The sequence below is a fragment of the Hakea prostrata genome, chromosome 3 (genome assembly GCF_041222555.1).
Source record: "Hakea prostrata isolate BN-2017 chromosome 3, UWA_Hpros_2, whole genome shotgun sequence".
In the NCBI taxonomy this organism is placed as follows: Eukaryota; Viridiplantae; Streptophyta; class Magnoliopsida; order Proteales; family Proteaceae; genus Hakea; species Hakea prostrata.
The window spans coordinates 25,383,805-25,499,332 of NC_142602.1; the positions used below are offsets into that span (position 1 = coordinate 25,383,805).

The window sequence follows — 115,528 nt, forward strand, 5'->3', positions numbered from 1 at the left end:
TCTCTTTTGGGTTTTTTTTTTGTTAATTTCTTAAATGTTCATTTGAGCAGGGCCGGACCCAGGATGCAATAGTGGGGGGGTCAAAGATGAAAGCCAGATAATCTTCCCGTTGAAGAAACACTAATGTTTTTTTGCCACAACATATTGTGTGGGCCCTTATAAGGCCCATTTGGAATCCCACCTCTAAACTATTTTATTAAATTAAAGAATAGACCCACATATATTTTGTGGGGCCCACACATATTTGTAAAAAAGGGTAAATTATTAATAATGATATTTTTTTCCTAACAAAATATAAGTAAAATTAAAGCAACAATATAAAAAAATATATACACATGACTCCAACCCTAAAAAGTTATAAGCAAGTCAAAAAAATATTTTGATAAGAGATGTAAACCAAAATTTTTTTTTAAGGTAAGAGATGCAAATCAATGATAGATAGTTATCTAGTAACTATAGACATTTTATTCACAATACAAAATCAAATAACAAAAATTTCAGAAGAAATAAAGAAACATAGAATATAAAATCAAATAAAAAGAATAACAAAAAAAAAAAAAAAAAAAAAAAAAAAAAAGAAAAAGAGAAACGATAAATAAATTGAAAAAGAGAAAGAGACTTAATTGTGCAATAATTTTTTTCCAAATTTTTTTAACCGACGCTTATAGAAAGGGAAGATAATAAATAGGAAGAAAATATGATAGAGGAGAGAGGAGATAGGAAAATAAATAAGGATTGAAGAGTTACTTTCTAATTAGAAATAACATTTTGATTTTTGAATATCTAATAAGATTTTTTTTTCAAAAATTTCTTTAACCTAATGTTAAATAAGAAGAAAAGATGAGAGAGAAGAGAGGGGAGAATAAATAGGGATTGATGAATTAGTTTTTAATTAGGAATGATATTTATACCCATCATTTTACCTTTAAAATTTATTTTCAATATTGGGGAGGGGGAAATAGTGACATTTCACATATGGAAAGAGAAAAAACTGAAAAAATTAAAGGAATTAAAGGAACATACATAAAATTTTTAAAAATCCGGGGGACCATGCCCCCGCCCCTATGAAGCATTTGAGTTAAACATCACCTATAATAACTAATTTCAAATCTATAAGGATTGCTGAATTGACAAAAAGCCATCGCCTCATATAATGACATAGTTTAAAAAGAAAAAAAGAAAAAGCCAATGTATTCCGTAAGTGTACCAAATCATTAACCGTACCGAACCACGTCGTCTAAAGTTGCACATTTCAAAATTCAGTATGATAGGTGCCGAAATCGAATTTCTTCGGTACGATTCTGATTTTAGCTAGTCATCCTATTGGTATGTACCGGAACCGCATCGAATTAGTATCCTACCAAATTAAAAAATATAAATGTAATTTTACAATTAAAACACTTTATCTTTATCCCATCTTTAATATCCTATTTCAGTTCTTAGATTTACTTGTTCTATTTCTATAATATCATATTCTATTAATTGTTTAATCGCAATTTCATTAGGATTTTAATGAACTAATAACAAAAGTGGCATGTGTTTATTCATACTAAAATTGTACCGCACTAGATACTATGTTTAAACCATTTTTATGCACCGATTTAATACCGAAAACATACCAACCGTTTTTGCAAATACTGAAATTGTACCTTGTAAATGCATTTTTGATTTTCGGTATTCAAAGTTTGTACCGTACCACCGAAATGATACCGATTGATACCATTAGAATTGGGTGCTCAAATGCATGTGGTGGCTTCTTTAGGATGTGCCGACGATATACACGCTGTCGCGAATGTTTCTGGCGGACACTCTAGTCTAGAGTTGACAATTCTACTAATTGTACGTAACAAAAACGCAGCTTAAGAACTCGGCACGTGTTTTGTTTTAGACTTAGCCCATTCAACAGGACGCCGAGGCCGATACCAAATAAGGGAAAGATATCTTACTCTCCACTTCTCCAGTAACGCACTTGCGAGTGACGGAGTGACTCGAGTGAGTATCCAGAAAGGAACTTTTCCCAAAAGTAGCAGTGGAAGTGGAGCACAGAAACTATCGTCAAAAAGCAGAGTAGATTCATTGTCAGGCTCAAAACCCAAAACAGATCGAATCTCCAAGAAGCAAATCATCTCTTAAAAGCACAGACTAGAAAAGCAAGAGAGCTCCCTGCTTTTTCTTTTTGGCAAGATTTCGTGCATACGTGCTGGGCAGATATGAGCATGCCTCTCTATTCATCTCTTTCTGCTCCCTCGTTCTACTCCTCCAACTTCCGACGCTACGGTTCTCATCTTTTACCTTCCACTTCTTTTCCTACGGCCTTCAATTACTCCATTACAAGGCCTTCGATTACTGCTCATAACGTAATTCCCAATAGCCGCAAAGTGGACATCATTTGCTGCCGCTCCATGCCTGTCGCGCAAGTTTCATCGCCCCAGGTTTCTTCTTGATGCGATTTTGGACGCATCACTTCTCTTGCTTCTTCTTCTTCTTCCACTTCTATTTTATGGACGCCCATGATTATGTCTTAAATCGAAAATTCCGTTTAGCATTTCGTCTTTTGTTAAAAAAGTTGAACTTTTGTTAAGCGGAACATACATCTTACTTCAGAAGCCTTGCAGTTGCAGGGTCTTTTATCATACTCCAGAGCGTACTGGGTTTCAAGATCTTTAATTGCGTGGGATGTGGACATTGGAAATGGTTCCTGCTATCTATACGCCAGTAGAACTGCCGACTTAGTTCTTACAGACGACGGTATTCAAGGTTCGGAACTCGGTGTCCTATTGATTGACTAGGAGATAGGTGCGATGATTTGTTAGGAAACTATGCTCATTCATTCTTTTGTTCACTTCTCCAGGTGAGGATTTGGTGATTAAACTCGAAGAGGACAATGGTGGACTCCCATCAAATGTGGGCAACTGATTTCCTTGCACTAGATTAGCAAAATTCGTGTACCATTATTAGTCTCTCTCTGTGTGTGTTGTTTTTTCTTTTGCGAGTGGAGGGAATAATTCGTGATCATGAATATAAGGTCATGAAATGGGAGAAAAACGAAGATAACAAAAATAAACAAATCAAGACTAAACCGCAGTGAGAAGACGGAGAAGCTTTCATAATGGAAGGAGACGAGCCCTAGGACACAATAACATCACTGTTCCTTAGGCACTATGATGGGAAGAGACATTATATTGGTGCTCCGAATGGAAAATAAAATTGTCTCAGATCTGTGCGAAGATCTAGAATTGGGGAAAAACCCCAAACCCATTCACACTGAAACATAATGATTCTTTTAATTCGAGGCCAACAATTTGCTTGGATCACTTTCCAGATATAGATGAGATAGGGGCCAAGCCAATTAGGGTGAGTTGTATTTTCCACAGCATTCCAGAAAAGGAAGTGGGTTTAGGGTATACAAAGATTGAGAATGAAGAAGGAATGACTGTGTTTGGAGCCAGATGAGAAGGCCTGCTAAACTGTAAAGCTATGACAAAAGACGTTTATGCCAGAGAGATAAGGAGCCGTGAGACTGGATGAAGTTTCAAGCTTCTCTGGAGCTGAAAAGGCCTAAGTGATTGGTGACCGTATGTTATTGTCTCCTCCACCTTCTGATCTTGGGGGAAACTGCATATTCCACATGGCTGGGAAGGATACGAGAGGAACAGGCTGGAGGTGCCCGATCACCCACTAATCATCAGCAACCATCACCTGCCCAGTGAGGCCCAAGCTATAAATGGTTTTAACACTTACAAAGTGAAGGAGAACACCCATGGGATGCCAATGGTTTAGGAAAAAAAGGTAGAGGCACAGTACAATCATAAATTTTGGCAGAGATGGTATTGAGAGGATAGACTGATGGTCTAGAATCTTATGCCACATCCAAGAAGCCACAGACTAATAAAGGAGTGGATTGAAAAATGGAAACAGAGTGAAGAAGGCACAGATAGACCCAATCAACCCGTATGCTTTTCTGCTTGGTCACGAGCTTCCAGATAAACTGGAATTTTGACTTCATTTATTCTTGACAATCTCAGGCCTCCCTCTTCATTAGGGAGTCAGACTATGGCCCAGCTGATAGGATGAAGAAATCTAGAGGTATCAGATCCTTTCTAAAGGAAGCTGGACATCAGAGATTCCAACACCTTAGACAATGCAGGATGGCTGAAGAATTGCTTTCGATGAGCTCTAATCTGTAGGCGTGTGAGAGAAGCTTGCCTATCGAAAACTATAATGTCTTCCAAATGGGATCTAGCATATGGTAGCAAGCAGATAATTTGGATGGAAACAGTGGTTCACCTAAATACATGAGTGGAAGATGACCAAGTTGTTTGCCTCAGACACCATACTGATGCAGCCTTGACCAGCATTTCAGACGATAGTGCAGAATCGTGGAAAGGGGAGGGGAATGTTAAATCTGAAACAAACCACTAGGCTAGATCTTGTTGAGCAAGTATAGGGCTTCCCATTAACCTAGGAGCCCATCTAGACATCTAGTTTGCTTCAGATACTTCAGAATATAACTAAATAGATTTCCATAGGTTGATGCAAAGGCCGGATAGACCTCAAAATGCAACAAACAAATCATAGTGGTCATTAGAGAAGCAATACTACTTGGAGAATATCATGAGATTATTTGTGAAGGCAGGGTGAGAGAGGTTGAGTCCTGATAGACTTGCATGTAGGAATGAAAGATATAAGCTTCTCATCCCCTAAACTGGATAATCAGTCAGGACTTCAAGAGCCAGGATGAGGAGAGGACATCCCTGATAAGTTCTTACTAAGGAAGCAAATAGGCTGCCATTGACCAAAATTGAGAAGCATGGAGTGGTGCAGAAGTGATCCAATCCACAAACAGGGGAGAAAAGCCCTTCTTAAACAGCCTTATAGGACCCATCTTAATGAGTTAATGCCTTTACAGGGCTGGGGTTACCTGTTATAACCTCTAATAATCTCATTGCACAGGAAGTTGTATTGGAGATGCTTCTACCCTCTATGAAGACTGGTTTTTTGTCACTGGCAGGCTGGTCAGTCACCAACTTAGTTCTGTTCACAAAGAGTGGGGCAATAAACTTCTTCAGAAGGTTTAACATGGAGATGGATCTGAAGTCAGTGTTAATGGAAGCACCTTCCTTTTTCAACAGAGGAATGAGTGATTTATATTGTTGATTGACTTGATTGTAGACAAGATGGCCTTGGTAAGATCTTCTTTAATAATGTCCAAGAAGAAGATAAAAATCCCATTTACTGAATTCATCTGGCTGAGGGACTGCATTGGCCATATGAGAGTGAATAACAATCATAATTTCATCCTTAAGAGGGTATTGCTTGAATGAATCTGATGAGATGGCAGGGATGAATATGTTGAGGAGATTATCAGGGATGGGACAGGCAGAAGTTCTTTGGTGTTTGCTTCAGTGGGACCTTCTGCTTGGAGTTTGATAAGATGGTAAGTCTGTTACGGGGTTCCATTAAATATTTTAATGGCCTTTCATATGTAATAAATAGCAGAAACTGTCTCTTCAAATGAAATAAAAAATATGGGAAGCAACTGCAAGTCCTAATTTAACATTTTGGATCCTCACCCTCCACCACCAAAAAAAAAAAAAAAAAAAAGGGCAAAAGGCAAAGCCCAAGAAAAACAGAAGAGACAGAGAGTAGTGGTATCTGGATGCAGTTCCCAAAATTGGCTCAAATCACCCCCCTCATCTGAAAATCAACCCTGCCAAGATGTACTTCATTGTCGTGTAGTTCAAAGAGCAAATGTCAGAGAAATGAGAAAATTACAAATTAAGAGCAATGCCAGAGAAATGAGTAAGACACAAACTAAGCTTGCTAATTAAAATTGATAATTCTGGGTTTAGTTTTCTGTTGAATGAAATGTAGCCTCAGCAGAGAATAAACAATAGCTGATTTTTAACTGTTTCTATGCCATATTTAACAGGTAATAGAGAAGTTTCCCCATATCTGTAATTATAAAGCTTTTAAAGTTCCATTAACTGTGGATGTGAAGAGCCTCCTCAAATGCCAGTTAGCAGTTGCCTTTTTTCATGGTAAGAAGTGATAGGATAGCAAAAGATAATACGTATACAAATATTTTGGCTTTTTTGGTTATATGATTTTCTTTGATTTTGAACTAAGGTCCATTTTTCTTGCAATTTTGATTCCCCCCCCCCCTCTTATGTAGCTGATGGGAAATGCATCAACGCTACTGGTTTACAGTTACCTGGTGTTTTAGATGATTTGTTCACATACAGTGGTCCACTTGGTGCTGTTTTCACCGAAGTTGCTGTGTCACTCTACCTTTGGGCTCCTACTGCTCAAGTATTACATAAGAAATCTATATACTTCGCTTGGCTCTCTGTTAGCTCTTCTCTGCTACCCTCATTCCCCAAAGGAGGAAAAGTCACATATCTTTTATCCTCTGTCTGTGAGAGCAGGTAGTATGTGCTTGCATCTATAGTGATCCCAAAGGTGGCGATCCCCTGGAGAGGGTCTTGCTAGAGGAGGACAATGGCGTTTGGAGTGTGAATGGACCATTAAGTTGGGAAGGCTGTTATTATGTCTATGAAGTCTCTGTCTATCATCCTAGCACCATGCAAATTGAAGTGTGCACAACAAATGATCCATATGCAAGAGGGTATGGTTGTAATCTCATTATACAACACTTATTCAGAAAATAATTTAGGTGTTGCTGATGTACAAGGCATTGCATTTATCTTCACATGTCGTTTTGTAATTGCAGGCACGCAAATTTATGTGTGCATATGGATTTGTATTGTCATTGTACGGTTCATTGTTGTTGCATTATGCATATGCATATGCATATTTGATATGATGTTGATCCTTTTATCCTTTTGGACTAGGTTGTCATCGGATGGCAGACGGACATTGTTGGTCAACCTTGCTTGTGATACTTTAAAACCAGAGGGTTGGGATAGTTTGGCGGATGAGAAACCTATTCTTTCTTCTTTTTCTGACATCAGTATTTATGAGTTACACATAAGAGATTTCAGGTTAATCTTTTGTCCCCTCTTGTTTGTTATTTATATTGTATTTTGTCTTTTCTATTTAGTACGTCTGGTACACTAATATGGTAACATACTGATATACTGCTGGAAATTACTTCTCGCTTGTGTTTCATTTTACTTACATTTTAGATGTTGAGGATGGTCTCAATAAAGGTCGAGATAAACCTACCATGGGTTTGCCTTTGGAAATAAGTTCTGGGCTTTGTTGGGATTGGGAATGGTGAACACTGCTTTTGCTTTCTCTTGGCTTTTCTGTCCTTATCCTCAGAAGTTGAATAACTGTAGTACATGGATCTTCAACACAAGGGTTAAGTGTCATTTTGAGAATGAGAAATCCTTGCTGTTACTCTATTCCAAAAACTGCTTAGAATACTTCTGTTGATTATATGTGCTCAAAGCCTGAAGTCTGGGTTTATATGGCAATGCTTTTGGTTGTATTCACTTGAAATTTACTTTCAGCTTTTTTATTCCTGTCACAACTGCAGTGCCAGCGATCAGACTGTGAGACCTGATTTCCGTGGTGGTTATCTTGCTTTCACCTCTCAGGTAGTGTTTGTTCTTATGAACCAAGGTTCCTGGTCTAATCATGAAGTTCCTCAAGTTACCTTTGAATATTATTCATAGACATCCTTAATGTAATATTATGTCTACTATAGGTAGGATAAAATGTTGTTGGACTGTCAAGGGATTCAGTTAATTGCTAAAAGATAAAGTAAGGAACAAGAGAGAATATTTTTCACTATAGGAAGAAGACAAAGTGTAATGTAAGCATGAAATCCTTCCTGGCTGAAACCCTAATTTGGGCCCCAAGGCCCAACCCAAGTGGCGTAAACTAGGGGCTGGCTGAAACCCCTTGGGGACAATTTGGTCATTTCCTCCTCCCATTTTAATTATTTTTATTCCAGAATTTTCATTTTTTGTGAGTCCAAATCTGTTTTTAATTCCTTGCTTGGCTCAAGTGAAGTCTAGTTAGAGTTGGAGTACCTCTAGGTATCTATTTAAATTAAGATTCCTTGTGGATAATTAGGTGTGCAATGAAGGGTATCAGATGATGTTCTAGTAATCATTATTTTCTTTTCAGTCCAAATGTGTCAAATACCAAGATTAAATGTAAGGTTTTAAAGTCTTAGTTGAGAGCTTTCATTTGGTTTTCAGTTAGGATAGGAGTTCCATTGACTATCGAGTGTATTAGTGATTTTTTTTATTTTATCTAATTTTATGGAATCTATCAATGGTATCGATATGTATTGAGCTGTAATAATATGTTCACTAAATGTAGTGATATGCACCCGTCGTATTGTATCATATGAGACATATTAATGCTCCCAGTGAACCCTTAATTGAATGCATCGATGGCATCTATATGTATTGTCTTTTTTTTTTTTTTGGGGGGGGGGGAATCAGCCCATATCAGCCAGTACAGTTCCATACCATCTAACACAAGCCATTTTTAAGAAAATAGGTGTATCAGTGTGTAGTGTATTGCTAATGATGATAACAAGCCAATATGATACGGCGAAGATTGATAATTAATTCCTCGGCTGGACCACTCCTAGGAAGGACAATACCATCAACATAGACTGAGAATATTTAACAGCAGATCATTTGGAGCAAGGCATGAGCTGTGTACTGAATAATTTTCTAAATGTGGACAATGAGATCTGACTTAAAGTTTTGTACCATCATTGTTATACTATCTGTTTATTGAATAATTTTGTCATCCATATACTGTATATATCATTTATTGACAAGTATTATGTTAAAGATGTAGTACTAAGATATCTTGAACACTTCTGCTTGTAGGATTCTGCAGGCATGCGTCACCTTGAGAAGTTATCAGCTGCTGGTCTAACTCATGTTCATCTGTTGCCAACATTCCAGTTTGGTGGTGTCGATGATGAGAAGGAGAAATGGGAGTGTGTAGGTAAGGAAAATTCGTACCTCTTTGTCATTTTGCTTTCAGTAGGCCTGCGATTTGCAGTAGATGCAAGTGCTTTAGGAATTCAATGCAGCCTTAATGGATTAAAGTTGATTTGCTGCATTTTCAAGATGAATACTTTATTTATATGCAGCTTAGTTTGATCCCTCCATACTGTTGTTCATAGCAACTACCTACTTCTGTGTTGGATTCTCCATTAAGCTTTTGAAGGTAATTCTATCCAAATGATGACTTAGAGAGAACTAGTCTCTGTAATATTGCACTGAACAAAGGTTTGATACTTGTTCCCCATAAAAAAGATGAAGCCTTTGATGGGTCCCTAGGATTGTTCCATGTGGCACAGAGAGAGAGAGAGAGAGAGAGAGAGAGAGAGTGTGTGTGTGTTAGTGGTAGCTGAAGGGTAATAGATAGGGGAAAATTGAGAGGGGAGGCATCAATTGTTATGTGAGTGATTTTGGGGCAGCCTATGGCTGATTGAATGCTGTGGGGTTAACTGGCACCATTAATTCCAAATATCAAATTGGTGTCAGAGCATTAACGATCCCAGGGAGGTGACATGGCGTTGTCTTCATTTTCTGGTGACAGAGAAGTGTAAGAATGGCTACTGGAGGTCCTATTGTTTTGCTGGGAACACCATATCAAGGGTGACCAACGGTTGGGAGTAGCTCTTCAATACTTGGAAGGAGATGCATTAGATTGGTTCTATAGAAGTTGCTGGCCAAAGTTGGATTGGGGGAGCTTCATGGAGGCCTTAAAAAATTGATTTCGGAGATGGGAGAGACAAGAAATCCATCTCAGCTTTGGACAACCATAGTGCTGTGGTTGAGACAAGTGTAAGCAAAGTCGATTCGAAGGTTCACGCTGAGAAATGGCACGGATAGAGGTGGAGAAACCTGATGGAAGCAGAATGACGATTGTTAGAGTCCCTTTTTGCTGGACTTGGAGAAGAAATCACAAGGTAGCTTTGAAAGGGGAGTCTGATAGCTGTGAATATATTGAAGATCCATGTTGTGAAACGGAGAGGAATGAGGTCTGTAGCAAGTGGCGGGAAACCTCTGACGGTGGCTAGGGTTGCAGCTTGTCAAACAAGGAGAAGAGAGGTGAAGGAGGGTCTTTTGTTCGAACCGTCTCTCAACCAATGCATTGGTTTGGTTCGAGCTCTAAATACCAAGGACCACTTAAGCCCAGGCGAACCAAATACAAAGACTGGGCCGCTAGACTCCTAAGAAACTTGTTTGGGCCCAACCCATTCGATTCCTCCAAATCGTATCCCATTCCACTAACCCGAGGTCCAATCCATCATTCTTCACCCATAACTTTAAGTACTTAGGCACAACCCATTCAAAAGAACTACCATGGGCCCAATCCATACCTTTAACTCAAAATCTTGCCCAACATTTTATTAACCAAAGCCCACATAGAGCAAATGGATCAAGAACTAATCCAAGGCCCATTTTGACTCAAAGACCACCCACACCATGGTCCGGCCAAAATCAAAATGGACCGGACCATTGTCATCTACCTCCCTCCTCTCAAGAGAGCCTTCGCGGAAGCCAGAGGCAGAGATCCAACACCGACACTGACGAGTGGAACCCCCCTTCTTCATTTAAACTCCGGCGCAACTCGAGCCACCCCAATCAGTTGGATCTCTCAAAACCAACAACATTTGCAGGGGTACAACTTGCACTGAAAAATTGGCTGGAGAAAAGCACCTTGGGGTGTTGCTCCATTGATTTAATGTTGGGAATGTTTCTCAGTTTGTGTGGTTGTGTTCTCCCTTCCCATAAATTTGGGCTAGAGGATGCGGATTATGATTCTGAGGCAATTACCACCAAAGCTCTGCTACTCATGGTGGCCATAAAATGCCACCGTGAGTATGTTCTTGACTTAGATGACCACCGTCCGATTACTGCTGTGCCATGAAAATATTTGAGGAAATTAATTCCCAGGAAGTCGACATTTTATTGCATATTCTGACGGAGATGCTTCCATTCGTTCACTAGAAGGCCATACTCATAGGTTGCCGATAAAAAACGTGATGGCCGAGAGGCTTGCAACGATTTGTGTCCTTCCACTTCTCTTGGCTGGTTATTTAGGGTGCTATTGGTGGGTATGAGCAATTAGCAGAGAACCTAAGGAAACTTTTCTTACAGGGAATACTGGAGAAGCAGCCTATCAATTCTAGTGCCGAGGTCATTAATGCACTTTGCTTCCTATGCACGTTTGAAGAAAATAAAGGCATCGTTTTGAATATTTTAGGGGAAATGGTTGCTAGTGAGAGTTTTTGATTCATATGTTGATGTAATACTCACTCGAACAAAGTTTTGTTTTCTATCTGGATTCTCAGGTTATTGGTTTTCAGCCGGACCAATTTCCTATGGCTATTGCCGGTGTGTTCTTTTGATCAGCTAAAGCTTACATGGTTTTTCCTTCCTATGGGTTGCTTGGAGTTCTGTGGGTTCAGATTCTGTGGTTTTCAGGTATGGTTGATGTTGAAGGCACCGAACTGACATGGTTATGCGGTGAGACTGTTCCCTTCACCTTGAGGACAAGGTGAATTTCAAGGGGCCGGTGATGATAGGTCCCTAGGATTGTGCCATGTGGCACAGAGAGAGAGAGAGAGAGTGTTAGTGGTAGTTGAAGGGTAATAAATAGGGGGAAATTGAGAGGGAGGCATCAATTGTTATGTGAGTGATTTTGGGGCAGCCTTTGACTGAGGTGCAGCATTGAATGCTATGGGGGTAACTGGCGCCATTGATGCCAAATATCTTGGTTTTGATATTGATTTTTTAATTGTTAGAATTTCAGCACTTGTAATCAGCCTAGGGATTGAAAGGAAATTAAAAAAGAAGGAGGAGAAGAGAAGAGGGAGAGAGCTTGTGCATATGTATTTGGCTCTCCCTTGATACTTTATTATAATGTAAAATCAAATCCTAGTTTAGGAAAGTGTCCTAAACTGAGTTACAGCAAAAAGGAAAATTACATATTGCATAAGATCTCCCAAATCTACAAAAGGAAACTATCCTAGGGAGACTACTTGTTAACCAAGTAATAAGAAAATTAGAAAGTAACCAAATAGAAAGTAACTAAAATAGAAACAAGAGGAAAATAGAAAGTATCCAAAAAGGAAACTCTAGGCTGCAGCTGCACTAAGGCAGCAACTCCTAGACTTGCGCTCTAAGGTAGCATCTCCATAACTTGCGCAAATCTCAACGCTCCCCCTCAAGTTGGAGTATACATAGAGAAAGATCCAGCTTGGACAAATAAGAATAAACTTGAAAGGCAGCACCAATCTTGATATAATGAGATATATATTAAAGCTCCATCATCTTGAACATGAGTGACAATAGCAGACGCCAATAAACACTAAGAGAACTTCACCCAGGACATAATCAACATCATCTTTAAAAAAAATCTTTAATTCTTCATGTCGAATGAACCATCCAATAATGATACCAATTGCCGATCCATAATTATAGCAGCATCATAGGCATTATCCAAACAATGCTAATTATAGGGAGGAATCTCCATACTAACAGATAAAAATTGTAGCTCCAATGGCCACACATAATCTCTTGCAAAAAGGCAAAGTGGTAGGCAAAGGTATGGGAAGGTAAAGGCAATTTTGGTTATTGTGGACCAAGTAGGTAGGTAAAAGGCAGTATTGGTTACTGTGGACCAAGTGTGTAGGTAAAAGGCAACATAGGTTATTGTGGACCAAGTAGGTAAGGTAGTATGGGTTACTACAGACCAAGTAGGTAGGTAAAGGTAGTATAAGTTATTACAAACCAAGTAGGTAGGTTGGTGTTGCCGTAGAATACCATCTTGGGATAAAAGTCTCCACAAAAAATACTCTCCAATAAAGACTTGAATAGATATAGACTAGGGTTCCAATCTCCCCCTCACATGTAGCATTACATGTGGATAAATAACGACATCAAATTACCAATATCTTAAAATGTGCACTAAGGAACTACGTACTTGAAGGAACCATGTTACTTGATGAATGTAGGTGTAAGAACTTCCAGTGATTACAGTAGAAAAGTCTGAACCACTAGCTTTAACTCAAATGAGATAGTAGCAAAAATAGTACTCATAACATGACAATATTAAACCACTTAGCAGTAAGGGAAGCACCAAACAATATCAGAGGAAGAGTTGATAACTAGTAGTATGTCCCAGAGATCCAAAAAGCAGCAAACTAACTCGAAGAAAATTATTGCAGAATTAATGATCATTAATATAATATTTCCATCATCTAGAAAAATAACACCATTAAAGTCGATTCTAGTAGACAGAGAAGTAGGGAAAGTGGGGCTGCAGTCGAAACAATGGCAGCAATAAGGAAGCAATTCCGTATCAACAGAATTTTTTTCCTAGAGCATAAAGACTCAATGAAACAGGGGCAACAGCAATATCGGTGGATCAAACGGGAGTCCCAATAATATCTTTTCTATTTACCAGAAAATAATACCTTACAGCCAATTCTGGTTGTTAGGTAACCACGGGCAGCAGCAAATAAGACCTAATTCAAACCTCTATTTACCAGAAAAATAAGGGGCTGAGGTCGATTCCGGTAAATAGGGTATTATCCATAATTGTCAAGGCATCACTTAAGCGTCTGGGCAGTCCCTGCCTAGTTAAAGTGTTCGTTGCTTTTTTGAAGTCAATAAAGTGGTCGCTTTGTAGCTTAAAGCGGGCGCTTTGGTCTCCGAGCCACCGGTTTATTGGTGCTTTTTTTCCTTTCTTTCCTGTTTTCTTCTTTTAGATTCTGAAATAATATTTCTATGGTAAACCGTAGACCCAATATCAGTATATTGTATCTTTGGTTACCAACAATAAACCTAATATCACATATCTATGATTTTAAAATAGCATTTCTTCTCTGAGGTCCTTAGATGGGATTTTTATGTCACTTTTCTTGGTTATCAAATGGTAGTCAATGCATAATGCCTAAGTTATTTATTTAGCAGGTGTCTCAGTTACTTTTGGTCTCCCAGTAGGGTTGTTTAGTAGTTTTGATAATTTAGTTGTTAAACTTTGAAGTTTGATTTGTGACTTTGATGTTGTTATATTTGAAGTTCATGACTATGTTACATTTTCCAATCTTATATACTAATTATATAAATGAACTTTTCGTTAAGTTTGCAAAATGTTTCATACTTAAATACTTGGAATTTTATGTAACTTTTGATATTTGGATCAAATATAAAAAAAATGAACACTAGAATGCTTAGTCATCGCTTTATTGGCACTTTGTCGCTTTAGTGCCTTGGAAGCCCTCCAGCGCTTTGGTTGCTTTGTCATTTTGACAACCTTGGTATTATCCATCTAGAGCAACAGAGGCAGTAATAGGACAACAATAATAATGAAAGTAAATGAGGCAACCAAACAGATCTTTAAGCAAGTAATCCAATGAATATCGTAACCCAAGGAGCCAAGAGAAAAGAAGACAGTTAGATTGCAGTAATTGTAAAACTAGAAATAAACCAATTTATCTGAAGAAACATCAGCATAGAATCCTTCACAGTTGCGAGAGAAAAAGAACAATTAACCATCTTCTTCCCCCCCCCCCCCCCTTCCTTCTTCAGATTAGTCATATGAATTAGATAGGTAGTGCAGTGGTAATAATAGGTAACTCGGTAGCTCCTCTGGGGTCTTCGATTGTAGCAGAAAGAAGATCACTTTGTGCTTTTATTTGAAAAGGATCTAAAATATCATTAATGCAAGCAAGGGGTGGCTGCGCACCAGGTAGGAAAAAAAAAGAAAAAAAGAAAAAGAAAAAAAAGAAGAGAATATTGCGAGAGAAGAAGCAGCCCCTAGGCTGATTTACCTGGTCTAATACCATGTTAGAATTTCAGCACCTATAATCAGCCTAAGGACTGAAAGGAAATTCAAGAAGAAGAAGAATAAGAATTGAAGAAGACTGCAGAAGAAGAGAAAAAGGAGAGAGCTTGTGCTTATGTATTTGGCTCTCCCCTAGTATTTTGTTTATAATGTAAAATTAAGTCTCAGTTTGGGAAACTTTCCTAAACTGAGTGAAAACAAGAAGGAAAATTACATATTGCATTGAATAACCCAAATCCACAAAAAGAAACTATCCTAGGGAGATTACTTGTCAACCAAGTAATAAGAAAATTAGAAAGTAACTAAAATAGAAACAAAAGGTAAATAGAAAATATTCAAAAAGGAAACTCTAGGCTGCAGCTCCAGCTCCAGCGCACCAAGGCAGCATCTCTATAACTTGCGCAAATCTCAACAATAATGAATTAGAGGGTTCTTATCAGCCTTTAATAGTTTGTCATGGGCGGGAGTAATATGTGTTATCCAAATTCAATTGAACTACTTGTCTATGTCTAAGTTTGATCGTAGATCCATGAATCTTTTATTTTCAGCGTCTGATGTGAATTATATCCATAGTAAATCGGTGAATACTTTGCGACAAAAAGAATATTTGGTTTGTGGTTGATTCAGTCTGAATCCGAACAGAACTGAAAGATTCGCCAGTCTCTTTTTTGGGTTTTGCAAATATGAGCAGTCCAAAAACTACAGAATGTTAATACGAAAAAAAATATGAAAGGACTGTTTGTCCCTAATTTTTCAAATACAAACTTGTATTACCTGAACAAAAGCAGGTATGAATGCCAAGTTGGAATTGTGGTTATCAAACTTGGAATTAAAAAGTATAGACATAAGTACGAAAAAAAGTGTGTGTGATGTGTAACTTTAGTAAGACACGATTGAAAGTGAGTGAAAGTGGATGATAGGGAGTATGTTAAGTGAATTTCTTATGTACCTGCTACCTAGCTTCAACCATGAGCAAGGAAGGAGAAATAGAGGATGGTGTTACGCAAAGAATTAAAATAGGATAGATGAAGTGAATGGGTGCATCCAGAGTATATTGTGATTGACGTATTGCTTAAAAAACTTAAAAAGGAAAATTTTATAAGACAGTTAATCACTAGAAGTAGAGATACAACATAGATATACTCGAAAAACATGGTGCAAATTTTGGTTAAAACCTAAGTTTCGACCTAGGTTTTGGGCATGTACTCGATCAAAATCTCTAGGTTTCAACCGAAATTTTGGTTGAAACATGGTGCTATGTTTTGAAAATTTGACCCAAGGTTTTAAGCCTTATATAATCTTCATTTCATCTGATTTCTTGCCTCCTACCTATTTAAAGCATAATAAACACAATAAAACTAGTATTTTGCCAAAAAAACCATTGAAAATTTATCATTCAAGTATACTAACAAATGACTATTTCTGACAAGAACGAACTGTATTGCATACAAGCATAGAATCATCAATATACATAAATTATTTGATAAAATGGTTACATATGCAACAAGTCAACAAAATACAATGATCAACTAGATCAAGTGATGGTGTCTCACATATATTAAGTTGAAGCTCATGTATCATGTATACATATGTTTTTTTTTTCAAAATACATAATTTTAAAAATAGTTTTAAAAGACAAAAATTAAAAGTAAATAATAGAAAAAAAAAAAAAAAGTTTAATAACACACAATCATAGATCATAGTCCTCAACTAAACATATATTAATTTTAAGGCAATACAAGATCATTTAAGGCATGGATAAAACACCTTTGCCTTCAAACACCTCTTTTGCTCATTTTTTGCTTCCAAACATATCTTAAGCCACAACAACTACAAAGAAAATTCCGGCAACAATAGAATGTGAAGCATGAGCCATGCCCAACAGTTCCAAACTCCCTCTTTTTTTTATTTTTTATTTTTATTTTGATCATGCCTTAAATGATCTTGTATTGCCTTGAAATTAATATTAGCCTAGGACTATGATCTATGATTGTGTTTTGTTAATATCTTTTTATTATTTGCTACAATTTTTTCATTTTCTGATTTTAATATTTATTTTCTAAAATTATGTTTTTTTATTTTATGTATATATGATATATAGGCTTCAACTTAATATATGTGAGACACTATCACTTGATCTAGCCGGTCATTTTATTTTGTTGACTAGTTGTATATGTAAACATTTGATCAAAAAATTCATGTATGCTAATGATTCTATGCCTGTATGCAATACAGTTTGCACTTGTCACACCCCACCCAGCCGGATCCGGTTATATCCAAAACTCGTGGGGGTGATACACCATAAAACCTAGATTCAGTGACAATTCCATACAACATATGATATATCATAATTAAAAGGACAAGAAATAACATAATTAAAAAGGACAAGAATAAATCAAGTTTAAGTATAAAGTTATCAAATATGAATAATAGTTACAATCATCCGAGGCTTCAAATAAAAAGTTATAACATCTAAGTTTTGAAAAGAAAAGAGGATAGTTTGTTCGTAGCAGAAAAATCTATGAATTTCCTACTAGGAGCCAAATCCATAAGAGCAATCTTGACACGGGCATAAAGCGTCATGCGCATCCACTTCTTCTCCGGTTGTTGCTTTATGGTACTCTACCGGAAATAGATCCTCCATTAGAGTGGGGTCTTCATAACTTGTAAGAAAATCTAAAGAAAAACATACACATATAAAGGAATGAGTTCCACAGAACTCAATGAGGTTAACTAACATTCATGTCATGCATTCAACCATAATTTCCACATCATGTCTACAAGATGACAATAAAATAAATGACAAAATATGATAATGCATGGTTATAATAATGGGGTCCTAACTCTACTATGAAGTCTCTAAGGTAGACAAAGCATTAAGAAATACACCAGTCTCCTTTGGGTGGTCTCATTCACTCTCCCTCAACAAGAGACGTCTATTGGGTTCTCTGCGGTTGTTGGGTAAAGTCCGTCAAGCCATGGTTGGGGTTATAAGTCACCACTCTCTTACATCACCGTTTGGTATGAGACTTGGCGCGTGTCAAGGTTATACCTAGGCCCAATGTAAGGTCCTATCGTCTCGCACTACATATGGTCCGGATATCTCCCCTCATGCCTAGTGCCTTTTTGGTTCGATACCTTCCCACTTACGAATGGAATCCTCAATGGGAGGCATCTGTTGGATCCCATTCCTTAACCCAATGGTCATCCACATATAATGGACATGATGCTCTCCATGTCCTCTCACGGGTTGGTTACTAGTCTTGAGCGCCCAGGAATCCTTATTTATTATATGCAATTCTACCAAACTATGATGACAGTGGGCCTGCTTGACACACAGGACCCAACCACTGGCATCACGGGTTAATTGGCTTCAATACCTCTACCGGAAGGGTAGTAGTACTTATAGGGATTCCTAGCTCAACACTTCTAGACACCTATCATTCATGTAGTTTGGTCTAGATGCAATCACATAAGGTCACTAGGGTAATGGGCGAACCCACAACCCTAGTTAGTAAAATAGGGCAATAGAAGCAATCTCATTCAACATCATTCATTTCATACATTCTCATATCGTTTTCATATCAATAATATAAGATTCAAAATAAAGAGTAAAATTCAATCATTCCAACCTTACCTTCCGTCCTTGCAAAGTCACGCACAAGCATATCATGATAGATATCAATTTAAAGCAATTTATATCACCAATAGAATTTAAAATAGCAACACTTAATAATACAAAACATGGTTAGTCATTTTTTAGCTTTCAATTCGATTCCGTTCTCCAAAGTCCTAAATTTCACACTCACGAGTCGGTGATTATATTAAAAAATAATCCTAATAATATAAGAAAATAGTAGATATTAATTAGAAGTCAATTGGGTTTGAAAAAGTATCCCAAAATCATCCCACAAAAACCCAATCTGTTATATGGCTTCAAACCTGCCAGTCTCAACCTAGTTTCGGCAAAATTCATTATTTCGCCACCGATCCAAAGTCGAATCTAAACGAAACTTTGGGAATGTCTAATTGGCAGCAATGGGTCCTAAAGGTACCTTCAATTTGACCCAATTTGTTCTAAATTTAAAAGGCCCAAATTTGGCTCTCGCAGGTGCCCGCGAGCGTCTGTGAGAGCCAAAACGAGAAATCGTCTATTCACACAAACTACTCACAAACTAGAGGGAAGCATAAGAAACAACTATTTATGAGCATTCAATATACCTAACATGCTTTAACTACCAAAATCTCACATTTATTGTGATGAAATCTCACAAACCTATGTTTAAAGAAGAGGGTTTGAAGGGTTCTTACCTTTTTCAACGTTCTCGCGACAATCCGGGTCATAAAGCACCTTTGAATGGATGGAATCTACTCTTCTCCTTGGTTTCTCCTCTTCCCCAAGCCTCAACCCCACTTTAGCATTAGAAAATGCGTTTAGAGATGAGTTAAAAACATAAAATAGGGTTATTAAACCCAAATTCCCAATTTTGCCCCATCATTGGGGAGGGGCGGTTGGGTCACCCGATCGGTCACTCAACCGGTCCATGTTTGGACCCCCATCCGGGGTCCGATTCCGATGATTCTCGGCTTGAATGAAAGGTCTTCCAATTATCCTTGTTTGGATATATTTTCCTTGTAGATTGGACTTTCCATCGCCGGTTTACGGACGTGCCAAAATCGTCTTTTAACGTCGTCATGATTAACCTTCTCTTTCCTCTTAAACCCTAGGAGAGAGGTTGAGTCATCACAAGGTTCATCTACTTGCATTGGGTTCACTTTAAAATCTTTGGGCTCGACTGGAATGGCCCACAGTTGTCGCCGACTTGAGGCCCGGGTTCGCGGTCGTAAAATCATGGGTTAACGGGTTAGAAATCCGGGGGATTTCACTACACTTGTCGGAGCCTGTCATTTGTTAGTATACTTAAATGATAAATGTTCAATGGTTTTTTTTTTTTTTGGTGGCAAAATACTAGTTCCATTGTGTTTATTATGCTTGAAATAGGTATAATATGCCAGATTCCAAATCATTTTGAGTCCATATGAGGCCCGAATTTGAAGTTCCAATTTCCAAAAATAAAAATCCAGTTTGACCGAAACATTGAAATTTCGACCCTTTGCAAGGTCAAAATTCTTGTTTCGTCGAATTTTCTTCCTTGGTGACGATAAGGCTGCCATTAGTATTGCCAATAATCTTGTGCAACATGATTGAACTAAGCACATTGAAATTGATAGGTTTTTTTTTTTTGGATGATTAAATAATTCATTACCAAAGAGAATAAAGGAAAATACAAGAGCACAATGGATAGAGCCCAGACAAAGTTGATAAAAAGGCCTTAACTAACAAGCAACCTAAGAGGCATTGAGCTTAGCAACTACCTAAGAGCAACAATTAAAGCAAACTAGCTACACAAGCATAAGTGGCCCAAAGCCAAACAAAGAAGCAAACTCGTACTTGTACTCTCTTTCTTTCCTTTTTTTTTTTTTGGAAGAATAAATAAATGTATAAAAGACAAGGGCACACATACAATAGAGCCTAACTAAAGCAAGCTACAGAACATAGATAAAGCAAAATGAGTTGGACCCAAAAAATGGGCCAAACACGGGCAAAAAAGGAGATTATTTTGCGAACATTTTCTTGATCTTCTTTTTCTTGGAGAACCTGAGATCAACCAAGAAGTCAACTCTAAATGGGTTGTGCCCTTTGGGAGGGCGATAACCCCATTTAGCTCGGCATGATCAAGATCATACATAGGGGAAGTGAGAGAGAGAGGAGTAGAGCAAGGTTTAAAAGGATTAGGCCCATGGGCCATGGGCCCCAAAATGGAGCAATTAGGAGAGGGCAAAATGGGCATATTAAGTTGATTGTGGGACGAAGGAGAGAGAAGGGTTAAAAAAGGTTTCAATCGAGACGCTAGCGTTATTCACCGAAATGGGAGGGGTGGAGAGGCGAAGACGAGGAGATAGTATAGGACTCAAGAGAAGGTTTCACGAAGAGGAAAGGCTTAGCGCGAGGTGCAGGGGAGAGATGCAATGGCTCCATATGAGAAAGGAAAGTAGAAGGAGAGCCTTCGGTGACAGTGGTAGGAGCAGGGTTCCAAGCTTCGACAGGGGAAGCAATGGCGTTGACTGCCGTGAAATGGCAGAGATCCACAGAGGGCATCTCAAGCAGGGGAGCAGAGCAAGGAGAGGTCGCAGTTTGAGTAGGCTCTAGCCTGGTTCTGCATCTCCGGTACGTACTAGCTACCTGTGGCGACCGAGAGCTTGATGGTGCAAAAGTTGAAGTAGAAGGAGCAAGGAGATCGGCGATGGCAGAAATTTCAGAGAGCTTGACGTGGGAGGATTCTCTAGTTGGAGCAGAGGAGGTATCCTTAAAACCAACAGATGGTAAATAGCCTTGAACAGCAGCAGCGGTAGTGTCTTCAGCTAGATCTACAGCAGCCGTGGCAACAAAGGAGTTTGCATGGCCTTGAGCAGCAACGGTGGTGATGGCCTCTGATAGGACAGTAGGATCAGTGTCTACTAGAGCCTAAGCAGCAGCAAGAGGCCAAGCTTGACTGAGCTAAACCTAGAAGTCACACTGTTCTTTTCTTCTAGACTCGGCAAGGATTGCAGGAGGTAGAGCAACAAAATTAGAAGGATATCTTGACCTAGATGCTTCCGTAGTGCCTGGGCAGCATCATAGGAATCAAAAAGTTGCAATAGCACGGCTGGGGAGGGCTGTTTCAGTTGTTACAGAGCTGGCAAAGGATAAAGAGGCCCTAACATTAGCAATCTCAGAACCAGAGGACGAAGAGGTTGCATCTATGCAGAATCTTCATCCCAAGCAGGGTCTTCAACAAGGAAAACAGCGGCAGCAGGGGTAGCAGGGAGACCAGGACAAAGCATACCAGAGGAGGCTGGGGCAAAGAAGGAGGACTTGGCATGGCTCTCATCATGGCAAGGATGAGAGCCATCCCCCTGGACCAATTGACAGGTTTTTTGAAACAGGAAAGCTGGAACAAGGGCTCATCTGCATGCCTTTTGTGAGGTTTGGAGACTAAGTGACAGATATTTTCACTAAGGGTTTGAAGGAAGAAGATTTATTTCCTATTGTAGGCAAGTTGGGCTTGACTATTATCTATGCCTCAACTTGAAGGGAAGTGTTGGTTGAGTTCTACTTGGAATTCAACTCTTTTATTGTTTTGGTTCATGTAATTTTCTATTTCTTGTTACCTAAATAAGGGTATTTATGTAATTGTGCTCTTTCCACTTTATTAAATATAGAGGGCTTGAGATCACACTAATCAATTAAAGCTATTCTACCACAATCGTCTTTCTCAACACTATTTTGTATTTGTTTGATGCCTTGTTTGCTTTGCTTTGAGCCTATTGGCATCATCCCCCACCCCACCCCACCCCAAAAAAGAAAAAAGAAAATAATTCTATTAGGATTGCAGTATCCTTGATATTTAAAACCCTTATTATTTCAATGTCTTTACAGATGCCAATAAGCTGGCGATGTTGCCACCAGATTCAGATGAGCAACAGGCTCAAGTCACTGCCATTCAGGACAAAGATGGGTACAACTGGGGGTAATATATCATGTGCTGGGACATCAGTCAGTGATACTATTAAATCATAGTTTTCTTATGTGCAATGACTATTGCATCTTTTTTCTAACAAGGTACAATCCTGTTCTTTGGGGGGTCCCAAAAGGAAGCTATGCAAGCAACCCAAATGGGTCATGCCGTACTCTTGAGTTCCGAAAGATGGTTAAGGTGCTTTCATCTTTATTTTTCCCCCTTCCTATGAATTGGCTGTGAATTACTGGTAATTCTTCTTTTTTTTTTTTTTGGGTGCGGAATGCATGATATTAATCTGAATAATGCTTTGTTCTTTCCCTTCTGTGATTATAATTTCAGGCTCTTAACCGCATTGGTCTTCGTGTTGTGTTGGATGTTGTCTATAACCATCTGCATGGAAGTGGGCCACTTGATGATAACCCTGTGCTCGACAAGGTCATGATTTGACATGTGAAATTATTATCCATATTCAATCAGACTTTTTCAAATAGTAGTTTACTATTGTGTCTGTCTTACATATGTATGCTTTCTATCTGACCTGTAAGATTTTTTCTTTTGTCAAGACTCAAGATTTAATTTGTTCTCTGTGTGAAACTGTAATTCCTTGTAGGTTGTTCCAGGCTACTACCTAAGGAGGAACAGAGATGGATTTGTTGAGCATAGTACCTGTGAAAATAATACTGCTAGTGAACATTCAATGGTAGAGCGCTTGATTCTTGATGATCTCCTATGCTGGGCTGTCAATTATAAGGTAACAACAGAACTGTGTATTGGCATTGCCACCAAATATGGGTTGCAACTTTGCATAATTGTTTTCCCTCTTTTAGATTATGTATTGCCATTTTGTTTGGATATCTAGCAAACTGGCCAAAATCTTGATAAGTTTTGCTAGTTAAATGGCTACATTTTTATGTGAAACTTCACAGACCCTAATTAAGCATTCCTAAACATAATAGAATCTTTATATATTGTTAAAAACACACTCAAAATGTAAGTTTGGTTTCATACCTTAGGTTGGCGGTGTATATTGTACCTTGCTTGCGTATCTTTCAATGCTGGCCTAAAAAAGAAAAAATTCCTCATATTCTATGAACCTGCAATATGGCCAGAATAACCTCACTGTGAACTCCTCAAGAAATCCTAAAATTTAACAGTTGTCCGCTCTGTAATAAATGCAAAATTTTACCATCAAGATCTTAAAGTGAGTTGGAAATGTGGAACAATCTTTATTTTTCCTTGCAATATTCTTTCTGTTTTCTTGTATGAGTTGTTTCCCTGTAATGTCGGCATGAGGATGGACATCTATGTCCACTCCATGGTCTCTTATGCACTCTTTCTGTGACGTATGAAATGGCTGGGGTTCCAACAGTTGCATTCCAATGGCTCTATTCTGACTTACATATTGCTCTTTTCACATTGCTTCACATTGCTAGTACAAAAAGAGGTAAGAAGAATTTTAGTCCAATGTAACCTCTTGTAGATGCAGTTACATCACTAAAAGAAATAAATAGGAATATGTTTAGGGTTGAGTTTATACATGTTAGGTCTTTAATCCCTAGGATGTTCATCGTAATAGCTCACTTTTAAGGGCCTAAAGATAGGTAATTAGGTTGACTATTGGATTAATGATTTTTATTTCCCATACTTTATTTATTTTTTTAGATTGAAAGGGTTTTGCTAGTTTTAACGAGTGGCTCAGTTTACGTTATTAGGGAGTTCCCATTTTTTGGCTTAGGATTATTTTCAAGTAATTTTCTTTTCAGTGTTTAGTGGGGCTGGGTTAGGACTTGGCTTTGAGTCTATTTCAGTCACCTATAAAGTTACATAATAGGTTAAGGATTGGGTTAGGCTTTTTACTGTGAGAATCTATTTTTCAATCTCTTATCTACAGTGAAGATTTTTATCTTGTATTTGATAAAGTCTGATGGGGTTGATGTTTGACCCAGTGGACACCTTGCTGTTGAAAGTTGAAACTAGATGGTTTTCTGGTGGGAAAGAAGGTGAAGACGTTGTAGTACGACTCTTAAACCTCAAGCTCTGATAATAGGTTGGAATTTATCGGTTGCAAGACAGCAAGGGGGGAGAAAAATAAAATAAAGTGCTAGAGGGGAGATCAAAGTAGAAGGTTGAAGGAGGGAGGAGAGGAGAAGAAAGGATGGTAGAGCTGTAGAGTGAAAGGTAGACTAATACTTACTACTCAGGACTTCCTTAATTTCTTTTTGTATCCTAACCCTTATCAGATAGTTCACTTTATCACAATTAATTTTACATTTCAAACTCCTATGAATTAGGAATAAGAATTCCTATCCCTTCCCCTCTCTTTCATGTTTCTTAACCTACAGACCTACCCCCATTTCCTTGACTTATTCAAATCATTACTTTGTTTACCCAATATTAAAACCATTAAAAAATATTAATCCTTTGATATTCGTTAGATTTCAGCCTTTGACCTCTTAATATGTTAGTTTAACTCCACCACTAAGCTAGATACTCATATTCATTAAGTTGACAAGTAATATTATAATACAAGGATTAAATCATTAAACTACACTAGTACACTAACTATTTATCAGAATAGCTCTGAAAACACCTAATAATATTTAAGAAAATCCTTTTTGTTTGAATTTACATATCTGCCCTTAATGTGTAAAATTATGAAAATGCCCCTAAGATGAAATTATTGGTTTAAAACATATGCTGATTTTAAAACCTTAGTGTATTACAGGAGTATTTGTCGTTTGTCTAGGATTGAGTTCGTCTAGTTTTGAGTTCTTTTTTTTTTTTTTTTTGGGGGGGGGGGGGGGGGGGGGGTGGGTAAGAGACTTTTAGATCATTGACATTACTTCTTATGGTCTCCATTTCTTCCCAGCTGTTTCCTCTTCAGTTTCACTGGTTCTACCATTCAGATACTGTTACATGAACAAAACTTCCAACATTTTCTAGGTTATTTTTGAGCTGCATTAGCCTGATTCTTGCCTGTCGGGTTCATGATATCAATCTACTTAGTTTGAATGTGAAGCTCTTCCATGACGTCATCTTTAACAGTTTTAACTGCTGTTGGATTGTGAATTAAGTAGATGGATATCGAATGAAGTGATTTTAGTTATTTACTGATATCTTCATAGTTAGAGCTTACAGCGCTGGCCTTGGTGCAATGGTAAGGTTGCTCCATCTTGACCTTGGGTTTGTGGTTTCAAGTTGGGAAAGAGCCTCTCTGTGAATTGGGGCTAAGGCTGCATGCATTTTGACCCTTCCCAGAGCCTGTAGTGGCAGTAGACTTGTGCGGTGGGTGTACCCTTTTTCTGATATCTGCTTAGTTGAGTAGTCACTTTTTAAATAAACTTTGGTTTGCTAATGCAGAAATTAATGTTAATCAGGTTTGGTAATTTTTTATCCAACTGGTTGTATTGACAATCCGAATTATATATTCATAGAAGAGGATTGCTGCATATACTGAATAGTTACACATTGTTCCTCTGTAATCTTGTTTCTCTTAATTCCTTGTTAGATGCTCACAATCTGTTTCTTTTTTCTGAGCGTAATGAAACATCAATTCTGAAGTTTGTTGTATGTATAAAATGTTAACAGGTTGACGGTTTCCGATTTGACCTCATGGGTCATATAATGAAAAGTACCATGGTATGTAGTTTCTTTGACTCTTCTATTTATACCTACAGAAGGTTTGTCTCAATAGGATCACAGTTTAAATAATGGACTTTGCTTCTAAGTTTTAGCCCTTGAAGTTCAGTAAGAACATGCTTATTCACCTTGTGGTTCTAGCTGCTGGAAGGTACAGGGCTGATAATTATTGTATTTTCACTGGTAATCCATTCTTATGCTTATTCTTTGAGTTAATCCATCCTTATACTGCCCGCCACCCCAACCAAAACAGAGTAAATGACAGTAATTTAGTTCTTTGTGGCATTAGGGCTTGAAAGTTCCACATTTTATTGCAGCGGTCTCCAGTTTTGTTTATTGGTATATTTTATCAATTTATTTATTAGAAAAAATAGTACAAATTGTGTATGAAAACTATTGTATTAATTTGAAATAGTAATGCACTTTTGGATTTCATTCTAACATATATGCAAATAAAACTTACCCTTAGTTGGTACTTGGTGCTAGTAGTGATAGATGGCTGTTAGTTACGGGCTTACAGCAACAGAAAATTAGTACACCTAAGGGTTGTAGCAGATTGTGATTTGGAGATAGGGTGTAGATGACATTCATAAGCTTTATGGATGGTTTAATAGTCAATTTTTTTTGACTTTCTTTTCTTTTACATTTTTTAGGTGAAGGCCAAAAGTTCTCTCCAAAGTCTATCAAAAGAAAAGAATGGAGTTGATGGTTCTAAGATCTATATGTAAGGATGGAATCAGTGGCCTTTCTACTACATTTTTTCTTAGTTCAATGGCTATTTTCATCATGTGATCCCATATGAGTGTGTTTTTCCTAGTCAGCTACCATCTCACTTCCCCCAACTTTTATATATATATATATATATATATATATATATATATATATATTTATTTATTTATTTTTTGAAATTATTTAAATTTCCTTTGGTTTTAGATATGGTGAAGGATGGGATTTTGGTGAGGTTGCAAAAAATGGACGTGGGATAAATGCATCACAATTCAATCTTCATGGGACTGGTATTGGGAGGTACTACATTTTCTGTATGTTCCTGGACATCATTTGCTTGTCTGCATACACTGGAAAGCTAGTCTTTGAAAGACATGACTCACATTATGAATATATTACTTGCCTCCACTCGACGGTATGCTTATTTGAATAAAATAAAATGGAATATATTAAAATCTTATTTCCTTACTCATGATTATGTCTCTTTTCAAAAGCAAGGGCAAGGCAGTATACAGCCTTAAATTGTGATGCTCCCCCTCAGTGGCAGGAGTCTTGTGCACTAGCTGCGCCCTTTATTGCTAGTCTGCACCTTTTTTGAAGTGAACCTAGTTTTCTTGGAGATGTCTAATCTTTATGGAACTTGAAAACAGCACATTGGCTGATAAACAGGCTAGAATACGGGTAAACTCAGGAATAGGATCACTGTATTTGGGCCCTTTGCCTTCCACTTAAATCTCCTTTAGCTTTGGCCTTTGTTATCCTTGTTGTATTTATAGTTAGTTGTCTCTTTTGTTGTATTCTAAAGCTTGTACTTTACTTTCTACAGGAAGTAAATACTCTTGGTTGTTTATCCAAAAAGAAAAAAAGGACTGTTCTCTTTGTTAAGATTTAGGAGAAAAGAGGGGGGGGGGGGATCTTATGAGGATGTACTTGGGAGGCATATTTGTAAATTCTTTAAGGCTTGTACATTAGATTTTTTGCTTGGGTGGGCAAAAAAATCATCAGCAAAAAGAGAAAAAAACTATATATGGAGCCCTATAAAAGAGGATAAGAAAAACTATATATTTTCTGATGGATGCAAACTTGCCTGGTCCGATTCACTTGGAGAATGTTAGACAGGATATTGGGGAGGTGGTTAATTGCTGTTGTCAGTGTTGCTTTTATTTTCTTCCCAGGGATAAGAACCATGTTGCTCATTCCTTGGCTAGGGTGGCCTTGTCCTCGCCCAATAGGGCTATTTGGTCGAATACCACTTAGTGTATATTAGATCTTGTTTCTTTGTATCCTTTGCCTTTTGGGCGTTATGAATGAAAGTGGATTACCAAAAAAAAAAAGGGAGGAGAAGAAAAAGCAGTACAAAAATAGCAAAATAAGTAAGAGCTAGCCCTAACCTTCAGAAGGAGGGTTGAAGGGATGAAACAAGAGTTGGAAATTGAAGGAACCGAAGGAAACAAAAAACAATGAAAGTAGGAAGTTCAAGAAGAAGAAGAGAAAAATAGGTAGTACTACAATTTTATGTGTTGTATCTGTGCCACACTTTCTGTTGTAATATAGAATTGGGTGTTAGGTTTGGGTTTTAATAGATTTACTTTCCTTTTTTGGGGTTTCCTTATTGAGAGCAAATTTGTTGGGATCTTTATTAGAATCTTTTATATTTTCTTGCAAGATTCCCACATTGGGAAGATTTGATTTGTTCTGTATTTGGTAAGTTACATAAGTATAATAAAACTCTAAAAGTTAGGATTCATTTAGTTCTTTCAACATGGTATCAGAGCCAACTCTGATTCATCATTGAGTACCTCCGCCGCCCCCCTCTCTCAACTTCCATTCCCATCGCAAGTGTCCACAACCTAGTGTCATTGCCACAACACCCGTTGTGGCAAAACAAAACCTAGGTGAAAAATGAAAAGTCTAAAAAATGGCCAAAATATCGGCAGTACAGGGTCCTCTGTGTCAATTTCTCGGCGATATATTGTGGAGATGTCGATTATAGAAGGGAACATAATGTTGACATTTTACCTCATTTAAGAGAAATTTTGACCTTGTTTACTCGAGCTTCTCTCTCTTCTAGTATTTGATTCTTGCTCTTTTGCCTTAATCTCTGACATATGGGGGTAGTTCTTGTGTGATTCTTACCAGCAATGCGTACATTGCATCAATCAAGCAGCGTTTTGCTCGAATCTTGGAGATTTTCATCTCAGATGTAACCACACTTCTTGAAACTACATTTTACGAAATGCATAATAGAATGTTGTTGGAGCAGAAGGACTTCAAGAGCGTTTACCGGTTCCATTACCAAAGACACAACTGCTTCCCAGAGATACATTGGGGATAGTCACTTCACACATACCACAGAGGATGCGGATCATGGTGGGGAGGAAAATCATGGTCATACTACGACCTATAGGCGGAATGCGAAGGGGAAGGGGAAGGGAAGCAGCACCAACATGGTCATAGGTCCTATGAGGATGAAACCTTATCGTATGGAATGTACGATTCTTTCTAGAATCCAATGGATCCTACAAATGTGGCTAGCTTGATAGGCTCGATGGGATGCATGAGCTTGGATGAATCCAGAGACACTTCTTATGGGGCTTACGATTATGGTCCTTATGTTGTCCCTCCTGATCATGGACATTATGGTACGACTATCCCTTCCGGCGACGGTTACAGTGATTATGGGTCGACCTCTGGGGCAAAGTCAGTTGTGGAGTTTTTCTTATGATGGGGTCGACCACCACCATATTCATCAGCACCACCACACCTAGATGAGCCTATTCCATTCCCTATTCTCATTTCCCTCAAATAGGTTTTCTCAAGATTATGGATGATGCGGCATACAGAGCTGCAATTTGTGATTATCTTGACAACCGTCAGCACAAGATGTCATGGGATTAGTATGTATTTATGTTAGGGAAGAACATGATGGCAACAACAATGACCCAAAAACAGGGGATGGATCCATCAGGGCACAATAGTTGGTATTGAGATGATGGAATCACAATGTACTTGCTTACATTTGTATAGTGGTACATGATATATATTTGACTACTTGTATAATGAATTTTAGTTTTTCTCTTTTTTTCTTGCAATTTAATGAAGATCTCTATGTTCTTTTGCATCATTTGCATATTTACATTGGTTTAAATAAATTAATGTTTTAGACTTCTAGTTTCGATACATAATGTGGGGCATGAGCTGATCAGGAACACCACTTTAGGTTAGGTTTTAGGCAAAAATAACACTCCTAGTTTGTTTATTGGCCTCAAATTAGGCCAGACACAAATAAACTAGCCCAAAATGACCCCAATTACCCCCCAAAACTGAGGGTCGAAATCTCACCAAGACATTCTAAAGTTTTGGCAAAATATCGCCGAAATTGTTGTTTCGGTAGTTTTGCTAGGTAGCGAAATGATATGTTTCGTTGAAATTTTCACTTTGTTTGCCTTGCGGTTGTTGCTTGTGGTTTGACTGGCCATCTTCTTAAAACCGATTGTAGAGAGTTACCTTCTCCTTCCTAATGCTATTATAATATGGAAGATTGCCAAAGAGACTTATTCTAAGGTTGGGAATGATGTATAGTGCTTTGAGATCAAACAAAAAAAATCATCAGTTGCAAAAGTAGGAGCTTACCTTGTGTCAATACTACAACACTTTTCAAGGCTATTATCAGAGCCTTGACTTCCATGGCTGTTTTACTCCAACCTGAGCTGCAGATGTTGCTGCCTATTAGAAAGTGGAAGACAAGTTTAAAGTGTATCATTTTTGGCAGGGTTGAATATTGAGTGTGATCAGATTCAAGCACAAATTCTTTTTTGGGAACCTTTTCCTTCTCTAGAACAAGCTTATGTTGTGGTTGATATTGAGGACAGCCGTAGGACAGCTATGGTAAATACTCAGACATCTGACAGGTTTGCTCTAGTAGCTGGTTTGGCAAAAATAAGTTTAGTTCTAGTGATTCCCACTCTCTAGTGAAGTGCGAGTATTGTGGAAAAGAGCATCATACAAAGGACAAGTGTTGGAAGTTGCATGGACTCTCAGCAAATTCCTGTAGAGAAGGAAGAAATGGAAATAGGGACAGCAATCATGCATCTGTATACCGAGCAAATACTGACACATTGAGTACTCCAACACCTCTTTCCTCTAACAAACTCCAACACCTTTTCCAGTTGATGTCTAGACTTGATGTGTCTTCTTCAGCACCGACTTTCAGCTTGAGTATAGCCTCTGCCATTGTTCCCTCTACTGATCCACAATCTTCCCCAAGTATTCGGTTGTCATATTGCCAATTCGAGTTATTGCTCTTGGATAATCGACTTTGGGGCAAGTGACCATATGATTGGTTCAACAAGTGTCCATATGACTGGTTCATCTTCCTTATTTCATACTTATTCCTTTGTTCCTTTGACTCAGGTTGTTCGAACGGCTGATGGATCTCTTTCTCTTGTCTTTGGGAAGGGATCTATTATCTTTTCACCTTCTTTTTACTCTATCTCCTATTTTGCATGTTCTTAAGTTTTTGGCTAACCTTTTGTCTATTAGTAGCTTTACTTGTGACATGAACTGCTAAATAATTCCCCCCCCCCCTTTTGATTGTGTGTTGCAGGACCTTGAAACAGGACATATAATTGGCAACAATAGATAGAAAGGGGGCTTTACATGTTGATGGGTCTCCATCAACTTTTTCTCCTCTAGTTCCCCTTTTGCTGCACTTTTTACCTTATTACAGTGGCACCATCGTCTTGACCACATTCCTTTATCTATTTTATATAAGTCTTTTCTAGATTTAGTTAAAAGATGTAATTTGAATGACTTTCATTATGAGACTTGCACTTAAGCCAAAGAGATTAGACATGTTTGTCCTATTTCAGATCATCACAATACTGTTCCTTTTTCATTTATTCACTCTGATGTGTGGGGCCCTTCTTGAACTGTGTCTTTATTTGGTCATAGGTGGTTTGTCAAATTCATTAATTGTTGCACTCGAACCACATGAGTTTACATACTTCACTAGAAAAGTCTTGTGCTTCCAAAATTTTTATAATATGGTTAAGACATAGTTTGGGGCCACAGTCAAAATTCTTCGTATGGGTAATGGGACTTAAGTACTTGGGTGGTGCATTCTCCTCTTACCCAGCTTACTATGGCATCATACATCAGACCTATTGTGTAAACCCTCCACCTCAAAATGGGGTTACCAAACGCAAGAATAGACATTTACTTGAGGTAGCATGTTCTCTAATGTTTACAATGCATATGCCTCCTCGGTTTTGGGGTGATGCGGTTCTTATTGCTGCATATCTAATTAACTAAATGCCTTCCAGAGTCTTGGACTAGCACTGCCTCTTGAGGTTCTTTTAGGGACAACAACCTTTACACTACCATCTAAGGTTTTTGGTTGTGTTGCCTTTGCCTAAAACCACCATGTTCCTGGTAAGTCAGATCCATGTGGGTTACGGTGCATTTTCTTGGGTCATCCTCCCACACAAAAGAGTTATAAGTGTTATTGTAATGGTTCTTGTTGTCTTTTTGTCTCTATAGATGTTGTGTTTTGGGAACAAATTCCTATCTTTTCCCCTACACCTCTTTAGGTGGAGAGTCTTAGTGAAGAGGTTCTGGTCTCGATTCCTCCTTTAGATATTTCTTATGAGATTCTTGCAGCTGATCTTCTTTTGGAAGATGGAGTGACTGCACATGAACATCTAGTGGATGATGTGTAGGGGGAGTGAAGACCTATGAGAACTTAGGATGTAAGCTAGTTGAGACTCCTATTGAGCCTAAGTCACACTTGAAGGCAAAAGAAGGATAACATGTGGATAGGACAGCCTATTAGAAGTTGGTTGGGAAGTTGATTTATATATCCCAAACTAGACTAGATATCACATTTGCAGTTAGCTTTGTCAATCAATATATGCATGATCCCTATACCTCACATCTGGATGCGGTGTATCGGATCTTGAGATGTTTGAAGGCTACTCCAAGAAAAGCATTTTGATTTCAGCTCATGGATACTTTAGAGTTGAGGCATATAGAGATGCGGATTGGGCAGGATGTGCAGATGACAGGAGGTTTACATCTGGCTATTGTACGTATGTAGGAGGTAACTTGGCATTGGAGGAGCAAGAAATAGGCAGTAGTTGCGAGATCCAATGTCGAGGCGGAGTTTAGAGCATTAGCTCAAGGTATTTGTGAAGTACCGTGGTTGAAGGAGCTACTTCAAGAGCTTGGGACGGATTTAGAGGCACGTATACAGTTGTATTTGGACAGAAGTTAGCAATCAATATAGCTCAAAATCCAGTACAGCATGATAAGACCAAGCATGTGGAGGTCGACACTCGACAGGCACTTCATCAAGGAAAAAACTGAGGCTGGGTTCATTCAGATTACCTTTGTTACCTCAAATAATCAGCAGACTGATGTGCTTACAAAGAGCATAAGTGTCAAGATGTTCAGTAATTTCATTGGCAAGTTGGGCATGATAAATATCAATGCTCCAACTTGAGGGGGGGAGTGTTGTAAGACAGAATCGGGTGTCAGTTTTTGGTGTTAGTAGACTTACTTTCCTTTTTGGGGTTTCCTTATTGAGGATAGGTTTGCTAGGATCTTTTAGGATCTTTTATATTTTCTTGGAAGACTCCCACATTGGGAAGATTTGATTTGTTTTATATTTGGTAAGTTATAGTATAAATGAAGCTCCAACTGTGTCCTTCAGACACAAGTCAAGATTCATTCATTCTTTCAACTCTTTCATATTGCTCACTTTAAAAGAAAAGGAAATTATGTACTTACTCGCATGCTAATAGAAGATGGCTAAAGAAGATTCGGCTCTGGTACTAAGTTGAGAAATCAGATAATAGATTGGCCTATGGTGACTGAGGCCATTATTAGTTGTAGATTGGATAGTTAATTATAAATATAGTATGTTTAGCAAATGTCATACAATGAATGTAGACAGATGTATAGCCCTATCCATAAACAACTTCGTGTTGAGCAATTGTCAAGCCCAGCTTGATAGCAAGCTGGGCGGATGATATCATAACTCTATGGTATTTACGTTGATGAATGAATGATGATACTACTCTGCTCTTTGATTGCATCATGCATCATATTTTACCTGGGTTGGATAACAATGACAGATTGAAAATCTGTTGAGTTTGCAGACTCTGTGCCTGGTTTCGTTGATTGTTGTTTGTGACTTTGTGTGGCTGCTTACTTGATTTTTGTCTTTGAACAACACCACCATCGATGTCCCAGGAATAGAAATTGGCCCAGTCTGTCTAACGTAAAAGCCAACCTCAAACCACCAGAGAAAACAGCGGAAGGTTGATTGTCAAGGACATAAAAGGATAAGAAGAAGAGGATGTAAAAGAAGGATATGGAAGAAAAAGGGGCAGTTGGATGGGCTTTCTCCACCCTAGGTCTCTTTCTCACAGGCTGACAGCTATCTCAACTGTTGAACATTGATTTTACTTCATAATTGAAGTGGAACACACATTTGATTTCTCCAAAGTTGCTTTGCAAGGAATAGATTCTTTATAAACTGAAAATAGGAACTATTAACCTAGTAACTTCCTAACTGGTGACAATAGAATCTTATAGAAAATAGAAACTAACGAGAATTAGAACTGCAAGGCTTTATAATTCAGCCACATGCATGAATAAGTTAGAAGGGAGACTAAATTATACTTCTAAAGCTTGGAAGCATAAAATCTCCATGTAATCTGGTCTTTGGGGTCCAAAAATTTTCTAAGAATGTTTCCAGCTAAAGGCAAATACAGACCTGTGACACTGTTCACATGAACAGTATTTTGGCCTCTTTTTGGCCCTTCTAGACGACCAATTAGGCTGATTGAACTGGCTTGAGCTAGCATGATCAGTGCTGGTCCATTTGGTTCTAGTTTCATGGTCATCTGCTGTCCAGCCTTTGATTCTACAGTGCCTTGTTAATGTCTAAGAGATTTTGTACAACTTCTCTCATGTTTTCTTTTTCTCGCAAGTGGATGATGGTATGATATATTTTGTAGTTTATGAATCATTAAAAATGTATGTTTTTTCAGCTTTAATGATCGAATACGAGATGCAGTTCTTGGTGGATCTCCATTTGGTCATCCTCTTCAGCAAGGTTTTATTACTGGCCTGTCTTTGCAGGTATTCTGTAATTATTTATGTACCTTTGTCTTTGCATGTATTCCATAATTATTTATGTACTTTTGCCATTTACTTAATATCAGTATTTCTTCTAGTGCTGTTTTGATTAGTAAAATTTCAGAAAAAAACTGGTAGGTGTTATGGTTCCTTTGTACTACTTTTTTGCCGAGTTTGTACCCTTCTGTATGTACTCAGCTTTTCTGTATCTTTTCTGGTTGGGTGTTTTATGTCATACACTTAAAATAATATTCCCTGGTAAAAATGAAAAGGAAGACATGTTCGAACAAACACTGAGAAATCACAAATTAAAATCGAAAGAAAACGAAAGAACATAGAGATCTAACGTGGTTCACACACTAATGCGGTGTGCTACATCCAGGGGCAAAGAAGTAGAACTTTCCACTATGTAGGAGAAGATAAGAATGGAGATCTCTTAACCAATCGCCAGAACAACATTACAAGAACTCTCACCCAAAACCCGAAGGCAAAAATCCCAAATCTCATAATGACCTCAAAGGCGAACATAAGGTACATATATAGACTTTAATCGAGTAAATGGGTCGATCCATCAGGTTGGGTCATCTGCTTCCATCATAGATCTCCCAAATACGGGTCATTCAGGTCACCTACAAAATATGTGGGTGCAGGTCCATCTTCGAAGTTGGGTCACAACATGACAAGACAGTTTGTCTTATAGTTGTATTTCGAAAAAAAGTTTAATGGCATAATCACTATATCAAACCCTCAATCCGAACATCCCACCAAGGCAAGGTTCAAAAACTCTTTCACTTGTCTGCCTCAGCCATAATCAAAATCTCAAGATCTCAGTAAGATAATGCAATTTTGTGTTGGTTTGATGTTTTAGTGGGCAAATGGTGATAGCTTGCTCTGAAATTTAGGGAAAGCTTTAATAAATATATTTAAATCTTCAAATTTGTTAAGAAAAAAGTTGTTTTGGATTTGTGCCCTTGGTTGGCAGTAAATGTCAAACCTATAAATTATATTGTGTATTATCTTATTGAGTGCTATGAGCAATAATTGGAAAGAAAATCAAACAACATTGCATGAAAACACTTAACATTGAATAATTATTTGAGAAATAAATGAAGACTTCGGGTAGAAACAAGAAAGTACAGTGAACAATGCCAATGTGAACATATTAATTAACCCCCATCTGGTTTATATTAGTCCAAAAGTTCATTTTTGTTGTTTGGAAATCAATTTTTTTGCACTTCATTTCTTTAGGGGACATGTCATCAGCTGTCTCTCCTTAGCCATAAAAAAATATGAGGCTTCTCTTCCTCTCTTATGGTAACTTTCTCTGGACACCCTCTTTACCTGAGGCCTGCCTCCATGGCTGACCTCCTTGGTTCTGTTCTTCTAGACATTCTAGATCACCTTCCCTGCTCACAATTCACCCATTATCTCCCCTCCCAACTCCCTACAGGCCAGTGGATGTTTACTGGATTTCCTTCTTCAATAGTGATTCTGACCCCTCTAGAGAAGGTCACACCCTTCACTTTATACCATTATCACCAAAGTTCATCAATTTTTCTAAGATCACCCAGTACCAATGCAGTCTCCTTGATGCAGAAGCTTCCAAGTATGATATTCCTTTGGTTGGCCAACTCATGGGAAGTTGCCCCCTTTTAATGTGGTTAAGAAATCATTGTTCAAGCAATGGAGACCTGTAGGACTTCTGGAAACTTATCTCTCGGACAAGGATTTTCCATTGTCAGATTTTCTAGTGTAAGAGACAATCCGCCAGCTTTAGAGGGTGGACGGTGGACCTTGGCTTGGAAAAAAACCTATCTTCCAGAGAAGCTGGAACCACTCCTGCAGCTTCAGAAGGGAGATACAATCTCAAATTGCCCTTTTGGTTGCTCTTCCAGGTCTTCCTGATGTTGATCACAAGCCCATATGCACCTTTACTGTAGAAACAAGCCATAAAACCAGCCAGCATGATAGTTTGATTCTTTAAAGAGCTGTTCTTCCCCATCTCCATTTCTCCTCCTCCCTTCCCTGAAGGGCTTATCAATAAGTTCATCCCAAGCTCCCTTATTAGCTCTCTTCAACCCATCCCAAATGGACTGAGATCCTTGTGGCTGTTCTCTCCTGCAAGACTGACAGTGACAGAGCTCCTGGTCCAGATGGGTTCAGTATGGGTTCTCTTGTTGCTGAGATATTATTAAAGTTTATCTTAGTATCTCATTAACACCATTCAAATCTTCAGCAATCCAGGGCAGATTAAAGGTATATCAAACTTTGCTTCCCTTATCGTGAATAAAGAAGGTGCTTCTTCAATGCTCTATACAAGGTTATAGCTAAGTTGTCTCAATTGCTTAGCAGTTGAAGGATCTCAACTAACATTTTGCGTTGCAATGATTTGGTCTGAGCATTGTTCAAGAACTTCAAAACATCAAAAGTTTTAGTATGGCTCACCAGAATGGCACTTCAAAGTTATTAAAAAAGAAGAAGAAGAAGAAGAAGAAGAAGAAGAAGAGAAAGAACGAAAAAGCAGTTTTCCGGAAATTCTGTCTAAAATGTATATTGCTTTGTTGAAATTTTGATTATTTTGGAATTCACACTCAAAATGGCCAGGCAAATGTCAGAGATAAAATGCAATGTCTTGAACTTCTTGAGAATTAAGTAATAATTTAATTTCCGCCACAAGTTTTGAAGGGTAGTATAGTATTTTGAGATGGACAACTCCTCTTAGGTAGTTGTATACCATTTCCTTATATGCCTGAGCATTCCACACTGTGTTGTAGGCAGCCCATATTTGAGAAGCAGTGTTCAACAATAAATAAAGTAGAGAGGTTTGGTTGCATCATAGTTGTCACCCAGGTCGACCAAAGTGCTGGAAGCCAAGGTGTTGGAGAGGACTGAAGTAAAAGGAGATGGCAACTAAGCCACCAAGGCTCCAGGTCAACCAAAGTGATTGGAAGCCAAGGTGCTGCCTTGGTAACTATGGGTTGCATCAAGTGCAGGAGATACAACAACACCATGGCAACGTTCGAAACTCATCAAGCTTGAGAAGAATCAGTGTCAACTGGTCTTGAAGAGGTAGCAAGAGGATGTCCTATGAAATCATGCCCCGCAACAGTTACATAAACAAAGCTAGACCGCATTAGATAATTGGTTCCCTAATTCCATTGAGTTTAATGGATGCAGCAAGCAGAAGATACTCATTCCTTTTCTGTACCTCAATTCAGGATGTAGCAGTTGATGTATCTGACATGAGACAATATGATCACCCAACCAATGGGAATAATTTAAATATCTTGCTGAAACAAAGCAGCCATGTTAAACCATGAGAGAAGGCAAATCGATGTTGGGAATATCTTCAATATAATATTGCTGCAATTGGACCAGTGCTTCTGTAGGGAATAGGGACAATACAGTTGTCCCCCAAAAAAATCAGCTTCTAATAAGGAAAATCAGTATGTGTTCAGGTTTTGGAAAACCCTAAAAAAGTAAATCCAATGGGGAAAAAGTTTCTATGTGAGTGAGAAAGTAGGGATAGATGTTGCCCAAGGAGTGTGTGGTATGGATCTTCTACTGGTGAGGCTTTATTCTTAGTAGATGAATAGATTCTCAACTGGAGTTTAAAAAAAACACACAGATAAGGAGCATCAGCTGTTGATCTTCACTAAAAAAAGAAAAGGGAAAGTTTCCAGGACACCCCAAAATGATTAGCAAAAAGCACAGACACCCCAAGAATGTATTAAATTGGCAGAGACCCCCAAAATGTCTCTTAAATTTGCACAATGGTACATTCCTTTAGCAAATTCCCTAAAGTCATGGTTAGATAATCTCGTAATTCCTAAATTGCCCTTGATGTCTTGTGACTTTATAGTATTGCCTTTAACCCATTTCCTATATTCAAATTAGGGAAAATTTTAGAGACACCCCAAAATGAAATATTATAGGGAATTAGGGATAATTACTGTTGCCACCTTGTACTTTGATTTTATTACTACTTTATCCCCTGTATTTTTTAAAATTATAAATTCAACCTTTTAACTTTGCCTACAATTACTATTGCCCCCTTACTGTTAAGGTCCGTTAGTTTGCTAATGATGTGGCATCTATATATTTTTTCAAAATCTAAAAAATAACCCTACAATTATCTCTTTACTTATTTACCCTTTTGTCAGGTTATATTACTACCCTTAATTAACTATATGAAAAAAATTAACCTTAAATCCATTTTTTCTCTAAAAAGAAACCACTGAATAAAGGAAATATGCGATTAAATAAAACTCAAAATAGATTTTAAATATGAGGAAATATCAAATTTAATTCAAAGTTGGAAATTGAAAATCACCTAATATATACTAACCATTGTGCATATTACCAAATTTCCTATCAATTAGCATCTTATGCTAATTTGTTTGTAAAACTTCCATCATTGTGATTGTGGAAAATTTACGTGGAACATGAGAGTTTCAACAACCATAAGTGTGTGGTCCCACCAATCCCCGAATTAAATTCTCAAAAGTAAAGAAAAAGAATTTTAGAACAACACTTCCATTGAAGATGAACGTAACTTGGAAATCTATATGATTTATGTTTTTTAATGCAATAGTAAGACCCTCATTAACAAGTATCATGCTACAGCAAAGATCATTGTTGTTTTGTTCTTTTGTGTAAATTCCAAGAATTACAACACACATGGAGAGATTCATTTTTTTCCCTCCCAGATCATTGCTCATGCTGTTAGAATCAAATTTATACTGTGAAAAAGTTCGTCTTTACCATGATGCACATTTTTTTTATGATGGAGTTAGGGACGAAGAAGCAAGATCTTAAAAGGTAATTTTTCACAAACTTTCTTAATATGGGGTCTTCATCACATTTTAAATGGAGACGACTGGTACTCTTTCAAATTCAAAATTGATTCTAAAATATAAGATTTTATATAATTGGCATTCAATATAGTTTCCATAAATAAGGATAATGTCATCTTTTTCACTTCTTAATTTTAATGAATGGTAAAATAGACGTTACATATTCCATGTTAATAGCCACTTAACACAGTTAGAAGTGATGGGGAGCAATAGTAATTTCATAAAGGAGGTTTGATTAGTAGTAAAACCAAAGTATAAGGGGGCAATAGTAATTATCCCAAAATTAAAATATTATTCTGAATTTTTCCAAATAAATAATTAAAAATTCACAATATTTCTAAGAAGTAAATTATTAAGAAATTTCTAAAATTTACTACAACATTTTTAAAATTAATTTGAATTTTGAGAATGATTTTGCCTATCCATTATATTTTTTTTAGGGAGTAAATTATCAAAAAATAAAAAAAAACATAAGAATTGGTAACAAAATTATAGGAGTAAATTATTAAAAAGATATTAAATAAAGCTTGAGGACTAAAATTATAGGAGTAAATTTGTTAAAAATATTTTAGAAAACATGAGTAGTGGTTACTAAATTTTAGGAGTAAATTATTGAGGAAAAAAACTTCAAAATGATATTTTGGGTAGTTAAAGTCAAATTTTTTATTAGGAGGAAAAGAAAAGCATTAAAATATGCAGTAAGTAAATATTTTCAAAATTAAAACCCATCGAGATAAAAAAATTTTAGACAGTCTTATGATGTAAATCTTTTTAAAATACATGGATTAAAGAGATTTTCCCAAATTAAGGCAAGGGATTAAGGGCAATACTATAAAGTAACACGGCATTAATGGCAATTTAGGAATTATGAGATCATCTAACCATGACTTAGTGGAATTTATACCATTCCTACAAATTTAAGAGACATTTTGGGGGTGTTTTCACCAATTTGATATATTCTTGGGGTGTCAATGCTTTTCACTATTCATTTTGGGGTGTCCCTGAAATTTTCCCAAAAATAATAGAAAAGAAAAATAGTCATTAAGGAACTATTGAGGGCAGTAACTAGATCAATTGATCAGCTCATTAGTTGTTGCCTTGTGAGGAGAATCAGAAGAGAGAAGGTGAAGGTGGATAGAAAAGGGAATGAAAGAAAACAGAGAAGAGAAAGGAGGTGTATTCTAACTAGGTCAGCTTTTTGGCTTTGATGCCATGTTAAAAACAATTATGCTGTTAAGCTTGAGTGATTGATGACATCACCAAGCTCTTTTATTCATAATAGGAGGGAGCAAAATTACATAAATGGACACTATTAAAATGAATATCAAGAAATGAAAAATGGAAACATAAACAAAGCAACACAAAGATTTAACATGGTTCATAGACCAATGCGATGTGCTACATCTACAGGTGAAGAAGAACTTTCACTATGTATAGAAGAAGATTACAATGGAGATCTCAAAGAGAATGGCATTACAAAAGCTCACCCAACATTCTAAGGTGATAATTCCCAAATCTCAAAAAACGGGGTATTCGGGTCGCCAACCAATATATGTTGGTGCTAGTCAATTTTCAAAGCCTGGTAAGGATTCGGGTCACACGTAAAGAACACAATTCATGAGTAGTTCACGTGAACACTAACCATGAACAATGTTAAATAATAAAAAAATCCAAAATACTCCAACAGTATTCTAGAGTACGTTATCAACACCAACCAAGCAGTTCGCCCATTTCTTGGCCTCCTCAACCAGAAGGTCAACTTCAAAGAGAGCTACTTTTGAAGCCTCTAATACCAGTGAGAAGGAAAAAATGGAGTGAGAACCCTCATTAAGAAAGGGAAACTGGTTAGGTGAAAAGGGAAGACTAAAGCTGGTTTTCGAGAGAGGGAGAGACTGGGGAAGTGCCACCGCCTTAGGTCGACATTTCAGTGGAGAAGCTGAACATTTGAAACCAACTCATGTCCAAAGTCCAAACAACCTTCTTGTTTGTATCTACCTTGATGTCTCAATACTTGACAAAGAAGCTTTATTAGGCTATGACTTACTCTAGAAACCTAGGTTCCTTGGGCAAACTAGTATGGGCATGCTCCTTTCTCCCCCTTTCAACCTAATGGTCATAAGTGTAATTATGCATAAATAGGTTGCCCTGAAGTTTCAGGGCGAAGTTCAAATCTATAATTACTAAAATGGTCATTTTTAATATTTAAATCAAAATCTTGGATGTTGGTTTCATAATACATTGTTCGTGCACTTAACTGGATTAGATCCTCACCTAATCATTGTTGTAGCCTTGTAGGGATGAAACTTATTTCATGTGGATGTGAAAGGATGTTTTGGTTGAACTTAAGCTTTTAATTTCTTGAATTTAATCTGTTCCTGGAATGTACGTTAATTACTTTGTTTTTTCCTTCTGTTATAATCTTGTTGGTCTGCATGATTTAGGAGTTTAAGTTTCATGGCGGATATAAATATATGGTTTCTGCTTCTTCTACAGCCCAATGGACATGACCACGGTTCCAGAACTAACATGGACCAAATGCTCACAGTATCAAAGGATCACATCCAGGTGCATCTTCTTATGTATACGACTAGTACTAGTTAGCCTGTTGCTTGACCTGGCATAAGGACTTATTTTTCACATTCAGCTTTCTCACAATATTTATCAGATTTCCTGGCAATGATCATTATGGTTGAATTGGTAGGTAGTTAGGGGCTCTTTTGGTGTGCCTCCCTTTTGATTTATTAATTCACATGTCTCAGTTGATGCCGTGGAGAACAATTAAATGAGGCTTCGTGTATTGTTGCTATGTTGTTCTTCCAACTCTAGCTGTTGTATGAAACTCGGTTTTTATATTTTGCCTGGTAATATCCAGATGCAATCATATAACAATGCTTAGGAATGAAGCCGGTAACTTCAGTTCCATTAAGTCCTTTGAATATGATATCTTCTCATGTTATACAAATTGAACTCAGTTTGGAGATGTTCTATTCAAACCTACTAAATTGGTCAAAGCCTTGTACCAAACCATAGTGTTGAAAGATTTGTGGAAATCCTAACTTGTGTTTTAGAGACACAGCAGGGCCTTTATTTATAATAATAACTTGCCAAAAATAGAATAGCTTCTCCCAAAATGCGAATATTACTAGGAGAGTAACAAAGGATCCCAACAAGACAATTTTACCCTCAATAATAAAAATAATTACTACTATTACCTTACAACACTCCCCCTCAAGTTGGAGCGTTGATGTTTATCATGCCCAACTTGCCAATGATTTTATTGGACATCTTAGTACAAAAGCTTTTTGTACGCACATCAGGCCGTTGAACATTAGAGGTAACAAAGGTGATACGAATCGGTACAACCTCAAGGTGTTTGTCAATCTCCATATGCTTCGTCCTGTCATGTTGTACTGGATTGATGATGGGGATAGTGGCGATGATGATGAGACTGCAGGTGATAAACATGATGATGATGACGATGACGACGACAATCGTGGTGGTGGAGGAGGACTTCGAGAGTGTATACCGGTTCCCAGAGACACATCTGCCCCCTAGAGATACATAGGGCAGAGTCACATCACCCACTCCACACAGGATGGGGATCATGGTGGGGAAGCACATCGTGGTTGTCCTACGACCTACAACCTACAACCAAAAGGGGAAGGGAAAGCAGCACCGGCATGGTCATAGGTCCTATAAGGATGACACCTCATCATACAAGTCTTTCTACAATCCTATTGATGTGGCCAACTTGACAGTCTTGATGGGATCCATGAGTGTGGATGAGTCTAAAGGCTCCAAACTACTTATGGGGATTAGGGCGATGGTCCGTATGGTGTCCCTCCTGATCATGGATATTATGGTATGAGTATCTCTTCCAGTGGTGGTTATAGTGATTACGGGTCAGGCTCGAGGGTAGAGTCAATTGTAGAGCCCATCTTTGGATGGAGTCCACCACAACTATTAGCACCAGCACCACTACACCCAACAAAGCCCATTTCGTATCCCTATTCTACATTCCCTCATTCAGGAGTTCTTACTCTTATGGATGACACGGGCTACAAAGTTGCAGTTTGTGATATATCGTCAACCATTAATAAAACATGTCATGGGATGACTATGTAAACCAATTGGATGAGATGATTATAGCAGCACACCTGGTCCTGAGAGGCACACTACTTGGTATTGAGATGATGGAGGTGGAATCACTATAACATATTGTTGAGAAACACTATGTTGGTAGAATGGCTTATTGATCAATGATCTCAACCTCTATATTTATAATTAAGTGGAAAGTACACTATTACAAGGAATGGAATTTTACATGAATACAAACTCTAATTGAACTCCTAGTAGAATCCAACACATATCAGACAGTAGCATAGCTTAGGTTATTCTTATTTAATATTCTATGCCTGTATAGTTGTACATGATATATACTTGACTACTTGTATAATGAATATTAGTTGTTGTCTTTTTTCTTGCAATTTAATGAAGATCTCCATGTTCTCTTGCATCATTTGCATATTTACATTGGATTAAATTCATGTTCTAGACTTCTAGTTTTGCCTGCATAATAGATGGACATGTGCTGATCAAGAATACCACTTTAGGTTAGGTTTAGGCAACAATAATACTCCTAGTGTGTTTATTGGCCTCAAATTAGGTTAAGCACAAAAAACTAGGCCAAAATGACCCCTGAAACTGGGAGTCTAAATTTTGCAGAAACATTCCAAGGTAATGAGATGACCTGTTTTGGCAAAATTTCGGACTATGCTTCATGGTTGTCAAAGCATCCGCCTAGGCGGCAAAGAAGTTTTTTAACTGCTTTGTCTTGAACCGCTTAATTGACGCCTAATCTGCAAAGGAACTCCAAGGCCCAAAGACATAATCTGCTGGGGCGGCCTACGCTTTGACAATCATGGTTTGATGAGATGAACTTATGTTTGTGTTCTTTTTTTGAATAATTTTTCATAATTATGATTCTTCAATGCTTGTTTTTTTTGGATTAATTTTACTATTGAATACTTGTTTAGCTTATTATAGAAAGTAGTTGTATTGAAAATTTTTGACCCAACCGCTTTGGTTGCTGCCTAGGCGCTGCTTTGTCACCTAATTGCCTAGGCGGAGCCCCAATCGCTTTGGTCGCCCTTGCTGCCTTGACAACCATGCTATGCTTGTCACCCAGTTTAACATGACTAGTGAAGCACATTTAATGTAGCCTTGAATTTGGAAATCAATTAAGGGCTGATCTAAAACAGCATCAGCAGTGAAAAGTTCGAGCCTCACTTTTGTGGAATTTGTGGAGCCTGTGATGGTTCAGTAGGTTAAGGGTTTAGGACTGGCATGGATTAAGGGATTCTAGGCTGATGCAAGTAAGGCCTCAATCAGGGAAATCCTAAAAAATTAGGGGGTGGTTGGGGTTAGTGTTTAAGTCAGTAGTAACTTCAAGGGAATGAGTGGAATGGTGTTAGGCAGTACTAATTCTAATGGAGTAATCTGTAGTTCTGAGAAGTTGCTAATTTTGGTCTAATAATAGAAGTCTATTGGTAGCTCAATGGAAGACAATGATGGAGAGTCGAATGTGGTATTGTAGGGTAGGAATGAAGTGGAAAAACTAAAGTTTATCACTGAACAGGTCTGAAACCTGGTGGATGCAAATAACAAATTGATGGTGGAGGTTGAAGCTTTTCCGAAGAGAAATTAATGGAAGATTTATGATCGACGTTACTGTGTCTGAATAATGGAGATGTACGATGGAGAAAATAGGCTGATTCCACAACAAAAGCAGAGGTCTTCACCTTGCACCGTGTCTTTTCCTAAGGTTAGAACCACTAGGGCAGCAAAGACACTTAATCTACCTTGGAGATCTCCACACAAGAAGATAAAAGCAGTGATGCAAGAGCAAATTTTTATTTCAGTTAACTGTAATCTGTTATTAGTTCTGACAGGGGGTTTATAAAGGCAGCATGCCTGATCAATTACATGAAGGATGAGTCCTAAGTAGACTCCAACTACTAACTACTTTGCTAATAGTTAGGAAATATATCTCTTACTCGTAGGGACATTTCTAACAAACAAACTGAAGTAAATGTGTCTATTGTGGGCCTGTTAATTATGAATAAGACAAGTAATAACTGAAAGGAGATTACCATAATGCCCCAAGTAAGGGTATTTATGTAGTAGTGCTCTTTTCACTTTATTATAAATAAAGGGCTTGGGATCACACTGATCAATTCAAGCCATTCGACCACAATCAATTTTCTCAACACTTAACCTGAATCATTCTATACTGGTTTTTCTACCTTCCTTTCTGTGTGCAGTTATTTATTATGGTTTCCATACTACTAATTCTCTCTGTGTGTTTGTGTAATCTCTCCTGCCCCACCTTCAAATCAGGTTGCAATGGCTGCGAACTTGAGGGAATTCATCTTAACCAGTCATAGTGGTGAAGAGGTAAAGCATAGCTACATTAGATAGTCCCTATGCTTTTTGTTATTCTCTCATACTGCAACTCTTAAAATCTATATCATGATGCAATTAAATCTTCTTTTATATGAATGAGAAGAGTGAAAATCTTTTTTTATTTTTGTTGGGTTGATCAGACTGATCTTATTAATTAATGAACATTGCCTGTGCAAACCCAGGGAAATGAAACACTTTGGACAGTGACAATTATGATCTTGAAGCTTCTTCTGTTTCCTTATTGTTGTTTCTTTCTTTTTCTTGTTGTTCTGGTTATATTTTGTTAGGATACCGTACGAAGGTGCTGGATCAGGGGGAGTTTAGGGTACTGAAATAATCCATGTGGAGTATCAATGTATCACATGGGAAGTATGTTCATGCGGTCTTTCCTTTATTTCTTTTTCAGGGGGGGGGGGGGGGGGGGAGGGTGTTATCTATAGCGTGAAATTGTAATGCTGAGGGGAAGAAATTAATTGGGTTTTGGGGCAAGCTTGCTTGTGGTAGTGACTGGGGTGAGTTCACTGGTTTTGTTAGAAGGCATCGTTGGGTGATTTGTAAGGGAAATTTACAGATTCGTTTTAGTAACTCCATTTGTTTTGTTCATTTGTTAATTGCGATCCAAATTTGGTGTTCAATCCAGTGAGGTGAGGGGTTTTAGTTGAAGTTCTCAGGGAAGACAACCAGAGTCGCCAGAAAACTCAAGGGAGACAAGTGGGGTCTTATCATCATGGCATCAGATCTTATCAGATCCCAGGGCATGGTTAGAGGAAGAATGGAAGCCAGAGTGGAAGAATTAGAGAAAGCGGTGAAAGAGATCCAAATCCAGGTAGGCGCGACGGATTCTAGGTTTGAAATCATCAGCCAACAATTGGAGTGAGAACAACAGAGCAACAAATGAATTCAGATCTGAATTAAGGAATTACCTAATGTGCGGCAAAGCTCTTGAAATCGATTCACCAGCACCAGAGGTGACAGAGTATCAAACACTCCATAACCTTCAATGTGGGCTAATCTGCAAAAAGGGGGTATCGCTAATCCGGTGAGTGCAGTAGAGGTCATCCAACGACATGATTTCATTCCCCAACAACTAGAAATGCGAATATTCATAGGCGACGATCCCATAGGATGGATTGCAAAAGCAGAGAGGTACTTTCACCTCTATGGACTCAACTGCGACGAGACACTCAAAGCGACGACCTTGTGCTTCAATGGTCCGGCTTTTGGGTGGTTATGATTTCTGGAATTGCAGGCACCATTTACTGCCTGGAAAGATTTGAAACATGCAATGTTGAGAAGATTCAGTTCGCCTTAGTTAAAGAGTCCTCAGGAGGCTTTGATAATCCTCAAGCAACTGGGTACCGTCGGTGAATTCGTAAGCACTTTGAGAGCCTAACTGCAGCGGCCAGTTGTTAGGATGAAGCTTGGCTTCATGGTGCCTTTCTACTGGCCGAGGTCTGGTTGTTCAAACCCCAAGAGTTTGATCCAGATGATGGAGCTGGCCCAGGGGGTAGAGGCAATAAATTGGGCCCTAGCAAAGGATGCAACAATAACTTAAAGACTTAAAGTGACTCACCAGCCAAATGCAAAGGATGCATCAAGTGCAACTCCCATCTATCATTAATGAGCCTCTCATAGGATTTGTAGGGGCCAAAGGTAGCAGCTCTAACCAACTCCTTTATTTGCTAGAGGACAGCATATATGTGGGCCAATGTGGGCTTCTTCTCTAAATCCACCATCCTCAAAACAAACACAATAGGCTCTAAAATGCCCATTGTCCTATCAGCTCCCTTCGAAGGAATCATTAGCAACCGTTGTTGGATTGCTACTACATTAGGATGGCTAGATCCATACCAACTAAACCACTTCTCACTTGTAAAAATGTGTCGAAGACCCACCACTTTCTTCTGGAAGCTTTTCAAAGCCATAATTGGTGATGAATCTAGTCCATCCATGTCTGACTAGATCACCCTTACAGTGGTTCCTCATCATCTTCTGCGAATAACCATGGTTATAAATAAAACTACTGACCCTTCTCACCCTCTCAACCACACCACCGATCGGCTTCCTCTTCTCAAAGTCCTTCAACATGAGATCAGTTGAGTGTGCTCCATATGGTGTCTAAAAGAGTTGGATCTTGCTGCTCTTCATCATCAACATTTTCACCAACTTTCTTGACGTTAGCACCGTTATCCGTGACAATTTAGACAACGTTGTTTGGCCCTACCTCAAGGACCACCTTCCTAAGAAGCTTGTAAAGGTAGTCAGCATCTTTGGTTTTATCTGAGGCAGCCACTGACTTAAGGAAGGCTATCTTTCCATTGCAGTTCTACCATAAAATTGATGGATTGTCTAGTAGGACCAGTCCATCCATTAGCCATCACAATGACACCATACATTGCCCATCGTTCCTTCAATGAACCAACGTATTCATCCACTTCCTTCTTCTCCTTTGGTATATATTTATTCATCACTTCCCGAGTTGTTGGGCCTTTAACCCGTACACATGCCCTAACAATTGCATTGATCATCCCCTGGTAGTATGGTGTGTTGGCTACATTGGCTGCAATATTGTTGTATAGCATGAATTTGTTGATTGCCAACCTAGCTTCCTCCTTCCTACTACCTTCTTTACCTCCAATAAACATATATGGGATGCTTCTTTGATAGGTGTCTTGATGCCTGAAGAGGGTGGGGTCTAGGTCAAATGTGGCATCATAATGTGTAGTCTTTATCCTCCTTTCAGTCCTCTCACTTCCCCTACTTCCATGGAAACTATGTCTAAAGGGCCTGGATGCCCCCGACCTCGAACCACCTACGCCTCTTGACTGTTCATATTGCCTTACATTCTCAAAATGTAAGGACTATCTGTTGGCTTCCATCGCAACCTTTATTTGTCTCCGTTCGGACTGTGACTCAATACTCATAGTCCTCCTCTCCTTATCGTCGTTTGACTCCTCATCAACATCAACAAAAGGTCTCTGTAGCACTATGTCCTCAAATGCCCTCATCTTTTTTTTTAACTCCCTCCCTCAAATACATACATGAATGTTCCCAAATAATCACTAGAATAATTTTTAGATAATTAAAAACATGTAAACGCAATTTATAAAACAACAAAACACACACTTTGTTCTAAGATGACATACATACAATGTTCAAGCGGACATTTTGTATTTTTAAAATAAACTACACAACATAAGCATCATTTAAAAAATAAAAAAAGAAAAAAGAAAAAGAAAAAGAAATGAAGAAGAAGAAGAAGAAGAAAATATTTTACTAATAAAATATTATTTTTCATAATTATTTTATTTAATTATTTAGTTCTGAAATTTAAAAAAATAAAAAAAAATACAGCAAGCATGATAATCAAAATATGACTACATGGGGTTGTGGCCCTCTCAATGTAGTCCAACAATAGTTATGATCACACCCATATCATAAGTATTTTTTTATATTTTTTTATTTTAACTTTTTAGAATTTTTTTTTAAATACAAAAATTCAAAAAAAAATTAATAACAGAAAATTAAATTTGTTTCCATGAAAGTGTAGATCAAAGCTTACTAACATATATTTACACTACACTAAGACACCGATTGTAGAACACGCTATTTGAAAAAATTAAAATTTTGGGAAAATTCTTACATTCGTTGAAGATCTAGTTGAAGTGGGCTTAATGATGGTAACTTGATGTTGTAGATGTGTTAAAGGTGCTTGGAAGTTGAAAGCCAGCTGAATCCCAAAAAAATTCTGGTCAAAACTCAACTTTCCGGCAAGATGGGCGAAATAGCAGTGAGAGAGAGGAGCGAAAGAGAGGCGAGATATGCCTCTCTCGTACAAGATTGGGGGTTTTAAAACCCCCTAAATCACTTGGTTAAACCAAAAAAAGGGGGATCTTGCCATCTACGCAGATGGCAAGATCTCGTGGCGAGATATGTGTCTTCTCTTGACTCGACCCCCATCTTGTCTCGGTAAGCCAAAAAAGCAAGATATCTTGCAAGATCTCAGCAAGATGTCTCACCATGGTTTTGTAACCCTCTTGGGGCCTTCACTTTTTTAATATATTTTTTGCTCAACAAAAAAAAAAAAGTTGCTCACCCGTTGAAGAAAATAAGAAATGATTTTGGAAATTTCTATCTTGATTTGTTTCATGAACTGTTTTGGCGTAGAAATAAAAAGTTGTGGGGGAGTATAAAAGGATGAATTAATGTTCCTGACTTCAGCCCATAAGAGGTTTTTCCCTTTTCTTTATTATTATTATTTTTTTTTTTGGGGGGGGGGGGGGGGGGGTATTGTTAGGTTTTGACTGGCAGGTCAAGGGGATCTATTAGGCAACAAAGGAGAGGGGTAATGTGGATGTTCGTTGGGGAGCTACAAAAGGGTTTATGGGGGGAGGGGAGATAATCTTGGATTGGATATTGGATGAGATGACTTTCCAAATCATGTCTGCAGATTGGGATTTGAAAGTCCATCTTCTGGGGTTCCTCTCCATCTAAGCATGAGAGACTGATGCCTCAAAAAAATAAGCTTCCCAATAGTGTCATACTGTCATAGAAAGAGAAGGACAACACCAGCTACTTCCATTCTCAGAAATTGTTATTCTTTTTATTTTTCTGTACTTTTTTTTATGGTATTGGATGCTTCCTAATCCAGTAAAAGCAATTTTGCATAAAAAAAAATTTCTCAGGTGAAAGGATCTGAGGTTTTAACACATGATGGATTACCAGTTGGATATGCTTCATGCCCTACCGAAACAGTGAGTAAGATTTGCATGTTTTTTGTGTTTTAGCTGAGTAAAGATATCACACTAAAGTTCTTTGTTATATGTTTGTCCACTTTAATAGGATATCTATTCAGTCACTAAACTAAACATGCTGCCTGAGCTTGCTTGCATTTTACCTTGTTTATTTATTATTCGTGACCATTCTCATTTCAATATCTTTATGTTTATTGTTAAAGTTAGATGTGGTGAACACACCAACTGCATATTTTTATGCCATCATGAAATTAGATCTTTGATTTTTCCAGGTAAATTACGTGTCAGCTCATGACAATGAAACTCTGTTTGATATTGTGAGTTTGAAGGTATGTCATATCTTGTCTATAACAGCATATGTAGATTACTTTTGTGTTGTGTTTATGAAGTTCTAACCATCCTTATTGATTTATGCAGACCCCAATGGAAATATCTGTGGATGACAGATGCAGGATAAATCATTTGGCAACCAGTATTGTAGCACTTTCACAGGTTTCATTTTTCCTGGATTATGAATATATGATGTGATGTTACCCCAAACTGAGGGCCACTCTTCAGGATCAATTTAATTGAACCAGCAGTTAGGTTAGGGTTTTATAACCCTGCGGTTCAAGTATAATGCTGTCTTGAAGGGTTTTAGGGTTTAGGAATAGGGCCTGCAGGGTTCGGTTAAGCTTAGGGTCTAGGGTTTATTGATTTCCAGATCTGAACCATGAATTTTAGGTTTAAGGTTTAGGAAAGTTAGGGTTTCTAGGGAGTGGCTACGATTGGGGTTTAGGTTGAAGGTAAATGATGCAAAGTTCACCAAGTATAACGAGACCTGTCAATCAGATCAAGAAAATTCACGATTGTTCTACAAGTAAATTCGGATGGACTCCCCCAACCCTTGCTCAAGCAAAACAAAAACCTTGGTACGAAGACACCACAAACGGTGATGGAAAGCTGTTTGATAAGTCAAAATTGAAAGCCACAGATATCTCTGGGGTAAGTTCAAGAATTCTTCAAGAGAATTAAAAGGAGAAGGCATTCAAATTTTGAATAACCAATCACTTGCTTATTACTCACTAAAGCACGCCTTTTATATGCCAATAAAATCTTAAAGAAAGAGGAAAGTTTTCAAACTGAGATATGGCTGAATACTCTCCTAAATTAAGGAGACTAATAGATTCAAATCAGCCATCATGAAAAGGAAAGATTTCGGTATAAAAGATGGCTGATAACACTCCAAATTTAGGAAACAAACATAATCTACACAGCCATAACCATTATGGAAAGTTTTTGAAACAAAAAGGTTGGCTGATTATTCTCCTAACAAATGTAACCAAGTCAACTATAACACGGAAGGAAAATTTTTGAAAATTAAACTAGGCCTAGTCACCCCTAAAATCAGCCCTAAATCAATTCAAATTGTTGCTGCAATTAGATCGATGATTTTGCTTTTAATTCAATCCTCAAAATCATTTGAAATTAACTTTGGTTTGAATCTTCTCGGAATTGAATAACATTGATGCTCCTCTGCAGAAAACTTGGGCCAGCCTCAATGGGCCTTAAATTTGACTGAGACCATATTTCTTGAATCAGCTCGTTGAGTGCTTCCTTGAACTTCTTGCCCGAGTTATCATAACTAGGCCAACTGGAGCTTGAACCGGGTCTATTATTATCATGCCATGATTTGCATCTGTAAAGGACGGGTCAAAGATGATGGTTCTAAAAGGATATAGGATTTGGGTGAAGGCTAGGGTTTTTAAGATTTTTGGGAATTTAGGGCAGCAAAAGAATTGGGCTTTAGAGTCTTTAGACTAGTAGGGTTTGGTTGGTCTAATTGGGCTGAAACTAAGTAGGAGTCACTAGGTTTGGGGGGATGAGGTTCCTAATGTTTGGGACAAATCAACGGATAGATTGCCATAAATCTGACCTTGAAATTTAGGTCTTAGAAAAAGTCCAAAAATTCCAAAATAAAATTCCAGAGAAGTAGAAAAGAAGGTGATATGGGAATTAGGATTATGGTTTTAGGGATTTGGGTGGATGAATAGGGCTGCTTCTGAGGTTCAAGGGTTAAGGAAGGGAGGGGGTGAAGATTTCCTCAAGGAATCGGGATGTGGGAGAGGGGAGGGGTGACCTAGCGTTTAGGGTTCGGGGAAGAATATGGCTGCCGCAAGTTAGGGAGGGGGAGAAAGAGGGCTCCGAGTGAGAGAAGGGGAAGAGGTAGGGGCTGGGGTGGGGTCTTTGTACTTACTCGAGGAAGGGGATGGAGCTTGATGACCTTCAAAGTGTGGAAAATTATAAATTCACACAACCACAAGTCTTCCCTCCTAGGGAAAACTCAGAACTCCACTCTTGCACCTTCAAATCTCAAATTTCATTAATTATCAAATCTGTCTCTTTCAAGCTAGAGAATCTTTATTTCTAGCCTTCCGTGAATGAACTCACACTAGGACTCAAACTTAAAAGGTGATCCTAACTAGGACCTAATTGGATTACAGACTCCTATTCCAACAAGATTCTATCATAACTCAACCCAGAAAGATCCAAATTACGAAATGAGAGTAGGTCTAGACTCCTTGTAAGAAGTAGCAGTCTGTCACTAAGGGAATCCTTCGGTAATTGGGACTCCTACCTTAACTGGGAAACTTCCATAACTTGACAAAGACAAATCCAAACTCAAAAACATAAGTGGATTGGGATCCTACTAACATTCTTGAACCAACAAAACGAATCCTTCTCTAATTAGGACTCTTTCATAACTTAATAAACAAGGACTCAAATAAAAAATTAAAAATAGATTTTGACTCCTGAAATTATGTTGCATCTAACAAGGGCTCAAAACAGGAAGGCAAAAGACCAATGTTCCCCTGGCCAGATCTGGTCTTACTGGGCAAGCCGCAGGAAATGGGCTTCTCTTTTTTTTTTTTTTTTTTTTTGGGGGGGGGGGGGGGGGGGGGGGGTGGTTCCATCAGGTTACATCATGATGTGGTGTGGTGTGTGTGTGTGTGTGTGTATATATATATATTTACACAAAAGCACAAACTCAAAGAACATGGCTACATTTCTATTTCCTAAAAAATCCTTAAACCATTCCTTCTATAGACATTGGTAAGTAATTTCTAAAAGTGTTTTATATATGACTGTCTGCTGTCCTGAGAGTAGTAGTTTTAGGGGTTTTCTTAACCTTGCAGAAACGACCTCGTAGGTCACTATTCCCTTGTCTGAATAGGTCACATGGAAGTGTGGGTATCAAAAAAATCAAAACTGGGAGAAATTAAATTAAAAATAATAAACATATTTTCAAAATCAATTTGGCACTTGATTAAAGCAAGGACAATGGTACCAACGCATAATAATTTTCTATGAGATGAACTTGATGTTATGGCTTCTCTCTACCTTTTCTTACTATATCCAACTTTCCTTCCCCACCTCCTGGCTCAAAGAAATTGGCCACTGCTCTTTTCTTCTTATCCTCCACCAGCCAGATTCAGTCTTCCTCTCCATTACATAAAACCTCCCTTGGTGGTTCTTTAAGTTTTGCCCTCTATCCAACAACCTTCTGTCCCCTATGATCTCTAAATGGAAATCCTATCTCATTGATCCCTTTCTTGGGTCTAGACCTTCATTTTGTCAAATCTTCCCTAAGCAATGGAAAATCATTGTAAACTTACCCACTGGAAAATTCACCTTTCATCTTGAAAGTCTTCTTTGCGGGAGCTAAATTCCGTGCACTAGATGAATCTCCTTGACTGATTGGCATAAGCCAGTCTTCTTCAATCAATGTGAAGCATACTTGCAACTCAACAAGGTCAACTTCAGCTCCATTATTGTGTGGTTTCCCTAACAGGTCTCCCTTTTCACTATTGAAGCCCTGAATGCCTTGTCAGAATCGGCTCTGTCCTTGGCTTCCCCTTTTGCACTGTCAATGTTCGCCCTTGATTTGCTAGGATTTGAAGATTGACTTCAGCATTGAGCAACCACTCAAGCCACGACTGTTACCCTTCCCACTGCTCCCATCGTAAGATCTTCTTGGGCACATATCTCTGATCCAGAAAAACAAAAGTAGCTTAAGCACCCACTCCTAGCAAAGCTCTTTGCCCTTCAGGTCAGTCTGCTTCTGTGGCCCTTGCAAGTTCATTGTTAGGACCTGCCCCTCTGGTTAGTTCAGCAGATCCAGCCTGTTCTCACTCAGCACCTGGGTCTGCTCTGTAGCTTCCTTGACTGCCTCAACCTGCTAACTCCTGTGACCCAAGTCATGGCCAAAAACAGTTGTGCTGTTGCCACCTTTGTCACCTACAGGAGCAACTGGTTCTTGGTCCTCCACCTGGTTGGTCACTTCATCCAAGCTCTTCCCTTGAGTCATGTGATCAGTCAACATCAACCTCTGGCTTCACCACTTCAGTCACCTCAGCAAGTTCACGCTTTTGTGAATTTGCATCTCTTCAATTCCATTGCCTAGCACTTCACTGTCACCTTTGCAAGTATGCAGATCTGCATTTCTGCAGCACTCTAGTTGATGTGAAGTCACTGGTTCTTCATCTGCAGCTCCTTGGTTTGGCACTTTCCATGTGCTTTTGTCTATCCCAATACACCTTGCAGTCTGCTAACTACTTGAGTTTCTGAGCCTGTTCAGGTGTCTCAAACAAGTGACCTTAACCACTCTCTTGCATGCAAGGATTCTTTCCCTTCTACCACTGGCTCCCCTCTGTCTGTTAGCCCATCTGCTTCTTCTTTCTTCCTTATTGCTGCTTCAGCTTGTGCCTTTTCCCCTGGTGCGACCCCGAACTGGTGGACCTTTCCTTCCTCCTCATCTTCTCCTTTCCTTCTCCCTCTTCTCCCTTCCCATGGAACCAACTTCTTTCCACCATCATCCTCCCCTAGCCCACCTGATCACCTTGGAACCCCTCCTAAATCATGCCGCCCCCCGACCCTTCCAAGGTGAACTTGTCCACTTCTAACACCCTCAACCCCAACCCTCTCAAAACCAATCCACCCTAAATCAATCCCCGACATATTTTCCTTTGTCCACTTCAAACTGACCCACACCATCTGATCCTTCACTCATAACCTTGACTTGTATGGATCCCCTTTTCTAACCAAAGCCCTTCTCTCTTGGTCCTTCATAAACCCCACTGCTCTCCCCAACCCAGACATCCATACCCTATCTGGCCAAGAAAGGGCCTAGGTTGTTCCCCCAAACCTTACAGCCCCTAGTACCACCAGGGGTGTTTTGGTAATTTTGCATATTTCAGTTGAGTCCAGATTAGGTTTAGTTGGGTATAGTATGTTTGTGGACACTAGATCTATTTTTGTTTTTGAATTTGAGTCCTTTATTGTCAAGTTATTGAAAACTCTGATTAGAGTTGGATTCCTAAGTCGTGAAGGAATCCCTTAGAGTTGTCCTACTTCTTGCGAGGATCCGATACCTTCTCTTAGAATTCAAATTGGCCTCTAGAGTATTTTTTGAAGGTTCCTTGTGTGAGTTAAAGTCCTTGTCAATTAGGAGTCTTAGTTTGATTTGTATTGCAATTTAGATTCCTAGTTTAATTTCCTCCAATGGGCTACAAATAAGCCTTCTAGCATTGTAATCAGCAAGTTGAATTGAATTAATAAATGATTGAGTGTTGAAGGCTAGAGAAGTTGTGGGTTCCCTAAAGGGACCTGAGGCAGCTCTTAGTAGAGTGAATTTTGCAGAAAATTTTGAATTCCAGCAACTAAATTCAATCCCAAGTACCAGCCCCATTCCTCCTTCTTCCCTTTCACCTGCAGCCATCCCCTACCCCATTAACCCCAATTTTCTGCATCCCAGCCGCTCCCCCTCCATAATGGGTCACACTCAGCCCTTCCCAGCCCCTGTGGCAGCCTTTGGAACTTTCTTCCATCCTTACTACATCATCCCCTGCCCTCCCCTAACCCTAATCTACTATTTCAGCCCTTCCCCCTTCACTTTTTCTTCTTCTTTCTCCTCCTTAGGCTTGCGGTACTTCTCAAGAAGTCCAGAAAATTAAGAACAGAAGTGCAGCAAGTATTCTAGAAGCAATAACACCCCATTCCCTTAACCTAAACCCCTTACCTTCTATCATAGAAATGAGCTCCTTTCCTACATCAAAACCATTATGCAACCTATCTTCCTATTAAGAAACTCTAATTGTAGAAAACCTAATTTTTGTAAAACCCTAAGCTCCCTAAACCTTAACCTGGAATTTCAGATCTGAAATTATGAGAGCAGCATGGCTTCAAGCTTGAAAACACAAACCCTAGACCCCTAAGTCTGGCCGAACCTACCCTAACCATAGCCTAACCCTAGACCCTATCAAAAAGAAACTCCACAGATGGGTATTCCAGCCCTAGACAACTGCTGATTCTCAGGAAGAGGATTCTAGAGTGAGCCCAGATCTAGGGCCTTACCTCAATCAATCAAACCCTAGATCCTGGTTGACATCACTATCTCCCCTTTAAAATGCCATTTTCTCCTTCTCCATTAACCTAGCTCGCTCTTTTCCTTGACTTGCCCACACCTCTTTGTCCATCTCTCTTCTTCCAACTTGGATCTCCTTGATTTCCAGTTCTGTAATCCAACTCTGATCTGGTGCATTGCCCTTTGGCTGACTAGATTTCTCCCTGCCCATATTGTCCTGTTCTTTCCCTGGATCTGTCTCCCTTTCCTCCCCTTTCCCGAGATGAGACTTTAGAATCCATCCTCCATCCCAAAAGTTCTCTCTATGTTGCCTAATCTTGCCTGATTATGAAGGTTAAACCTTGAGAGTTTGGGACTTGGAATCATGCCCTTATAATAGGACCCTGGTCCCCAGTTGAGCACTTTGTTGTGTCTGGCTTTGGTTGGTAGCTCCCATTCATCTACTTAAATGTTATTGTGTTGTTCAGCTTGACACATAAGCCGATGCCAGTTGTGAAGCAAATTTTGGTTGAATTCATAGCAACAACAACAACAAGCCTTGTCCCAACTAAATGGGGTCGGCTACATGGATTCTTGCCCTCCAATCAGTTCTGTTCAAGGCCATGCTAGATACAAGGCCTAAGCTATCATAGCAGATCAATTAAATTGGCAAAACAGATTATATTGGACAGCAATGACCAATTTCATGTTCACTTACTATTAACACACTGCAAGGTTCTGTGTGGGGATTTTTGTTTGTAAAATTGCAATGTTATTCTATGGGAGATGCCAAATCTGAAAATGTTACTCTCTTGTGACTGTCATTTACAGAATGAAGGTAAACCATGAAGATTACATATCTGTGCAATAGAGACAAGGAAAGAGCCATAACCTAGTGGGCATTATGCTTCCAGGTAAAAGGGTTAGAGACAGTACCATTTCCTCTTAACATGGTGCTGTAGGACTCATGCTTGCTGCTCAGGCATCACAAAGAGATTAATCCTAAAGGAACAATGTTTATCCCCTTCTATTCTTTTAATGATGTACACCGTTATGAAGAAGAGTGAGGAGAAAGAACAAATCCTTACTACTCAATGGTCAAGCTCTTCATTCTCCCATTGCAAGGGTTCAATACTATTTGCTTAATTTTAAGGGTTGAACCTTCTTTTCGGGGGTGTCTTAAAAACATTTATGATGTACCGGGGGAGAATGGGGAAAGAACAAACCACACCAAGCGCCTCCCGGGTTCCTGCAATTGGGGACCTTCTTTCGGGGTGTCTTAAAAACATTTATGATGTACACCGTTATGAAGAAGAATGAGGAGAAAGAACAAATCCTTACTACTCAATGATCAAGCTCTTCATTCTCCCATTGCAAGGGTTCAATACTATTTGCTTAATTTTAAGCGTTGAACCTTCTTTTCGAGGGTGTCTTAAAAACATTTATGGATGGTGCTTGCCATGGGAAACCTGTCCTTAAAGTGTCAATCATTTCTGGATTTACAGTCTTGTGTTATATTGCTATTGCTACGCATTATGGTGATAGGAATAATATATTGGCAAGAGTTTAAGGTGGCCTACGAGACTGTTAATGGCTGCTCAAGAATAACTGTCATGAATTAGGATTATTCAAATTTTATCTTGCTTTGTTGTATCTTGATTTGTTGCTGTCATGAGGGTTTTTAACTAGTGCAGTTTCTTTAATTTCTGTTTCAATTGGGATCTCATGTATTTAGAACTTGTAACTATCTTCCTGTTTGTTAAGGATGTGGGTTCATTTGTTGTAGCCTCCTATTTCAGTTTTTGTAATTGCTGACTGGTGTTGGTCTTTGTTTATTTTTCGTTCCCTTACCTTCTTTTCTCAGTATACTGCCACTGACTAAGTCTCCCATTCAAGGGCATTCCATTTTTCCATTCTGGCGATGAGATGTTGCGTTCAAAATCGCTTGATCGTGACTCATATAACTCGGGTGATTGGTTCAACAGGTGAACTATTTCTAACCCTGAATTACACTATTGTTTTTTGTTTTGATGTATTTCCTTCTAAAATGAAGATGCCCTTGGTATTGACTTGATTTATTAAATAATTCTACCTAGTGACAGCATTTTGGTTGACATCTAACCAAGGGTCATTAAGTCTCTCTTGTTTTGCTCCCATTTCCTTGCAAAATGAAAATTATTTCTTCCCCATGTTAGAATTATTTGCTTTCCTTCGTTCAATGTTAGTTTTCACCGTTTACAGATTAGACTTCAGCTATGAAACAAACAACTGGGGTGTTGGTCTTCCTCCTAAAGGAAAAAATGAGAAGACCTGGCCACTGTAAGTGTTTATTATTCTCACTTACAATGACATTATCAGTTAATTTTCTATTTTTTTTTTTTTAAAGAATTAGGTCTCCATACTTTTTTTGAAGTACTAAAACATAGAGATTGCTCTCTAGTTTTGGACATTAACACAATTTTTCTACTAAAGGTTTCCAAATCTAACTTCTTTGCAGGATTAAACCACGTCTGGCAGATCCATCCTTCCGGCCCAAAAAACATCACATAGTTGCTGCAGTAGAAAATTTCTCGAACATTTTGAGGATTAGGTACTCTTCCCCGCTTCTCCATTTGAGGACAGCAAATGCCATACAGGTAAGATACTCATTGAAAGAATTATTTCAATATTTTGTTTCCTCATCCAAAGAATGCTTCACTTCAGTCTGCAGTTGTTGTCCAATCATTTGCAGGCTTCCAGCCTCATTTTGTAAGCAATTTGTTTGGGTACCCTAGTAGCGGGTTAATCCTGCTTAGTAAAATAAGGGAAAGTTGATCTTTCCAAAGGTGTACAGATTGGATTCCAAGTGCAGAAGGTTGTCTTGCTAGTAGTTTGAGCTTAGCTGAGATTTTTAGGTGACTTCACCCCCCCCCCCCACCCTGCAAAAAAAAAAAAAGTAAATAATTAGAGATTGGATAATTTTTTATCATCTGATCTGGTACATGTCTTCCAAAGTGCTTGCAGAAGAGAATAAATTGAATTGTTGAGAAGCTTTCAATGCTTTTGACTTTGATCCTGTAGAATGTTCTCTGGACCCATAGAATTGAGCTGATCTCTGGACTCTGATGTATATATGCTGCACTGATCCTGATTATATTGCACCTGTAGTGGATCCTGGGAGTGATCCAAATATAGACATGCTTGAACATTTATTCTTTGGCTAAAATGTGAATTTTCATTTATTGGCATGTCAGATTAAGTTGTGCTTTTTGTTTCCTCCTATCTTTAGGGATCTAATAGTGTTTGGAGCTGTTAAATGAATGGGAAGCACAATAGTACAACATCAAATTGAAATGTTGAGCTCCTGAAGTTGCATCTTTGTTTCTTGTGTTTTTTCAGCAAAGGGTACAGTTCCATAATACTGGTCCTTCATCAGTCCCTGGGGTTATTGTGATGAGCATCGAAGATGGCCATGATGGCATGTCTGGTTTAGCTCAATTAGATCCAATGTGGGTACACGAAATTTGACACTTTCTAGAATGGTTAATTTGCCAATTTTTTGTGATAATTTTTTCAATTCTATTTGTTCCAAACAGCTACTCCTTCATTGTTGTACTTTTCAATGCCTGCCCAACTGAAGTAACAGTTGCTATCCCTGCACTGCAGTCAAGAACTCTCCTATTGCACCCAGTACAGGTAATTTATTAAAGTAAGAACTTATAATCTTTATTGCATGTGGTTTTCATTCCTTTTCATCACTCTTGGTGCAGGTGATGTCAACCGATGAGCTAGTCAAAAATTCAGAGTACGAAGCCTCCTCTGGGACTTTCATTGTGCCATCAAGGACAACATCGGTGTTTGTTGAACCTCGTAGCATTTGATTTTTGCTCTATCAGCTGGGTCAGCTTCAGAATCAGAATAAGGACCAGTACTCCGACGTTGTCCCTCTGTTTTGTCCTAGAATGGATGTACAGTAAGACCTACTCATAAGCTGGTCCTGTGACGGAGAAGTATGTTTGTTCAGTTTTATTGACCGACTGACAGAAATGTCATTCTCTGGGTGCGTCACAATGAGTAGAGTTTCTCGGGGTTCTACGCAATAATAGAAGCAGGATTTGTTGATATAGGTTTAGAGTGGAAGAGATTCTACAAGACCAAAATGTTACGAAGGCAAAAGGTACTGTATGCTGTCGAGTCAATATATATATTAAGATTCTAAATAAAGTGCTGCTGACTTGTCAACTAGATTTTTTTGAGATAATGCAACTGATGAGCCACAGAGTCTGCAAAACTCAGTTTTGTCAAAGATTATGCAGCCTACTGTTTACCCAATATTTCACTCTTTCCATGCTCCATATGTTAAACAAGGCCTATTTATCATCGTCTGTAGAGATCTTGAAATAAATTAAGAGTGTACTGAGTTTTGTGCAGATGATGGTAGGTGATGAAGTAGGATCTTGAAGTGTTATTGTTCCCAGATTCTCCTCAACCATCCTTATTGGTGTAAGATTATAATGTTCATGTTGGTATAAGCAAGAATTTTGATATTCTTTTGCAATACTTTGATTTTGCCATTGCCACCTCCATTTGTGCTGAAAGCCGAGATTTATCTGTCCAGAATATTTCAATCCCCATATGACATTCCATGATGTGGAAGAACTAAATTCCTTCCTACAATCAGGTGTTATGTAACCTCTACTAAGAAATTGTTTCTTCATTGCATATGGATGAGTGGAGAAAATCCCCTTAGAAGGACAGGCATGTTTGTTCTATGTTATCTAATCACTGGAGCCTTCACCAAATAATAAAGAAGTGGTTTACAGGAAGTAAACTTGGAGATGTCATCAATTAACCATTCGTGAAAAGCTCCAACCATTAACAAGAGTAACCAAACCAGCGAAGACAACACCTACCCTCCTCTCCAGCCACAACCCCCCCCCCCCCCCTCCACCCCTTCGAGAAAAAAATAGCAGAACAAAAAGCTTGGTGAGCTATAAAATATTCAGAAAGGTAGAGTAGATGAGCACATCAAATGTCCCTTTCATCTGTTACCAGAAAAAAGAATGTCACTTTCATCCAATCACAAGAGTGACTAAGAACCAAGCAAATGTAATCCTATGCTACAACCTAAGCCTTGAGAAATATTCCATCAAGCTCAAGGGTTCTTTAATATGTCAACTTCACCACTTTTGGTCTACCATCCATTTATAGAACAACAGAGAAAACTTCTTAACCGCTATAACTGTCCCTGTTGTCAATTCAAACCCACATCACCAAGACCTTTCTTTCATTCTTGAATGGAACATGCCTAAGTAAGTCTAATAATATAAATATCTCTCAATGATTAATGATTAGACCAAAATTAGATTATCAAGTCCTCTCCTCACCCACTTGGGCACCTAATAGCTACCTCTTTGCCAATAAGATGCCATTGTCTGATATAATTATTTGACTTAATTAGCCATTTTCTTTCTTCTTTACTACAGTCACATCTTGGGTAAGAAATAGAATCTTTAGGGATAGTTTGATACATATATTTTATCATCAATTCCACTTCTTTTTTTCCCTTTTTTTTTTTTTAAGAAAAAAAAATGGTACAGAAAAGATATTTTATTGTTTGATCTCCCACCCCTCAACCCCTCCAACCTCCTTTACCTGGAGAAAACAACATTTTGCAGGGCTCTGTGGCACCAGCCATGAGAGAACCAATCAGTGATAAAACCTTTTTCTCTATGTTTGTCTTTTTGTCATTAGGGTTCTCCATATTGAGAATCTTTTTGAAGTTTTATTGAAGGAATTGAGTTTATCCATTTAAGTTTTGGACTTCTGGTCTCGTTTCCCATGAAAAATATCAAAATAATAACATGGAAAAGGACTCTATCTATAGTAATTAGGATATAGGAAACTAGTGGAGAGAGAGAGAGTTAAATTGTTTTTCTGAGCTTATTTTGTTTAACCTTTGAAGAGACCAATAGCCATGCAATATCTTTTTAAATTCCAAAGGGAAAAAAAAGTGTAGATCAGAGGAGTATCTTGTGAACTTATGTCACTTTAATTTTCTTATTTTCTATGTTATTCTGTTCTGATGGACTTAGTTTTTATTTTGGTAATCCATCTGTGTAACTGCCCATATGAGAACCTAATCAGGATTTTGAAAGGTTTTATATGTGCCTTCCCTAAATGAGAACTCAGCCCCTACCTAATTCCTTTTTTTTTTCAATGAATGGGAATTTTATTGATGAATAGTTGGAGAGACTCCTTGATCAGAATGAGTTACTGAAAAACAGGGATTGGAATTTAACCAAACAGTCCTTCACTTAATAGACTGAACCCCACCTAATCTACCATTAGACACAACTAAAAAGAAATCTTTTCTCTCCTCAGCTATTTTGGGTGAAGAAGCTGTAGAATAACAATGCTCCTTCCCTATATGAAATTCTCAACCAAAAGCCATTACCAAGTTAAATGCATCTTCTTTGTGTTAGTTGATCCAAGCAAGCTGCACCATGACTTCTGGGGTGGGGCTAAACCTATGAGTGAGATTGTACTTGTGTCAAAGACAATATGATTTCTGTATTTCTTTTTCTAGCTGAGCATCTCTAGAATGCTCCCTACAGTATCTTCATAGGTTTGTAGCTTCAAGTTTGCCTAATCAATCACATTCAATGCAACCATTCTCTGTCAAAACCTGAGGTTCTCATTTCTCATTGCAATCTACTGTTATGTCAGGAAGCTCTAAATCTCATTTCCTTTCTTGGGTAAAAATTTTATACCTAAATTGATGGTCAACAAAATAGCTATCAAAAATAAAATATCTTAGGATACAATAGATTACTACTCGAGATGTATCCATCTTGGATATAACGGATACAATATATATATATATATATATATATATTTTTTTTTTTTTTTTTTTTTTTTTTTTTTTTTTTTTTTTTTTTTTTTTTTTTTTCTCTCTCTTTTTTCTGGAAAAGACATAGAAGATTTACTAAAATATATCGATCAATACGATACAATACTGAATATGAAACAATCGTCTTTTAAATGATTTAATACCAATACTTTAACGTGTAGACCTTAGTAGCCACACATCAAGCTGACCAAGACCTGAACCATGCCATTGTGATCAGAACCTAATCCAATGGTCTCTCACACGTGCAGGCAACTACAAGAACCGAAATTGAACATCCATACATGCCTTAACTTAACACTAATATTATTTTGTGACTAATCAAAAAATTAATGTGTTAAAAACTAAGGGAGGAGAAAATAAGATATTTTTTTTATCAGTAGACGTCAGGACCTTCTTAGGCTACTTAAACCATTTACGTAGCTAGTTAAGATAAATTATCATTTTCTTTTAATTAATCCTTTATTAATCACCTAATTAGCTAGTCTATTCTCTTACCCAAAAAAAATTAGCTAGTCTATTGAAGCTAGATTTATATAATCAAATTTCTTTATTCACTTAATTCATTAATTGGAGATTTATACGTAGACCTTAGACCTTGGACCTTAAGCCTTATAGGTGATAGGCCTTAGGCCTTATAGGTGTTAGGCCTTAGGCCCACCACTGAAGAATAAAAAAATACATAAAAAGAAACGGTGGTTTTGGAAATATTAAGGTTATGAGTTAACGGATTTATTTCATTGTGTAGCATTGTCTTTCTTAATAGCGTGAAGTTGGAAGATTAGATCATTGGAGGACCGCTTGATATTGTAACTCCCAACCTGGGGTTCCAATCGAACGGTTTGAAAGAGTTGTGTTGTGTTAGAGGAGAAACACTGAATCAGATTCTTTTAATCATTAAAAGTGAACAGCGTGATATTCCCTTTGATTGCTCAGAAACGGCGTGAGAAGACCATTCTCGGTTGCTCCATTAATGGCTTCTTAGTTTATTTATAAGTGTTCACTGTGAATTGGTAAACAGAAGAAGAAGATTGAAGAAGAATCAGCCATGGATGGTCAAGCATTCCAAACAGTTCCCTCTTCACCTCCTCCTCTTCCTCAGCACCTTCATCATCATCAAACGCAAGTCATCAATGACTATGGCTACCACGATTGTGTCAATAGTAATGATAACTTAGAGCAGTTGATGAATCTCATTAACGGAGGAAATGCAGAACAACCCAACTCTAATTTGAACCCAAATTATGTTGACAGTGAGTCGGAGGAGCTTGAAGATTCCTCAGAGTCTCTTACAGAGGCCAGAGAAAAAACAGGGGATCGAGCAAGAACAGTAGTTTCAGAGCGACGCAAGTGGAGAAGTATGAAGGAGAAGCTCCTTGCATTGCGTGCCTTGGTTCCTAACATATCAAAGGTAACTCTTTTATTTTATTTTTTTCCTTTGAATCTGTGAAATCCTTCTATTTTGATCCATTTACTAAAAGGGTTTTTCTTTGAAATGCAGATGGATAAGGCTTCCATGGTAGAAGACGCAGTCTTATACGTACAAAATCTGCAAATGCAAATTAAAAAGCTTAGAACTGAAGTTGCAGGGCTAGAATTATCATTAGGAGGAAGCGAGAAAATTGAAAAATTGAGTTCTCCAAAACCCAGAAAAGTACAAGTAGTTGACAAGAAGCATCATGGTTATAGGATTTTGCAGGTAAAGCAAACCATATAGGTTCAATTTGAATACCCTTTACATGTTCTATATATAATTTGAAGTACTTTTCAAGCCCTTTTCTTGTTCTGTGTAGATGGATGTACATCAAGTAGGGGAAAGAGAGTTCTATGTGAGGTCATCTTGTAATCGAGGAGAAGGTGTGGCAGTAGCCCTTTACAGAGCCGTTGAGTCACTAACTAGTTTTGATGTTCAAAGCTCTAATGTCACTGCAGTTTCTGAGAGATTTGTGTTGACATTTACACTCACTGTAAGCCCAGTTTCCTAGCATCAAGTTCAATCCATTCTTCTTCATCAGTTCATCTAAATATAACAGTTAAATGTTTAAAGCAGGTTAGGAAAGCTGGGGAAGAGATGAATGTGTCTGCATTGAAGAAATTGGTGACTGGTGCTCTTCTCAATCAAGGTTTTGAGCTGAAATCACAAGGAGACCCTTGAACATTTGTCATGTTCCCAAGCTAGTAGGGAGAAGAGAACCATGACTCTCATCATCTTACTGAAATGTGTAGCAAGTCAACTACTGATGGAAATTGTTGAGGATTTTTCATGGTTTCTATTTGCATTTTTCTAACTGCACCCAAAGGTTGAGATGAAATTGATGACCCTTTTGGGTCCTCAAGAGTCCTCAAGAGGCAGGACCCAGGGCTAATTTTGATAATAAAATCATATTCCTGTCATATATAATTCTTAATTTTATTTTGTGGGTCAATGAGTTTATTGTGTGAAAAAGTTCTTGAGCCACTTAGAGCAAGGTATGCTAGTACTTATGTGTCTATCTATAATTTATATGTAATTTCGTTTTATTGCACCTTATTACTGGGCTCCCCCCTTTGCTGCGCTGTTTAGGGAACTCTTCATCCTAGTCATTAAGCATGTGTCAACGAAAAAGACACAAATAACACAGAATAAAAGGAAGAAAGAACGGTTTCAGGCTTAGCGTACATTTAACACCTCATTGTGTGATATCTCTTTTTCCTCTTATATGCAATAACATATATATCCCTAAAAGAAGAAATATAGGGCAAGAAGATGAGCAAACAACTAAATACCAAAATCCCAAATGAAGAGAAAAGATCGAAAACTGGTCACATGGTTTTTGTGGTTGTTGCCTCAAAATACTGATAGACATATAAATACTTCATTGCCACCATAAAATGGTAGGAATTTCACCCAAACCTGTTCTTGTTATGACCACTTTCTTTTTCTTATTCTTTTTTTTTTTTTTTATAATTTTTATTAAGGCCATTATATAATTATACAAGCTATGTGGGCTTTAAGTAACCATGATATAATTAATTAATTATTTAAGTCTTACTATTTTTAGAAAATGCAAATGGATTGGAGATCCGTACAAGTTCCTACCCTTCCTGACTTCATAATTTCTTATTATTTATTTGGATATTCAGGGATTTCCGGGAGGGTTCTTGATTAATATATTAAGGTGGCGGTCTGACCTTAGGAAGTTTAATTCACTAGGGTTTGAAGTTGGGGATCTTAATTTGGTTCTATCAACCTCGAAGCCACTATGACGAGTTGGGACGCAACTTGGTCCGCTTAAGCAAGGTTCCGGTATCAAAACCTTGTGGATGCAAAAAATTCCCGCTGGGAGACTCACCCACCACAGCCAGATATGCAACCCGGTTCGAACACCGGATTAGTCAGGGCAAAGCCTTGGAACCCGGGTTGGCAACCAAAAAAAAAAAAAAAAAAAGGTGATCCTCCCTACAAGATATATGGTGAAGAGGTGTGAAGGGAGTACAATCCTCTACTCTGTGGATAGAGGTTATGAACTTGATTTGAGCCACAATGGGTTGGGATTCAAATTCATCACGCCTCGAGTGTGGGTTGGACTGGGCTAAGATTGTGAGACCTTGGGCTGAGCCCAACTTTGTATCCTTTAGATAATGGGTTTGACCTTCCCAATGATTTAGATATACATATATATAGCTAAAAAAGTGCAACATTGTCAAGGTGACAACCCAGACACAACACAATTTTCTATTGGGCCTGGACTGGACTGGCAAAAACAATATGTGGGCTGGGGCATTTTCATCAGCGTAGGCAACTTGATGGGTAGGGGTATTTCAAGCCCAATTCAGGTTAGGTTGGGTCAAAAATTTGGCCCAACAAGATGAAGCAAGTCGTTTAACATATTCTGATCTGGCCCAAGATTGGGTTAAGGACCATCAACCAAAACCATTTCAAACTCAGGCCCAAAATAACAAACTTTTTAAGGACACATGTCCATCAGTCACAACTAAAGCTTAAGGTAAGATTTAGATGATAGAAACTTTTTTATTTTAATTTAATCTAAACCTTTGAATGTGATAGATGTCATTCATCCAAGGGAAATGAATGGTTCATTTCTAGATAAAAATTCGACGTTTTTTTGCCAATGCAGGGTTGGTTGAGTGATAAAGATTCATACTTCTCAGTGGAGAGGTTTTGGATTCGACCCCATTCGCCTTTTTTCAATTTTGCTTTTCTAAATCATTTATAAATTTTTAACACATAGGTCATAGGTGTTTAAATTAAGAAAAAAAATTAATCTAGTATTAGATGGAACTAAAACCTATGTGAGATCAACACGAACCAATAAGGAAACCAAGTTTTACCAAACTAACCCTTATCATATTGGTTTCGTGTTGGCATTTTTATTCTTGGAAATTTCTAGGGTTGCAATAAGGTCAACTTAAGCCAGGATTCTATAGACCTCAAGCTTAACCCTAAGGATATCCGTCCCTTAAGTTGACCCTAATTGGTCCTGACCACGGGTCTTGCTTGGGTCCTACGCATTAACATCAAGTCACACATTTCAGACTGTTGGATTGAAATTTCGGTCGAAATTTTGATCTCAACCTAAATCTTGGATCTGACGGTCTGAAATCTCAGCTTGACAATAATGTGCATGACCCAAGCAATTTCCCCTAACCACGGATTTGAATGTCCCTCTTTCCTTCTGTCAATTTATGCAAATATTGGTCGAATTGGTCTAATTGGTCCCCTTTTTTCTTAATTATTTTTCATTAGATTCTACCCTGTTTAGGCCGATTTGGTGATATGTTATTAGCAATGCATGACAACATGGAAGAATGAGTGAACCACGTGTCAACATCACCATCATATACGTCATGTCACACGCATGTACTTCTCGTTGGTCAATTATAATGTAAATACTGGTTATTATTTTATAAAGATTAGCATGATAATGCTGATTAAGGAGTTCTTGGGACCACCATTAAGAGAATTAGGACCACCATTAATTAGACCTTACCTAAAAGAAATTAACTGCCCCAGCCCAGCTACTTGGTCCTTCCAAAATCTAAATTAAATTTAAGGCCCTAAACTATCGCCCTTTCACTTTCAAAATCTTTTAAAAAGTGAACCAAATTCATATAATTACTAGTTTAAATAATTCAACTTATACTCTTTTCTTCCTCCATTTTATTTTCATTTAAAAAGAATTATTTTGTGGTGAAGAGTAAAGAGACAAATTACATTGAGTAAGACAGCAAGGGAAAAAAAATGAAAATGTATTCTATTAACAAAATAATTATTTAAAAGTAATTTAAAAAATATAAAATGATGGTTGTTAATTAAGCTGAATAAGACTTGTTTTCAAGGTAATAATCTTTTGAAAAGCTTGCTTGCTTGCTTCCTTCTATGTTTCCTTAAAAAGACATGTGTCTTATTTTGATTAGTTGAAGAAGGATGTGTGTCATGTTTTGATTGATTTAGATCGAAGAATCTTTTCATTATTTATACAAAATATACGTTTCATGTTGATTGGTTAAAAGAGGTCGTATCGTATTTATTGGTTAAGACTTAAGAGTGTCTTCTTTTTCTATACATATAAAATATTTATTTCTGCAATCATTTTATATTTTGAAAATCATTTGTAACCCTTTCTTCTTTCTTTTGTTACAATGATGGATTATGTTTTACTTTGATACAAAATTTTGTCGATGGATAAATTTCAGAGAAATAATTAAGGCCTTCTTCCATGTTTAATAATGGTAAAGTTTCTTCATAGTAAATATTATCAACAGTTTACTTTGGTCATCCCAAAATATAGGCCGCGTGAGTTAAGGATTTTACTTTGATACCCTAAAGTAAAGTTTGAACTTGATTATCCAAATTTTGGGTTAGCCAATTAAACTAATTTACAGACTTTTGGCACAATTTTGGCAATCTCCTATGTAAAGTAATAAAACCAACAAGACTAAAAATGTCTTAAGTTTAAAGCTCTTTTCCTCTATCTTCCCCTCCCTCAACCTTTTCGTTGAGCCTATAAGTATAAGTCCTTGCGACTAATTTGATAATGACCAAAACTTATGGCATGAATTACTTATAATAATATTCTACCCAAAAAAGGATTAGTTATCATAATTTTTAGGGTAATGCACCATGCATCCCACTTTTCAATTATGTATTTTTTAGGGTAGAATATAATCCATGCAATTTTTTTTAATTTTTTTTTCTTGGGACAAATTAGTATTATTGACAACAATTTACTCTAACCCCTCAACCTCGGCAATCCACATTTGATTCCATTTACACTTAACGAGAAAGTTCTATGTACAACTTTTTTTTCTTCTTTTTAGGTAATTTTTTATTCAAACTTCACCTTTTTGTTTCTTTGTTTATTTATTATTATTTTTAAAACCTTTCTACCACTATTATTTTTTGTATAAGAGATCCATCAACCCTTTATTAGCGACACCAATACATAATGCCCTTTGCTCTCACCAACTATGGGAGCCTTGAAACGAAAGGAAGGAGGAGTAAGAGAGCTAGCAGAAGTAACAATGGATCCTCAAGAATTCCAAGCTTTTCATGAGCAGATTTCCAACTATGGTTATCAAAATTTTGTCAATGAAACCAGCTATGATCATTTGATTGACCTCATTAGAGGGGAAAATGCCGAACCACCCATCACCAATTTCCATCCAAATTACGAAGGCAACAACGAGCTCATGTTCAATGGTGGTTTGGCTCTTGAAAATCACTTTGCTCCTTCCATGGTGGGAGACATGTTTGATTTTAACTCCATCAACAACTCAAATCAACTCAACTCTAATTTCAATGCTTTACCAACATTTGAGGAAGAAAATAATGGGATTAGGGAAGATGATGACAACGACGACGATGGTTACAATTCATCTGCAACTACAACAACTACATCCACGAAGAACGTAGATCGATCAAGAACTTTGGTTTCTGAGAGACGTCGAAGGGGACGTATGAAGGAGAAGCTTTATGCATTGCGTTCCTTGGTTCCCAACATAACTAAGGTGTGTTCTGCAAATTCTACTGAACTTCTCTCTTCTCTGTTCTTTCTGTTGCTATAGTTCTTATATATTATGGGTTCTTTTTCTTTTTTCCTGGTATGAAATGGGCAGATGGACAAGGCCTCCATTGTTGGAGATGCTGTGCTGTACGTGCAAGATTTGCAAATGGAAGCAAAGAAGTTGAAGGCTGAGATTTCTGGGTTGGAATCCTCTCTAAAGGGAGGAGTAGAGAGGCTTCAAGATATGGTTGATAAACCCAAGAGGAATCCAGATTTTGATAAGAACAATATTAGTTTCAGGAAGATAATTCAGGTATATATGTAGCATGAAATTGATTTGAGATTGTATATAAGCTTGTTTAATTCTGACTGGCATAGTTTGAATCGAATTAGATGGATGTGTTCCAAGTGGAGGAGAGAAGTTACTACGTGAGGTTGGTATCTATTAAGGGAGAAGGAGTAGCTGTGGGTCTTCACAGAGCTCTTGAATCACTAACTAGCTTTGATGTTAAAGACTCCAACTTCAGCACTGTTTGTGAAAGACTGGTCTTGACATTTACACTTCATGTAAGCTGTTCTTTTGTTTATAATTATGAGATTCTTTTCATTTTAGAAGAATCAATTCTTCTGTTTCTGATTTCTAGCTATGTGATCACTATACTATGGACAAACCAACAGGTAAGAGAATGTGGAGAGGAGATGAACATGGCGACCTTGAAGATTTGGGTAACAGGAGCTCTCCTTAGCCAGGGATTTGAGTTCAAGACACCAATATAGCTACTTGCACACAACCCTGTGTATCATCTATCTCTTCTCCAGCAGCAACCATGTCATCGATCTTCAATTGAAGCAATAGTTTAGTTTCTACATAATGGCTGCAAGGAAGCTCTCCCCAGTCTAGCAGATTCTTGATCATTATTCCTCAATTCTGTTTCATTTTTCTTTATTCTTCTCTCTCTTTCTCCTCCTTCCTGCCCTTGTTGATGTTAATTAATTGTATATCAATATCAGTGAAATCTTTTGTGATCTGTGATTTGTGTTACTGGTTTTTTTTTCTTCTTGCTTTGTAGTAAGATATGGAGGGTTTGTTTATTAGAATATAAATGTGAATACCACTGGGAATAAGATACATAGAGGGTTTGTTTTTTTTATTTTCCTATATTGTTTGTCCAATTTCATGCCTTAAAAGACCGAGGAGAGGAATGACAAATTCAATATTTTTCAAAGAAATACTACAGCGATCTAATACACATGTCATTATATGATTGGTCAAAGGCTTAATTTGATGGGGGAGGTGATGTGGTCACCAAGTGTTGATGATGACTGAACTGACTAGAACCGGGGAAAGACAGAGAATCCAATCTAGGAAAAGGTATTGATAGCAAAAGGTAATAATTGGAAATTATCAAATTAACAAGTCCTAGTACATGTTTATATTTTATTTTTTGCTCTTTTAAGCAAAAACTATTATATATCATATGCCACCAAGTGTGGAAGGAATCTCTCCTTACACCAATTTTGCCATGGAAAATGCTTTCCAACTGAGAAAGAATATAAGTAGAGATCGAAACCCGTGTGGTCACATGAATGACGCAACCAGATGGCTCCGGTAACTGAAGGAGTAATTAATAGAAGACTAATGAAATTCAAGATTAGAGTTCTAAGACTATGGCCCAACCTAACCCATGGTGTAGCCCTAAAAAAGTATATTCATGTAGAAACTTGACACGAGCAAGAGAACTAAGGTCCAAGGTTTAAAGTATCGGTTAGGTGATTTTAAGAGACGTAACATCCTGTATCGAGTATTGTATCGCTTTGGCTAATGTATTTTAATGTAATTCAATGGAGACACGTATCGAGATGTATTGTATCAGTTGGGTCAAATATGGATACATATCGGCTAGTATCGTATGGTATCGTAGGATATTTTAAACCTTGCTAAGGTCGACTTGACCACAAAACTTCATATCAAATATAACATATACAATATGACAAAGATAGACACAAAAGCCATGACGTAGTACATGACACTCAAAAAGGATACATATAAATAAGCTTTCGAAAGCTTTTAAGTTCAATCCAATAAGTACGATCTCTCAGGGTTCTTAAACGACATCGATCCTCAGGTTTAAGTAATCAAATTAGGTAAGATTAGATTGCTCATGAGCTGCTGCAGCTTCTTTTTTTACCAATCCGCATTCAGATTTGTAAAGTTTTAATTTGCTTTTCCCAAGAGCCACACCATGACTTGATCGGGTTGGTCGATCAGTTGAATTAATTCAGTGTATATTGTTGACACAGTAAGCCAAGCTTCTAGTAGTGAAGTGGGTGAACTAAGAAGTTTACTTTACTATCTTTTTCTCATTGTCTTGTACTTAAAATGTTATATATAAAGGGATGATCTTGTCGTTTTATGTGAACGATCACAACTTTAACTCATTTTCAACTTATTTCAAAAAACCTATTTTTATCTGCAAATCGTTTGCCTTTGGTTTTAAAATTAAATAATATAATGGAAAATTTTCCCAAATCCTCTCCCCTGAGTTATCCATTAAAACTAGAGCAAATTGCACTGACACCCCAAAATGAAAGCCTTAAAGTACTGACACCTCACTTTATATTTAAAAAACACATAGGTCCTATTCTGTTAGAATGGTTATTACTTGGTTAGTCATATTTTTGCGAAGACTATTATACCCTTGACTTTTTTCTTCAAGGAATCTATTCTCATTTACCCAAAAGAAAAGAAAAGAAAGAAAAAAAAAAGAATGGACGGAGTAACTGAAAATGGAGCAGAAAATACTAATCAATGGAGTTCCTTTTCAACCAAGTGGACATAGGGAACGATTAAAGAAAAAGTTCATTTGAGTCTTCTACCAGACTCTCGCCGGAAAAATAAAATAGACCGCAAAGGAACTAATCAGTTCTCTGTTTTAACAAATCATGACCCTTCATTTTCATTTTCATCACCGGCTCATTCCATCTCCTTCATTCTCCCTTTCCAGGTCTCCAGAACTGCTAAATCTTGAAAAGTTCCATTTTTTAAATCTTCTGATTTGGACTCGTAAACAAGAAAAAAAACAGTGATGCTAGTCGGCTTCAAATTCACGACTTTGAAGCTCTATCAAATAAAAATCTTCAGCAAAGATGACGAACATAGTCGATTTTCATTTTCCCCTTACTTCCGTCGAAATCTCCCAATTTCACGTCTAATGGCCACAACCGTTCGTTCTATTAAAGTAAACAACCTGTAAAAAACATTCTAGATTTATTGATCTACAACAGTTTAAATTTGTTTTTGGGTTGGATTTTTTGCATTCGTTGCATCAGGACTAAAGACGGATCTGGTGCTTAGATTCCTCAAAATTTTAATTTTATTCCTCACTCAAGCGATGAAGTCTGGTCAAACCTTGTTCAAGGCATGCGGCTACAAGGTGAATCCCGTGAACGGAGCTGTTGGTTTTCTCTGGACAAGGAATTGGAACGTTTGTCAGGCGGCAGTGGAGACTGTTCTACGCGGGGCACCTTGCGCCCCATCACCATGGAAGCTCTCGTCACCAGGATTCCGCCTGAATCAGACGATGCCTCGGAAGTTGTGATGAGTTCTTCTTACAAGCAGCAGCTGCGGGATCCATTCCCGGTGTTGATGTAGAATTCGGTCCCTCCGATTGAACGCTCGAACCTGCAAATACCTGCTCGACCGGTGTGGTCGAGTTTCGTCTCCGACGAACAAGTTAGTTCAAACGAACAAAGGAGCCTCAATCTCTCAAGTATTCAATAACTCAGAGTGCACCATATGATGAGTATGTGAGTATTTATAGATCTTAGGAGAGGTTACCTTAACTATGCGTGGAGTTCGATAGAACTCGTCATTGTTACTAGCTTCGGAGAGGAATCTTATCCGCCAAGATTTCTTGGATTGTAGTTGTAGAGTCCGATCTGGATTCTAGACTAACCCGACTTGATCGCAATCCTTATCCCTATCTTTAAGGAGGTTGGATATGATTCAATTGTATAACTTGTTTAGTGCCTTCGTTTTATTCATGGTCCGGCCAGGTTTGATCGGTCCAGTTCTTCTTTGGTCGACCGACGGTCTATTATAAAATATCCATAACATACCCCAGTCCTTGGTCACGTTAATTCCATGTTCGAGGCCAGGGACTAAGTTTCTTTCAACCATGAGAAGTCATATGCTAAATTGCAGGCGAAATCTTGCCCTTGATCATCTTATACTTTGTTCTGTTGTAAAATTCCTTGATTAACCTTGACTAACCATGCCTTTTGTATCATCTCTATTTAAACCATTGTTTTGGTCGAATGCATCTGAATTTTCATAGTGCTTTAACCATTGATCTAGCCGAACTGGTTGTTGGTTGGGTGGATCATCAAACTGTTAGCTCTTGAGCTTTCATTTGAAGTTGTTTGGTTGACCATGTATTGGTCAAGCATTATGTTAATCCTTTCATAGTTCCTTTAGTCTTCTCCATTGCCTCCATGTTTCGTGTTCACTTTGGGAACTGCCTTGCTTCATGAGTTTGAACAAGGGAGTTCAATCTGGAAACTGGCCGAGCTTATGAGCAAGGGAGTTCAATTTTGGGAACTAGCAGAGCTGAAGAGCAAGGGAGTTCAATTTTGGGAACTGGCCGAGCTAAAGAGCAAGGGAGTTCAATTTGGGAACCCCCTGGTAATGAGCGGCGGTTCAATTTGGGAACCGCCGTGGTAATGAGCCAGGGAGTTCAATTTGGGAACAGCCCATGGTAATGAGCCAGGGAGTTCAATTTGGGAACAACCCATGGTAATGAGCCAAGGAGTTCAATTTTGGGAACTGGCCGAGCTAAAGAGCAAGGGAGTTCAATTCGGAGAGCCAGTGGAAGGGAGTTCAATTTGGTGAAGAAGGGGGGTTCAATTCTTGGAACTAGCAGTGGAGAAAAGGAGTTCATGGGACCCCCTGGTAATGAGCCGGGGGTTCAATTATGGGAACCCCCTCGGTAATGAGCCGGGAGTTCAAATTGGGAACCGCCATGGTAATGAGCCGGGAGGGGTTCAATTATGGGACCACCGTGGTAATGAGCCAGGAGTTCAATTATGGGCGCCCGTGGTAATGGCCGGGAGTTCAATTTGGGCCCCTGGTAATGAGCCAGGAGTTCAATTTGGGACCCCCCGTGGAATGAGCCAGGGAGTTCAATGTTGAGAACTGAAGAAATTAATCTTTCTCTATAGGTCAAGTCTTTACTCCCCCGAACATGATAGGTCAAGTCTTTTCTGAGCTGTTATGCTTCATCCAGCCGAGACCTTTTTCTTGTATGTAGAACTCCTTTCTCTCGATCATGTATGGTCGATTATCTCTCGAGCTTCCATACTTGTAATTTTGATGATTTCTTGGATCCAAACTGGTACTATGTCATTAAAGCCTCGGACAACACTTGGGTTCAACGTGAAGTTCTTCTTGGAATGGCAATCGAGCAATGTTTGGTCTATTTGCAGGAGCGGTAAAATCCTTCTATTCAAATCATCTTTGGCTTTTCAATCCGATTTACGATTAGTAAAACCCGTTTCTTGTGCTGCAGCAGCTTGTGACTGGCTTCAAGCCTAGAAAATCAACCTCCCCTTCCAGCTTGGTTCCTCGCTGCAACCTGGAGAGCTTTGGTAAATCTGCTCATGTAAAATCTGCTTCCTTCAAAGAAAAATAATTATGATCGCGAACACCCTTTAACTTCATATATTGGAGCATGATGGTGAAAGACTGCTTAGAATCGCTTGAATTGGAGTTAGATTGCAGCAGTTTCTCTCTTCTCTAGGTGCATCCCCTTTTTGCTTCAATTGGCATGGAATACATTTGTTGATGCCCGAACGAGTTTGGTATGGTCAAAATAAAATTCATAAAGAACGTCAAAAATAGTAAAGAACCTTCAGCTCTCCATTCTCTTTTGTTTTCATTCGATCATTGCTAAGATAATCATGATCTCCCGATCAGAAAACTAAAGAAAACAAAGTAGACCTTGTCCATGGTTGATGCAAGACAAAGTAGACCTTGTCTTTTGTTTTATATAGGGTTGATTCCCACATCATCACTTCCAACAAGAGGAAGATCATCGATGATGATGTATCACTGCTGCAATCCAGCGACCTACACTTGACTTTGACGGCAGGGTTTCATAGCAAGAGAGTGGCGGCGGAGAAACGCCCACGAACCACTCCATGAATTCCGATTTTGGGTGAAGGATATTTTTTGGAATTAAAAAATTTTTAACAGTGAGTTAACAACTTCACTAACAAAATGGACTAGTGTGTTTATTGAATTGGGGTGCCTGTGTTTTTTAAACATAAAATGGGTGTGTAAAAAAGTGCTTTAGACTTTCATTTTGGGGTTGCAGTGCAATTTGCTCTTAAAACTAATGTTATTCTTTGAGTTACCTAGTTTATCGATCAGACTGCTTATAGAAGAAACATATATCAATTACGTCCCTTGCTGTTAGGGAGTCACAGTTAAATGGTGATGTAAATAAGTTAAATTTTATTTTTAAAAGGACAAGAATACCCTAAGATGAAAAACCTATGTTACATGTCTTCATCTTCCACTGTCGTTTTTGTCTGTTACTCTTCTTCTTTTTCTTCTTCTATTATTGCATACTTCACATGATTTCTATTCTCCCATGAATATATTTTTTGTCTTCCTCTCGTGCATCTTTCCTTAGGATGTGGGGCAATACTTAAAAGAGTTTTTTACATGTGGATCTCCTTAATGGACCACAAATTAATGTTAAGTCCCCTTTGTGCAATATATTATGTGTAGGTCCTAATTAAACTAACACCGTTAGTCGCCGTTAAGTATATTCAAATTTCAAACTTGGAAAGGCCAAAATGTCCTTCAAGTTATTTAATACATTATGTTATTATAATGAAAAATTTTTCAAACCCTCCACATTAGTTACCCATTAAAATTAATGTTACTCTTTGAATTACCCAGTTTATCAATCAGACCACCTATAAGAGAAACATAAATCAATTACACTCCTTCCTGTTAGTAAATCACAGTTAAATGGTGATGTAAGCAAGTTAATTTTTTTAAAAGGGCAAGAATACCCTTGAATGAAAAACCCATGCTACTCGTCTTCATCTTCTTCTATTGTATTTATTTGTTACTCTTCTTCTTCTTCTATTATTGCATACTCATGATTTATATTCTCCCATGAATATTTCTTCGCTTTCATCTCCTGCATCTTCCAGTAGGAATTGGGGATAATATTAAAAATATATAACTAAAAACCCGTTGAGAGTAATGGTGTTAGAAATATATGGTCTGATTAATAAATTAGTAGGTAACTCAAGGGCTGAGGTTTATTTAGATGATAACCCAAGGGGTGGAATGAAAAATTCCTAAGCTCCGAACCCAACGCTTAGTTCTCTCAGCTTAACCCCAAGCCCAACCTAGAATTTTGGGCCTCTGAGATACATCCATGGCCCATGGCCCAACTCTTCTGCCATCGGCCCAACCTGGCCCAGTCTTTATTGACCTTATCGGGCTCAGCTGGGGCATGTTGGCGTTGATTGACTTTAAAAAACTTGCAATAGTGGATCATACCGTTTAAGGCCTTAAACTAACATTTAAACAAAGGTTAGCGTCGTTTTTCCAACTTAAAATCACTTTTAAAATACTTTTGTAGCTTTTCCAACTTAAAATAAGAGTAAAATGGTCTGACTAGGCTGTTATTTTCGTAATGTGCATGAACCAATCCTAGGATAGTAATTAGGAATAAGATATTGATTACCAAAAAAATAATAATTAGGAATAAGATATTTATTAATTTAATTAAGTTTAAAAACTTTAACTGAGATAAGCTAGGGGCCTGTTTGGTTAGATTTGGAATTCATGAATGCAAGATTTATACCCGTTTGGTTGTGAAAATTTTTGGATTCATGAAATCTAAAGATTCATTTTTTTTACATTAAAAGCGTGAATATGTAAATTTTTGGGTATGGGATGAAATTCATAAATTTCACCCTTACTACAAAAGCGCTAAACATTTGCACCTTCACAAAAATCACGTCAACCAAACAGTTTTTCAGGATGAATTCAAATGTTTCATTCCACCGATTCAGGTTAACCAAACACTTAATTTTATGAATTAAGATTTCATAGATTTGAAATTCATAAATTTGAAATTTCTAAATATTTGAAATCTCCAAACTCATGTAACCAAACAGGCCCTAAATCTATTTTTATATCTCGTACATAACATGATAAGAAGTGCATGTATTACTAGAGAAGGATCTACGAAGACCAATTCTGGTTAAGTGTTTGGGGGGTTGCCACGTGACTTTCCCAAACGTGACCTAACACATACCCATTACTGCTAAGGTTTGAGTTAATTTAGTCTCTCCACAGCAAAGGAAGAGCATTATTTATGGACCTAGACCCTAATTTACATGATGGCTTCCATTTTACACCATTTAATTTTGTGGTCATCTTACACATAGATTTAATGTGATTCACACAGTTGGACATTTCATCTACCATGAAGCTAACATATAGCTATATGATTTACTATGCAGTACGTAGAAGAAGATTTTAATTCAGATCTCTAACAAGCACCAAAATGATATTAAGAAGTCTCACCTGAAAATTTTAACTGTAAGTTCCTCAAATGTCACTTGTGACACACTTTCCTTACATAATCAGAAATGATATTAAGAAGTCTCACCTGGAAATCCTAACTGGAAGTTCCCCAAATGTCACTTGTGACACACTTGCCTTACGTAATCAGAAATTTATAACTACTCGATATCTGATAGTTTGTGTTGTATTTGCCCAAGCCCCTTGGTTACTATCACAGACATCAAGAGAAAAAATAAAAGAATTTGGTTCATCATAAAAAAAACATCAAATTGAATGAATCTTTGGAGTAGGTACAAGAATTCGAGACACGTAACCAGATTATATTGAAAGTATCAAGTCTTCAACATGACTCTTTCCATGGAAATACATAGAAAATATTCCCCTCCTCCCTCTCTCTAATATCATCAAGAAAACTCAATATTAAAACAAAAATCTGAGTGACATACGTAGGAAAGCCTCCCCCATTAGATCCCTGGACATAAAGCTAATCCCTAATCAGATTCCTAAATTTGAGTCATATGTCAAGAATTTTAGGTTTTGTTTGGTTTGCTCCAAGAATGGATTGTTGGATTGGAAAAAACAACTATTCTTCAGTGTTTTGTTTGGTTTACCATTAGGAATTTATTCAGATTTCTTGTGCTTTATCCCAAAACAAACAAACAAAAAAATCAGATTTCTTTGGGGTCTTCCAATTCCAAAGAACTCTTCTAGTTTCCATTTAATTGACTGGGGTAGCAGGAGTATCCAGATAGTACAAGATTTCATTCCTTTTTTTCTCCATTAAATCATCTAGACAATTGTATTAGACCTTCAACATATCTAGATAAAAAGCAATCAAACCCAAACTAGATATGGGTCCAGACTCTAGAATGCAATGTAAAACCTTAATCTATTATAAGAAAATGCATGCCAATGACAAAGACTTCTTCTCTTACTCATCTAAATCTGAGGTAGGCGATGTATGAAGTTCTCAATCTACGCATGAAGCTTGCATCTAAGTCGTGTGGAATCCAAAAAGAACAATTATGACAATAAGGTGGTCTTAAGGCACCAAGCAATGTTCTGATCTTTATCAGATCTTTTTTATCTGATACCCAGATGCCATTCATATGGTGGGAGCAAGGAAAAAGGGAAATCTCAGGTGTCTTTATCTATTTCTAGTTGCCAAAACGACTTAGTTCACACCGGCAAACGAAGCATGAAGCCAGGAAAATCAACTAAATATCTATGAGAAAAGAAAGACCTTTTATTGTACAAGATAAAAATTCACTCTAGAAAGAATTTTTATTTTGTATTTTTCTGTGTTATATATGTAGTGCAAGAAAGACGACAGAAGAAAGCGTAGTGGAACCTATGGATAATCAAGGATTCCAAACCCATAGAGCTCAACAAAACGACTATGGTTTTCATGATTTCATCAATGAAGGCAATCTTGGGCAGTTCATAGATCTCGTCAGAGGTGAAAATGGAGAACCCATTTCTAATTTCAACCAAGGTCCTTATGATGCAGCCGCGGAGTTCATGTATGGTGGTGGATTGGTTGATAACCAATTCTATTCAAATGTTACCCAACAAGCAGCAGCACAAGGCCATGATGTAGTGTTTGATTTCAACTCCCTGGGTAATTCTGAACCAAACTATATTCTTGATTCGTTGCCATTCGTTGGTGAGGAAGGTGAGATGGATGACGACGATGATGAGAACGAAGAGGACGATTCATCTGTGACAACAAGCAACGGACATGTGAAGAGGTCGTCAAATAAAGCTGATCGTTCGAAGACTTTGATTTCGGAACGCCGGCGAAGAGGCCGAATGAAGGAGAAGCTCTATGCTTTGCGTTCCTTGGTACCCAATATCACCAAGGTTCTTATCTGCAACTAATTATAAGTTTTTGAACTGGTTTGAATTCTCATAATTATAATTATATAAAAATAAAAAAACCAACCCTAATTCCATGATTCATTTGTTTCTGCAGATGGATACTGCGTCCATAGTAGGAGATGCAGTGGAATACGTGACAAACTTGCAAATGGAAGCCAGGAAGCTAAGTGTTGAAATTGCAGAACTGAGATCATCACTTGAAGATAAATCAGGGAGTGCACAAGATCTGCAAGGTGACTATACAACAAAAGCCCAAGGTGGAAGAGAGAAGTATCCAGCTCCCAAGAAGATAATTCAGGTTCTTTGATCTGTACCTCTCATAAACTTTTCATCTCTAATATGAGTACTTGCTAATACTGTTAGACAACATATATATATAGATGGATATGTTTCAAGAAGAAGAAAAAGGATACTACGTGAGATTGGCATGCAACAAGGGAGAAGGGGTGGTGGTAGCTCTTTACAAGGCACTTGAGTCCCTAACACGATTTGATGTACAAAGATCCAACTTCGTAATGGCTTCCGATAGATCTGTAATGACATTCAAGCTCAATGTACGTAAGAGTGATCGAGTTTGGATCATATCTTTCTACTAGGATATTCAAGACACTTCATGGAAAACCAATCATACATACAGAATCCACTGTATTGTGTGTGTCGTGGTGAATTTACGTGATTGATTCCAGTGTATCTTGAACATCCTTGCACAATGATATGATCCATACTAGTAAAGATCTTTTATGATTAATTCTGGTTGTTTTACTGGTTGCCGAGTTACTGATTCTGGTTGTTACAGATGAAAGAATTTGGAGAAGAGATGAATATGTCGACATTGAAGATATGGGTGACTGGAGCTCTTCTCAACCAGGGATTTGAATTCCTAACTCCTGTAGCTTCTTAACTCACTCTCTCTGTACATGAGGAGGATTAATATTATTGATTTTGGAAGAGAGAGTTGTATACTCTTTTCAGGGGTACAATAAGAATGTTTGATTTTTGCCTTCTTTTTTTTTTTTTTTTTTCTTCTAATTTCGGCGAATTGTGTGATTTTTTTGCTGGTGGATTCGAAATAAAAGAGAGATTGCTTTAAGTTTTTTTAATTTTTTTTTTTGGATAATTCTCATTTGGATCCTTGAAGCTTGATCCAAGTCATGTTGGATTACAAAAGAAGAAACTTTGCATTTGGCTCCCATGACGTAGTATTTAAAAACAACTAATTATCAAATGGTTTCTGTTAGTTTAGTTATTTCTATGATCAAAATGTCCTTATGCCTTTTTTGAGTTTTCGTAAAAAATGACATATAAATGTTCTTATTTCTTCTCAAGAACAATCAAATTAGTCAACCGGTCATAGAGGAGCTCAAAACTATTGAAGATCTCAACCGGTCCTCTCCGAATTCCAATGTGCACCCAAAAACCCTAGAGGTGAAGTTTGAGGAGATGAAGATGTGCCTTAATTGGTTTGGAAGGGACAAAGTGTTCTTGGAGCTTAACTTGTACATAGTGATTAGAGAAAATGCAACAAAAAAAATTTTTATCTCTACAAATGAAACTTATAGGGGTGGGGGATGAATAAGTTACTAGTAGTGAATTTTTCAAATTCTAGTTAGGATACTTGCAAATTTAAAATTAACTGAACAAATTATAAAAATTCAAAGGCATTCATAAATCACAACATAAGATTTTATAGTGGTTTGAATTGAAAAGTCTACATCCACTCCCCTTTTGGCTTCAAGAAAGTATTCCACTAGTGATTCTCTTTCAATACAGTGGGTATAATCAAATCCCTTACAAATTGTTGTTTCCAAGGGCAATAGCATCATTTACAATCATTGTTAATGAGAAAAATTATCATTTGCAATTCTAATTCAACCCATAACTAGAATTAATAAAAAAAATTTTTCACTTTTGAGTCACCTAAAATGGGCCAAAACTTGGGTTGAGTCACTTATCCGCCAAAATTACATTTGAGTCACACTTAATAGTTGGAAGTCAAGTCCAATTAAATAGTTGATAGCTAGTCAAGTCCAGATAACTCCCATTGTTGAATGACCAAAATATCTTCCTATAAAATTAAAAGAGAGAAAATTATTAAAATACCTTTGTTTTTTCAGTCCCATAGCACCCTTCACCTTGCTAGAAATCACCCACCGACACCCCACCAGAAACCATCAACTACCAATTAAAAAAAATAAACACTCCCCATTGGCGGTAAACCCCTTTCACTTCTTTCATCAGCACCCACTAACACCGGAAACCACCCACCACCACCACCACTGCAAATAGTGAATTTTGTCATAAAAATGGACTTCTCTATTATTTCTTATTTGTACCATATGTCCATGTTTATCAGCTCAGTATCGATATTGGTATCGACAAAATACAAAACCAATACAGTACCTAGAACTATGCTTTTTATTTTTAAAGAAATATAAATAGTAATTTCATACTCTTTTTTAAGTCTGGACTGAGAAACTATCCAGTCAGGCACAATTAATCTTTTTTGTACTCAAAACAAATTTTGGAAGGTTTGTAAGCAAAATGAAAATTTATCATGCATGCGCACCTTGAATCAGACTAAAATATAGTGTAGTAGTGATTTGTCTTCAAAGTCAAAGAACTTTATGGATGCTGTGTATCAATGGTTGTCAAACATGTATTAATTAATAACAACTACAAAGAAAAAGGTAGATATAGATCCAATTTAACTGACAAAACGACAGCGAATCAGAATTAAGGACATGAATTTGGAGATAAGAAAATAACCATGAAGAAATTCAAGCGGCTCTTTCTTAAACCTAACCTATCTTTTCATAGTCAAATGCCTCATCCGATTTGAAGATTGAATTCATCATAGAAACATGATTTTAATTAATTGATTTTCTTTCAGTCTGCTTGGAATAGCCTCACAAGTTAGCACACAAAGGTGGAGTGGAATAAGGCTATTTGGGGTCTGAATTTGCAGCTTCGTCTGTATATGTTTGGCTGAAAGCCATTGTCGAGAGACTCCCAACAGAATCGGTTGTGGCAACAATGAGGTATGATTTTGGCTTCTAAGTGTATTTTATGTGATTTCCGTGATCTTTTTTTTTTGGGGGGGGGTGCCTTGGTGTAATTTCAGTGACCTCTTATCATTCAGATGAGAGCCATGTCTTTTGTTAGAGGATATAAACTTTGGTGACCTATTTAGTGAATGTGTGGATGAATGGTTTTGTCTAAGTTCCATACCTCACTTGGTTGGAGGGAAATGTCAGAAAACACAATGGAGTTGGTAGAGGGGTGGATTGGGTGTTTGATTAATCTTGTTGGAGCTTTAGTTTGAGACTTACAATGTGGAAAGGGGGTGCATAGATCTGACCAAGAGGTGAGTTAAAAGTAATGCCAAGTGTATAGCCAAAGGAGGTGGTTTGGAATCAACCTGAAAGGAGCTACTTTAAGCGATGGCTCAGCCTTAAGGTTTCCTGGCATACAAGGATAGGGGGACTAATTTGAGACTCGAGTGTCATGGTGTTATCCTCTTTTCATGGGTACGTGGGTGTCAAAAAGAGTTTGGAAGCTACATTCATGGCCTTAATGAGAGGGTGATTGGTTGCTATTCAGTCCATGAGTATTGAAATTTTTTTTTCTTTTTTCGTTCTTTGGTTGAAACTAGCAAGATTGGGTGTATTTGGGACGACTGATGTTGCAAGTATCTTAATATTTATCCGAATTTGATCTCTTTCCACACCTCACAAGTAGCAGCTTGTCTAGGATGGTAAGTAGGTAACAACAAAGACAAAATACGAGATTGTTTTGGTAAAAACAATCACCATGACTCTAAAACAGTCTCGTATTTTGTTTTTGTTATCACCCTAGACAAGCTGCCACTTGTGAGATGAGGAAAGAGATATCATCAAATTCGGATTCCCAGCATTAAATATTTTGTAACCCAATAATTACTCTTTGTTTGTTTAATTTCTCTTACTTCTGCTGTCATTCGTGATCAGAAACCCTCTCCAATAAATAAAGATAGATAATTGTATCATAAACAATTTTGATTTTAAGATGACAAGGTGAAGTTTGGTATCTAGGTACAGCTTGTTTCCTATGAGGCTACATTGTCCATTTCGGTGAAGCAGCCCACCTTAATCCTTTTAATAAGCTCTACTTATTTGGGGTAATCCTTATTTTATGGTTACTAACTTTGGATTTTAATGAGCTAATCTTGATGAAAACGTGGATGATGTAAGCTTTTCTTTGATTATATGAATATTATATATACAGTAGCTAGTAAAGCATAATGTATCTTATTAGTGGGCACGTATAAGCTTCACTTATAAGATCACTTGATTTTTAGCTAACAAGTAGCAAATTTGATTAGGTAAACCAACACTCTGAAACACTAACTTTTGCTGAGACCAAACCCCTAATCTTTGTATTCTAATTAGGAACAAGGAACCACTTTTGCTTTCTTTACTGATAGTAACTGTGCTTCTTAATTGAAAGCATTTCATGACCTATGTCAAGATTTCTGTTACTTGAAAAGTTAATGAGTTTTGCCTAATTTGATACTTATAATCCAAACCTATCATTTTAATTTCTAATTAAAGACTAATTTCCCCTCAAACGCCCCAATCCATGTGGTCTGTTTGGCATCTCACATGCGCAGTTTCATCATCTCAACACAAATTAAGACCTAATGAATTGATTAACTGACAAATATACACCACTAATCTAGACTTAAGGTTTAACATTTGCAAACCCATAAAGGGAATTAAGGTATGAATTTAATATTTAAGAGTTAATTAGCAAGAACAGTGAGATATGGTGGAATTGGAGATCTAACTCAGTGGTGTGTAAACCTAATTTTGGGTGGGAGTAGGCATAGGGTCATTGTCTTTAAAAGAAGGGGTTCAGCACAACAGCTCAAACCAACTTTGTTTTGTTCCATCTGTGCATGCAATATTAGGTTACAATTCTGAAACAGTATTCAGTAACATATCATTATATACTTTCACTACTAACTCATTCCATCTCTTCCTTCAACACTACATCAAAAAGGCAAGTCTAGTGTCTAAGGCTTTTCCACAAGAAAAGTTTAGAAGAACAGTTTTTTTTTTTAATGTAGTTTTACATTAACAATTTTTAATGAGAGACTATGTCAATACTTTGACCTCAGGCAATAACTGTGATCCACCAATCATTCCTCCATGACCTACCCATTTTCCACTAACACTAGTATAATCTCCCTTGATAGAACAAACCACAATTATCTATGTCTAAGTAGAGAGAGAGCTGTTCAATATATTTTGGTGGTGATTTGATTGATTAATTTACTTGGTTTGAGTATTATTAATGTTTTAGTATTGTTCTTAAAAAGATACAGTGAGATATGATATTTTCGATATCAGATTTTGAGTGAGAATTCATAAAATCACTTTTATAGTCTTCACTAGTTATTCCAATGGACAAGCACATCGCGTTTGATTTATGAACTATGTTAAATCTGTTTTATTTATACTTATTACTATATTGATATTCATCCTAACATCTTTGACATTTAAGATTATCCACTACTCTCACTGGCTTATTTTGTATTATAAGTATCAGAAGAAGATAAGGAGAAATAAAAGTCTAAGCTAGGTTCTTTTTTAAGAAGAAATTGTAAGGTAAATTAGTGAGAAACATCGATTCCTGCCTACTCCATGAAGTTGAGAAATAATTAATTGAAACTCTCAAAACAATTAATATATATAGTTGTCTTATTCAATTATATCCCTTGTATTAATTTCATGGTTTATTAAAATAACATAAACTAGCATTGCATGTGGAGTAGAATTATATACATGCATGAGAACTGATGATCAATGAGGATATCCAAAGCAGCCAGAGATATATCCTTGTGATCCAATAACAAATCAACAACATGAAAACACCATAGTAAATAAGTGATTAATTATTATCTTAGTTAAATACCATAAACCATTGACTTGCTTAATTAGTTTGAATAGATTCTCTTTAGATATTATTCCCATATTAAGGTGAGATAGTGTGGAATGTGCCTTGTTAAGGGGGGTTGCACTGTGGCATGTTACAGCAAACATGTTGAGTAAGAGTGGCTCACAAGCTACACTTAATCTTTCTCTCTCTCTCTCTCCAAATCTCTTTCGTCGGTGAGGTATTTAGTGAAGCTTAGTTCTCTTTTAACTAACATAATCTAATATTATGAGTGAATTAAGTTGTCTCAGTCACTCCTCACCTGTCATACTTGCTCTAAATCCTACTGTTTAATTCCTGTCTTCTTTGCTTAAACTATTAGTCTAATAGTTCATACTAGTGTTCTCAGTTCTCACCACACTCTTAAATATATTTTATATGAAGTTGTTAGTTTGGTTATAATGTTAATTAATTAAGCTTAGATGGATAAGTAATCAATATTAAGATGAGAGAGAGAGAGAGAAAGAGGTCATTAGAGAAAAGCAGTAGTTTAAGGTATGAAACATGAGAGAGAGAGAGAGAGAAATAAAAGGCAAATGACCAACCAAAGAAGCAAGGATGGATCACGGATGGATGCTTTACTTCCTCATCACCTACTTTTCTAACACTGCCGTTTCCCCTTACGTGCTTCACACAACCTAACAAAAATATAATTTCTTACGCCAAGAATCTCCCCCTGCTTATAGCCCACTCATGTATCTCCCCCATTGACTTCTATCTCTCTCTCTCTCTCTCTCTCTCTCTCTCTCTCTCTCTCTCTCTCTCTCTCTCTCTCTCTCATATACATACTCACTTAAGTCACTCACTTACTCATGGACAGATCCAACCAGCTATAACTAATTATTGACTCCAATGATCTAGTTCTATAATAACCAGTTGTTATGGCCTAAATTCATTGTTTATATTTCTAGCTTCCTATCATTTAGCACAAATAATCTGATGGTTGGATTAGAAATCAGTTAAATTAATGATCAATCATTGACTGCTCAAGCCCAAGGATACTTGGTAAACACCTTATTAAACCCATATAACTAATCCTAATACTTAATTAATCGGATCAGATGGGTTAGACAATTCCTTTAATATATATCAGAAAATTAGGGTTTTAGAGGTGGTGGATAATGCCCTAGAATTGTCACTAAATTGTCTCTAATGGATGGATTTTTTGTTCTTGAATTATTTCAGTTTAACACAATCGATGATGAAACAATTTCGATTTCTTGACTAAAAAAATATAATTGTTGATTATTTCATGAAATCAGTCTGAAACATACCAAATCAGACTTTCTAGGCATTTTAACCATATGTGATTCCATGATACATGATTCATGATTCAAAACCAATTAGACACATAAAAAAAAATTGAAAAAAGAAAAAGTTAAATTATGATAACTACCAAACTAAGTTGTCCAAAGCCATTAATGATAAAATGATATACTTGAACCTTTTAATTAGATTACCTAATTTTGGAGATCTATATGAACTTACTGAGGATGGATAAAGAGTGGGTATGGGTCATCACTCATAACACAGCACATGAGATGTTTTAATTGGAGATCTTTCTCTCACAAACATTTTTATTTTTTATTGAATTACATGGAAGTTGTCTGGTATTAGAATGAAAAATATTTAAAAAAAAATAGAGAGAGATTGAGATTTGAAGGGAGGGGTAACTAGTTAAGGAAGGAGGGAGAGTAAAGAAAGAAGAAGGAAGGGATCCAAGCACCACAAATTCTGTGGTTCCAGGCTTTCAGTGCAATCCTCAAATAGAGAATCTTGAGAAAATAAAGGAATGGGTTTGCTTGAAAGCCATCCGAATCTGTCTCTCTTTCTTTCTTTCTCTTTCTCCCTCTAGAGTGGGTGGTTGGGTGGATCTCTCTAGGGTTTGCAAGCCTAATTTACTTAAGCAAAAATTTAACTTAACTTGAGAGTCTGGATATTTTACCCTCACTGATAGAGATCTGTAATCTTTTCATAATTTTTCACCATATATTAGGAGGAAGAATTACAAGCGGATCCATCCTCTGATGTTTCTTGTCAAAATTCAGATATGGGCCCTCCACTTAATGTGTGATGGTGAAGTGTAAGGGAAAAACATACATATACCCATCAAGACAGAAAATCCGGATTCTACTTTGTGATCAGAACTCATAAGCAATGGTAGTCTGGGAACACTGGACAGATAGAAATTAACATATCAGGGTAATTCATCTAGTAGTGGAACTTCTAACCATTTTTGTTGTCCAGAGCATTAGAACATGAATGGCTCCATAACCAATCGTATGTGAAAAGGCTATTCAACCCCCCAATATAATTACAAATCCCATAAAAAATAATGTCTTGGTCTTGGCATAGTATAGGGTGTCCAGCGCACATCAAACGGCTCTACTAGCATATACCAGTGTGTAGTGATACCATGCTGTATATAGAGTATTTGCATCTAGCTTATCGCCCCAACACAAGATGAAATATTGATACAATCAAGTTGTGAATTCATCACTTTGATTACAATAAGATCCATCAATTTAATCTAATTTACATAAGAATTAATGAATTAAGATAGATGAGTGAGAGTGAGGGGAGCATGCTTTTAACATGCTATGGCGTTTGTGGTGGTAGTTTTAAATTTCATGACTGCGTTGGCAAAGTGTGAGAAAGAGAGTGTGAAACGGATTTAACCTTAACAACCCGTGGCCAAACTGTTCAAGTTAATCCCTATCTTTGCCTATTTTCAGTTTCAATATTGTTTGTCTTTCTCTCTTATATGTTGTGTTATATCTGTCTCCTTCCCCCACTTTGCTCTACTCTCTCTCTCTCTTTCTCTCTCTCTTTCTCTATCTCTCTCTATCTCTTTCTCTATTTCCACCTATACACTTCACTATATTTGGTGCTCTATCTAGACGTTTCTCTATATTATTGTTTCAGTCTCTCTCTGCCCTTTATGAATAACTTACTTCCAAGGTTAGAAACGCAAGGAAAATTCACGGTTACTGTTCATGGGGACGGCTTTCTTTGACTAATTAATAAAACACAACATTCACTATATATAATAACCCACTCTCCCACCTTTGCTTCCTCCATCATTCTCTCACTCTTCCTCTCTCCCTCTCCCTCCCTCTCTCTCTTCTTCTTCTTCTCTTTCAATTCAGTGCTCTCTTTAATTTACAAATCTCTGATTCAGAACATGGAAGCACCACCAGAAGAAGTCATGGGTTCCAACGACCTCACACATATCGTCAAGGGCAAGCGTACCAAGAGGCAAAGGTTACCTTCTCCTCTTCCTTTCACTGCTATCAACAACAATACTACAAGTTCATCGAGTGCAGGAGGAGGATCAGGTATTGGAGAAGATGATTATAATTACTACCCTTCACCAACCGCCACGAGCTCAACAGAATTATTCACTGCCGATGATAGTACGGAGGAAGAAGAAGACATGGCAAATTGCCTGATTATGCTCGCTCAAGGTTATGGCCGCCGTGATCAGAATCCGAAACGAATTGAAGAGAGCACTGTCCGCAATAACACCACCGGTGGCGGTAGCGGTGGTGGTGGTGGTGGTGGAAATGGTGGTGGAGCCCTGGAGAGATCCAGCAGCAGAAGGTTTACAGAGGCAGCCACAACCACGGCAGGCAAGGCTGGGTTCTATGTCTATGAGTGCAAGACTTGCAACCGATGCTTTCCTTCTTTTCAAGCACTTGGTGGGCATAGAGCGAGTCACAAGAAACCCAAGGCCATGGTTGAAGAAAAAGATCAGAATAACAACAAGAAAGCTTTGGCTTTGGCTTCCGTCTCGGCTTCGGCATCATCACTTCTAGCTTTGTCTCCTGGTCATGAAGATGAAACCCGATTCAATTTCAATAGCCCTCGTTCTTTCTCTCTCCAGCAAATGCCCAACAGCAACAGCAGCAGCAGGACCATGTATAGTAACAGCAACAACAATTCTAATAACAAACCAAAAGTCCATGAGTGCTCCATCTGTGGTTCTGAATTCTCATCTGGGCAAGCTTTGGGTGGTCATATGAGACGCCATAGAAGCGGTGGCTCCGCACCAACCACCCCCAACACCCCCACCAATAAAAGTTCAGGTACCACACTGACACCACCGGCCTCCTTTTGAATTACGAGACAACAACGAGGAAGAAACCCATAAGACAAGAAATGTGTTGGAGTTAGATCTCAACCTTCCGGCACCATCTGATGAAGATCATCACCACCACCACCACCAGGTCCACCACCAACACCAGCACCGTGAATCCAAGTTCTCTTTCTCTCCGAAACAACAACAACCACAACCACCTCCACCACCTCCTCCTCTCATCTTCTCTGCCTCTTCTCTGGTAGATTGCCATTACTAGGCGGATCTCAAGGAAACGGCGGAAGTGAAAACTAAGGGATCTCTCTCTCTCCTGGATCATCACTGTGAAATACAATTACCATGGCAGCTGGCCTTCTTTTCACATTAATTTTTATTTTAAAATGATTCAAGATACCCATCACTTGTTTCTTGGATTACAATTCATATTAATTATGATATCGATTCTTTGAATTCTTTTATCAAATGTTCATTTTTTATCAATCAAATATATATTATCATCCGCCAGTGGAAATTGAATTCTTTGTGGTTGGCAAGTAAGTAGCTCGTGTTCGTGCCCTCATGGTGGGCTTTGATTCACGAAAGGTGAGTGAGTGAAGGAGCATCTTTCTCTATCTCTTTTTTTTTTTTTTTCACCCTTTTCCGTTATGCCAAGTTTTGTTTGTTTTCTTTATTAAGTGCGAGGGCGATGTGTAACACACAACTCCTTACACCACTCCAACTCAGAAGAGAAAGAGAGATCCAAAGCAAAGCAAAGCAAAGCAAATTAAGCAAAGAAAGGAAACGAGAATAAGGAGGGGAAGGTGGGGGTGTTTGGGCTTTCCACCACCAAAAGTCTCGTGGATTAGGTTCTGTTGTTTGGTTTACAAGAAATCTAAAAGCTTTCAATGTCTGTTGCATTAAATGACAAAGAATAATAGTTAGGATTGCGAGTTTGTAACTGCCCTTCACAGTACTTAATGGATCCAAATGTCTCTACTAATTAATAATTTATTGCTTGCCATGGAATTCTCCCTCGTCTCCTTTTCTTTTTCTTTTTTTTTTTTTTTTTCTCCTCTCCTCTCCTCTCTTTTAAACTCCGATCTCACCCTTTTTGCACTCCACTCCACTCCACTTTTTAGTTCACAGCTTACCCATCACACACCTAATCAATCATGAATCTTGCATCCCTTGAATCATGAATCTATCACTCCTCCTGATCAATTTTGTACCTTACTTCAAGACCTACCATAGTTCAGAAAGTAACAAACCAGAGAAAGATTTCTGTGCTCAGTCATTTTAATTTGCTGTTTTTGCATCATAAATAGCTTTTTTTAAGCCTAATTATTTCTGTCTGTATTACTTGGCAGATTAGTTTTTGTACTTGTACCAGAAGGGAAGGGAAATGAGGATTGAAGGGTGATGTATGAATGAGATGGAGAAGAGTCATTAATTAAATCATAATAAAGATTAGCTAGGGAGGGACTTTAGTGTTTGTTATGTATACGTTTTGGAGAAATCTTTCTAGTTAAGCCACGCATATTCCCCTTTGCGTGAAATACCCAAATTACATGAATGATAGAATTGAAGAAGGGAAGATCAACCATTAACATTGGCACATGAAAGGACTGGTTCTCTCAGTTACCTTGTCATCTTAAACACCCCAATAATCTCTCCCAATTCTTGTTATTAATATAGATCTGTATTATTGGACACTTAATAAAACTAGTAAATGCATTTAATTAATTACTAATTAGCATCACTACTGGAAGAAAAGATCTGTGGCAGGTAGCATGTTGCTTGTGCCTAAATAGAGGACCACTTGAAATGGTCACCTTACCCTCCTAAAATGGAAAAAAGAATACCATCTTATGATCTTAATTATCATCATTGATGCCGGTGCTTGTGCTCTCATTGACCTTACAGATGCAAATGGGGCCATGCATGATATCCTAAACCCATCTGAATAAGCTTGAAAACACTCTGGCAGGGTTCATGATTCTAACCTTGAGGGGAGGTGATGATAGGCCGGAATATTCTGTTTTGATTTATGGATACAATTGATCTCATTCAACGCTATAACTCTGATTTTTTACCTTGATATTGACCTGAATTTGACCCTAAATTAGGGTCAGGAGGGACTTTTATTCAAGACATCTTAATGTTTACTATCTATTTATTTTATATTTTTCTTGTGAATTATACATTTTTTTTTCCTTCCCCTTTTTCTGGTAAAGTGTGCAGTGTCGAAATTCTAAGCTCGTCATAATTTAGATTATGTCGTGTACATCCAAGATAGAGTTAGGGGTTGTGAATAGTAGTGGCACTTTTTTATATAGAGACAGTAAGGTTAAGGAAATTTCAGGTTCAAATCTCAGTTCCTCCACCTCGATGTATAGGCCATTATGACTGAGTTGATGCTGACAATGGCGTTTAACGGCCACTCTACGTATCTATGTTTTCGTATCGGTGTCATCAAGTAATTAATGAAAAAGAGAAGGGGTCAATTGGAAATTCATGGCATGTTTGAGTCGTTTTTTACGTGTAAATGACAATCAACCACTGCCTAGTTATCATCGATAGATAGGTATGAGATGATCAATGATGTCAGCTTAAATCTAATTTCCATTCATTTGGATTCTTGCAGCATCTATCAATGTCAATGGTGAAGGTGACTGATCTAATTCACTCTCCACCTACTTAGCTCTTCCGTTTGTTTGTATCCTTCACCAAAATTTTAGTTAGATCTGGGCTAACCCCGATGACCTGAAAAGAAGAAGCCCAAGCCCAAGCCCAATACCTAATTAGGCCCATATAAGGAATGGGCCCTTTGTAGTTGTCAGGAACTTAATCGGACGACTCAGATCTAGCTTTGGTGTATCATCGGATCCACGCATAGTTTTAAGAATTGCAGGGTTTGGGGGTTAGCAGTTGCAGACTTGCAATTTAAAGTTCGGAGTTGGAGAACACGAGAAAGCAAAAACGAAGCGCATGAATTGTTGAATCGTGCTCGTGCTTGTGCTCGTGCTTGTGAACTAAAGCATATACTGATTATACCTGGGGAGGTGAAGAGAGAAAAAAATGGCGGTTCTTGATAGGCGCAATGGAATGGAAGAAGACGAAAACGAAGAGGAGGGTCTCTTCCAAGAAGAAGGACTTGTCGAGCTTGACTCCGAAACACCACTCCATCTCCAACCTCTCGCTGAAGCAGTCCAAGCCGGCGATGTCGAAGCCCTTCGCCGCGCTGTCGGTAATCTACTTCTTTAACTATGTTTGATTCTGATATCATTCCTTGTTGTTCTTGTTTTAGTTTTGAATCATAAATTCCTACCATCACATTTCAAGGCTTTTTTTTTATTATTTTAGAATTGAATTGCTTTCTTCCTAAACCACCGTCTTTGTGGCAAATTTGTAATTGAAATATTGGAATCCAAAGGGAATGCGAACGCTGTTCGGTTGAAATCAACCTAGATTACATATTATGGAAGCCTTAATCTAAATTACATATTACTTGATGCAGCTCAAAAAAAAAGACTTGATTAAAGAAGAGTTTTATTGTCAAAGTAAGAAAATATGTACAAGATAAAAGTTGAGAGGAAGCCTTAATTCAAGGCTGTGAGAGGATCACTTAACTGGGTCACATAGGTACTCAATGTGCCCGTGTGTGAGACTTCCCCAAACACAAGAGGACCTTGAACTCAAGTGGGTACTCAGTCACCAGCCACCACGCGAAGTACATTCTGCTCAAATTCTTCCTCTCCTTTTATACTGTATGAGGGAAAAGAGACCTAAAAGTTTGAAACACTTTGGGAAGAGTGCCTAGGGGAAGTGAAGCAGAGATCAACTGTTCTATCATCATCACTACCTCGCCCCTCCTTCTTGGGAAGCCTATCGAAGCCAATCTAGTTCTAAGAAATGAACACTTATATCACTAGGCAGTTCCAATGGGCGTGGAAAACAGCTTACTATCTCTATATAAATTGGATATTTGAGGTCAGAGTTTCATGCAATTGTTATGGAGAAACTAACAATTAACTTGACTTTTTTAAGTGCCCTTCTTACGATGCAAGGTAGGTTGCAGTTAGTGTTTTGCGCTTGCCTACGGTGTTGTTTCAGATAGCTTAATGGATGGTTGAGGGAGGCATCTAAATTTCGTATGCCCCCCCCCCCCACACACAAAAAAAAAAACACAAAATCATGAGGTGAATTCTGAGTACATGGTCTCTTCTTGTTTCTGTTGTCCAGGTGTACTTTCGTTGAATCTTGGCTCCCCCCTGGTGGCCTCCTGCTTTGCTCGCTGGCTGTTGCTGCTCGTTTCTGTTTTCCTGCCGTCCCTTTGATCTCGTTGCTCTTGGTGTCTCTCTCCTTGGGTGGGTGTTTCTCTTCTGGCTTTTGTTTGGTGGGTAATCCTGTTTTGTATGTTGGCTGTTTTGCTTGTTCTATTGGTCTTGCTGGGTGGTTTCTGGGTTGTTCGTCTTGCGCCCTTTTTTTTTTTGTCTGTGGTTGTGGTTTCTGTTGTTTTCACCTTTGTTGGTGTCCTGTTATCTGTCTTTCCTCCTTTTCTTCCGGTATTTTGGCCTTCCTGGGTCTTTTGCTTCGCTCGCCCTCCCTCTCTGTTTCAGCTTCGGGCCTTGTTCCTGTCCTCCCCTCTGTCTTTCGCCTTTTGCGGCTGGCTCTCCTGTTAGTTCTAATTTGTTTAATCCTTATTTTTTCCTTTTTTTTTTTTTTTTACCACTCATCCATCTCAACATTCTTCTTTTGTTATGCTGTATTGTATGACATCCTGTTTGCCCTTTTTCCTAGGAATCGTCATTTGCATGATACAACACTTCAATAGCATCCCTTCACTTTATCCACCCTATTTAACTCGTTGTGCAACATCAGCCTCCATTTTATTTTATTTTTTGGTTGCCATTTTGGATTCGTGGGTTGATCATCATGATTCCAACTTCTCATTTGTCCCTACCTTTGTACAACAAAAAGCATACACCAAGGGATTTTTATCTCAAATTTCTTTAGTTAGCCCATCTATGGTTAATGCAACCAGATACAGGTTCAGAGCTGATCCTTGATGATGTAGTAGCTTTGGTCTGGCTGGACTGACATGATCCACCTTGGACCCAACTAGGGCTGTGCCTGCCGTTTCTGGTTTTGGAATTTCGGCTTTTGTAATATCGTAATTTTTTTACCTTAATATGGGTAGATTATGTATCATTTCCTTAGCTAGTTTCTTATCATGAATGTGGGTTCTGTTAGTTACATTCTTCTTTCATCTGCTTCTATTCTAGTTAGGTTTCTCTTTTTTATGAAGGCTTATTGTATATTTATATTGTAGTTGTATGAGAACTCTCAGTTTTGAATTATGAAATTTGACCATTGAAGTTTATTAGAGAAACTCCAGCATGAATATGTGGCTGTGTTTCCCCTTCTCCTGCTCCGTCCTATTCTCCTAATTCTCTCTTAGTGCAACCCACCTCAGCAGATTTTCTCAGGTCTTGCATTATTTGATGTAATCCATTTTTAATTGTGAATTGAGTACCTCCAACCCCCCTGGCCCACCACAGTTCTTGCACTCTCACTGCCCCCACCCATATCTTTTACTATAATTATGTCCACCATGTTTACTCAAAATACTTTTCTTCTCCAACATTTGCTAGCAAAAGAGGGTTGAGCTTATGTTGTCATCCATCCTTTGGCTTCTGGCCTGATGAAGCTTAAAACTCATAGATTATTTATACTTGTGTACATGTTCTAGTTTTAAGGGCTCAAAATCCATACTAAACCATACATCTACACACACAAGGCCTCCCTCTTACCTTTGGTACTCTCTAACTCTTGTTCTTGTTCTTGTTCTCATTTTGGCTTTGGGATCATTCCTAGGATATGTTACAATGTTCCCAGTCTATGTTGATGGTCGTTCCATATTGGTTTCACCAGGAACATGTGGTGAGAAGAATTGGGTTTCTTCTTGTAGGGAATTGGGCTTGGTAGTATAATTGGAGAGGTCTGCGGTCTGCTTGTTGTCCTCTTTGAGCATCTCTGTCCCTTGGATCCCGTTCATCGAATGTCTTGCAATAAGTCATCCAAGTAAGGAGCGACATGGATTCAGTGTACATCTGGGATTTACCCAACCATGTGGTTTCTAGGCCTTGCTTTTAAATTCATTGTCTTGTATATATTTTTTTCCCTTTGTCCATAGAGGAGGCCAAAAAATACTAAAAAAGAAAAAAAGGACTTGCAAAGTTTTTTAGTGCTCCCTGAAAACAATTTGGAGCCTACTGTGACGTTGAAGAGTGCTTTTTTTTTGTTTTAGGGGGGGGGGGATTGTGAATGAAGAGTGCTTGATTGATCCCACAGTAAAGTACATAAGTGTTTCATAAAATTTGTTCTCCATTTGCTTCTGTATTTTTAAGAGGTTACGAAGTTTCGAAACAGTTGACATTGTGTTTTGAATTATTTGATTTTATTATTTGTTTTTTTGGGGGAATGAATTGCAGCTAATTTGAGTGGTAGCATTGATGAACCAGTGGAAGATGGGGATACAGCTCTCCATCTGGCCTGTCTTTATGGCTATCTGCCCTGTGTCCAGGTTTCCAACTAATTCTCAAGTTTCTTGTATTTATTTATATTTTTGGGTGACTAAGAATTACCAAGGACCATCTACTTTGTTTTAGTTACTGTTGGAAAGAGGAGCTAGCATGGAAGCCAAGGATGAGGATGGAGCAATTCCTCTTCATGATGCCTGTGCTGGGGGTATGATGTTAATGTTAGAATTGGGTGGGAAGAATGCCATTGGGATTAGTTACCTTCCTCTCCCACTCCAAAACTTTCCTTCTTTTGTCGTCAAAATGTTGATCTTTAGCAATGGGTGTTTAACAGGTTATACAGAAATTGCTCAAGTTTTAATCAATACTGCTAACAGCGCAGACCATGTGAGGCAACTGCTAGACACAGTTGATGTAGAGGGTGATACTGTGAGTGGACTTGCAAACCTGAGAAACTCCTTTTGTGCATAATCTTTAGTTACTCTTCATCATGATTTCTTATTGAGATGCAAATATAGCCTCTTCATCATGCTGCAAGAGGTGAACATGTGGATGTTATTCGACTATTGCTGAATTCTGGGGCTTCTCCTTCAAAAGCAAACATCTATGGGAAGGTTAGTTGTAGGACTACCTTTTATCTTTGGTATATTGTTCCTTTTACTAGTCATAGTTGAGATTCCTGATTGAGAATCTTGACAGATCCCATTTGAGCTTGCTGATCCAGAGACTGGAGCAAGGAGAATATTAGAAGCTGCTGCAAATGTTGTCACAAGAAGTTAGGATTTGACTTTTCCAGATAGATCCGATCAGGTGGCTTGAGGCTGGAGCTTTTTTGTGGTTTTGAAAGGAAGCATTTGATATGTTATATAGATACAGTCAACCTAGCAGGTTGATAGGCTTTGCTGAGGGTGTTAAGAACCAATTAGTGTTGTGGTGAATACGACCAGCTTTTTTCATGTTTCCCTGGGAGACACAAAATTTGCCAGTTTCTTCATGGATACTTCCATTCTTCCCAGTTGGATGTATTTTTTTCTAGGGTGATACTTCCAAAGTAACTTATAAATTTGTATTTCTCAGGCAGATTATCTATCAAGCAATTACAGCTTAAGGTAATACTTCATCCCTACCCCCAAAGAGTGCCACTATTGTTGATTATCACCATTGCCTTGGCAACAGTGCTGACCTTCCAACAGAACTGGCAGAGACTTACTTCAGGTCTATGCAAAACACTTAACTGGTATTGCAACATGGACGGTATATGAAGGGTTATTAGTGATCACAGCTTCTATGAGAATTACCTGTTGTTCAGGGGTAAGGGCTTTGTGTAGACTTTCTCACACAAACTGGAAAATATGTTCCTTTCTCATCTGCCAAACTCAGGAGGGAGTTTTGGATCTTTCCCATGATTTACATCCTAGAAGAAGAAGGTCTCTTGTTGGGTTATTTAGGTTTGCCGCATTGGAAAAGATATTATTATATGGCTAAGATGACTGGTTTTATGCGCTTGATTAAATGGCATTGCTCAGTTCTTTGTAAGTGGCTAAACAAGATTTATTGGCTGAGGATGAAAAGATAAGAAGTGATGAAGTCGTCGGTTGGGTGTAACATATAATGACAAAACTATTGTTCTTCATTTGTTACACATGTCTAGGGACCATAGATCTGAATGTCCATTCAATTTTATCAACTGTCCTACACAAATCCAACTTTGTTGTCTTATGCCCTAATTTACCCTTTGGTGAGCGCATTTGGTGTGAGATCTCATGAGCATTACATGTATCAGTATGCAATGGCTCGAGAAGTATCAGAAAACCCAATTCCGAAAAAAACAAAGCCGCTTGAGAGTTAGCAACTTAGTTTGACTAAGTTCTCCAAGACTCCAAAATTGATGTGTAGTTTTAAGATCACCATAAACAAAAGATGATGAAAGCAATGATATCCTGAATAATGATATCCACACAAGTTAGGATGAACAGAGAGTTACATAAAGGTGTATGATTAGATTTATGAAGAAAATGACATATTTCTACCTAGATAACTAATGAAGAAATGATATATTGAATTTGAGAGTCAATGTTAACCATAAATAATAAGAATATGATTATCTTTTTCTTTCTTTTTTTTCATTTTTTGGCTGTTAATCAAGAATATGACTATCATGCTCCATCAGTTGTACTTTTTATTAATGTTATTTTCTCTCACCTTTGCAAAAACGACTTTTGTTTTCTTTTCCCATTTAAAATTTTAGCTCTCATATATCATATTTATAAATGACTAAATTAATAAAAATTTCATTTTTTATAATAATAGATACGGAGGATGAGGTTACACAAGTACAGATACGGGCTATTAGCGTCACCTCCTAAAAGGGTAATAAAATTAACTACGTAACTAAAACAAAAGCAGGTTAAAATCCAGTATCTTTTGTGTTTAATATAAATCTGAATTGTTCTTCTCATCAATCGATATAAAAGTTGGGTTAAATTAATGTTTGGAGGGAAAGAAATCATTCTCAAGATTAACTCTTCAAATAATTATCATCAAAAAGCACTCTTGGAATAATTGGAAGAGAACCGGGGTACTAATGTACTATACACATAACCGAAAGAAAAAGAAAAGAAAAAAAAGAGAGCAATAAGGAAAATGCTATCCGGTGGCGTGGCTTCTGCACCAGTAATAGGATCCAAAACGAAATTACTACTTCACCCCTTGAAATATTACAATTCCATCCATGTACAAGGAAGTCTCAGGTTATTCTTTTTAGTTGCTTTTCCCCGCCCTTGGTGCCAGATCTCCTTTGGAGTCTCGGTGGAAGAGTGAGAATTTGCAGTTCGATCCAAAAGAAGCTTAGCGAGAAACTGAAACGACAATCTAAAAGAATCACAGAGAGTGAAAGTGGGAGAGTAATGGCGGCTCCTCCGGCACGAGCTCGTGCTGACTACGATCACCTCATAAAGCTTTTACTAATCGGCGACAGCGGTAAGTTAACACATCTTTTCTCCCTCTATTGATGCTTTCCGTATGTAATACATATTATTAGGGTTCTTTCTTTCCCTTCTCCATATCGATTACTGATTCATCCATCTTCCATATTTAGATTTTCGTGCTTCATTTCTGTTTTATGATTATTGTCTCTCTCTAAATTACCTGGGTTCTAATCTTACCGATGATGTCTTGGTTTGTAATTGTGATCCTTGGCTTTCTGGGGTTTCTTGCAATACGCTGTCATGGCTGTTTGTGAATATTTCGTGTTTTGTTTTATTTCAATTTTAGAATAGAGTAGAAAGATATGAAGATTTGGCTTTGTAATGTCTTTTATGGATAAGAGATGAAGATGTGGATGAGAGGATGTATATATGCAAGTCTGTAACACCAATACTTGGAATATGTACTTATCTATGGGCGGGCTTTGTTGATCCTTCGTAGTGTCATACTTTCAATATGTATGTTTGTCCTTTCAGACGTGCATCTTGTTTGTCTCAAAACGTATTAACTGGATAGCACCTCTTGTCTGATTGGTTTACTTGACCCAATTTAGTTGGGATAAGAATGAGGTGTCGTTGAATAACTTACTATTAATTTTACCCAATATCCATCGTCTGAGACTAACCTCATCTCCTTTACTTTATAAATTGTATTGGTTTTCTCTCATTCTAAACTGTAATTTCATATAACCTTTGCAAATGTTTGAAATGTTGTTTCTTCACTTGACACTATTTGTATCCCCCTTCGCTGGATATCATTTCTGATATTCCTTGTGCTTGTTGTTCTGGAGAACGGATTAGATGATAGCATCCTGATGGCGAACTTTCCTCTTTTATCTGCTCCTTTCTTCTTCAAGGCAACTGATTAATTATCCACATTTGCAGGGGTCGGAAAGAGTTGCTTATTGTTGCGTTTCTCAGATGATACCTTTACGACTAGTTTTATTACTACCATAGGGTGTGTCACTCAACAAACCTCAGATTGGGTTGCTGTTTGTAGTCATCTCATAATTTAATGTGTGGATGAAAGTTTGATGCCTCTTTCAGGATTGACTTCAAGATTAGGACCATTGAGCTTGATGGGAAGCGCATCAAACTGCAAATTTGGGATACAGCTGGTCAAGAACGTTTCCGTACAATAACAACAGGTAGCTAATTCAGTTGAGCAATATTATTCTTGCAGTATGGAAAATTGTGGCTTGTTAGCTGGGTCTTGAGTCTTGACTACAATGGCACCTTCTGATTAGTGTAATGAAATAACCATTGTATATGTAGAGCAATGAGGTAGCAAGTTTTCATCGTTATTTGGTATAATGTTACTGGAAGACCAAAGATGGATTTGAAGAAAACTTGGTTTAGCTTGCTATGAGTAACATACCAAAAGAGCTAGAAGTAAATATGTTGCTCAAGCAGAGAACAGACCTATTTTCCAATATGCCTTTCTGACAGACAAAAGTTTGCACAGATAATCACTAGGTGAATCACATCCTTTGCAGCATCAGAATGTTTGCAAGAGTATTACCTAGTAGGTTTTTTTGGGTCAAAACACCTAATAAGTTCTTACATTCATATTTTAGTATCCTTGGAATATAATGTCAAAAGACATAACACCCACTCCCTTTTAGTTTTTCCTTTTACCGTTTGACAATTTACATCTGATTTATCACTTTTGTAGCTTATTACAGGGGAGCCATGGGTATATTGTTGGTCTATGACGTCACAGACGAGTCGTCTTTCAACAGTATCCACTTCTTATTTTCCTTTGTTGCTTCTCTTTTGGTTCTAGTATTCTTCATTTTCTGAAACACTATGTATGAAAAACTTCAAACAGATCTACGTTAGAAAGTGAAGAAGGATATGAAAGTTGGGGGTGTGGTAGGGGAAGTTAAAGCTAACCTGCTTGTCTTTTTGCATCTGTGTTCCTTGATAAAAGACTTCTGTAGACATCAAGAACTGGATTCGGAACATTGAGCAGCATGCATCTGATAATGTTAACAAGATATTGGTGGGCAACAAAGCTGATATGGATGAGAGCAAGAGGGTAATATAGGAGCTAGTTTTAAATGTCATATTCTTTCTTTTCAAGATGGTGGTCACTTAATATTGGATTTTCTGGTAGGCTGTGCCAACATCACGGGGCCAGGCACTAGCAGATGAGTATGGTATCAAGTTCTTTGAAACGGTAAGCTCATGTTACATTTTAGCCCCTCACAAGATTACAGTACAGTGTGACCTCCTCTTTTACCCCATTTGTGCAGAGTGCGAAAACAAACTTAAACGTGGAGCAGGTTTTCTTTTCCATTGCAAGAGACATAAAGAAAAGACTGGCTGAAAGTGACTCAAAAGTGGAGGTAATATTTTCCTTCTCAAACATTAGAATCGGAATTCAGATTAAGATGTTAAGTTATCCCTCTGTTTGACCTTTCCTATTTTGTGCAGCCCCAGTCCATCAAGATTGGTAAACCAGACCAAGCTGATAGTTCTGGTACAGCTCCCGTGAAATCTGCTTGCTGTGGTTCCTGAGGTTTTATGGTTGCTCTTTATTTCACGTGTTTATGGTTGAGAAGAGTTTCAGGGTTTCTTTTTAGACTTAATTGGTATAGTACTTTCTTCCTTCCTCCAAAAATTGTACTTTCTTATTCCCTCCCTCTTTTGCTCAAATCTTTAGAGATTCTGCCAAATTTCTAAGCTCTGAGCAACATGTCTAGCGTTCACTTTCTTTCTTTCTTTACTTCTTTTTTTTTTTTTCCCTTTACTTTCTTGTAGATGAGTTCTCATCAATGTTGTTCTTGGTATAACGATAACCAATATATTTTGAAGTAGTGATGGCTGGCTTCTACCGCTTGTTAACCAAGTGCTTGTTGCACTGGAAAAATTGTGGGTTTATTATTCTGTCAAAGCAGTGCTTTCACTTTTTTGGAGCTTGCTTGCCAAGGAAACCTGGAGCTTTGACCTTGACAGTAAATGATGCAATTTGAATTGACTTCCTTGTACTCTTGGTTTTTTGTTCAGTAGATTTCATGATCTTTGATAGCTATGGTCATTCTTATATGTCAGTATGCTAGGATTCTCAATTTACAACTACACAGTGGAAATGTGTACCCATACAAACGATATAGTTGTGCAAGGCACTACATTCTGAAGTTCCATGGGATTTTTTTAAATTTAACCATCATTGAACATCTGCTTGTAGAAATATCTTGTGAAAATGCAATATTATGCACTCTGTTAGGGTTATTGACTAGACTTTTCCCTGTATCCTGGCAGTAAGTTTTTAATTAAGCTTAGTTATTATTAAGCAGGTATTTATTGTGCCGCATTTTTCATCGGTCAGCAATACAAAGTAGAAATCTTCTAGATTAGCATTAGATGTATCAAGAGAGCATTCTTCATTGCCGAATTTTGCCACTGAGTTCCCCAAAATTTTGGTGTATGATGAATTTACTGGCAATTTGTAGTCAACCAGAAAAATAAAGTTGAAGATCCCTCGATCGGATATTATTAAATTTTAGATATAGATTCCATTACTTGATCTGTTGTCCAATTTCATCTTGTTTCGGTTTAACCTTTTTTCTGTTGAAGCTGTTGTATTTTTTTTATTATTATTATTTGTGGGTAGTCGAAGCTGTTGTAGTATAGCATTTGTGTAGTTGCTTTGGTTAATTTTTCAGAGAAGGATACTGCTTCCCAGACTGACTTCCTCTTACCATATTTTGGGATTCAGCAAGCGTGTGATTTGCTATCATGGTTAGGTTTTAAGCGAATATCATATATATTTAACATGTTTAACTGGCTAACCTTTATTTAATAGTGTGTGGATAAGAAGATTCTACCCAAGAAAAAAAGAATATGGATAAGAAGATGAACTTGTACTAGTAGCTCAATATGATGCCAGCCATCCGACTTGAGAATTGAGATGTTCTGAGATGGGGTTGGTAATGACTAACGAGGTCTTTTTGCATGAACAAGGGAATTATTCTATTTGTTTTCAAATGAGGAGGTACTTTGCATCGATATGAAATTTACTTGTATGTTCAGCCGCAATTCGCAAACATACCCTCTCAATCAGGATGGCTGCGTTTTCCGGATGAGCTTTGGTTGATACGTAACCAAGCTGGTCTATGTTACTTGAGGTGATGTAGGTATATATAATCAACAACTTAAACCAAGAAAACTAAGAGAAATAGGACTAGTTCCTCCTTCACCCACAGTAGACCTTTGGCCTGTCAGATTGGACTACGTAAAGACATTTAAGTACGGGAATCCAGTGCTCCCTGATGTGGTGCATGCAAGGATGATGCCTCCTAAAGTAGCGTCCAAAGGTGGCAAGCAAGATGCAGGATGGATCTATAAAGCGATAAGAATCTGGCTAATTTTAATTTGATCAAACCACTACAGACTCCATCACTGCGATCGACGCCCATCTCTCTGGCTGACAAGGAAAAGAACGAATCAACCTCCGGAGAATGGGAAAGAACACCCTCTTTGTCCTTTTCCTCTTTTCCCTCGTGTTTTTGTCTCAGTGCACATTGCACATGCAGCTATATTCCATAGGTGATTGAACCAAAAATGTCTTTTTTTTCAGCGCCAATTTCAGTGTTTTGTGGAAGGAACGATTCTCCCTCTGCTTGTACAGAATGAGAGAGAGAATGAAGTTGACATTCTCACTGTCAACAAATTGCAGTGTCAGATGACCTGAAATAAAGCTTCAGCTTGCCAGTAGGGGACTAAATGAAACACCATGAAGGTTGATGAACTTCTGCAAATTATACTAGGATAGCAAAATTTTATGACTTTTTACAAATGAATGCCGTTCAGCAAAGCACTACCTTCATTGCAGAGAACAAGAAGAAACTTCAACCTCTGTTCAAAAATAAAGTGATACAAGAAGAAGATATTGAACTAAAAAAGCCACCAAGCCAGCTATCTTGTGCGTGAATTATACATCTGCTGTTAGAACAATCAAAACTACTACATGTGCTTTCTGTTTACATCAACACCTTCACCACAGAGTTTTGTTCAGTTTCCACTGCCCCACCCGTAGTTCACAAATGAATTGCAAAGAAGATACAGCAAAAGATAGACTCAGGATGTCCTAACAATTCACTGAAAGAAGACATGAGAACAGAAATCATCATTTACAGCATTAGATCTGCATAGATCCAATTGTCCCACACTTGTTAGTTACACCATCTGGGAACCTTTGATTTGATTTCCAGGTGAAAATTTTCCCAAGTAGAGCCTTGAAAAGCTGCTCAAGAGCAACAACCCCTGCTGGGAGGTGTCTGATATTCTGGTTTCTGCTTCAAAATATTCCTCTTTACTATACTTGATCCTTCTTCCAGTAGAGTAGGGACCTCCATTATCTGTAGAAATAATTTGATTAGAGCTTCCATCATCCCTGAACTAATATTTTCAGAATACATATCATTCACCAATAATAAAATTCATTCGGAATACCCCTAAAAATGCAGTATCTTGTGCCTTCCGGATATCAGAAAGTAATCGGGATTGTTAAAGCCCAAAGAAGATGAAATATGTCATGTCAAGAGCCACTTTCTACATTCTTTTGTGGACCAACATAGACCAGTGCTCATACATCTAATCCGATCCCAAATTTCAAACCTCTGGTAGATAAAGATCCTCAATGGAAATAAAACATGATTTTTTTTACATTTCTCTAGAATACAGCATAGCAAAGAAAATAGCATACAAGGTGTCTGTATGGTGGTCATTTTTATTTTATCTTTTTTCTTTTTTAAGTTTCATCCCAATAGGAGTCGGTCAAGTCACAAAACAAGCCGTCAAAATAAAACCAAAACTATGAAGAGGGAGCATGAGACCATTAAGGAGATATGGGTGAACAAACACGAGTATACAATTAAATAGGAGGAATGGTTGAATTTTGATAGGACCAATCCATGCAATTCCGAAGGATCACCCAACTAGGTGGATCTATAACTTTTCCCATTTTCCTCCCCTTTTCTTTTGTGTGTGTGTTGGGGTTGGGGGAAAGAAGGGCCAAAGTTGTGGTACTACAGGATCACGATTCCAAAAAGTCACTGAATATTATAAATTCCAAATTTGACAATTTTTAAAGCAATACAATACAAAAAGTTGGTTACTACGGAGTTCCATAAACCAACAAGAAGTCAAGAAAACCCAAAGTTCTTGAGGAATGTTAACAAAACTACAAAAGCCCTCCTTATTTTCTTCTATGTATATAGCTGCAAATTAGGCGGTGCACATTCTGAACCTAACGTAAATGATAAAACTAACTTTGTGCTTATCCATAAGAGATCTCAAGTGTACAGGCTCTACTACTGACTTTCATTTAACCAGTTGTCTCAAAAAAAAAGTAGTGTCAAAATGCTAAATTTAAAACAGCACTGAGGGTGAATTCAAGAGAATACTTTTGGTGGGGCTTCTTTCTTTTTTTCCTTTTTTTTCTTTTTTTCTTTTTTAAAGTTTTTGAGGTGGTGGTAAGGGGTTTTTTGGGTGCTTTTTTTTGGAGGGGTCGGGGGGAGGGTGTTGTTGGAGGTTGTAATTTAACCTGTTTGCAACAACATTCAGCAGAGTCTAGGTAGGAAATTAAAAGTTTACCTTTAAAGCAAGTTCTTCAAAACATTTTTCGATGTTTTGCCTAGTTTTTGCACTAGATTCCAGAAATAAGCATCCACACTCTTGTGCAAGAGCCATTCCTTCCTCTTTAGTAACAGCCCGTTCACTTTCCTGAGAACATCATATTTCATCAACACATGCAGAAATGATCATACACAGACATCACGAAAATATGGATTAGCAGAAAAATCTCCATCAGCTAAAATAAAACTACATTCTGTTTCATTTATAATGGTAAAAGAAATTCAACTGAATAGCGAAGAGAACCAGAATGAAAGAAGAAAGCAGGTTATCAGCAGTCCTCCTGGGGACTAGATACAGTGAGTATGTCTGTTGTCTAGTGAAAAAGTTAATGATAGAGCATGTCCTCCTCGAGACAGAACAGGGAGTAGATACCCCGCTGTCTATCCAAGCTAGAATGCGTCCTCTTTAGGGTTCCTGGTAACAGGTTTTATGGGGTCCTTCACCATAAATTATGCCGCATCATTCAGTCCCAGGGTCTAAGGATTGAGATACTGAGTAGAATAAGTGAAATGAGCCAGGCTGACCACACTCTTATGTGCACACCTGGTAGTTTACTTAAACGGCTAGCCTGACCCGAAAGAAATTTATTCTCATAAACGATACTAAGGTACACATACCCATTTATATATCGTAGCATGCTCAGCTCACTGGGCCTTTTAGCTCCCTCCTCTATTTGTGATATTTTATGGATGATACACCTTCATTCCAAATCTATCTGTTAGCCTAATAAGTTTCTATAGTATCTACTACGACTGTTCTTCATCCTGTAACATAAAAGTAGCATAAGCTACCTTCTAATTATAAATACGCTTTAACAATTTATACAAACACTGAGCAACCAGATCAGCCCAGTTTGAAATCCAGCAAACTGAATCCTGGGAAAACGCCTGTATGTGGGCAAGGTTCTTCTATCTCCCTTGGGGGTTTCTGTAATGGTCTTTTTATCGTATCCAATCAAGGCTGAGGACCCATTTGATAACGGAACAAGTGTTTCTGCTTTGGAAAGCACCAGAAACAGTTTTGAGTGTTTCTGGAAGCAATAAAACTTTTATAGGCATTTGATAAAACTTTCTAAGATGAAGCAAATGAAGAAGAGATTAATGCAGCAAGAAGCTAATTTTGATAGACTAGCTCAAAAGAGAGGAGAATACGAATAACCCAAAGGATCCATTTTGCAATCATAGGGACTAGGGTTTCATATGGAGATGGAGAAGATGATGAACTGAACAATCCTTAGCCGCTTAGGTTGAAGAAGCAATGAAAGTCTTAGCAGTATGAGAGGGTTTTAATAGGGTTCTTATGTTTAGAATGCCCAATGCCATGAATACCCCTCTCTAAAATTAGTTCACTTAAACCCGATCAGCATGCAACTTTTGTTTCTAGCAACAGATTGAACAACAATCTGTTGAGTCAAAAGTGTTTATCGAAACAGAAATTTCAATTTATGATTCAGAAACCTGAAAAGAAACAGTTCTATCAAACGGTTTTCGGCCAATTTTTTTGTTTCTCAAAGCAATAAACACCAAAAACTGTTTTTCAGTGGGTTATCAAATGGGTCCAATATTGTTTCCTTTATTGCTCACACTAGGCTCAATCGAAATATATCAATCCAATCAAATTGATTCTACATCTGGAAATAAATTTTTCAAACTCTTCTTTCTTTCTATTGTTCAACTGCATCTCAAATGTCCAGTTCTGTACTCGCTTAAGGCTAAGGAACTCAACAGATTGACACTACCAAATGAACCATAGTCTGTCTTAGGAAATGCTAATCAAATTATAAAATACCCATTATGTAACCAAGCTTCTGGTTGGACTTAGGATTAATTTAACTTAATTAGCTTAATTAAGCATGCTTGGTCAGAACCAACCTACAACCACCTCAATCTTTTAAAACATGTGGATTGCCATTTAATGAGGAACGGGATAGAGAAGAAAGAAGGATAAAGAAGTAGGGAAAGAAGGGGAAATCTGAGAAGAATTAGACTTGAAGAAGGGGAAGGAGAAGAACACTCATAAGAAGAAGAAGAAGAAAAGAGGCGAGAGAGAGAAAGGGGCTGCAAACCCACAATGCTGAAGCTTGAATTCATCTTTCTTTCTTCTTCTTTTTTTCCCACTCTCAAAAATCTTTTTTTTTCCATTACAATGGAAGGAAGGGCCTATGTATAGCTTGGCTAGAGCTTTACAAAAAATAGAAACTTAGTAGACTGAAAATTGAAACTAATATCCTAGTAACTAGTAACTAGTGACTAAGAACTTTATGGAAGTAGAAACTAAACTAAGACCCTAAATCACCCAAGAATAAAATCTTCATGCAATTTGATTTTGGGCCCACAAATCCTCTATGAAATATTCCCAGTATGCCAACTAATGTCTGCGACACTGTTCACGTAAACAGTGACATGAACAGTATTTGGCCTCTCTTCTTCATGTTTTGTCTCATTGTAGCAATTATTCAGGTTGATTGGTAAAAATTGTGGAGCAAGGGGACCTTCTAGTTGGACCAACTGGCTAGTTTGAAGTGGCCTTCAATGCTGGTTCGAATTGGTTCCTAGCTGGTTGTCCTGCATCAATTTCTCCATCTCTTAAAGAAAGAAAAAATTGTCCTCAAAGTTTCATAGAAAGAGTCTGTCTCATGATCAGCACCACAAAAGAGGATTTGATAGGTGTTTGCAGCATTTTTTGGTCGCAAAGATCTCAAGAAGGAGAAGAAAAGTAGGGAAGAGAGACAAGAAGGTTGAACAGGCCGCAAGATAGAGGAGATTTACCCAGGTTTGGGCTCTGATACCAATTAATGAGGGATGAGTAGAGAAGAAAAAAGGATAAATAAGACGTGGGAAAGAAGGGGAAATCTGAGAAAACCCAAACTTGAAGAAGGAGAAGAACACTCATAAAAAGAAAAAGAATAAGAGAAGAGGAGAGAGAGAGAAAGGGGCTGCAAACCCATGATGCTAAATCTTGAATTCATCTTTCTTTCTTTCTTTCTTTCTTTCTTGCAATGTAAGGGTCTATCTATAGCTTAGTTAAAAGCTTTACAAGGAATAAAAACTTAGTAGACTGAATGTAGAAACTAATATCCTAGTAACTAGTGATAATAGAATCTTATGGAAATAGAGACTAATTATATTAAAAATGGGTAATTTTCATCCGGACCCCCTGAGGTTTGGTCTATGTCATTTTTAATCCAAAAAAATTGAGACTTTGCTTTTGCCTCCCCTGTGCTATAAAAAAAATCAATTTAAGGACAAATTATCACTTATTGATCATCAACAACAACAATAAGCCTTGTCCCAACTAAATGGGGTCGGCTACATGGATTCTTGATCAATTTGCCCTTATTCATTTTTTTTTAATATATATATTTTTTACATACACACCCCCACTTACCATGAAACTTGTGACTCCCCTTTTAGTCCAAAAATGACAGAAAGTTCCTAGAATTCAAATAAATTTTAAAATATGAACAAAATACCTTTATATGTTAAAATGACTCAAGTACCCCTTAGCTTAAACCCTATTTGGAAAGTAGAATCTTAGCTGAGATGGATGAAGAGATTCCCCCTTGACCCATCTTCTTCATCTCCCATTTGCTCAACTCAACCAAGGAGCAAACACCCATCTCCATTTAAGGTTAATCTTTGCAAATAGGGTTTAAGCTAAGGGGCACTTGAGTCATTTTAACATATAGGAGTATTTCGGTCATATTTTAAAATTTATTTGAATTCTAGGCTTTTTTTTTATAATTTTTGGACTAAAAGGGGAGTCACGAGTTTCATGGCAGGTGGGGGTGTGTATGTAAAAAATTTAAATAAAAAAAAAAAAAAAGAATGAGAGCAAATTGGTCATAAAATTGAAATTTGTCCTTAAATTGACTTTTTCTACAGTACAGGGGAGGCAAATGCAAAATCTCAGTTTTTTTTTACTAAAAATGACATAGACCAAACCTCAGGGGGTCCAAATGAAAATTACCCATTAAAAACTATCAAACTAGAAACTTAACTAAGGTCCTAAATCGTCCAAGAATAAAATCTTCATGCAATCTAATTTTGGACCCCACAAAGCCTCTACGAAATATGCCAAATAATGGGTTGTGACACTATTCACGTGAACATAAACAGCACTTTGGCCTCCCTTTTTCATGTTTTGTCCTATTGTAGCAATCTAGGTTGATTGGTCAAAATTGTGGAGCAAAGAGATCTTCTAGTTGGACCAGCTAGCAGGTTTGAGGTGGCCTTCAATGCTGGTTCGATTTGGTTCCTAGCTGGTTGTCCTGCATCACCATGTCTTGCCACCACCACCACCTTTCCCATGGACATAGTGGTTGTCCTAACCAAAACTTGGCCAAATCCAAATTGACACCCACCTCCAACAGTACTATCTTGTTAACCATGAAGCTAACCATGCCTCGCCAACACCACTAGCTTTCCCGTGCACATAACAGGTGTCTGGAGTCAACACCCCTATATGCTCCAAGCAATGTGACTGGCTAAGCATTGAGACTACTACCTCTCCCATGCATATGATGGCTGTCCACCATATGATCCAACAGTAGGACAAGACCTTCTAAGCATCAAAAAGCATTCAAACGTGTGAAAATGTTCTGAAGATTAGAGACAGAGATGACCTTCTCCCCCCCCCCCCCCCAAAAAAAAAAAAAAAAAAAGAAAAAGGTGTCTTCTAGTAACTTTGATCAGAAACTCTTCCGATGCTTCTCACTTCGAGGTATACACACATTTGAATGTCTCCCCCTTTTTTTTTTTAATAAATGATGCATTGAGTTGGATCTCTAATCTTCCAGCATGAAGATCACCATGGGTTTGCACATGCTGGGTGTGTAGACACATAGTACTACTGCCTTTACTTTGAAGCCCAAAGATTTTGGTATAAACAGTTGCAAGTTGCAACAATTTATGTTGTCACCCTTGTTTAAAAAGCTTGATCTTGGGATATGAGATTTTAAAAACAATGAAAATCAAAAGACTGCCCCTTTTCTCTTACAGAATTTCAACAAAGTGGAGGTAGTCTCTTTTCTTTTATTCTTTTTTCTTCTATTCTTCTCCCCCATAAGATGCATTGTGGTACGTATGTCAGTAATCAAACCATTCAGAGGAAGAGATCTGAAAGTTCTTGTACATAAGAATAGGGTGAAAATAGGTTTCCGTCATAATGAATGATATCTCTAGTTATACCATATGGTAGTATCTGACTGTAAACTTCCTTACAGTTTTCTAAGAGTCACAATTAAAATAGCGCAAGAGCCTAATAAAGCATTGAGATTTAACCTTTTCGTATGTTTTCTTTCTGCGATAGAAAATTGATAGGCTTGCTGGAACATTGACCTCAAAAGGAATCAATTTTTCTGTCCAGTCTAAAACAGTTAGGCATGTGGATAAGTGCAGAAATTTCACCCCTCGTGCAACTTGAAAAGACACAAATAAAAGCAATATAGAGTTAACATATCACACCATAAACATTCATTTATGTCATTTCACACATCAAATTCTAGGAGCCTAACTGATATGAAAGAGGCAGCAATGTGAATCAGGAAATAGTACTCACGTGACTTTTAAGGTTCATTAGATCCATTATGCAGGTTGAACATAGTACCACCCAAAAATATAGAACAGAAAATAATATTCCTCTCGAGATACTAGTGATGTACAAGAACACTATAGAGCTTACCTTATCAACTTTATTCCCAACAAGCATCTTTATACAACCCTGATTTGTGGAGTAAAGCTCTATCTCCTTTGCCCATACATCTGACAAGTTTGTAAAGGTTTCTCGCTTTGTAACATCATACACTGAAATGGGTAAATCATGAATTAGTTAATTTCACTTGTTTAAAAGAAAAGTACTGTGACCTATTTAAGAATCCACTACCTCAGTAAACAAGTGGAGATTTCATGCATTAAAGAAGCTCAACATACAACAACAAGAACCTACATACTTTTCAAGTAAATAATGACCGCTAGTTTGCTACTTGTTCAGTTCTTCCATCTGAGATTAAAAATGTAGTTTCAGCTCTCAAAGTTCCATGGCAGCTAATGGTTATTCTTTTCAAATCAATTGAACAAATGCTCTTTAACTTGCAATCAGGCACACTTATAAGCGATTTAGGCAATAAAGGCATGCTGAATTCACTTATAGATTTATAGAGAGCTGCATTTGGACATGCTGTCGTTCAAGAGAAGACCAGGTGATACAATAGTCACTACTGAACACCACAAATCTAATTGACTAAATCAAGCATAAATATAGACCCATGTTTTTTTCATGCAAATTACTGAAGAACGTAGATAACTTCAAATTTAGAGAAGCATACCAAGAATTATCCCCTGGGAACCTCTATAGTAGGAGCTCGTTAAAGTTCTGAATCTCTCTTGTCCAGCTGCAATGAAGCACAACAATAATCAAGATCTTTTCTAGTTGGCTGTTTGGATAAGATTCCCCTTCAAATATTAGCAAAAGATTGCAATGATCTCAACAAAATGAGTGAATGAAAATACTACAAGCATGCATTAATTCTCTTTGAACTTATACTAACTCAGAATTGTAACTCATTATCATCTCTATTAACAAAATAAATAGATGGAAAACCCTCAAAAATATGAGAGGAAAGGACATAAAGTTTGAAATGCTGCCTTTGTATAATCAGTAACCATGGGCAAACTACTCAGAATAATAATGACTACTTTTTTATTTTTTTTAACAAAGCAAATATGTATATAAAGTCTTAATGCCAAATATTCTCTATGGAAATTCTTGCTTTCAATCTACCTAACAAAATTGTATTAGGAGCCAAAACCAAAACTGAAGAGATACTCATTTATACTCAATGAGGAATACATAAGTAAAACATGACTGGCAAGCAAAAGTTTTGCTGGTAAACACAAAAAAAGTGGATAGTGAATGGCAATGGGGCAGGCTCAACCAAAAATCATAAACAACATTTCTGAGGTATTGCAAAACAATAATCAAACCGACCTGCCAAACATCCATGGGTTCATTAAATTTACATGATAACAAGTGCAAATACCCGATTTTGAGGTCGATTGTGATGGGTATGGGGGGTTGAGCTGGGTGGGCATGTAAAGGCTTTGAACTTTCCTACATACGGTTCAGAGAATTTGCCAACAGGCAATTTTATCAGATACCTATCCAGATAGGCCTGCATCAGACAGAATTGCCCTAGATTCAAATGAAAAAGAAAAGAAAAAAAATTAAAAACTTTTACTTTTATCGTTGTGTCCTTGGACCATACCAGTCCACCAATATGGGATTGACCAAGAATCAGTTTCAGCCTCTTCTGATACCGGTATAAATTGGCGTTCCAATACCTGTCTCTAAAACTATGGTCTGGACTGAAAAATTCATGCAGGACAAAAACGTAAGCACAGATTTCACATTCAACCTATAAAGGTCAAGATATTGATTCAAAGACAAATTCTTAATTTATTACCTGTATCCCAAATTGTAAGCTTCAATCTCTTCCCACCAATTGTGAGTTGCTTAATCTTAAAATCCACACCTGGGCAATGTTAATACATGACTGTATCAGCATATGATTAGACA

The 115,528-nt window shown here is 37.7% G+C and overlaps 7 protein-coding genes and 1 pseudogene across 10 annotated transcripts in view; 7 read left to right on the forward strand and 1 right to left on the reverse strand.

Annotated features, from left to right (window-relative positions):
- Nucleotides 1-1,925: 1,925 nt before the first annotated feature.
- LDA (limit dextrinase) lies at nucleotides 1,926-62,216 on the forward strand. 3 transcript variants are annotated; one of them, XR_016172370.1, is made up of 29 exons: nucleotides 1,926-2,432; nucleotides 2,616-2,757; nucleotides 2,852-2,904; nucleotides 5,933-6,041; nucleotides 6,176-6,312; nucleotides 6,429-6,628; nucleotides 6,855-7,004; nucleotides 7,505-7,565; nucleotides 8,823-8,943; nucleotides 22,286-22,376; nucleotides 22,469-22,562; nucleotides 22,707-22,802; nucleotides 22,978-23,118; nucleotides 25,956-26,006; nucleotides 26,660-26,730; nucleotides 26,940-27,032; nucleotides 34,790-34,880; nucleotides 42,227-42,298; nucleotides 46,133-46,189; nucleotides 50,884-50,952; nucleotides 51,225-51,281; nucleotides 51,370-51,444; nucleotides 59,231-59,319; nucleotides 59,576-59,653; nucleotides 59,832-59,970; nucleotides 60,713-60,822; nucleotides 60,910-61,009; nucleotides 61,084-61,490; nucleotides 61,745-62,216. XR_016172370.1 is itself a non-coding variant. In XM_089150048.1 (28 exons), exons 1-28 carry the CDS (start codon nucleotides 2,211-2,213, stop codon nucleotides 61,192-61,194), a joined length of 2,880 nt encoding a protein of 959 aa, XP_089006174.1. In that variant the 5' UTR covers nucleotides 1,926-2,210; the 3' UTR covers nucleotides 61,195-62,216. The 3 variants fall into 3 exon arrangements, 2 of the variants coding, with proteins under 2 accessions (XP_089006174.1, XP_089006175.1); XM_089150048.1 differs by having other exon boundaries at nucleotides 61,084-62,216; XM_089150049.1 differs by lacking the exon at nucleotides 1,926-2,432 and having other exon boundaries at nucleotides 2,715-2,757; nucleotides 2,852-5,437; nucleotides 61,084-62,216.
- Nucleotides 62,217-65,184: 2,968 nt separating this feature from the next.
- LOC149021869 (transcription factor FER-LIKE IRON DEFICIENCY-INDUCED TRANSCRIPTION FACTOR-like) lies at nucleotides 65,185-66,789 on the forward strand. 2 transcript variants are annotated; one of them, XM_089147203.1, is made up of 4 exons: nucleotides 65,185-65,634; nucleotides 65,725-65,922; nucleotides 66,017-66,190; nucleotides 66,271-66,789. In XM_089147203.1, exons 1-4 carry the CDS (start codon nucleotides 65,272-65,274, stop codon nucleotides 66,376-66,378), a joined length of 843 nt encoding a protein of 280 aa, XP_089003329.1. In that variant the 5' UTR covers nucleotides 65,185-65,271; the 3' UTR covers nucleotides 66,379-66,789. The 2 variants fall into 2 exon arrangements, with proteins under 2 accessions (XP_089003329.1, XP_089003331.1); XM_089147205.1 differs by having other exon boundaries at nucleotides 65,188-65,634; nucleotides 66,274-66,789.
- A 3,864-nt stretch (nucleotides 66,790-70,653) lies between these two features.
- LOC149021870 (transcription factor FER-LIKE IRON DEFICIENCY-INDUCED TRANSCRIPTION FACTOR-like) lies at nucleotides 70,654-72,505 on the forward strand. Its single transcript, XM_089147206.1, has 4 exons — nucleotides 70,654-71,234; nucleotides 71,343-71,543; nucleotides 71,624-71,797; nucleotides 71,909-72,505. The coding sequence occupies exons 1-4, from the start codon at nucleotides 70,695-70,697 to the stop codon at nucleotides 72,005-72,007; spliced, it is 1,014 nt and encodes a 337-aa protein (XP_089003332.1). The 5' UTR covers nucleotides 70,654-70,694; the 3' UTR covers nucleotides 72,008-72,505.
- Nucleotides 72,506-81,200: 8,695 nt separating this feature from the next.
- Nucleotides 81,201-82,629, forward strand: LOC149021871 (transcription factor FER-LIKE IRON DEFICIENCY-INDUCED TRANSCRIPTION FACTOR-like). Its single transcript, XM_089147207.1, has 4 exons — nucleotides 81,201-81,710; nucleotides 81,823-82,026; nucleotides 82,109-82,282; nucleotides 82,525-82,629. The coding sequence occupies exons 1-4, from the start codon at nucleotides 81,201-81,203 to the stop codon at nucleotides 82,627-82,629; spliced, it is 993 nt and encodes a 330-aa protein (XP_089003333.1).
- Nucleotides 82,630-90,760: 8,131 nt separating this feature from the next.
- On the forward strand, nucleotides 90,761-92,305 carry LOC149021872 (zinc finger protein ZAT5-like; annotated as a pseudogene).
- Nucleotides 92,306-94,656: 2,351 nt separating this feature from the next.
- On the forward strand, nucleotides 94,657-99,619 carry LOC149021873 (Ankyrin repeat family protein). Its single transcript, XM_089150050.1, has 6 exons — nucleotides 94,657-95,029; nucleotides 98,277-98,368; nucleotides 98,454-98,532; nucleotides 98,659-98,753; nucleotides 98,843-98,938; nucleotides 99,024-99,619. The coding sequence occupies exons 1-6, from the start codon at nucleotides 94,861-94,863 to the stop codon at nucleotides 99,102-99,104; spliced, it is 612 nt and encodes a 203-aa protein (XP_089006176.1). The 5' UTR covers nucleotides 94,657-94,860; the 3' UTR covers nucleotides 99,105-99,619.
- A 1,468-nt stretch (nucleotides 99,620-101,087) lies between these two features.
- On the forward strand, nucleotides 101,088-104,291 carry LOC149021874 (ras-related protein RABE1c-like). The gene is made up of 8 exons (XM_089150051.1): nucleotides 101,088-101,303; nucleotides 102,194-102,266; nucleotides 102,356-102,456; nucleotides 102,984-103,049; nucleotides 103,252-103,349; nucleotides 103,428-103,490; nucleotides 103,567-103,659; nucleotides 103,748-104,291. The coding sequence occupies exons 1-8, from the start codon at nucleotides 101,231-101,233 to the stop codon at nucleotides 103,829-103,831; spliced, it is 651 nt and encodes a 216-aa protein (XP_089006177.1). The 5' UTR covers nucleotides 101,088-101,230; the 3' UTR covers nucleotides 103,832-104,291.
- A 1,510-nt stretch (nucleotides 104,292-105,801) lies between these two features.
- The window catches only part of LOC149021875 (ras-related protein RABC2a-like), an 11,622-nt gene continuing 1,895 nt past the window's right edge, over nucleotides 105,802-115,528 (reverse strand). The window contains exons 2-6 of the mRNA XM_089150052.1: nucleotides 115,416-115,484; nucleotides 114,279-114,344; nucleotides 113,636-113,757; nucleotides 107,912-108,040; nucleotides 105,802-106,674 (exon numbers count right to left, since the gene is read on the reverse strand). Coding sequence (XP_089006178.1) covers nucleotides 106,564-106,674; nucleotides 107,912-108,040; nucleotides 113,636-113,757; nucleotides 114,279-114,344; nucleotides 115,416-115,484 — 497 coding nt within the window. The 3' untranslated portion in view covers nucleotides 105,802-106,563. The remainder of the gene's footprint in view (nucleotides 106,675-107,911; nucleotides 108,041-113,635; nucleotides 113,758-114,278; nucleotides 114,345-115,415; nucleotides 115,485-115,528) is intronic.

Coding starts and splice junctions, on each gene's coding strand:
- LOC149021873 (XM_089150050.1), top strand. CDS start 94,861: ATGGCGGTTCTTGATAGGCGCAATGGAATGGAAGAAGACGAAAACGAA. Junction 98,754..98,842: donor TTGATGTAGAGGGTGATACT/GTGAGTGGACTT, acceptor ATGCAAATATAG/CCTCTTCATCATGCTGCAAG. Junction 98,939..99,023: donor AAGCAAACATCTATGGGAAG/GTTAGTTGTAGG, acceptor GAATCTTGACAG/ATCCCATTTGAGCTTGCTGA.
- LDA (XM_089150048.1), top strand. CDS start 2,211: ATGAGCATGCCTCTCTATTCATCTCTTTCTGCTCCCTCGTTCTACTCC. Junction 27,033..34,789: donor CATGGGACTGGTATTGGGAG/GTACTACATTTT, acceptor ATGTTTTTTCAG/CTTTAATGATCGAATACGAG. Junction 42,299..46,132: donor TATCAAAGGATCACATCCAG/GTGCATCTTCTT, acceptor CCTTCAAATCAG/GTTGCAATGGCTGCGAACTT.
- LOC149021870 (XM_089147206.1), top strand. CDS start 70,695: ATGGGAGCCTTGAAACGAAAGGAAGGAGGAGTAAGAGAGCTAGCAGAA. Junction 71,235..71,342: donor TGGTTCCCAACATAACTAAG/GTGTGTTCTGCA, acceptor TGAAATGGGCAG/ATGGACAAGGCCTCCATTGT. Junction 71,798..71,908: donor TCTTGACATTTACACTTCAT/GTAAGCTGTTCT, acceptor ACAAACCAACAG/GTAAGAGAATGTGGAGAGGA.
- LOC149021869 (XM_089147203.1), top strand. CDS start 65,272: ATGGATGGTCAAGCATTCCAAACAGTTCCCTCTTCACCTCCTCCTCTT. Junction 65,923..66,016: donor ATGGTTATAGGATTTTGCAG/GTAAAGCAAACC, acceptor TGTTCTGTGTAG/ATGGATGTACATCAAGTAGG. Junction 66,191..66,270: donor TGTTGACATTTACACTCACT/GTAAGCCCAGTT, acceptor AAATGTTTAAAG/CAGGTTAGGAAAGCTGGGGA.
- LOC149021874 (XM_089150051.1), top strand. CDS start 101,231: ATGGCGGCTCCTCCGGCACGAGCTCGTGCTGACTACGATCACCTCATA. Junction 102,457..102,983: donor TTTCCGTACAATAACAACAG/GTAGCTAATTCA, acceptor TCACTTTTGTAG/CTTATTACAGGGGAGCCATG. Junction 103,350..103,427: donor ATATGGATGAGAGCAAGAGG/GTAATATAGGAG, acceptor ATTTTCTGGTAG/GCTGTGCCAACATCACGGGG.
- LOC149021871 (XM_089147207.1), top strand. CDS start 81,201: ATGGATAATCAAGGATTCCAAACCCATAGAGCTCAACAAAACGACTAT. Junction 81,711..81,822: donor TGGTACCCAATATCACCAAG/GTTCTTATCTGC, acceptor TTGTTTCTGCAG/ATGGATACTGCGTCCATAGT. Junction 82,027..82,108: donor CTCCCAAGAAGATAATTCAG/GTTCTTTGATCT, acceptor ATATATATATAG/ATGGATATGTTTCAAGAAGA.